This window comes from Pinus tabuliformis, chromosome 6 (assembly GCF_031772625.1).
Source record: "Pinus tabuliformis cultivar Carrire ecotype Pingquan chromosome 6, CPIR1, whole genome shotgun sequence".
Lineage (NCBI taxonomy): Eukaryota > Viridiplantae > Streptophyta > Pinopsida > Pinales > Pinaceae > Pinus > Pinus tabuliformis.
In genome coordinates, this window is record NC_142292.1 from 193,854,465 (window position 1) to 193,998,643 (window position 144,179).

Genomic DNA, 144,179 nt, shown 5'->3' on the forward strand with positions numbered 1-144,179 from the left:
ACTGAGTACTTGTGAGGAGTATTGTACTATGTATTGTTACATGTTCTCTATCATTATAATATACAGATAGTTGCGGGTTTTCAGCTGTATGCTTTCCCCGGTTACATACTGTGTTAATGTGCGCATGCGATTGATGTTTCATTGTTTTTAATTTCGCAAAATTGATGATCAACGTAGAGGAGGTTATGTATTATGCATGCATTCCGCAATATTGTATAATCAGGATAATCTATGTGAATAAGTTTTATATTATTCAAAATTTCTACACTTACAAGATGAGCACACCTGAGTTGGTTGAGTTGAAGTTGCAGTTGAAGGAAATGTTGGACAAGGGATACATTAGGCCAAGTGTATTGCCTTGGGGCGCACCAGTATTGTTTATGAAGAAGAAAGATGGAACTCTCAAATTATGCATTGACTACATGAAGTTGAATAAAGTGACTATCAAGAATAGGTACCCTTTATCGAGGATTGATGCCTTGTTCGATCAACTAAAGGGAGCAATAATGTTCTCAAAGATCAATCTGAGATCCAGATACCATCAGGTACACATCAAAGAGGAGGACATTTACAAGACTGCGTTTAGGACCAGGTATGGGCATTATGAGTTTGTTGTAGTTCCATTTGGCTTAACTAATGCTCCAACTACATTTATGTGCTTGATGAATAATGTGTTGTGCCCATATTTGGATAAGTTTGTTATTGTGTTCATTGATGATATACTGGTATATTCTAAAAATGAGGAAGAACATGTCGAGCATTTAGTAGTAGTGTCGGGGTTGTTGAGGGAACATCAGTTGTATGTTAAGATTAGTAAGTGTAGTTTATTTCAAAGTGAGGTACACTACTTAGGGCATGTTGTCTCTAAGGAGGGCATTGTGGTAGATCCAGAAAAGATAAGATCCATCATGGAGGGGGTAGCTCCTAAGAGTGTGGATGAGGTGAGACCTTTTATGGGTCTGGTAGACTATTATAGGAGGGTCATCATGAACTTATTATAGATTGCTTATCCTATTACATCATTGCAAAGGAAAGGTAAGAAGTTTGAATGGACAGAGGAGTGTGAGGCTAGTTTTGAGCAGCTTAAACATTTGTTGACACATGCCCCAGTGCTACAGATTGCATATCTAGACAAAGAGTTTGTAGTATGCACAAATGCTTGCAAGAGAGGACTTGGTGGAGTCCTTATGCAGAATGGACAGGTGGTATGCTATGAGTCACGAAAGCTGAATGACCATGATCAAAACTACCTGACACATGATCTTGAGTTAGTAGTGATCATACATGCATTGAAGATGTGGAGGCACTATCTTCTTAGCAGGAAGTTTGTACTGATGGGTGATCATATTGGGTTGAGATATTTGTTTGACTAGCCAAGTTTGAACGACATGCAGCCTAAATGGTTGGCCACGATCTGTGAGTTTGATTTCGAGATTAGGTACATCAAAGGTAAAGAGAATAGGATGGAAGATGCTCTCATCACACTGGTACAAATAGATCACTTGGCAGCTACGAGCTCCTATGGGATAGACTTACAAGATAAGATCTTACAGGCAGGTGAGCAAGACGTCAGGTATATGGAGATTATGCAAAGGTTGCAGTAGGGTACTGGTATAGGTACAGGTACATGTGGTAGCACATGTACAGGTACAATTGAAGGTACATGTACAGCTAGTGGTATAGGTATAGGTGGTAGTATAAGTACAAGTGCAGGTGCACAGGGTATGGATTATTGCCTTACAACGGATGGATTGGTCAGATTCAGAGACAAGATATATGTGCTAGATAACAACAAGCTCAAGAAGGTGATCTTGAGGGATATTCATGTGAAACCTTATTCAGTTCACCTAGTTTATCAAAAGACATTGATTGCGGTGAAGAGATATTATTATTGGCCGAATGTGAAGAAGGATGTAGCAGAATTTGTGGCTAGGTGTTTTGATTGTCAACAAGTGAAGGCAGAGTGTAAACATCCAGATGGACCGCTACAACCGATTGTGATCCCAGAGTGGAAATGGGAGGTCATTTCCATGGACTTCATCACAAGGTTTCCAAAGACAATGAGACAACATGATTTCATCATGGTTTTTGTGGACAGGTTAACAAAGGTTGCACATTTCATTCCAGTGAAGTCTACATTCTCAGCTAGTGATGTAACACAGGTATTCATTAGAGATGTGGTCAAATTGGATGGTGTTCCAAAGAATATTGTGTCGGACAGGGATGTGAAGTTCACTTCCAAGTTTTGGAATGAGTTATTTGCAGGTCTGGGCACAAAGTTGGCATTCGACACGGCTTATCATCCGCAGATAGATGGACAGAAAAAGAGGGTCAATAGGATATTGGAGGACATGTTGAGGATGTATGTGATGCATCAACAACGTAAGTGGGAATAATATATCCCTTTGGTAGAGTTCACATACAACAACGATTATCAGGAGTCATTGAGGATGAGTCCTTTTGAGGCATTGTATGGGTGGAGTTGCAACACTCCCATCAGTTGGAGTGAGTCGGTTAACAGGGTGTTGATTGGACCATAGATGTTGGCAGACATGGAACAAGAAATGTAGGTGATCAAGAAGAATCTAAAGGCAACACATGATAGGCAGAAGATCTATGCAGATAGGAACATGTTGTTCATGGAGTTACAGGTTGGGGAACAGGTGTACTTGTGCATCAAATCAAAGAAGAGATCCTTACAGATCAGATCATGTGCCAAGCTGGCACCATGGTTTTGTGGACCCTTTAGTATAATTTAGAGGATTGGGCCATTAGCCTATCGACTTGCACTCCCTCCTACAATGAAATTCCATGATGTTTTCCATGTGTCATTGCTTAAGAAGTATGTTAAAGATGTTGATCATGTGATTGACTAGTCTGTATTACAGGTGGAACCAGATGGAGAATTCCAGCTGGAGCCTCAATGTATATTGCAGACAAAAAGGTGCTCATGCTCTGGAATCGAGCAAGTTAAAGTGCAGTGGAAACACTTTGGGCCCGATGAAGCTACATGGGAGATGACAGATCAGATGCGGGCTATGTATCCTTCCTTGTTTTTCGGTTGAGACAAAGCAGTTTTGGTATGGTGTTTTGGGTATATGTTTTGGTGATGTTGCTATATGTACATATGTATATGGATGTAAATATCGCCATGAGCTAAGCTATAAAGCTCCAATAAGCGGTATGGGTGTCATGTTATTACTTTGTCATGTTGTTATGTTGTCATTATGGTTTGCTTTCAGTTGGGTGATCATTATAAATACTGCATCGAGCTATGTTATAAAGCTCCATGGGCAGTATGTTTGCTTTTCAGCGGTTTTGCTGAGGTCTTGGTGTGGTTTAACATCGAGGACGGTGTTCCCCAAGGGGGAGGGTTATGTAACAGCCCTGGTGAAAATTCCATGTAATAAAAGTTAATAAAGGCAAAAACAATAACCACGGTTGATGGGACACTTATTCCAAGATGAATGTTGGGCAAGACATCCTAGGGGGTGTTCATTTGGTTGTTTATGGCTAAGGAAATTGGCAAAGGCAATGGCTAAGGCTTTGGAAAGGCAAAATGACATTTTTGGCACATTTATTTATGAAAATAATGGAAATTAGGAGAAAAGGGAGGTGAAAGGTCACAAGTTGCATGTGAGGAGGAAATTGAAGGAAAATAATGGAAAATGAAGAAAATATAGGACTTATTAATAAAAATTATTGGTGTTGAAAAAGTTTTTGTATGGACTAAAGCAGTCACCAAGGATGTGGTATAAAAAATTTGATACATATATACGGGGACTTGGTTTCATAAGGAGCAAAGCAAACCATTTTGTGTATTTTAAATTAATTGACGACTGTGTTATTTATTTGGTCTTGTATGTGGATGATATGCTGCTGATTGGAAATAACAAAGAAATTATCTAACATTTGAAGATCCAATTGTCCTCCAAATTTGACACGAAGGACCTTGGTGCTGCAAAATATATTTGGGCACGTAAATTAAACAAGATCGGGTAAAGATGAAGCCCTGGTTAAACTAGAGAAAGTATGTTGAGACAATATTGCAGAGGTTTAATATGTGGGATAATATACCGGTGAAGGTTCCTATTCCTGTAGGTGTAAAGTTCTTTTTTGAACAATGTCCTAAGAAACATGAAGAAGAAGAGGACATGTCTCGTGTTCAATTTGCGAGTGCAGTTGGTAGCCTGATGTATGCAATGGTCTATACTAGACCAGATATTGCACATGCTGTGGGAGTATTAAGCAGGTTTATGTAAAAACTAGGGACGAAGCATTGGACAACAATGAAGTGAGTTTTCATGTATTTGCACGACACTAGTGATTGTGGTCTATGCTACCAAGGAAGACTATGATTGGACAAAGTTTTGGACATACATGGCTTTATTGATGTAGTCTGAGTTGGAGATCTGGATCAAAGAAGATCTACGAGTGGGTATGTGTTTAACCTATTTGGAGGAGCACTCATTTGGATGAGCAAGAGATAATCTGTAGTGGCACTTTCAACTGCAAAGGCTGAATACATGAAAACCACTCATGCAAGCAAGGAAGCAGTTTGGTTGTAGAGATTGTGTTCAAGTATGGGGTTGGTACAGAGAGATATAAGGATAGACTATGATAACCAAAGTGCAATTTTATTGGCAAATAACACTGCTTATCATTCAAAGACAAAGCACATTAATGTTCAATATCACTTTGTGAGGGATATGGTTAAGGAAAAAAAGGTGTTGCTGGTAAAGGTGGACACTTTGAAGAATACAAAGTTTCTGAGCCCTGAGAAGTTTTCTTGGTGTGGAGAAACAATGGACATTGCAAACCTGGACTAATGACTAAGCTCTCCTGTGAAACCTTGTGTGGAAAGAAAACAACAAGTGGGAGAATGTTGGGTGTGTGTTATATTCTTTCCACAACTAGCATCACGCATTGTACGTTGTGTCGGGCGGTAACCCCCCTGCATGGGGTTCGGGGTAGCACCCCAGGATTTATTTATTTATTTATTTATTTTTTATTATGTGGACCCAATACTAGTTGGGCAAACCCAAGGATGGGGGCAGACCTAAAGATGGTGGGCGTACTTGGCCATGGTTTTGTGCATGGGGTTTGCACATGGTTTTGGGCATGGTGGTTTTATACCCATTGTATTTTGTAGATTCGGTCAAAGGAACTACAATTATGTTCTAATCCAGGGTTAGTGGATTGGGGTTTATGAATGCTTCAACTTGTATATATATGTACTATGTAACATTGAAAGGAATATAATGGGAAATCAATTTGGTAGTCCCAGTTTTGGGATTCAGGGGAAAATATCTTTGTATATTTGTTTTATGTTCTCGCCATTATATTTTTCAGTTTTAAGAATTCGTTTACACGGTTAAAACCTATAAAGTAGATCAAGGGAGTAAGCATGATCAAAGAAAGGCTTGGGTTGAGAAATCTTGGAAAAGGGAGGGTGTTAAGCAAGGGATGAAACCAACCAATCCTTGTTGGGAGGTAACCAATCGATGACGAGAAAGGATTGTAGGAAGGATAGGATAACTAGCCAATCCTTGTAGCCAATTTTTGTTAAAAAGGGCTTAATATATGATTCTATGATGCAAGTTTCAATGTTTACACATTCTACCATACAATTATGAGTGTTGGGTGAAACAAGAGACACATCATCCAAAGTTTGGTTCAAGGGAAGTGGTTGAAAGATTTCAATTTTTGATTAAGAGGTAGACGTGTAAGGTTGAGTTTGGACTTCTTGTCTTGTTGAAGAAGTGTCACGTTGAAATGTTGAAACATGGGTTGGTTGAGAAGGTCTAATTCTTTCACAAGAGGTTTTAAAATATTTTATTTTTGAGAGCACAACATTCAGTAGTTGGTGCGATTATTATGTTTATGATACTTGAACCACTTGTTTGAATTAGGGGAAGGTTGATCCTTTGTGTCATTATGATCAATTTGATGTGAACTTGTCATGCAAGGAAAACGACCCTTAGTTCCTACATCATAAGGATGGAGGGGGATAAGGTCAAACAAAAAGTTTGTCTTCAGTGACCTTAGTCAAGGTTTTAATAAGTTCAACTTGAATTACATGGTGAGGAATGTATTGATTGCTTTGGAGGTATCAAAGGTTTGTTAAATTTAGGCAATTTTATGTTCAAGTTGGGTTAAGATTGGGATGTTGTGTTGCGTTGATTGCCAAGCTAGCAAGGAAAAGGTAGATGTTGGATGCTAGATTGGCTAGGATGAAGTCATATTGCTTTAATGTCAGCTTGATTTGAAGGAATGGATAGAGTTATTTGACACTCTTAGTTAAAGTTAACAACTTATGCTATGCTTGAAAGGAGGCAATTTTATCCCCCTTGGCTAACTAGGTTCATGTTGAATAGATGGGAAAGTTTTCCTATATTTGGTGGCACTAGAAGCTTATGTTGAGGCGGCATAATTAGATGGAAAATTTGGCTAGGAGGTTGTCCTTGAAAGCTTGTTGGATGTGTGCTCGGATAAGTGTTCGAAGATGCATTAACAATGCTCATTTGTACTACACGTGATTTAAGGGGGGCATTAATTGACACCAAGATGGAAGAATATAGGGCTAAGACTAGTGGTCTACATGAACAAGGAAGAGAACTATGCCACATGAAGAGGAAAGCTTGCTTTTGAGGAAGGGAAGGGTTGATAAGAACCCTCTAGTGAAGTCATGGAAATGTAGTGTGATGGTTAAAGTGATGCACAATGCCACCATAAGGAGGAAGGAACGATCTTGAGCACTTGGAAGAGAAGTGGAGTTACCTCTATAGTTTTGGGAGAAATTCAGACAAAACCAGAGAAAAGAAGTGAAGAGAGAATGAAAAAGAGGGCACTAGATTGATTAGGGTTTAAGAGTGGATTATGTGAGATCCAAGGTTGTATGTTATTTGATTGAGTGGCGAGTTAAATTAAGTTATAAGAATAAGAAATTATAAAGAGACATGAAAACAAATAAGGGTTTACTCTCCTTAGGTCTCTTGGTGTGTTAACTATCTAATTGCATGAAATGAAAGAGATAAAAAAATAAATAAATTATGCAATCAAGCTAACCTAACTTTCCATTTCAATAAACACAACAATGATCAAGTCAATTGTCCCCTTTACTTATGGCCAAAAAGCAAGCTAGTGAATGATCCTGGGATTTATTAATCAACCTAGATGAGCCAAAGCTCTTAACTAGAGTTTATAATAGAAAAGATATATCTAATAAAGCAAATAGAAAACTACTTAGGTTGTTAATTAGGTCTTGCTCAAGTGGTTTGGAGGAGAATATGTTATCCTCCTCACCCAAGTCTAAATCCCACTTATGACATGTTTGTTATTTATGAGTTGAATAGGGCTCTTTGTGAGCTAATTATTATCTGGGGCTAGCAAGGTACCAACACTCTCATTCTCACCTATGAGTTGAAGGGTGGGGCAAGTAGTTATATGTTAAAGAAAAGGAAAGCTACTTGGGCCAAGGAAAATGAACACACATAAAATATCAAAGAAATGTGAGAAACCTTGCCTTATGTACCTGGATGGTGTTTGGCATCCTCTACATAATGAGCTTCAAAATATTATCTTTGCATATATTCAATTAAATGAAACACACAAATAATTGATCATAACTAGAAGATCTAACCCTAAATGCAAATTGAATGACCCAAGAGCCCTTAGTAAGAAGGTATTTTCATCACTTACAAGTTGTGTTAGAATCTCCCTCAAGATGGTGATGTTTATTGACTAGGATGTGGGGAAGGGATGAATACAAAGATACCCCAAAGCAACCAACACACTCCAATAAGGAAAGCAAGACAATCAAGAGAAGAACTTGTGAAGGAAACCCCACACTAGTGGAGCATTGAATGAGAGAACAAAGCCAAGTTGCCCAATCCCAAAAAGAAGAGAGGAAGAGTGTTGGATCACAAGTTTGATGTCAATTTAACAAAGTTTCAGGATGTAAGAGAATGAGTTTGGGACCTTTACCAAAGAAGAGAGGAATCACTTAAATAAAGTAGGGAATGTCATAATACTGTAGAAAAATGTCACTATAATTGTTATACAAAGCGTTTTGTTTTTTAAATGATTCATGGATTTTTATTGACAAATTGTTGGTTCCAATGTCACACCATATGTAGCTATGGGGAAAAGCCCTCTTTGATATACAAGTTATAAGTAACAAATGGATCACTCGAAAATGTAATAGATTTTGCAATGTTATGAACACAAATGGGGTATTCCCAAGTAATTAGAGACTAAATTGAAGGCATGAGGCCTCAAATGAAATTGATTATGACAATTATAAATTGACTTTTTTCAACAAATCCATTTTTTTATTGCAAGGTAACATTTTGCCTTGATTCACTCATTTTTTTTCTTCCAAATTTCACCATCAATGTCATTTCAAAATGGGCCAAAAACTTCAAGGGCAATGTTCACATCAATCAAGTGGAACTATGACTTTTGCTAAAATTATTATCAAATATGAAGGAATTTTTCCATTAAAGAAGAGGTGAATTTGTCCACTTATTTACTTACACCAATGCCATAGGGAGCCCTCTCATAACATGAGACATCAAATGGAGGGACCAAAAACACACATTTAAACTATAACAAACCATCTCAAAAGAGTTGATTACTAACAAGTGAGTTATTGCAAAAAAAACAAAAAACAATCTTTGTTAATGTCCACAAGTAAATTTATACCTTAATACATAGTGAATAGATAATGCAAAATCCATACAATACACTAAAATACATCTACCTCAAAATAATCATATTTACACTCCTAATTTACTAAATTTCAAACATAGTTTTATTTCTACTAGAAATATTATAATGTAATGTCCAGGAAAGTAAAAATAAAAATAAATAATTAATAATATAATTATCAATAAAATATTATTCCTTTTTTTACCTAAAAATTAAAAAAGTAATAATATTATATTTATAATTATTATAATTAATAATTAAACCAATTTAAATTTATCTTAATTGTAGATTTATCATTAAAATAAAGCTAAATTAATTTATTGTAAATCATTTATTTTTACTATTATTTATTTATTTATTATAATAATTTATATTCACAATGCATGTAAATTTAACGACCATTGTTAAATGATTTTACATATATACTAAATCAATTCTATCTTGTAAATGCAGCCCTCTCAAACTATCTTGTAAATACAGTCCTCTTTGAGAGGGGCATATCATTAATGAAAATACAATGATGCAAGTCCCATCACTAATTTTGGCCTTTGGTGTATTTGAAATCGATTTACAAGTAACCCACCAATATAACTGACATATCAAACTATGTCAAACTATGTTAGGTGTACGCACACAAATTCATAAATTACAATAATTATCTTTACCAGGTTAATGGGCCAATTAAATCCTCATAGAATGTAAATAGATTAAATAAGCAGACTGTTGACTGTGACGGCACTCCAATAGAGGAAACAAAAACACATTTCCCGCCTTCGCATTTCCATTTATATCTCAATACCAGTTCTCAGACATTTTATCGGCCTTCAAATCTCTGATAAGAAATAATGGCTCCCGTCAAGAGGATCGAACCAGAGAAAACGAAGGCTAACGAAGGCAAGCCGAAGCGGCGGAAAGTAGCGTTCGCCATAGGTACGCATATCTGTGCTTTCAATTTTCCCATCATTTTTCTGGTTAAACCCTTTGGGAGGGTTTTGTTAAACCCTATGTAATTGGGTTTTTCTTGTGGTGCTGTTGTAAGCTTTAACTCGGCAGCCTTCTATCTTGAATATATGCCTAAGCCTTCCTGGGCTGTCGTGGTGGCGATGGTAAATTTCAGCACCAGTTTAACAAAATATTTACATGGGGGCCACTTTGTGGCTACCTATTATATTCTTTTTGCTATAATTGTTTAAAGGTTTCTTTCCATGAGCTATTCTTATAATTGTTTAAAGGATTCTTCCCATGAGCTAATATATAAGCAGAGACAAGTCTTTTTTCGGTTTTGTGAAGAGCAATATGTCGGTGAATTAAATTTGAATACATTATTAGCATAGATCCATTTTCTCCAAGTCGAGGTTAAGATGAATCTCTGGGGTTTGTTTGTTTGTTTTTCGGATTCCTCTTGGTTTTTATTAAATGTGGACGTAAGATAAATCTATTCTGATTGTACCCAGCAATGAGAACTTTAATCTTTATCGTTAATCTCTGTGACCATATATAAACCCTTTCCACTTCACTGGTTCAATGTTCATACTAATTTCCCTTGTAGTATATTTTGAGTATTATTGATGTGGTCGCCTCGTGCATGGAATTTAGAGCTCTTGTGAGAGGAATTAATATGCCTTATTGGGTTGTTCTCCATCACTTTTTCACTTAATTTCAAGTTGTTTTATTTATAGCGAGTGCAAGGGGTCAGAAAGTCTAATGAGAATCTTGTTGCTGTTGCAGACACAGGAATTGAAGCAAATGACTGCATATCACTTCATCTTGGTACACAGTACACTCATTGCTTACTATTCTTTAAGAAGCTTTTATTTGTGTTGTTTATGTATAAATTATTATACAGTAAGCCTTTCAAATTTTGACCAAATTGTTTTGTTTGATGCCATTCTTTGTCATCGTAAATCATTATATTAATTCTGGATAAATTGTAGTCATCATCGAGTCTGAAGGGTTCTTTTACCACAGTCCTCCCTATTTTAAAAGAAGTGTGGTAATTATTTTATCTTTATTTTATCCATGTAAGGGCTTATGGCCTCATTGAATTGTAAAGGCAGTTTACTTTTGTTAATAAATGATACAACCTTCCTTCAAAGTCGAACATTTGGCTGCATTCTGCTATCCATTTTACCATTTATAACAAAAAAAGGTTTGTCTTTTGTTAAGTGTCTCTAATTACCTCTGCTTGTGTTGAGTATTATCTCCCTGAAATTGCAACACCTTAATGGATTGGATTCCACTGGTACTGATCTCTGGGTTTGATGTTACTGTTTGTCATTGTAAATCATTATATTAATTCTGGATAAATTGAAATCATCATCGAGTCTGAAGGGTTCTTTTATCACAGTCTCTATTTTAAAAGAAGTGTGGTAATTATTTTATCTTTATGTCATAACAGGGCTTATGGCCTCATTAAAGGGTAAAAGCAATTCATTTTTGTTAATATATGATACAACCTTCCTTCAAAGTCGAACATTTGGCTGCTTTCTGCTATCCATTTTACCATTTATAACAAAGAAGGTTTGTCTTTTGTTGAATAAGTGTCCCTAATTAACTCTGCTTGTGTTGAGCATTATCTCCCTGAAATTGCAACATTTTGATGGATTGGATTCCACTGGTCCTGATCTCTGGTCTAATGGGATTGATCTGTAGTTACTGACTGCTACAAAAAAATAAATAAATTAATACCCACTGTTACTCGAGTCTCGCTATTTAGTATTGGAACTACTTAGGCCTATATGGCATAGTCTGATCTACCCACCAATGGGAACAGAAGCTTTTATCACCTTGTAGGAATCTATTGGTTTGGTCTATTTACTTCCTATTTCCTGGTATCAAGATTAATGTACCTGTTAATATTCACAGTAATCATCTATCTCCTTTTGTGTTTACTTTATTGCAGTTTGATATTCAATACGACTCTATAGGTAATTAGTTAGTTACTTTTATATATTATATTTACACCAATTAAATCCTTATCTATTGTAGGAATTCCTTGATTATTCCTATGAGTTGTGCTTAAACTCTTTTAAAACTATTTTTTATTTGTGTATCCTACAATTTCTTTCTTATTCTCTTTAGTTTCTTTTGACTGTCCTATACTTATCTTTTTTTTTTTGTCTTTAGTAGAGAGAGTACATTCATTCTCCTTCGTTGCATCATTAGGTGCAAGTAGATAGTTCCTCATCTTATCATCCTCGTAGAGTTTGGTGCTCACCCATTTCGACTTGAGATGGTTTAGTCTCATCTTTGGATCTTCACTTATACAATGAAGGCATGATTGGTTTTCATACTTGGCCTTTTGTTCTTCAGAGTCCATTTTAGTGACTAGTCCTTTGGCTTGATCCCAATGTTGGTACATCAGAGTCTTAGATCTCCTTGTTTCAGTTAGTATTACATTTGATCAACTTCCTCCATTTAGATATTTCCTAAGTTGCACGATACGGGGAAATAGGTATGAGTTTTCGAAACAGGCATGAGTACGAAACGTGACCCCCCCAAATTTTGGAAATGGGGAAATGCGATATATATATATATATATATATATATATATATATATATATATATATATATATATATATATATATATATATATATATATATATATATATGGAGATTTAAGAAATGTTATGTGCAATCTTAGAGCATACATGATACATTATAATTTATTAATCACATTTACTCATGAATGATCACATAATGAAAATAACAATATCGAAATATCCAAAATCAACCTTTATTATATATCCAAATCTCAAAATCAACCTTTATTATATATATGAGGTTGCAAGTACAATAAACACAATGAGGCTACAAGTACTATAAATACAAAAGACTAATCCTCATCAAAATAGAAGCAGAAGCATGCTCAACAGTGGATGGTGGTGTTGAAGAAGATGATGGGCCAATTCCACTTCCAGGCTGGACCTCAATATCCAGGGTAACAAGAGAGCTCCAAATCGGGACTTTTTGGATCCACATCCCATTATTTACAAGGACCACTGCTATATTCTGGATCCCTAAGAGATGCAAGGCGAAGGTTGGAGTGCACATAAACATGATCATTTGCCTTCTGAGAGCCCAACCTTTTGTGCTTCACAAAATGAATAAAACCATAAGTGCTCCAATTCCTTTCTGCTGATGAAGAGCTTGCCACTTGTGAAAGAACACGAATGACAAGGTTTTGCAAATGTACACTATTTGCTCCATGACAAATCCACCACCTAACTGGATTCATGGTGCTTCTCTCCTCCAAAGTCGATATATTTGAATAATCATCAAATCCTGTAGCAAAAATGGCAAATTCTTCCTTCACCTACCTGTGTAGATGAGATGGAAACATTCTCACAAGGGCTTTTTTCACCCCATTAGCCACCTCTCTATCCTTATGGGTGCCTTCCTCTTTCCATTGCTTTGAACAATAAGCTCCTCATCATAAAATTTGGGGTTCAAGGCATGTGCTAAAGTGTGCAATGAAATTGTTCCACCTATCAACAATGATTTTCTTGACTAAATCAACAAAATGATCATCAACAAACAAAAGTTGTGGAGACTCTTGTGAAATGATTTCCATAGTTTTCTCAACCATGGAATCCATGCCATCATATACCTCTCCTACGAAAGGTTGGTCAGTGTCAACATTTTCGAAGAAGCTCAAATGTAGGGGTTGTGAACTTTAGCAAGAAATCTATTTTGCTCCACCAGTCCTCATCAAGGTACAATCTACGCACCATATATCCCTGCTTTGAATTTGCTTGTCTCCGCTCAGTCCAAAGTTGACTCACCACCATAGAAACTAATGCTTGCTTAACCTCAACAAGGCGGCGCAACATCAGTAAGGTTGAGGCATATCTTGTCTCATCAACTTTTAACAACTCGAATTTGGAGTATTCTCAAAATATTGCCTGAGATTGGTGGTGGTTGGTGATGAATTTAACAATCTCCCTTGCTTCTCTTGTGATTTCCTTTATCCATGGAACTTTGTTGTCGATCTCCTCTAAGATCAGATTTAGATTATGGACAACGCAGGGTGTCCAAAAGATGTGGTCATACCTCCCTTCAATAACTAAACCTGCAACTTTGCAAACTGGTGCATTATCTGTGATAACTTGTACCACCTTGTTAGGCCTTATTTGTTCAATAGATTTTATAATATTATCAACAATGAATTGTGCATCTTTTACCTCTCTTGAGCAATCTTCCGCCTTTAAAAACATTGCTCCTTTGGGGGAAGTGGCTATGATATTTATCAATGGTTTGCGTCTTGTATTTGTCCATTCATCTGAGACTATGGTAACCCTAGAGCTACTCCAGGAAGAATGAATTGTTGATAAGATATCCTCCACAAGCTCCTTCTCATTTTTGAGAAGTTGAGTTCTGACTTTCTTATAGTTGGGCCCCTTGTACCCTTGAGGAGCTTTGTTAATTGCCCTTATCATGTCTTGCCAGTAAGGAGAGCGAACAACATTGAATGGGATACCACATGCATAGATGTCCCTAGCTACTCTGGAAATCAATTTCTTCTCTCGCTTGCACATTTACCAATTTAGCAATTTTGCTATCTTGAATTGAAGTAGATGCCCCTCTGGTATTTTTGGATGGTGGTTGTTCATGTTGTTGAGTGGCTCTCCTCTTCCTTGCTTCAACTACAATCCTTGGCTCATTGTTTGGTGGAGCTGGAGGAGTAGCTTGACTAAGCTCTTCATGCCTCATTTTAATTCTATTTGCCTCATCTTGCTCTCTTTGATATGCCCTCGTTGCCAACGGGTCTGTTGTTTTTGTGCAACCTGCAATCCCCTGTCCTCCTCCATGCAAAAGATGTGCCTTCACTCTTAGGTGGGAGCCCTTGTACGAATTACTGCAAAGATTACATCGCCATTACCATGAGCCACTACCTCCACATTTTTGAAGCTTTTGAACATGCTTCCAAAGAGGATAATATTTAGCCCTTGGGTTGGACCTGGGGCTTGAACTTGCACCTTGGTTGGAAGCCATCGCTGCAAAAAAAAATAAAAAACAAATCTGTAAAGAAATAATGTTTTTCATATATTTCAAAACACAAACCCTTGATAAATAAGAGAAATAGTAAAAAAACTAAGAAAATGAATGCTTCTTACCCAAATTAATTTTTTGTAGCTGAAGCTACCCCAAAATGCCAGAAAAGATGAGAAATATGGCTGTAGTTGAGCCAAAAACCAAGAATGCCGTAGTTGGAAACTTTGCACTCCAAATCTGTTGCTAAAATCTCTTTCTCTTGTTGCTGAAATCTCTTTTGCGCACTATTGAAAACACCCTAGCTGAAACCACTGCTCTCTTCCTCTTTTCTCCTTGCTAAAATCGCCCCTCTCCAAGTGAAATGACTTGCTCAATTCGTGTGATGAGGGAATGCGGCGAGAGTCTTTTTATAACTTGAGAGAGCCATCTAGAAGCATCCAAAAGATATTTTATTCACCCAATAAAATAATAAAGCAAAAAAACTTAAAAAAATCACAAAAATCATAACTTAAAATCGAAACGCAATCGTACGACTTGGAAACTCGTTTCCGGCCGTACTAGGCCACATTTCCTCAATGTGAAACATGCTCGTACATCCTGAAACACATTTCCAGGCCGTACCAAATGCGTTTCCACATTTTGGTTTCAAAATGCCCTTGGGACCATGTTTCCTACAACATAGGATATTTCATATGTACTTGGGGCCCCCTCTTACCAACCAAATTGGAGATGAATACTATTATCTGAGAGGATATCTATAAGAAATATGTATAGGTCATGTGGATAAAGCTTTAGGGTGGATTACATTCGAAGATAACCTTTTATGTTGAGCACTTTATGATGATGAGAGTTGGACTCATTGTTTGCCCCCTTTATGCTCTTTTCCATTGGATGCATATCCCTTGGATCTCCCTGGGACAAATTGAAGTTGGCTGTCACAAAATGTTGATTGAGATGGACCACCAGATTGATCGATCAGACAAGATTTGTCAGTTGTGCCATCTTTGAGAGATTGAGATTGAGGAGCACTTCATCTTTTGTTGCCCCATTTATTATGAGATTCGTGGGAGATCTCATTGCTTGCTTAGGGTATCCATCCCTATCTAGTTTTTTTCGGTACTCTGACTTGAGATGTCTAGCCCTTTACATGTAGGAGGCCCTCAAAGTTTGTACCTGCATTGTTTGTCCTCCTAGATCAGATCTCATTCAATGGATTACTTCCTTCTTTACGGTGCTCCGATCGATTAGGGGCATGACGAGACAAACTAATAGCATCAATGCCTTTGATCCAAGATCAACACAAATCTAAGGGATCATCCCCCTTCCCTAGAGAGCACAAAGATGTTGCTAGACTAGATCCCTTACCATAAGGTAGACGAGATCACCTAGACATCAAGAGTGAGTTATTTCTTCCAGGCAATAGTGCAAAAAAGGGTCTTGATTTTCCCCCATCTCTTCCTCAGCCCACCATTCTATCTTGAGTTTTCTTCATTTGGCCCTGGTTGTTAGGAGAGATAGATCTAGTGGACCATGACCTAGTCCATGGATCCTTTTGCTCTATACATCCCCCTCCCATTGCGACCACCTATTACAAGAGAATTTCGCTTGAGCTAGCAAGCTACTTTTAACCTAGTAGATCAATGAAGGATCTACCTAGAATGATGCCTGTACTAGTGTAGATAGATCAATAGAGTCAACCCTAATTCAATCCCATACAAGTAAGCATCTTCAACATTTATACATGATACTCTAAAGAGAATTTTTAGCCTAGCATTGGGCACTCTCGCAGGTTGATGATGTCTTTTCGGCCTGATGCAGAGAGGCTTGCTCCTATTTGAAGATCCCGCTTCCCACTATCATAAACAAAGCCTTGCATACATACACCAACAAATGAGCACACAAAAAGCCTTTTGTAGGGGGCTTGCCAACCTAAAAACATGTATAGATAAAGGTCATAATCAGATCAAAAGTACAGGAGGGGAACATTATTCTATTAATCATGAATAGAAAATACAAGGCAATATACCTCCAACAATGAGCCCCTTTCCTCAAGCTTGTAACATGGCCTCCTCCTCCAAGTACAACAAGGCTTTTTAATGACTTAGACTCAAGATATTAGGTTAGAATGACTATACTTCTCTTGCTAACTCTCCAAGACTCCAAAAACTAGCCTGACCCTTTGGAATGACCAGTATAAATAGGCTTGGAGATCTCTTAAGGAGAACACATTTGGATGCTTGGGATAAAGAGAAGTTAGGAAGCTTCTCCAATAATGTACCCAAGACAACTCGTAAAATTGATCCTATAATCTGATCTTCTAGGGATCATAAGACTATAGAACCTCTGCCATTGTTGTTGGGATAACATTGCCAATTTTGGATGAACTTCGCTAGGATGACAAAGGCTCCCAACGAAATTAGGGTATCATCACTCTGTGAAGCACTAGATCCCAATGATGATGCATAAAACCGAGTGAAAAGAAGGGCCAAACATGTGCAAAAATGTCAATGGTATAGGTACTCAAGTGCACTGAGTCACTAGAGGAAAATAGGCTGATAACAAATGCCCCCTAAAGAAGGAGGTTAAATGAGTAATTGATGGTTGATATGCATTACAACAAGTCTAAAAGCATCGAAATGGGAGGAAGAAGCCATAATTGCGAAATTGGACCAGAAGAACTCAAATGTTGGAGTCTCAACTCCATTGATAACATCTTCAAGGCGGGCATACCCATGCTTGGTCATAAAGAGAAAATTGAACATGGCTGCCAAACATACATTGCGGATCCATGACATGCAATGCTAAGACATGTTCGCAAACAATACACAGTGGATCCATGTGACACATCAGAAAGATCATAGCCACCAAAAAATATAGTGTGGATCTATGTCACGGTATACATTAGTGGACTATGGACACATAATAGAGGAGGTGCCCTAGAGTAGTCTTTAAAGTACGTAAATGATACATAACTCCAATGTAATATGGGAAAGGTGGCATATAAGAGTGGGATGTCCTTAACACAAGGTCTTTTACATAACCCCAATGGTACAATTCTACAACATGTGAATAAACGACCAGATGTCAAGCATGGTAGAAATCGTTTGATTATTGGTTAATGAGGTGTAGCATTAACAGATGTGAGGGGACCCACCAATGATGAAAATGGACCCCAAGGTACCTAGCACAATCCACCAAGTGTGAATAAATGAGTTGACATTGAACACTCGCGAATCAGGAGTCAATAATGTGAACCCATTGTCGATTGCGAGGAAGCCTGCCACTGAGGGTTGCAAGCTCTAAGGTGCTACTGGTTCTTAGATCAAGCTCATGGATAATGAGTTGAAGTCGAGAGGAGAATATCTGTCGAAATAGGGCCTTGATGTATCCCCTATCAATCGACACAAAACAGAGCGAGAGATGATGTGAATGGATGAAGTCATGAAATGATGAAGTATACAACTAACATAGGGATGACAGACACAAAAATGTCAATGAGTACTACAAATGGCCGACATAGGTTGAGACTTCCCTTGAACATATAATGACATGACACAAGAGTGACTTGGTAGCATGATTATTAAGCACCACGTGATATCATGCAACAATGTAGGAGGCATTGAAGCACACTCCATAGTGACTGGAAGAGTAACTAGTCAGGGGAATAGATAGACTTATATGTATGGTATGGCTCCTAGGCAAGCTAAAACCCAACAATGAGATAACCCCATTGGTAAATTCTACATAACCCCAATGGTACAATTCTACATGTCAATAAAGGAGCAGATGTCAAGCATGGTAGAAATTGTTTGATTACTGGTCAATGAGGTGTACCATTAATAGACGTGAGGGGACCCACCAATGATGAAAATGGACCCCAAGGTAACTAGCACAATCCACCAAGTGTGAATAGAGGAGTTGATGTTGAGCACTCGCAGACTTGATTGATCAAGAGTCAATAATGTAAACCCATTGTCGATCGTGGGGAAGCTTGCCATTGAGGTCTGCAAGCTCTAAGGTACTACTGGTTCTTAGATCAAGCTCATGGATAATGAGTTGAAGTCGAGAGGAGACGATTCGTTGAAGTAGGGCCCTGATGTATCCCTCATCAATCGACATGGAATAGACCGAGAGATGATGTGAATGGATGAAGTCATGAAATGATGAAGCACAACTAACACAGGGATGGTTGACACAAAAGCGTCAAAGAGTACTACAGATGACCGACACATGCTGAGACTTTCCTTGAACATATAATGACATGACACAAGAGTGACTTGGCAACATGATTATTGAGCACCACATGATATCATGCAACAATGCAGGAGGCATTGAAGCACGCTCCATGGTGATTGGAAGAGTAATTAGTTAGAGGAATTGATAGACTCATATGTATGGTATGGCTCCTAGGCAATCTAAAACCCAACTATGAGATAATGACTCAAACAGGTGCCATGTTCAAGGGCAACACGAGTGATGCTACCATTTTGACGACTAACGGAAATAAATGATTCCCTCCCCATTTTCTCTTTTAAGTCTCCTTCATGGTTTAATGAGCAGGAAAGAGAAGACAAGTGTGCTTAATAGGTCCCTTTTTCATGAGTTTTAACAAGGTTGAAAAAGAGATAAAAGTACACATGTCCTTCTCACAGTTTAATGAGCTTGAGAATGGAAAAGAGGTTGCTCATAGACTTTCAATTTAATTAATGAGTAGGGAAGATGGAAAGAACTCAACATTTCATATAGGTTTAATTAGCATGGAAAGATGGTAAAGAAGCTTGGGATTTTCATAAGTTTAACGAGTCATGAAAAGAAAACCAAAATGTACTTCGTGTTTTCATTGCTTAACAAGGATGAAAATAAAGGTAAAAGGAGCTTCATGCCTTTAAGGGTTTAACGAGCATAAGAAGGGCAACTTGTCTTGGAGAAACGAGTGGTATAAGGGTAGCAACTAGTTCTTGTATGATGGAATCGCTCAAAGCATAAGAGGCAAAGAGGCTAGAAAATAAGACCACTCATCGCAACGACCCCTCCAAGAAAGGGTAGATGACCAAGTGAAAGTGAGTGGGAGGCCAAGTAGAAGATGACAATGGTGGCGAAACGAAACCAAGGCTCATCGTGCAAAAAGCAACTAATAAAATGTGGTTATCACAGGGGACAAAGTGTGGAATTTTCCTGGGGTGAAGGCAGAAAGTGACGAAGAATAGGTGAGGCTCTTAAAAGGAGGGATTCTGAAAAGAGGAAAACAATGTTGCATGGACACCAATACGGAACAAATGTTCTAAGCTAGGGTATCCATGATCATGTAGGCTCTACTGCCAAATTAGGATGTGCATAAAAGAGAGAGGTTATTATTGCAACTTGATAGGGTTGGACCTAAGGCATAATGATGGCACTGATGGTCAATATTGCAATAGAGACAGTAATATGTGACCTACACCTACTTGCCAGTTTGGAAAAACATACCTCAAGCCCATTGTTATAACGGGACCACAAAAAGAACACTCTGAAAAGAAGACTAAGAAAAACTTCCAACACTCTTACAAAAAGAGTCATTGTAAAGTAATAACATTAAAAACATCCCCAAGCCCTAAAAATAATAAAAAAGGGAATATTATCATTTGATACAATTTTCTTTTATAAAAGAAAGGCCATACCTCCTTATTGGTCATTATGATAACTTTGAAGTGGAGAGAAAGAGAGGAGAACAAAGTGATCCCCAAATTGGTTACAAGAAGGGCAAGAAGTTTGCAAGAGATTCCAAAGAGCATCTAGGAGATATTCTAGCTAGGTAAGTGAGAATTAAATATTTTTATTGTTGTATTCCACTTTGGTATTCTATTGGCCGCATTTATGGAAATTTAAATGGGTGAAAAGTGCCCAATGTGCATATTTGTAGGGAAGACATGGGCACAGAGTGAAGGTCTCGTTATCTTCACAGAGTTGTTGCCTTGTAACACGCAAAGATCTTTGCTTTGTTGCCATGGGATCCCAACGAAGATGCGTAGGGTTTAAAGTTTGAAGTTTGTTTCCATTTTTTTTGCTTCAATGTTAGGGTTTGCACATTTTATGTTGAGTGAGGCTTTTATGGGTGACCATGTTGATGAAAATTTGTTCTTATGGATGTAGGGAACACCATGATTGAATGGAGAGAAAGGGAGCACTTTGAGGAAGAAATCCAAGCAATGGCCCATGCTTCGACTTTGTAGGCTCTGAGAGATTGTGGCTTGCTAAAGTTTTTCAAGGTTCAAAGCATGACAGGCCAAGCTCGATTGCTCCAACGATTGATTGATTGGTGAGATCTAGTCAATGAGTATTTTGTGGTTGGGCCAAAGATCCTGAGGTTGGAGATAAATGATATTTATTTTTTGACAGGGTTATAAAGATGCAGGGTTCCAACATAACTGAGTGGGGTGAGAAGCAGATTAGAAGAAAACATGGATGCGTATGTGGCTCGGTATTGTAGTCCTGGCATACAGAGTAGTGGAAAAGTACCTATTGCTGCAATCATGGACCAAACCTTGAGCACCACAGTTCTCACTATCACACCATTGTGTGGATCTTCTGCTCCTCATGCTGCAACAAAAGTGCAAATGGACCTAGCTGTGAGATGTCTGGAACCCACCCTGTTTAATTGGTGTGAGGGTTTGTTGGCACACCTCAAAGAGAAACTTACCGAGGCAAGAAGAGGACGAAAGAGAATCTTTGGATATGGGAGTATAGTGGTGTCGTTCTTTCTAGAGTGGATCTCGACTATGAGGCTCGTAGCAGACTATGATCTTTATTTGCCACCTATGGAGCCTCGGATGAGTAGATGGACCACTTTGATGGCGAGGCAAGGAGTCCATGGTGGGCATTGGTTCAACTGCACATACTTCCACTAGCTGAGGAATGTGCCATTAGCGATGGATGACTACGCCTACAATGGAGTGGACTTTCGAGGAGACCCTGACCTAGTCTTGCCCTCTGGGACACAGTGGAGCGCCCTTGGTAAGAAAGGATTTTTGATTTTTTTAGTTTTTGGATTTTTGAATATTATATTTTTTTTGGATTTTTAAACATGGGTATAGAGTTACTAACATTTTGATTGGTACTATATGCGGACATGGCAAAAGCATGCCCCCTTGGCTATTTACCACTTTTTAGAGGAGTACCACGAATCTAAGCAGTTCACGAACTAGCCAAGCAAGAGGAGGAAGAGGAGTTCGGTGGGCTGAAAGAATTCACCCACAATGTTGAGGGATTGACTTTGGGAGTACCACCTATGCCTATGGATGATGTGCCTCGATACCTACAAAGGCACACTGTGGGGGTGCTCTCCTCTCATCGTCGTGACCTTCTACATCAGATTGTCGGTGTTGTGCTGTGTTTCCATCAACGTGAGCATGACTGATTGGGGATAGTAGTGTTTCTAGATTTTTTGTATGTCTACATATGTATGAGGTGATATAGCTTGGGCCTCAAATGCTCGATTTTGAACTATGTACCTAGTTGTGGATGTAAAACTCTACTATGATATAATAAAAGATGACAACTTCTACGGTGCTTGTTTCAAATGATGTGTACTTTTGTAATCTTTTATTCATGTGCATGGTTTTAAAATATTAATGTGACAAATGCCAATCTAATAGATAATTAGTAAGTGAATCAACAAGCACATTAGAGCCTCTAGGAATATGCAAGTAGACAATATAATCAATGTGTTGTTCCAAGAGATGTACCCTTAAATAGTATCGGAGTAACACATGGTTCCTTACAGAATAAACATGGTTGAGCCAAGACATTACAAGCTGGGAGTCAAGTTGGGCAACCAAGTGGTAGATGTTGAGGGCAATAGCCTCAGTTAAGAGCTCAATGAAAGCACTATATTTTGCCACATTGTGGGTGATCGGGTAAAGACAAATACCCCCTAAGCTCACAAGCTCATCAATGGACGAAATGATAACCCAAGTGTGAGAAGCTACATTTCGAGTGTAATGGCTTGCACCATCTGCAAAGCATATGTAAATCGATGAGGGCCTTGACATCTGTCAATCAAAGACCACACACATGGATCACTCACGGAAACCATCAACACAGAATCAAAACAAAAGAGAAAAACATCACACACACACACCTATGTACATTATGTACAGGACACCAGGCAAAAAGACTATGCACAATATTGTTTGAGATAGAGCCCATTATGTGGCTCCGAGAGTGGATTCTCGTCATAATGAACTATCTCATAGGCCCTTTTTTGAGAACATGTTGAACAATGTAGGGCCCATGCCACATGGTTTTGAGTTTTCTGGCTCCTAACTTGTCATGGTCTTGATCATAAACCAAAATCAGATCACATTCAGAAAAGACACAAAGTCGAACTGACTTATCATATTGGGCCTAAATGTGTTTCTTATGGGTTTTGTTAGTAATCGCAACGTAAAGGCATTGATCATTGAGATGGGCTAGGTATAACAAATCAATGTTGCGATAATCCCGATTGGGATTAAATCGGCAAGGGTCCGAAATCTGAAAAAAATGTAAAAATCAGGAAAAAATCGACAAAATGTCAACAAATACAAACATTTTTTTTTCAAAATTTTTAATATCTAAAGCATCCCCAACATAAAATAAATGCATTGACACATAAATATGAAAAGAGAATTAATATGTAAGGTGTGTAATATGTCTAGTGCTACATCACACATAACAATAAATCATGTTATGAATACTGAGTCCTGAGTTTTGACTCAACCTCAAAATATCAACAAAAAATATAATAATGTATCTCACATCACGAGTCATAATATCATATATGATAAAATGAACCAAGTAGCTAATATTATTGATTTCCCCTACCCCTCTTGTGAGGAAATATAATAGCTTTCCCTCTAGATGAAGAAGGCCCTAGGGTTGGCAATGGACTCTGCTGTGCTTTAGAAGCTAATGAACTATGAGCTATAGGAGGTAGACCATGTCCTTTACTGGTGACCATGGTAGGTGGTGTCACCTTCTTCCCCTGTTGCTCCAACTCCTTTGTAGCTACTACCCCTTCCACTACCTCCTCCTCTAACCAATCAAGGGTCGATTCCATGATAGGCCTCTCAGCCTCAACCCTCCATGCAGAAATGGTGTCAATCCCATCCAATGAGATGACCTCCATGTCAGGTGTCCTCCCAAGTTGCCTCACCCACAATCAGAGACTGTGGTATACATAGACTAGGTTGTTAAGGTGCTCGGACTCCAACTTGTACAAGGGTCATAAATTATAAATAATAAATTAATTATTAAAAAATTAAAAATTAAAAATTATATTGTTTATTATTTAATGAATTCAAAAAATTAATTGGAAAATTATTAACCTATTGCTTCTTGGTGTGTATTTTTTTCAAATACACTCCAGTTGCGCTCACATCAGAGGATCGACATGTTTGGCTGAGCACTCGAATGGCAAGCTTTAGAGATTGGGTACTTTCCCACCAAAGCTTCTCGATCATGCATCTACAACACATAAGATAAACATAAGAAAAAAATTGAAATTTGAAAGTTCAAGCAAAGTATGAAGAGAATCAAATTTGGAAATTGAAATAAACTAAAGCTTACTTGGCATTTTGGTTTTCTTATCATGGATAGCCATTTCAGAGCTAAATGTGCCACCTGCCATCCTGTATATCTCCATTTCTTTGGATATTTTTGAACATTCTGCTGGAGATGACACCATCCTTTGAACACAAGTGAAGAATCCATCCATGACCTCAACATCAAATAAGAAACCATAGGAGTAAGAAAATGCGAGGTTCAGGTAGATCCTTGCAGCATGAATGGGACGATGGAGTGTATTGTTCCATCACTCATCAATCACTTTCCATATCAGTTGTTGTTTCTCAAACCCCTCATCCCCCTTATCATCATAATAGCTGTGAATGGATTCTTTGGCCCTATCCATGGCCTCATACAAGTAGCCCATTATGGGCTTGTCTCCATCAACTAATCGAAAAACCTTTACCGAACGTTCATTAATGCTACATACCTCTTGCACTCTTGCCTAGAAGCTTTCATGGTTTGAAACTAGCTTGCATGTGGCCTCTCCCTTTGGTTTGCAGCTAAATGACAAAGCACGCCACTCGTTTGAAAGAAACATTCTCTTCACATCCCACATAGAATTCAAGAGGGATTGAAGAGATATGAAGCTAGTGGCAAACCGTGTAATAGTAGGGCGCACCAACTCCTTGTTGGTGGTAAATGTTCTCATCAAATGAAAGCACAAATGCATGATTATATATAAATTTTGTGATGCTTTTTGATTATTCAACAATATTCTTGACGAAAGGAATTTTTCCAATGTCATCCAACATCAAGTCAATGAAGTGTGCAACACAAGGTGTCCAAAATATGCTAGGATGCCTTTCCATAAGCATTGTTGACACCTAATCATCAGAATTGGGTGAATAAGTGTAACTGGTTAAATAAATAATAAGAAATATGAATAGTCATCGGGAGATGAAGTGAATAGTGTCTCCCTCATGTATATAATAAAGAGCAACCTGAATGAAAATAGTAAATTGATTTGGAGGAGTTACTGCCTGGTCTGACATGGTATCAGAGCTAGCACCCGAAATTAGTTTTTGTGTAACACCTAATGTCAGTTTCCTGCCTATATTCTGCCTGTTTGCCTGAAACCTGCTTCGGGCTGTCATATGCATTTTAAAATCTGCGCCCTCTGCCATATGCGTTTTAAAATCTGCTGCCTTAGACCAACTCAGAAATCTGTGTAGATCCGTTGATGGTATATGAATCGACCTTACCTCGGCCCCTCGGCCTCCCTCCTATAGTTGCATCTCACTTCCTCATGTGTAGCAGCATTACTGCCATAATATGCTCTTTTGCCACTTTCCCTGCTAGACAGCTTTTCATGTAATGGAGATGGATCATATCTTGCTGCAGAGATCTTATCCGCTTCAGTGAATGTGCCATCACCTGCATCTAGTTCATTCTGGTTAATCGTGCCTTCTATGGGAGTTGTGCATTTGAATACGCACTTTGTTTTTTAATATTATCTCCCATACTTTGACATGTTTGCTCTTCTTTGTTGAGGAAATTTACTGAACTGATGTATAGTGTAGAGCTTTCCTGAAAACCTTCATCATACATTTTCCTTCCCATGCTATTCCTTACTGAAGGCTCCACAACAATATAATCTGATCCATTTGTCGCAGAAAATCTACAAGGGTTTTCATACATATCTCTTATGGTTCATCAAAACGCCACTTTTTGTTGTCAGTAGATCCAAATAACCATTGGCTGTGGGACATGTGCATTGTAATACCATTGCCAGAATTGATTGGTACCTGGCCTAAGTTTTTGGCCTGCGGAGGGCAGCTACTACTTGTGGGATCCGTCCACATTCAAGTTGAGCGGGAAGTCGAAGTGCAAGATGATTCTGAGGATGAAGATGGAGTCGAAGAGATCTAAGCTGATTTAACTTACTCCCTCCATACGCTTGGTGACAGTCATGGTATATATACGCTGCTCCCTTCAAGACTCGCTCGAAAGTCCAGAAGCTGAGTTTGAAGAGTTATTTAATTATCAGGCGATGCCTTACCAAGCATCAGGCATCATTGAAGACTGAGAGACAGAAAAAGAAAGAGATGTATTTTTCTAATGAGAAAGTATGCAGTCAAGGTATACATCATAGGATTTGAGCATCGGGATTTATATTTCTGTCAAGTGTTTGGCAAATTCTGATTTGCATCAGAATTTCGATTCGCTTTTGAGCAGTTGATATTATTTCTCTTGAATTGCAACCATATTGTAATGCAAAAAAGAAAAAAATGGTGATATTCTATATGCATAGAATATAGTTTTGATCTTTGTATATTAAATCAAGAAGGAAGAATAAGGCTGTATTATTTTTGAAGCACATTTTCCCAGCATAAGTTTTTTTTTTACAATATGCATTCAATCATATCTATTGTGAGAATAGTTCTCACTGACAAGGAGAACTATCTTGAATGGTCTTGGATGATAAAACACACCCTCATTTTCAATGAGTTGTGGAAAGGAGTGTGTATTAGAGACAGAGACAAAGAGCCAGAACAACCTACCTCAGACAAAGAGTTTGCCATTTGGGAAAATAAGAATAGCAAAGCCTATGCATTAATTGCAACATCTGTAAGTGAAGAGGTGAGTCGCCATATTTCGCCATTTTCAACTGCTTTCGAAGCCTTACAAAAGCTGAAAGAACTCTATGACTCACATTCTGCACTTGAAGTTGTTCAACTCATGATTAAACTCTTCACTCTTGAATTGCAAAATAATGATCCTCTTGCTCTTGCATCTGAAGTAAAATCTATAATGCATGATATCAAAGCCACTAAGGTTGAATTGGATATTCCTCTTATCGCTTTTCTCAAGGCACTTTATCCTACTTACTCCAATTATCTTGAGTCATTGAAAGCAAATGGAAATCTCAAAGATATTATCTTTGACTCTCTTGTGAAAAAATTTGTTGAAAGAGAGAAAGCTTTTGGAAAGAAGACAGCCCCTGAATCTTCTGAAGAGGCTATGTGCCTTGCTCATAAAGAAAAGAATCTTGCTCAAGATTCTTCCAGAGGAAGAGGTGGTCGAAGAGGAAGAGGAAGATATTTCAAAGGCAGGGGGGCAGACACTCTCAAGGAGAAAAGTCAGATTTGCACTGCATATGTTGCAAAAGAAATGGTGGATCACATGATGCCTCCACATGCAAGTTACCATGGGACAAAATTGAGTAGCAAAGAAACCGACAGAAAGGTAAAACTAATGACACAGAAAAAGGTAAAGCACCTGAATCCGCTCATTATGTTGTGGCACAATGTAATATTGGAGTAAATGAAGACTTATTTAATGCATCACTTGCTTCTTGGAAAAATGATTGGTTGCTTGATTCAGGAGCAACTTGCCACATGACTCGTAGAAAAGATTTTTTTGAAGAATTTACTGACATTGTTGATGGAGCAGTATACTTTGCAGACCAATAAAAAATCAAGCTATCAGGGCTTGGCACAATCAGAGTTAAATTGCCTGGTCTTCCAGAGTTTCTTCTGCATCATGTTCTATATCTCCCACAGTTGAAAAAAAACTTGCTGTCCTTGGTCCACATCCGCTAGGAAGGTCACTCCATTCATATGTTTGATGGCAAGCTTGAGGTCAGAAAAGCATCTGACCACTCACTTGTCATGGGGGAATAAAAGAAGAAAGGCTTCTCAAGCTGCAAGGTACCTCTGCTTGTGCACAACATTTCTCATACAATTCTCATTATGAAGAAGGTACACTTCCATCAAGTTTATTATGGCATGCTAGATTTGGACATTTGAATTATGACAGCGTCGCTTGTTGAAGAAAAATGGTGTTGCTGGTTTGCCTACAATTCCTAGGAAACTTAAGCAATGTGATGCTTGCATTCTAGGAAAGCATAGCAAACAACCTTTTCATGATTCACATTCAAGAGCACATAGAAAACTTGAACTCATTCATTCAGATTTATGTGGTCCAATGCCTGTTCCTTCTCCAAATGGAAATAAATATATGATGACATTTATTGATGACTACATTAGAATGTGTTGGGTTTATTTATTAAAGAACAAATCTGATGTTTTTCAAACATTCAAGAACTTTCATACATGGATTGAAAATGATGCACAATCTCATATTGGCTCTATTCACACTGATAATGGAAAAGAATACACTTCAAATGAATTTGAAAACTATCTTCGCTAACATGGATCAAACATCAAACAACTGTGCCTTATAATCTCGAACAGAACGGTGTAGCTGAAAGAATGAATAGGACAATCTTAAATATGGTGTGCTCCATGATGTTTTTCAAAAATGTAAAGTTGATGTTTTGGGCTGATGCAGTTCTATGTGTTGTATATATAAAGAATAGATGTCCATCTAATGCTATTAGAAACAAGACTCCATATGAAATGTGGTATGGGCACGTTCCTTCGGTAACACATCTCAGGGTCTTTGGTTCCACCTGTTATGCCTTGATACCAAAGGTACATAGAAACAAACTTAGTGCAAGAAGTCGTAAGTGTATCTTCTTGGGGTATTCAAACACCTCCAAAGCATACTGTCTCTATGATGAAGTCAATAAAAAGTTTGTTGTATCTAGAGATGTAATCTTTCTTGAATCATCCAAAACTGACAATGTTGTTGAGCGGCAACTTGATCGCTTCTATAGATTCGCAATTGCAAAATCATTTCAAGAATTTGATAATCAGATTCCACATCTTGAAGGGGGGATTCTTATACTAGATCAACATGTGGAATCTTCTTCTGAAGAACTCTCTCCCCCACATGAAACTCCAACAACGGATGATGCTTTAAGTGATGTGATTGATAGAATTGGGAGACTCAATCTTGATTTAGTCCCAACTCAATCAACAGAGCAGTCTGGACCATTTGAGAAAGGTCCTCCAAAGTGGCTGATAAAGACACTTGAAAGTGTTCATCCTGATGAGGTTGGAAAGATAGGAACTAGAAATTCAAACCGACAAAATGGAGGTGATGTAGATGACTCTGATTCACCTGTTGATATGGATGTTTTTTATGATTTTGAATTGAATTTGTCTACAGATTTCGAACCAACTTCCTTCAAAGAACTGCTTTTCATGATGAATGGAAAGAAGCGATGCAAAAGGAGTATGGTGCCTGATAAAGAATGGCACTTGGACGCTGGTTGATCCTCCATTAGGAACCAAACCAATTGGCTGCAAGTGGGTCTACAAGAACAAGTATAACGCTGATGGCTCACTTGACAAGCACAAAGCCAGGCTTGTGGCAAAAGGTTTTGCACAGAAGGAAGGGGTCGATTATGAGGAGACTTTTGTCCCCACATCAAATGGGCTACCATCTGGACACTCTTTGCCCTAGCAGCTCAGAACGGTTGGAAAGTCCATCAAATGGATGTAAAATATGCTTTCTTGAATGGAGATCTAAAAGAGAATGTTTTTATGTCCCAGCCTGAAGGATTTGCTGTGAAAGGACATGAACATAAAGTATGCAAACTTGTGAAATCCTTGTATGGCCTCAAACAAGCACCACGAGCCTGGTATGAAAAACTAACTGAGCATCTTTTGAAACTCAATTTCAAACATTATGATCTCGATGATGTAGCTTTATTTGTCAAGAAGGTTGGCAAAACAGTTGTATATCTTGTGGTATATGTAGATGATCTTTTGATGACAGGGAACAATGAAAGCTACATTGCATCCATAAAGAAGGAATTGAGGAAAGGTTTTGAAATCACTGATTTGGGCTATGTTCATTACTATCTTGGTATTGAAGTAACTCAACATCCAAAGTCTATATTGCTTTCTCAAAAGAAGTACATTGGAGATTTGTTGAATAGGTTTAGCATGACAAAATGCAATCCTCTTACTACTCCAATGGAACAAAACTTAAAGCTCACATCCATTGAAGGAAAAGAATTTGAAGATGCAACAAAGTATAGACAGCTTGTAGGAAGTCTCAACTACCTAACTGCTACCAGACCAGACATTTCGTTTGCTGTTGGAATCCTCTCCAGGTTTATGCAAAAGCCTTGTGAAGGACATTGGTCTGCTGCAAAAAGAGTTCTAAGGTACTTGAATGGAACTCAAGACTTTGGAATCAAGTATACACAGGTGGACGACTTCAGCTTGATTGGATACTTTGATTCAGACTTCAATGTAGACAAAGAAACTGGGGTATCTATGTCAGGTTATGTTATGAGTCTTGGATCAGGAGCTGTCTCTTGGAGATCACGCAAACAATCAGTTCCAACAGATTCCACAACAGAAGCAGAATATGTGGCAGCAACAGAGGCAACAAAAGAAATTGTGTGACTCAGGAAAATTCTTGAATAGTTGCAGGTAAAACAAGAACAATCGACTCCACTCATGATTGACAATACCTCAACAATAAAGTTGGCCAAGAACCCAAAGTTCCATGATCGAATGAAGCACATCAATACTAAATATCATCTGATTCGACATCATGTTGAGGCCAAAACAATCCATCTCCACCATTGTTCTAGTAATGAGCAAATTGCAGACATCTTCACCAAAGCGCTTGGAAGAGAAAAGCTTGAACGATTTAGAACGATGCTTGGACTCACCAACATCCCTTCAGATTAGGGGGGGAATGTTGACACCTAATCATCAGGATTGGGTGAATAAGTGTAATTGATGTAAATAAATAATAAGAAATATGAATAGTCACCAGGAGATGAAGTGAACAGTTTCTCCCTCATGTATATAATAAAGACCAACTTGAATGAAAATAGTAAATTGTTTTGGAGGAGTTACTGCCTGGTCTGACAAGCCTCTTGCCAGCAACAACATAATTAGCAACATTTTCTGTTCTGATCTAGACAACATGTTGTGGACCCACCTCCTGAATGAACACTTCCAACAAATCACATAATAACCGTGCATCTTTGATATGTGAAGATGCATCAACAGATTTCATAAACATTGTCCCCTTGAGACAATTAACCAAGAAGTTAATAAGGGTTCTACTCTTTTGATTGGTCCAACCATTTAATATCACAATGCATTTTGTCTGTGCCCATGAGTCCCTAAACTCCTCCAATCTCTTAGTGCATTCGGCCTTTTCATTCTAAAGAATATGCCCTCTAAAGTCATCATAGGAAGGGACTTTGTACCTTGGGCCAACAATAGCAATAACATCAATTACAGGTTGGAAAAATGGATTCTTCTTGGCAATGTTGAAAGGAATATCACTCCAAAGAAGACACCTTCCCAACAACTTGTCAACTTCTTCCTTTTCTGTTTTTTAAGAGCTGACCTAATAGATGGTTGTGCACTAGGTGTGGTTCTAGGAACAAAAAATGATGAAGCAACTGTGGGGTTGGTTGTAGAAATTGATGCTGAAGAAGAACCAGTACCACTCTCATGGTCACCTCCCAATCCCATCACTCCACCCCCTACCATTTGACTCTTCAGAGTTACCTTGGTCAATTTGGTTGTCTCTATATCTTCCAATGATTTGAGGGCTCTACGAATGATTTCTGGAGTTGTGTTTGTGCAAAGCCCTACTTCATGTCCAGGAATTTGTGCAAGGTGGAATTTCAATCTGTATACTCCCCTTGTCATATGTTGCCCACATAACTTGCAAGTCAAATTTGATTTGTCAAACCCTTTATCAGGTTCACCAAATTCCCACATAGGGTCTAATTTCCTTGGCATGTTTATAACTTTGTTGAACTCTTGAGTTTTAATGTAAGATTGAAGTTTGAATCTAGGGCATAAGAAGAATTACAAGTTAAATAAATGAAATTAAAATTTACATATAACATTTTGAATTTTTCACAAAAAAACCCTCAACTCAATGCAACAATAATAACAAAAAAAACACATTCAAATCCAAACAATGATCATGGAAAAAAACTAGGGCACAAGAAGAATTTAAACAAATAAAACTAATAATCAAGATTTTGCATTTTTGACAAAAAAATTTTCTCACTAAATGTAACAAAAATGACAAAAAACACACTCAAATCTAACCAAAAATGATGGAAAATATTTGGATGAATGAAACCCAAGGAAAAAACAAAATAAATAGGGCCAAATTTGATGCCCATACTTGAAAACCATGCCTTGCTGAAGAAACTTGGTCATAATTGGATTTTTTTAGCTTGGGATGCTAAATTTCTTCACTTTTCTCCTCTTGCCCTTGTAGATGAATTCTTCTCCTCTTCAGCTCTCACCCTTGCCCTTTGTTTGCAAAATGAATTAAAAAAACCCAAAAAAGCCTTTAAAAACTCGTTGTTGCGCGACCTTGTGATTTTTTCAGGTTGGATCGTGATTTTTTCAAAGTGAAAAAATCACCCATTTAATCGTCGTTATGAAAAAATCGTGATTTTATCGCTATCGCGATGTTCACACATTGTAACAAACGATCTTCCTAAGTAGAAGAGTTAGGGAGCAATTCAACAACTAGTTGTAAGGATGGAATTTCGCACTCGATAGGAAGAACAACCTCCACTCCATAAACCAGTTGGAAAGGAGTGAAGTTCGTAGCACACTTGATTGAGGTTCGATAAAGTGCAGAAAACAACATAAGGTGCCAATTTGACTTATGGTTCCTACCATTTGATGTAACATAGTTTTTAAGGCACGATTAAAGACGTCTACTTGTCCATTAGCTTAGGGATAATAGGGGGTTGAGTGTTTGTGACAAAAACCAAACTTGACTGCTAATCACTGCATCATATGGTTTTGAAAATGTGCACTGTGATTAGTGACAATTCGTTTGGGCAAACCAAACCTAGCAACAACGTGGTTAAAGAGAAATAAGGTAGCTGTGGCACCATCATTGGAAAAAGTAGGCATAGCCTTAACACACTTAGTGAAGTAGTCAACAATGACAATGATGTAGCGATGACCACGAGTTGAGGGTGGGTTACACTGCATAAAGTCAATGCTCCACTGAGCAAAAGGGCCAACAACTACCACAAGGTGTAAAGGAGCAAGGTGAGGATGCGGTTTCCTAGAGAAGATCTGACAAGGATGGCATTTTTGGACAACAGTAATACAATCTTTGAAGTTGAAGGCTAGAAATACCCAACATGCAAGATTTTTTGAGCAATCCAAGCTTAGATAAATGACCACTACATGCTTTAGGGTGACAATCATTCAAAACACGTTCAACCTCATCATGAGTGAGACATCGAAATAGTATTACATCTACTCAATGACGGTAAAGGGTATTGTTGACAATTGAAGTTGCACTTGATTTTTTTTTGAAGAGTCCATGCACAAGGATACTTCAGAAGATTCTTGCACTAGTAGGCCTTTCAGAGTTCTAGATTTCATCAGGGCTTCTAAGCCCATTTCCTTCTCTCTTTCTTCATTCAGTCCTCATATTTTGCAACCGTACAAGGATATTGTATAAATGTCACTAGCATGATGAAATATAACAGACCTAGGATGTTGAGACTCGATCAAAAGCGAGTACACCTTGGAGTGTTTTTTTTTACTTGGTTAATTATTCTTTCTTTTCAGCGTCAAATAATTTTCTAGGTTTTTTCACTCACCGCATACCCCAAAGCTGGGTGAAGGCTTGAAGATCGTGCCTTAAGTCCATCTTAGTGTCTAGGGTCAACGTATATTACCATGTTAGGTCATCTCTGAAATTTTGTAATGATGTAAATAAGTGGTGCTAGGAAATGTCTAGGGCGTGTGACTACTTGAAATTCATTTTCTGAGGCCCAACATTATTTTAAGACCCACTTTAATGGTCAAAAAACGACTTATAGTCCCTCAAAACCCATTCTTTCTAATGAAAGTGGCAAATAAATAAAAAAACAAATGTTTTCAAAGTTGAAAAGGACGTGAAAATTAGAAGAATTTAGTGGGATGCACATTAAAAGTTTAGAGGGGGGCAAGAGGAATGGCATCACAACCATTTTGGAGGTCAAACTAATGGCAAGTCAACAGTCAACAAAGAGGCTCACGAATGGCACACTCGACAGTTTAAAATTAGTTTTCAATTTGATTAAAGATATGGTTAAGTTTCATAGTTCAATTCAAAGGCATTTAGTGGGGACAAGACTACCACATGGGACTGCGAGGGGCTGCCACGAATTCGATGGGAGTTAAACTCCCCCTTATCTCCACTCATACTCACGTCTAGTAGCAAAAAGATGGCATCTAATCTTCAAGGGAAACACACACAACAGTTAGAAGTGTACGTTGCCAGTAAAGGATACCACCTGTAGCAGTTTGGAAACACATGGACAGTCCTCTAAGCCACTTGGAATTTGACTTGGTCTTGGGATCTTCACCATTATTCCACTTGTCATTGGGTCTCTCTCTTGGGATTATCTCCCATTCTCCTATTTAGATGAGCCTTTGGTTCCCATTTTTGTATCTTGATACAAGCTCTTGTGCTTGGGGAAGCTCTGCTCTTTGTACACTTACACTTTGATGCAATAAAAGACTTTGGGGTTCAACTATGAGGTGTTATTCTTCTATGATTGTGGTATAATTCTTGATCATGAGCTTCATTTTCTATTGGTAATATTGTGTTTATTATTTCCATATGCTTGCTAAAGATTTGTTAGTGTAGAGCTATCATGCACTAATATTTGGTTTTAGAGATTTATTCTAGATAGGGAATGTTTTAGTAGATTTTCATATAAATCTTTAAGATTTCTTTCTCATTATATTTTTCTAACCCATGTGGATCTAATGAGTTTATTTGAAGTTGTGTAGAAAAATATCTTTGGATCGATCCTTAAGCGTGAGGGGACATTTTCGAAGGATCAACCCACTCTTGAGCATGAACATGGAGGAACCCACCTTGTGATATCCCAAAGTTTTATCTTTCGATTTGTGTTTGCAAGGTCTCTTGGCTTTGGGCTTCGGCTTGTGATCACGTCTATTCCATTTAAATAATTTATTTTAAATATTGTGCTTACATTGATCATATTTGCTAATAAGAGCACGCTTTTGTCAAGACAAGGATAATAATCATACTCCCTAACCATCGGTCTAGTCCCAATGGACTTGTTGAAAATACTCTTGGCATTTTTTTCTCACCTTTCTCCAATGATTTTTGGGTTTGTTTTGCAGAGGTTTTGGCAACCTTTTCAAGTAGTATTTTATTACTAATCTTGGTAGGGACTTGGGCTCTCAAGACTGTAAATCATATCGAAATTCCTTGCAGATTGTCATCACCTTTTGGAGTAGATTTTTCCCAAGGTCGTGAGCCTTTGGAGGCATGTTTTATCTACTAGAACGTGACCTTTTGAAGTTTGTCCCTTACCTTTTCTAGGCCGTGATCATTTGGAGGAATCTCACCCTTCTTTCTTGCACAAAAAGGTTGCTATTATTTTCTGTTGAAACAATGGTGAAAGTAGCCCTTCTCTCCTTATTAGGTAGATTTCATCATCTCAAGGGCTAGAGTTTCAAGATATTATTCGAGTTGTCTATTTTGTATTCCATTGCTAATTTTTTGTGAAATTTTGTCACTGTTTTATCAAGAAGGTGTTGAAAAATGTGCAACAAGAAATGTTAAATTTAGAATGTGATAAAAATAGACCTGCTAAAAATAGCATGTCAAAAAATAGCGGTTTGGCCAGTGAGGTCATTGGCCACATTGGGTGAGAGGTGAAATTGCTAAAAATAGAAAGTTATAAAAATAGCATTTCTGGGTCCCTTCCTATTTATAGCAGCCCCTGGTCTATCTATAGGAAGTAAAAACGAATTTGGTCTTAACAAAGTTTAAAATATTAATTAATTAATCTCCATGAGTTAATTAGTTAAGGAAAAATAAACTTGAAGTCTATGTGAGGACATGCAACAATTTATCTATTAATTGGTGAATTTATCCATCAGTTAAAGAGATAAGGATGAGTTGTAATTAGTTGGCTCAGTGAACTGAGTCAAGTCCAGTTAGATTAATTTAACAAGTTGTTAAATTAATGAGATTCAGTTTGTTAATGTTTGCATGCATGTAACAACTAGTATTTTCAGATAACTGAATATTATAGCTTAAATAATTCATGCATGTTAGTTCAGACAAAGATCCAGTTGAGATCAGAGAAGGGACAATGTACTATCAGTTGGATGAATATTTTTCCTATAAAGGAAGCTCATCCATGATGAGCATTTATCTCCTTCAAGTTTGTGCAGTTAAATGAGAGGTTAGTGAGTGTGTGAAGAGGCCAATTCACACAAGTGGCAGCACTGGACCTCAAGGAAATTGCACAAAGGAGGCTTGGAGGGCAGAGGAGAAGGTTTGTGAGAAGCCTTTGACTGTCTATGAGCAGTAGAGGGATTGTACTGAGAGCTGGATAGCTTTTGAGCTTTAGGCTTTGTGTAATCCAGACTATATTTCCACTTGTATGATAATACAGAGATGGGGTTTTAGGCAGGTGCTTTTCTTAGGTAAATTCTTCTGTGTTATGTGTGATTGATTCTTTCTTATCAGTTATATGTGTTCTTATTGATGTTGCTCATGGTTGATTAAGCTTCCGCTAAATTGTTTGTAGAAGTAGATCAAGTGTTTTGCTTTAGTACATTGCATTACCAGGTTGATCTACAGGTGGGAAATTTCTACATGGTATTAGAGCTAGCTGATTTGTAGAAAAAGTTCTACATGGTATCAGAGCTAGTTGATCTGTAGGAAAAATTCTACAAAATTCTACAAAAGGGATTCTAGTGTTTCAAAGTCTGTTAATTTATGGTATGTTCTATGCTTAGAGCAATTTGCTTCAAATCTTCTTATTAGCGACAATTTAGCAATCACATAAACATAAAGTAAAGTGCAGATAGAACGTTAATAGATCGACAGAAAACAAGCCAAGACAAGAGACACCAGATGTGGCAGCTAGCCAAGGACAAACCCCAATGCGGGGAAACCCTTTGATCAATTCTTCTTTAATCTTCAATAGTTCAACAAAGAGAGAAATAGTACAATAGTACAGATCTGTAATTTTTATGACAATAGTAAAAGATGCCCTAACCAACACTTGCAAAGTGGATCAAATGATTCACAAATATTCTAGAGTTAACCTTAGTCAACCCAACCTTCAACAAAGATGAAGGACAACCCGAAACAACCCAAAGAATGTGGTCAAATTTGGTCAACGTTTAGGTAGCCCTACGGTCAGCCCTAACCACTCAGCGCTGGTTACTTTGTGGGTCAAATCAGCCCTCCAAACAACATATCAGATTTGCGGCTAGCTTGAGGGAGACTCCCCACACAAGGCCGCAGTCAAAGAGGCTCCTCGCTGGTCCATGTTGTCCTCTTTTGCTGGCTGCACTCTAGGTCAACGTAGAACAAAATTGCATCCTCTTCCTTGTTGCGTCCTCCTCGTTGTTGCGTCCTCCTCCTTGTAGCTGCGTCCTTCTTTTCCCACTAGTTGCTCCTTTGTTAACCCAAACAAGAAAGGAGAGTGAGAGAGAAGAAGAGATGATGAGATGAGATGCTAAAATGACTCAACCTCTCTTCTATTTATATGAAACATTGGGCATGTGTGCCATACACTTAGCTGCAGGTCGACCTTGACAATTTGTTAAGTAATTAGAAATAAATTCATATATCCATAAATACTTCTCAGAATCAGATGATCTTTAGATCAACCCTACACCTCTCAACGAGAGGAATCTAGGAAAAATATCAGCTGCCATAAATAAGGTGACCCACATGGAGTTTGGCCCTAGTTGCCAATTTTAACAAAGTCAAATATTTATTGTAAAAGCCTTCTTGAAATTGAAGCCTTTCCACACTATAAGGAGGCTCTCATCATTGTAACAACAAGTTAATAAAGCGTTGACTTTTCTTCAAGGAGCTTGGAAAGTTTTTCGCATGGTATCCCACTTCCTCCTTTGGACAGAGGAAATCTTCTTGGGTGGTTAGCTTTCTTTTGTTTAGTTTCTAATTTGCTCAACTAATTTACTCACATTCATAATTTTGTTTGCTAATCTAATCTAGTTGTGCATGGTTAACTCATAATCTCAACACATAACACTCACATTTTCCTATTTTGCAATCAAACTTGCTAATCCATTTTCTTCTATCTTGTGCTGTGCAATCTATTTTTTCATTTGTTTAAGTAAAGACTTAGCACTTTCATTTCATTTGGAAAGCTAATGTTTTCATGTTAATCATTTTTTTTTTTTTAATCTTAAGTCATTTAGTTGCAATTTTATGTACTTGTTTTGAAGTTTCATGCTCATCTTGGGTTATTAGGAAGTTTGGTATCTCACTTTTGAGCACATATTTGGAGCAACCCTTTACAAGTATATTTATTTGCACTTAGCTTGAGTAATCTAATTGTGTACGTTTTATTAGCTCATTTCATCCACAAACAACTTATTAGCTTATGATTTCATGTAATAATTGTCATATCATATCATTTTCATTTCAAAGCTTGCGAGTTGGTATCTTAAAGCATTGAGCTAGTTTCCATTTTAGTATTTCCATTTGAGTCGTGGATACATGTTTTATGGAGCATCATTGCTAGTTTATGTCATATTGGGCTAAGCACAAATCTTGATCACATATATCATTGCTATATATCTATTGGAAGCACATTGTCATCAAGATATTTCATTGGAAGCATTTCACCTATATTTAGGCATTTCACTTTGCATACTAAATTAGACTTGCATCTCTAAAAACTACCTCCAAGCATAAGCTTGGTTGAATAGACATTTTAGGACATTTTTTTTTCACCTGATACGAAGTAAGGTTAAAACGCGTGACCTCACAGTTTTCTTCTAGTCGAGCCCTTGTAGGAACGAAGACACGTGGATTGCAAGGATCTTGGGAAGGGTATTGTTAATGAAGGACTAGTGCCTTCTCAACCCATCTTCCTTGCAACTCATGCCAATCTTTACATTGTGGCAAGAATTTGAAAGGGAAATTTCTCACTATAGGCTAGGCATCTAAATTAAAATTAACCAAGATAATTGCATCTCACATAGTTTAGTCTTTAACATCATCTCATCAAATTGATTTATGAGCATTTTCCATTTCACTTGCAATACCATTTTAAGTATCTCACATACTTGTCATTTTGAAGTTTACTTGCTCATGGTTATTTGATATTTTATCACTATATTTTGAGCATTTCCCTTATAAGTGCAAGTTTTATTTACTTTTGCAAGTTATATTTTTGTTGCGCATATTTGATATCTTGAACTAACACTTGTTTTGTAGGGTTACTTGTCATTGTAACTTGAGTTTCCATTTCCATTTTGTAAGTACTTGATATTTTCATTTGAGCATTGTTTACAAGGCACTCGTTCATACTCTTAATTGTTGAATTGTTATATTGAAATATATCTCTCACATTGCTCATCATTTACACACTTGCCAAATCTTGAATCAAATTACTTTTTGAGAAGTAGTTCCCCTAACCTTAGTCTCCTAGAACTTGTTGTTTCCAACGTGTTTCATTTTACCAACCATTCTTAGGGACCACCCCCTTAGCTTAACTAGGAGAGAGCTTTAACGAAGAGAGTTGAGATTAGGTAACAACCCCTTCTCTGAGATTTTCCACCAAGGCCACTTGTGGGGTTGAGGATTTGGATTTTCCCCACATTAACTGTTGTGTAAGCGAGGTGGCAACATGTATCGACAACAATAACATAATGCTTAGACTCGTGGCATAAATGTTGATGCTCATCGTGAGACAACTCGAGTCGAAAATGTTGAGTCTAGAGATATATTAAGATATCCCCATACCAGTGATTAGAGGAGCTAATGAGGAATACAAACTCATCAAGAAGTGGGTCCTCAACCATGACTCCTTAATTGGTTCGGGGTAACTCCACAAGTAACTTGGTGAATGCAAGGGATTTCTTTGACTTAGCAACCACAAACTCCAAATCAAACTCTTGGAGTATAACAATCTACTTAGAGTATTTGCGCCCAATGATTTGACGACTAAGTCTGTGTTTCATGGGGTTAGTGTCGGCGATTACCGTGGTCTTTCACAAGAGTATATAGTGTTGTAATTGTTGGACAACAACAACGACTTTCAAAGTCAACTTCTTGGCATGGGAATAATGAAGCTCGGGACCAAGAAGACCCTTGCTTAGGTAGTATATAGGATGCTCGTTATGCATCTCATCCTCTTGGACAAGAACCATACCTATGGTGGAGTCAAACGCTGTTAGGTATAACAAGAAGTCACGATTGAAATTAGGAGAACTCAGTAAATGTGTAGATAACAAAGCCTGCTTGAGAGCTTAGAAGGATAATTAGGCTTGGTCATCCCATATAAATGGTACCCATTTTTTCAAATTTCAACAAATGAAGAAAACCATGAGTAGTTTGAACATAATTGGAAATGAACCTACACAAGAAATTAGCCTTTCCTTGGAGAGCTTGAAGTTGGCGAACTGTGCATGGAGGAGGTAAATTGAGAATAACCTCTATCTTAGAGGGATCAACACGAATCCCTTCCATGGATACGATAAAACATAACAATTGTCCATATTGACTGCGAAAGACACATTTATGAGGGTTTAGCTGGATTTTGTAGTAACAACATTAAAGAAATACCTCTCTAAGGTATGTAGGACGATCATCATGAAGTAAAAATTGAGTAGTAAGGTCATCAAGATAGACTTCAACAATGTGTTTGATATCATGAAAGACATAAGACATGGCTCATTGGAAAGTAGCACTGACATTTTAAGACCATAAAGCAATTTACGATATGCAAGTGTTCCCTAAGGGCAAATAAAAGCGGTTTTGTGTTGATCTTTCAATTTAATTTGGATTTGGTTATAGCCAGAAAAACCATCCATAAATGAGAAGATATAATGTCTGGCACATTCGTCAAGAATCTGGTCAATAAATGGTGTGATCTTTAGGACATGCCAAATTCAAGTCTTGATAATCCACACAAACCCTAATTGTTCCTTGTTTCTTAGTTACTAGAATAGGATTAGAAACCCATTTTGTCAAGGGTACTAGATAGATAAAACCAACATTTAACAATTTTTGAACCTCAGCTTTAATAGTGGCCCCCTTCCTAGGGTTTAGTGGCTGGAGCTTTTGTGTAACAGGTTTAGCTTCTGGGTAAGTTTTAATCTCATGTTGAACAATTTGGGGATCGATGCCAGACATCTCTCCGTAAGACCAAGCGAAAACATTGTGGAACTCTTTGAACATGGCAATTAAAATTTCAATTTCTTGAGGAGTGCAATCTACCCTACTCAAGATATATTCCACGATACTTGGTTTCGTGGCAATATTAATAGGAATAGTTTATGAAATATTCACCAAATTCCCCTCAGAAGAAACAATGAGAACCAATGCAAGGGAGTGGGAACCATCAATGTTGCTAGAGGAAACTAATGTTTTAGTTAACTCATCCAGACAATCTATTTGAGGGGGAGAAAGATAGATTGATGATGAAGATCCCCCTAGGGACAATTAGAGACCGACATGACTTCCATAATAACTTCATCAGACGGGAGTGGGATGTCAAGAAAGTCACTAGAAAGAGGATGGTTCGCTGCCCAAGTGGGCATAGGATAATTGTCAAGTGGTTCATGAGATGTGTCACTTGACACATTAGACTCAGATGCCTATTGGATGCATTGATAGGCAATCTCAGTTGGACTTAAGGGCATTTTTTCACCACATTGATCAATTTCCGAAGCAGAAAGCACCACCCAAGGGTCAGCAGAACTATGGGGTCCACAGGTGATAGAGGAGATCATATGCATGCAAGCAATGGTAGAAGAAGGAATGTCAGACATGGGTAAAGGAAAAACTATGATATGAGATGAATTTTTGAACAATCTTGTCCCAACATCGTCATAGTTGCCAGGGTTATCTCCAACAAATGGTACAATATTACCAATAGCGGTAGACTTGGTCGAAGGTATGCAAGGAGCAAATTACCAATAACAGTAGACTTGGTCGTGACAATCTTGCATTCATGGGGAAAGTAAAGCACACTAAACACCGAAGACACAATAGCACACATGGCATAAAACCAGCTACGTCCAAGGAGCAAATTATAATCTAATGGTCTACAACTTCAACATCCATGTAGGCAGTCTTACCCCCTAAATCGATGGCAAACTTTGGAAGAACCCCATGAGGCACAAAATGGTGCCTGTCAAAGGCTTGTAGATTAGTACTAGACTTAGCAAGTGTTGGAGACCTAAGAGATTTCCAGCATGATGCAGACATAACACAAGTAGAAGACCCTTCATCTACCAAAGTGCGATATACATCATGATTAAAAATTTGCACCGAGATCTGAATGGTAACTTGATGGGAGAGTTGACAATGAGGAGCGTCAACATCAAAGGTGATCACACTAGACTCTGAGGGATCCACCCCTCTAATAACAATCAACAAGGCCTTGCGTTTTTGAGGACAACTTTTCAAAACCTCTAGGGCAGACATGGGACATGGTGCTTGGGCAAGGTCCTCAACAATACTATAGTGTTGGGTGACCCGCACATTGGGATTGTGTGTTGACTTCCAGACAACACCTTTAGGGGGGCGATATACTAGTTCTACAGACTTATGTAACATGAGAGGTCCATGAGAAGTAGTAGGGGTGTTCAAGCCCTTAGAGGCAAAAGTCCACTGAGGAGGGTCCTAGGATTTTGCTCGCATAGTCATGTTAACCTCTTCTTGACATATAAGGATAGGTGCATTAGTTCTAGGAGGAAAAAATTGTGGCCGTCCATTGCCTCCTTGCGGAGGTTGAGGACCTTGTGCAACCATCTGTTGTTGTGGCTGGGCGGGGAATGGATGAGTCAATATTGCTGGTTGTTGGGTAGTTACCGGTGGTGTAAGGAGACGATGGATTTCATCCATATGCGGACACTAGTGAGTTAAATGCTCACATTGACAAATCTTACAAGGGAACTTAATCTTATCCTGTCGTTGACTTGTCCTTGCATCTTGAGTAGGTTTGTTTTTTTGCTTATTCTTTTTGTTCATTTTACCTCTAGGTTGCTGAGCATTCTTAGGCGATGTGGACTTCACCGTAAGAACGTCAACAAATTGCTCAAAAGAAGAGGGCGCTTGTTGAGAGCCAAGGGAACTTGTTGGGGCTTTAGAAGTGACCATCATTTGCCCTAGCTGAGCAGTTAGTTGGCTCATAGTTTCAGAGGAAAGGGAATCATCACTCCATCAAAGTGTGGTCTTGGCTTAGGTCATTGAGGGTTTGTTAAAAGGCGAGGAGCATTATAAAGAATATCGTATAATGTGCCTGCTTGAGAGTCAATCAAATCAAGATGTTGAGCACGTAAAATGGCTCGCTCCTCTGTAGCTTCCCCAATCATAGTGACATCCTATGCAATTTGGGGGCAAAGGAATCAGGTGAACTAGTCTCCAAGAACATTGTCAGGGAGCCTAGTTCGTATAAACCTCTTACATTTACGTCACTCATTAATATGATCAGAGATATGGGTGGCATCATGTTGTTTGAAATGTGACAAAAGGATAGTCCCAAGCTCCTGCCTAGTAGGTAACTGGAAATGGTTTAGGAAAGTTCGAGCCAAGGAAGCAAAGTCTATATGATGCTCGATCGAGTTCGATATATCATTTGGTAGCATCTCCCATTAGGGTTTGTTGGAAAAGTTGCAACTTTACAAAATCGTCCACCAGAGAATTAGATGAACACCATAAATGAAAGGTGGTGATGTGTGTAGAAGGATTTTCTTGAGGTTTCCCTTCAAACTTAGGAATATCAAAAGGCAACTTGGCTAGCATAGGTGGCCAGAGAGATTAGGACCAAGGTTAGTTCATCCCGTGATGTTGATATCCTAGGAAAACAGATGAGGTGTAAGTATTATGCTCCACAAGGAGATTGCACCCAGAGAACAAAGGACCCCCATAGGCTTGTACCCAACACTAGAGAAAGGACTTCCATGTGCAAAAGCATTGTCGTAAGCATGAGAGCTCGTAGGCATAGTGGTACTAATGGGGACAGTGCCCCCAAGTATACCAGCACCCTAGAGAAAAGGGAACCTCCATAATAGGGCATCCCTCCAAACATAGAACTCAACCAAAGTTGAGAAGTTTTGCCATAACAGAAGTTGTCCCCAAGCTGACTAGAGGCAATGCACGATCCTTGCATCATGTTCCCTAAAGTAAAAATGCTTGTGGTAAATATAGAAATTGTAGATTGATATGAGCTAGGAGTAGATATCCTAGCTCCCATGGATTGACTAGAACTTGAACCCAATCCAAACATGAAGCTAAAGGAAGGCATAGACAAACAAGGGTGGGAAATGTGACAAGGTCATAGATGTAATTGGTTGAATTCCCCAAGAAGATGTGAGAGGTGTGGAAGGAGGTATAGATCCAACCACATTGGGTTGGTAAAGATGACATGGCAACAAAAATTGTCGATGCAGAAGGTAAAGTGGGACTTGCCCCCTCCATAGAAGAAGTGCTTTCACTAGCCATGTAAGGAACGCACATAAAAAGGTTCGGTATTGTCAAGATTCAACTGCAGCAAAACTGGGCCTAGAGGGTCAGTCAAAGTTGGGTTATAATGTGGCAAACGACTTTCGTCAATTACCTCAACGATGATATGATCTTCCTGCCTAGGATCAAGGTTATTCCCTCCAACTTGAGTATGGTCTATGTTTTTTGATATTGGAATTAACTTATGTCTACGTAGTGGTGGACCCTTCTCTTTAGGAGAAAGGCCCAACAATCTACAAACGTCATTTACTTCGTTCAACCATGGTGAATATATGTTTATTATCCAATTAAGACAATTAAGACACCCTTATAGCCAAACTATGGCTCAGACCAAACTCTTCTCTGTAAAAGAAACCCCAAAGGTAAGCACACAAACCAAAGAGATAGAGAAGGGATTTTCTTGTTGCCAAAGCCTATTGATCGGGCACAAGTCAATAGTGAAGATGTGGTTAGGATAGTTATAATAGGTATCTGCTTAATGACCCTTTTAAACTTGGTCCAAGTATCCTTATTAGCTGTGGGGTACCCTCTAGGAGGATCGAGTGAGCTTGCTTGAAATCTGCCCTGGATACAGAGAGGATGAACCCCTCCTTGTCACCCTGTGTAAAAGCTCCTAAAGAAAGGCCACTAAGGCTACCACCAACAACAACATGCCTTGGGGGGTAGTCGTCAGCCAAATTCACATGCAAGACCAAGAAAACAAAGTCCTCAAATCGAGTTGTACTTCTCTCAAGTGGTCCCCAAGTGCTACAATAAAGATGCTAATAACACCGTTTGTAATACATGCAAATCTCGCATTCTGTGCCACCAAGACTAACGAAGTGGGTCATGTCACTTCGCTAGCCTCAAGTGTGACCTCGTGATTGACCCTTGTGTTAGAAGGGCTTCTCAGACTGTATCATTGAAAGTGGATTTCCTTCCTATCGCAAGATGCTAAGTTTGTTTTGTGGTCTTGGAGTAGTTAACCTCACACTCCTATTCCAAGACCCTAGCCTAGACTAATGTTGGTGTGCTACCAATGAAAATAAAAGACGAGTCGAATAAATTTTATTATAGTGTTAATTTTAAGAGGTTGTTATTTACTCAATAGGGTAATGGCATGAAACTTAGATGGTGTGAATAGACTCTTGTTAGAAACACCCTAATGCAACTATATGCAATGCAAAGTTTTGCTTTTCAATTCGATGAAAACTAACTATAGGAGGGTAAAGAGTCTTTTCCTTTTCAAAGTGAAAACAATGTCTTCAAACACTCTCAATAACTTTTATGAAATTCACTAAGTTTATCGCAGATTAGACCTACGAAAATAACCCAAACAAATCACCCAAAAAGAGAGTGAAAACACCACCAAGCAAGAACACAAGACACTCAAAAGCTCTAGACTTTGGATTTTGCAAACAAGATAACTTCACAAGCAATCAAAATAAAGCTAACAAAGAACAATAGACGATGCAAATCAAGTAAGGGCTGTAGGTCAATGTATAAGAAAACAATGATCTACAAATGTCAAAAAACAAAAATATAACTCAAGGAGAAACTTGAAAGGAAAGGGAGGAAGCAAAAGATTTCGAATTTGATAAAGAAAACAGATAAAAACACTCAGACAAACCTTTCTAGTTAAGATTTGCACAACTACAACAAAATAAAGACAAAATCACCACCAAATGCAAGCACAAGAATTGGATGAAAACTCAGCAAAGAGCAACCAACCAAATCAAATCAAAATGCACCGATCAAAAACATATCCAAATTCAGATCTGGGCTGTAGACAAAGCAATAAGACATATTTGAAAAGAGAGAACTAGGTCTTGAGGACAAGAGCCCCAAAAATAAGCACAAGAAAGCTTCAAGGTGACCCTAAAGCTTGGCTAATGAATGGATCAAATTCATAATGAAGATACAAATTCAGATCTAAGATGAATATGAGCTGCTAATGACAACAATACACTGATCTAGGAAGTTCAGAACAGATCCATATTGCCAGAATCCAAATCTAAGCAAAATAGTTTTGACTAAGAACCCTAGTACTTAATTGAAGATGAATCCAACGCAAGAACTCAATTATGAAATAGAACAAAATAGATATGGACTAAGACAAACAAACTAAGCGCAAATTTGAAGTTTCAGACCAAGTCCTGTAGGATAAGTCCTAAAAAACCCAAATTTAAGGTATCGTCGTTGGGATAGGGTTAGCAACAGTGCGAAGATCTTCACAGGGAGGAAAACCAACACCTTGCGAAATAGCTATTTTCGCTTTGTTTAGTTATTGTAAGCTCGTGATGATGGGTAAAAAAGAATGAAAAGGAGAGATGCAAGCGAGATCAAGCAAGAGTAAGCCAATCAAGGAAAAAGTAGCCCAGAACAATTTGCCTTCACTCAAAGAAGGGAATCAAAGCAATAGAAAACCAAATATGCCACAAATAGAAGAGATCCAACAGATCTAGGGCTAACTCCCCAGCATAGTTGCTAGTTTTCTTATCGGAGAATTTCGCTTGAGCTAGTGAGCTACTTTTAACCCAGTAGATCAACTAAGGATCTACCCAAAATGATGTGTACTTGTGTAGATAAATCAATAGATTCAACCCTAGTTCAATCACATACAAGCAAGCATTTCCAACATCTATACATGACACTCTAAAGAGAGAGTTTTTAGGTTGGTACTAGGCATCTTCGCAGGGTGATGACGTCTTTTTGCCTTGATGCAGAGAGGCTCCTATTTGAAGATCCCACTCCTAGCTATCATAAACAAAGCCTTTCACACATACACCAATAAGAAAGCATACAAAAAGGCTTTCGCAATGGGCTTGTCAGCCTAAAAACAAGATGTATAGATAAAGAGCATAATCAAATCACAAGTACAGGAGGGGACCATTATTCTATTAATCATGAATAGAAAATACAAGGCGATATACCTACAACATTGAGGCCCTCTCCTCGAGCTTGCAGCATGGTCTCCTCCTCAAGTACAAGAAGGCTCTCTGATGACTTCGACTCAAGATCTCAAATCAGAATGACTATAATTCTTTCGCTGGCTCTCTAATACTCCAAAAACTAGCCCGACCCTTTGGAATGACCAATATAAATAGGCGTAGAGGTCTCTTAAGGAGAATGCATATGTACACTTAGGATAAAGAAAAGTTAGGAAGCTTCTCTAATAATGTACCCATGCCAACTCGCAAAAGTGATCCCCTAATCCGATCTCCTAGGGAGCATAAGGCTCTAGAACCTTTGCCATCTTTGCTGGGACAACACTGCCAATAATGAACTTTGCTAGGATGATAAAGACTCCCAACAAAATTAGGGTATCTTTGCTTTGTGACGCACTGGATCCTAGTGATGATGCATATTCATAAAACTGAGTGTAAATAAGGGCCAAACATTTGCAATAAGGTCAACAATATAGGTACTCAAGTGCATTGACTCAATAGAGGAAAATAGGCTAATAAAACCACCCACTCTTGGAGTTGAAGGTTTTCCATGTTCTAGCAAATACCTCATGTTTTCCTTGTTCTTTATACGTGAGACATTTTGGTACTCCTGCTTTGTATTGACATCATTGTAATCAACAACTCAATTGACCTATTTTTGACGTCATTTGTTGAACATTAATAGAATTATCTTATCTTTTCTGTTATATTGTCCAAGTGCAATTTGTCATACCTTTTCATTCTCTTTAACATAAGTATTCGTCTGTTCATGGAGGAATGAAACATATTTATTACATGGAGAAACATGTGGGCTATCAATTCGCTGAACCTAACTTTACACCTAATTACTATTTACCATAATCTCGAAGGATTTAACATTCCCCCCTTAATTTGAAGGGGTGTTTGTGAGTCCAAGCATTGTTTTGAACTCTTCAAAAGTTTCTCTTCCAAGTGCTTTGGTGAAGATGTCTGCAATTTGCTTAGCCATGGAACAATGTCTTAGATGAATAGTTTTGGCCTCTACATGATATCGAATAAAATGATACTTCATGTTGATGTGCTTGGTCCAATCATGAAATTTGGGGTTCTTGACCAACTTGATTGTAGAAGTATTGTTGACAAGTATAGGAGTTGAGTTCACTTGTTTCTCTTGCAACTCTTAAAGTATTTTTTCTGAGCCACACAATTTCTTTTGTCTCTTTTGCGGTCGCCACATATTTTGCCTTTTTTGTGAATTTGCCGAACCTAACTGTTTGCGTGACCTCTAGGAGACAATTGTTGATCCTAGACTCATGATATATCTTGAAGTTGATACTCGATTTTCCTTCTCCCCATCGAAGCTTGAATCAAAATGTGCAATAAGCATGAAATCATCCACCTTGGTTTACTTAAGTCTATAATCTTGAGTTCCCTTTAAGTATCTCAGGACTCTTTTTGCAACAGACTGATGTCTATTACATGGCTTTTGCATAAATCTGGAAAGGATTCTCACAACATATGAGATATCTAGTTTGGTCGTGGTAAGGTAGCCTAGACTTCCTACAAGCTATTTGTAGTTTGTTGCATCCTCAAATTCATTACCTTCTTTCGATGTAAGCTTCGAGTTTTGTTCGACTAGAGTGGAGAGAGGGTTATAATCTGCCATGCCAAATCGTTCCAGTAGTCCTCCAACATACTTCTCTTGGGAAATGAATATGTATTTTGGATTTTAATTGACTTCAATGCCGAAATAATAATAAAGATGTCCTAAGTTTGTCATTTCAAAACTTTCTTCAGATCTTTCTTCACAGATATGATATAAGTTTCATTGTTTCTAGTTATTGACAAATCATCTACATATACTACAAGATACACAACTATTTTGCCAACCTTTTTGACATGCAAAGTTGCATCATCAAGATTGTAATGTTTGAAAATTAGCTTCAGAAGATGCTCGATAAGCTTTTCATATCATGCTCGTGGTCCGTGTTTTAAACCATACAAGGATTTGATGAGCTTGCATACCTTTTGTTCTTGCCCCTTCACAATAAACATTCATGTTGAGACATAAAAACATTTTCTTTCAAATCCTAGTTCAAGAAAGATGTCTTCACGTCCATCTGATGGATTTTCCATCCTTTCTACGTTGCCAAAGAGAATATGGTATGGATGGTCAACCATTTTGCTGTGGGAGCGAAGGTTTCCTTTTGTCACGAGCCTTGCTTTGTGCTTGTTAGGTGAGCCATTTGTAGAAATTCCTTGTAGATTCAAACTGCTTATGTAATTTGCTAAAACAAAAGACTTGAATCTACTCTAGTCATCAGTGAAAACAATTAATTGATCGAGAAATCACAACATAAACATGAGACAAGATTCAATCATATATGCTCAGAGATCTATCTAAGGGGAAAACAACTGCTCAAAACCCCTTCCTATTTGTATTGCATTAGTCATAAAATAGAGAAGAAATACAATGCTTGTTCAAGCTTGAACAATCTCCGCACAAGTATAATCTATCTCACCGCCTCACAAGTTGACTGTGGCCAATACTTGGCCAATTCTGCTGCCTGTCAAGCTCCTATTTCCTTGGGAATTAACCCCCTATTAATTACGGAATTTCCCAATTAGAATTGCGCAATCCCTGTAGGCCCTTCTCTGACTGCATGCAACCCCTGTTCAATTTGGAAAATTATACAACTAATAGTACACTGCCCTTGAACTCCAATCTCAACTAGTTAGCTTGAATTTCATGCATGCATGAGTTAATTATGGCTTCTAGTTCCTCCAACAATTGGAACTAGTTTCACTGACATCAACTCAGTTTAACTGAATTAAATTATTGCAACTCAAAATATCCACATCTTGTTTCTCTGTAGGAATGTATTCCAACAACATGATCTGCCTCTGCACACAATCTTGTAGATGGTGATACCGGATGTTGATATGCTTGGATTGATCATGAAAAATTGGATTTTCAAAGAGTTTGATACAACTCTGATTGTTATAGTAAATCACAGTGGGATCCATCTTCTAACCAAATAAGCCAACAAGAATCTTCTTCTTCCAGATAGCTTCACAAGCTGCGTGACTAACAACCATGTACTCTGCTCTTGTTGAATTGAGTGCAATTGATCTCTGCTTCTTGTTGTACCAAGAAACTGTTACTGATCCAATACTGAAGACTCCTCTTTAAGTGCTCTTCCGATTTGATGGACTACCTACCCAATTTGCATTTGTGAAGCCTTGAAGCTTCACTCCCTCTTTGTTTGTACCAAAGAACATACCAAGTAGTGCCTCTAAGGTATCTCAACACATGTTTGGCTGCTTTCTGATACAATTTGGTTGGCTTAATGTTATGAAACCAGCTCACAAAAAGATAGAAAAGATAGATCAATGCCTTAGAAATAAGCCTCTTCAAATGAACAATTCTTCGATGATACGAATGACAAGACATCCTTTCTATATATAGGAGTCTAAGGGGTCATAATATAATCAGAGGTGACATATCAATAATAATGGAAGGGAACAATAATAACAATAGTGGGCTTCTATGGGGCACAATAATAACAATATGGGGACTACATGGGCACAACAATATAATAAAGGGGTTGTACTAATAACAATAAGGGGTTACACTAGTAGTATAGGGACCTAACATGCCCCTCTCCTTCAAAAAATGTTGTCCTCAATGCTTGAGTAGTTCTTGATGCTTCTGTATAAAATTCTTGTCCTCCCATGTGGAATTTTTAGTGGGTAAGTTCTTCCACTTGAGGAGATACTCTGAAATTGATCGATTTCGTATCTGTCGGTTTCTTGTTTCTGTGACTGCTCCAGGTTCCAATATGATTTTTCCTTCCTTGTCAAGTTCTGGCAATATTCTTTGAATTGGGATCTTCTACAACTTTTGAATGGGTGGCTACACTTCTTTGCCCTTCTTCCATTCATCCCTTGCTTCGTTTATCCAATCTGGTTAGATAATAGAAATAACACAAAACAATGCTTCCACATCCTCATCTTTTCTTGAGAGTGCATCTACAACAACATTTTGCTGCCCTTTTTTGTAGATGACTTCAAAGTCATAACCCAACATATTTATGACCCATTTTTGCTGTTCTTCTAAAGATAATATTTGTTCTAAAAAGTATTTGAGACTATCATGATCATTTTTACCTTGAAGTGTCTTCCCATTAGGTAAGGTCGCCATTTCTTAAGTGCATGTAGTATTGCCAACATTTCCTTCTCATAACTAGCTTGCTTGAGATGTAGCCATAAAAATACCCAATCACCTACATCAAAACTTCTTTCATTGTGATGTTGATCTGCCTGTTGTTTCATTCGATTTTGCACCAAAGTGGAATTATCCTTTAAAAGTTGGAGAGCTTTTTGTTGATGCTCGATGTAATCTTTCACTGCTTGAATCCTTTTCTTCTTGATATGTCCTCCTATCTTAAGAGTTTGAGGAGTGGTAATTTCTTCCAATGCATTACAAGATATGGTCGAATTCGTTTCTTGATGCTCAATGTGATCTTTCACTTCTTGAACATTTTTTTCTTGATATGTCCTATCTTGATAGTTTGAGGAGTGGTAATTTCGGCCAATGCATTACAAGATATGGTCGGATTCATTTCTTCTTTCTCGATGTGATCTCACTTTTTGAACCTTTTTCCTCTTGATATGTCCTATCTTGAGAGTTTGAAGAGTGGTAATTCTTGCCAATTCTTTACAAGATATGGTCGGATTCATTTCTTCTTTCTCTGGGGTTGGTTCCTGGTGTATATTCTCTTCTTTTGATGTTTCTTGATCCTTTTTTCCTCCTCTTCATAATCTATGTAAAATAATTTCTTCTTAGCACACTTAAGATTTCTAGTGTATTTGCTATCACAATTGTAACAAAGCCCTTTTTCTCTTTTTTTCTTCCAATTGTTGTGGTGTAAACTTTGTAGGTTGTGGAAGGCTAGGAGAAAAAACACTTCCATAATTATAGTCGTGAGTGGTGGGATTCCTTGTTTCCATAATTTCGCTTTCAATTTTTCTTGCTAACGTGAATGCCTTCTCCAATGAATCAGGTTCCCAAAGACGAACCTCATGTTGAATGTTATCCTTTAAAGTCCCTATGAAGACATCAATCCTTTGATTCTCTGGAATATCATTTATCCTTATATTCAATTTTTGAAAGTCCTCAATGTGCTCTGCCATTGAACCCTTTTGTATGAGATTTATCAATTGGCTAAAGAAGGTGATACTTTTTGTATCCTCATAATGTGCTATCATTTCTTCCGTGAAAATTGACCAAGTGACAAGTGCTTTACGAGAACAAAGCCATTTATACCATAAAAATTGATTCGGTTCTAAATATAAAGATGCAATATGTACCTTTTGTAACAGTTGCACCTCATGTATATCAAAATATTGCTCCATCTGTAGTATCCAATTTACCGGATCCTTGCCATCAAACTTCCTCATATCTCTTTTTCTTAATTTTAGGAGCTCGCTCTTGAATATGTTGTATCTCTGAAATTTCAGATCTCCAAGGTTTGCAATTGTGACTTGCGGTAGCACTCCGCGTCCTCTTTCCAATGCCATCATTGTAATTGAAATCGGATTCTTTAAGAAAGAGTTATGCCCAATCTCCCAAGATGACCTAATTATATATTTTTTCAGAAGAGCAAACTTGTATGAAGTGTCACGTCTCATTGTTTTGACCTTCGGATCTGAAAATTATACACAGAAAACTACAGTCCGTCCTCTTTCTGCAACTTTTTACGAAATTTCAGTGTGATGCTCAGAGAGACAGTTATGATGATTTTCCCCAGGTCACCTGTTTGGGATGTAATTCGGGAGCCTGCAGAAACCCTAAATGTCTTGGACTGTATCTTCGAAAATATAGCGAAACAAGATCTGAAATTCGGGCCGAGCTTCACCAAGTTTTCAGCTCAAATGGGTTTTAATTTCAGAGTCTGAAACTTTGTAGAAAAACAATTATAGCGAAAATTCCACAATGACCTGTTTGAGATGGAATTATGGAGCTTGAAAAAACCCTAATTTCCTCAGATCATATCTCCGAACATATAGTGAGACAAGATTTGAAATTCAGATCCGAGGTTCAGCGAGATATCGTCTCAAATGGGTTTTGTTTTTAGCTTCTGAAACGTCACAGAAAAAATGTTATAGCAAAAATGCCACGATGACCTATTTGGAGCAGCGAAACCCTAAAATCTAAAGCTATGATACCAAATGTTATGAAACCATCTCACAAAAAGATAGAAAAGATAGATCAACGCCTTAGAACGCCTTAGAAATAAGCCTCTTCGAGGTGGCAACCTCCTTTACATTACACAAATGAACAAATCTTCGATGATACAAATGACAAGACCTCCTTTCTATATATAGGAGTTTAAGGGGTCATAATATAATCAGAGTCGCCATAGCAATAATAATGTAAGGGAACAATAATAACAATAGTGGGCTTCTGTGGGGCACAATAATAACAATATGGGGATTGCATGGGCACAACAATATAATAAGGGGGTTGTACTAATAACAATAAGGGGTTACACTAGTAGTATACGGACCTAACATTTAACGATTGCTTGACTAAATTGGTTAACTGCATAACACATGTCTAGTCATGTGTTCACCAAATACATAAGTGAACTCACACGCTGCCTGTAAATAGTGGCCTCCACCTCCTCACTGGAAGTGGCATCTTCTTTCCTCCAACTGCTTGATAGAGGAGTGTCCATGGTTTTGCTACTCTCCATGCGGAACTTCTTCAGTATCTCATTGACGTACATACCTTGAGAGACAAACAATTCCCCATCTCCTTGCCATACTTCCAAATCAAGGAAATAATGCATGAGTCCCATGTCCTCCATCTCGAATTCTCTTGCAAGATCCTCTTTGCCAGACTTGATCAATTTCTCATCTCCGGTTAAAATTAAATCATCGACATATAATACTATAATCAATAATTTACCTTCAATAACAATATGGTAAAGGTTTGCATTTGCTTCACTTTTGGTGAAGCCCAACCTAGTGAAATAACTGTCGATCCTGGTGTACCAAGCACGAGGTGCTTGTTTCAATCCATACAACACTCACTTGAGTCTGCACACATGCGACACTCTATTGAAGGTCTCAAATTCTTCCGTTTGTTCAATGTACACCTCCTTCTCAATCACTCCATCGAGGAATGTTGTCTTCACGTCCATTTGATGGATCCTCATCCCATTTGCGTTGTAAGTGCTAGAATTGATCTGGTAGAAAAGTACCTTGCTAATGGAGCAAAGGTCTCGTAATCAATTTCCTCCACCTAAGAGAATCCCTTGGCCACAAATCTGGCCTTGTGTTTCTTGATGCTTTCATTTGCTGCTTGCTTCACCTTGCAGATCCACCTGGAACCTACCACTGACTTGTTCTCTAGTTTTGGGACAACTTCCCAAACACTGTTTTTGACTATGGAATCATATTCCTCTACCATGGAATCAACCCATACTCGCTTCTGCACTACTTCCTCGAATGAGGATGGTTCTGTCTCAACTAGCTCACTCATCAAAGCCATGTACCTAGTGTATCGATTTGGTGACCTCCTTTGCCTGTGCTGTGATGACATTCTCTCTAGCATCATGCAATAATTTGTCAGCTTCCTTAGTGCACTTCCTTCCATCTCTGGATGTCTCGACATGAATGGGTGCTTCCACTCTCTACTCTTATGCTTGTGGTTGCTCCACAACATCTTGAGGTTCTTCCTTTGGAGCCAAAAGCTCCTCATCTGCATGCAACTGAAAACTCCCTCTCAAGGGAACCTCTCATGGCCTTCTCTTCATTAAACTTTGTTGAATTTCCACAACCTTGGGTCTAGGTTAGTCTTAAAATCACTGACGCTACAAACCAAGAATCTCAACCATAAACTACTTTGCGCAGTGGAAATATAAAGCATTAAATCACATATGCGCAATATACACAGTTTTAAACAAAATTGTACAATATGTACAATCCCAATCTTCGTTATATCAAACCAAATCTAAATAATACGACAGTCTATGGTATACAAAATACAATGACAAACTTCGTTGCGCAACTTCGATGTCATATCTTGTCCTATCGGTCCTTCGCTTCCGTATTGCTCACTAGTAGTGCCATAGTCCATCAAGACATCTACACTTCGAGACTCTGAGAGGGCTGCCTCCTATCAGGGCTTATCCACTGCTCTCTGGGTAGGCCTAATTCTCAAGCTCCAATTTGCCACGCTAGCAACAACTTTCGTTCGTCAAAGTGTTGCACTTCGTCACCAATCTTCACCCAACCTTCAACTGCTCTTATTCCTTCAATATAGCTCGTCTAGGGCTACTTTGGGTAGCCAACTCGCTTCCCTCCAACCAGCTTTATGACACCCAATCTCGTCCCTGTCGATTTTGCTCCTAAGATGACACTTCACCACCACAAAATGTCATCTACATGGCACCAACAGGCTACACAAACATCTGATCCAATTCTAGGCAAAAAACTATGACCCAACACAAGTTCAACTGCGCAACAACTCTGTTTTGCTGCTGCCATCATGATGACTGGTGAGGGCACCAAACACTACTATAACCACCCTAAACAAGCACCCAAACAACCTATAATTCTGCGGCCCTACTAAGGAAGAATCATCCACATACGTACTGATGTTCTGGGTATAAATTTGCCCGAAAACCTCTCCACGTTGTCCCTGTTTTGAAGTGGTTAGGCCTGTAGCCTACCACAGTCCTTGTTGTCACCTACATCCCTCCCCAAAACATAGTTCCCTTACCTCGTTTGTTGCCCAACAGACTTGCCTTTGACCTGTGTTTAGCCCTTGACACACTCGGCCTTCTTGCAGTAGCAACCAACCCTCAAAACAGATCATAGAAGGCTCCATGCTGCCTTCTTTTCCTCGCTGTAGTTGCCTCCTTCCTGCGTCTAAAACATAAGCTAATTTGCACCCTTGGCTGAGTTCCTTAGCTCTTTAGCGCTGCCTTTATGTTGCACTTATTGGATGCCTAAACAATGAGTCTTCGTCCTGCTTTCATGGGCATAAAGAGGGGCTCCAATGTCTCATTTGAAGTGACACTTCTTTTGGATTGTGTTTACATCAAGTCGGCCTACTTGACAACCAACTTAATTTGTCAACTTCAAAAATTAATATCTCTCTAACAACAACTCAGATTCAGACAATTTTCATTGCATTAGAATCGCCTTTCCAAGCACTATTATCCTCATCTATCACATGTTGTAAATCCATCAATGTTTTGTCCCAAATCTTGATGGGTGCCAAAACCCCATACTTGGTTCCAAGCCCACAAGTTGCCCTTGTGGTGCTTTGCTCTCCAAACCTTGAACCCTAGGGGCTTGGAGTACCTCCCAAGCTACACAAATCAACACTCCCTAATAGCAAGGGAGGTACTTCCAATACTAGGAAGTATTTCGTCATCTTCATCACTGCTTGCAACACTTGCCCAACTCCTGGCGTTCACAATCGCAGCAATCCCTGTACAATGAACTTCGCCCTCCTCGGAAGTGTCCTTGTCACTGTTGGAAGCAACATACTTCTTCTTATTCCGTAACCTCTTCCACTCTTTCCATGGTTCCTTCTTGGCAGTTGTAGGAGCACCCTTGCTTACCACTGACCACGCGCTCTTTTTGGGTTTCAAAGTCTCCCTCTAAATCTGCAAGCTCCCTCTCGAACTAGACTCCTTCTAAGTCTCTAGAATCTGGACCTTCTCGGGAAAGTGTACCTTCTTCTTGGGAACCTGTGCCTTCTCCTCTGAAGCCTGCACCTGCACTTGCTCCACCTGTTTCTTTCCATGGTCCACAGGCTTGCCCGTCAACCTGTAGAGACCATGCTCTCTCGATCACCGAGACAAAAATCACACTATATCTGAGTCCTGGGACAAACAATACATCCAGAACCCCGCATCATACGTCCTGTCTCCATCTTGAATAGCACAACCCCCGATCCTTAGATTTCCAACTGACTCTTGTCGCCCAACACCATGTGCAACTTCGAGTCCCATCCAGTTAGAGTCTCCAAAACATCTTGTGACCCTGTCATATGCTTCGTCGCATCACTGTCCACGTACCATCCATCCTTAGTGATAGTACTCTACAAGAAATGAGAAATCATAGCCAAGTCCCCCTCTTCCAATATCTTGGAGAGATAGTCCATCTTTGCTGAAGTGGCAACACCAGAGGCTTGCTTTCCTTTCTTCTTCATTGAACACCTCGATGAAAAATGACCCATCTCGCCACCGTTGAAACACTTGACTTTACTCAAGTTCTTCTTGTGCTTACCCTTCATTCGTGATGCAAGCGCCACGTCATCATTTGAAGCTTTCTGCTTCGGTTGAAGATCCTTGTCTCACAACTCTTCCTGAATGAAGTCATCCCACAACCTATCCCAGTTTGACAGCTTCTCCTTGGCAACGATCCCTTTGATGAATGGCTTCCATACCTCGGTGAACCCTTTCAAGGCAATCCTTACCATATCTCCATTGAGATAGTCACATCGATGGCAGGAAGCTCATCTTTGACTTGAGACTATCTCGTTAGATACGAGGCCACGCTTTCACCCTTTAACATCTTGGTAGCCTTCAACTTGTCCTCTAATACTAGTACTCGGTTCTCGTTCTTATTCTGGAACAATTTCTGAAGAGCCATCCACATATCATGTGTGGTGTTCTTCCCAGACAAATGAGGTATTAGGGCATCTCTCACACCATCAAGGATGGTCAATCTTGCCCTCGCATACATATCTTCCCATATTTCTAGCTTCGTAGGGTCAGTTGGCTTCTTGATCTCTTTATCGACAAAATCCCAGATCCTGTTGACCTGCAAGATCAACTTGATCCTTTCCTTCCATGTGTTATCACTCGTAATTTTTCCCTAGAAGTTATCAGAAGAAGGAAAAGACCGAGGTAACCACAAACCAATCTTTTAAGTATAGGCTCTAGCCAACCTATGACTCAGAGAGGGCTCTCTCTATACAATTTAGCTTTGTTTGCTGAGATTTTAGGCTAGTTCTTAAAGTTCAAGGGGTTTTGATTTGTATTGAAGGTTGGATGGTGGAATCTTTAAAACAGATGGATAGAATGAGGTCTTCGGACCATTGGGCTATGGAGTCAAAGAAGGACAATAAGACTAGGATTAACTCATTAAAGGGAGTGCTCAAAGGGTAAGCTAGCAGAGTGTAGTACAGGTCTTTAGGTCAGATGGGTGAAATGATCTTAACCAGGGTGAGAGAGCACTCAAGAATTCTCAGACCGAGATTAAAATGAAGAACAAAGGATAATCATGAGCAAAGGGCAATTAAGAATCCTTTACTATAGATTAGAGAGAAACTACCTAAACTAAGGAGCAATCAAGAATTCCTTAACTTAGATAATTAGCAAAAAACATTTAAATGCATAATAGTTAAAACAGAGTGCAATGAAGCAAATTCTGAGATATCATTCCATATTATAGCATTTAGATTTCAGATACATTAAAGATTATGGAAAAACTTTTAAAGAAAGATAACAACACAAGAGAAAATACTTGTCTGTACTTCGCACTACACATGAATCCTGTGAAATGTCTTGGCTTTATTCATTAATCCAGCTTGCTAGTCCAAACAGTGATACAATAGCTTACAGTCTTTGATCAAGAAAGTTTATAGAAATGTCTAAGAATCTACCCTACATACTTCGAATTGTGAAGTATTTATACAAAAACTATTACAAAAATATCTCAAACTAACTCGAGATTTATTCTAGGAAATACAAATATGTTCTTGCAAGAAGATAGAGCCAAATAATGTGCTGTTTCATGCTGTCCCTTTTATTGTGGTATCGCTGGCTTTTATGGTTGGATTTGTAGTCCTTTATGCTGGCTTGTAGTTGTGGTCTTTCACGCTGGAATTTTCTTCAATTTTGATCTTTCACCTGATACTCTTTGACCTTGATACTCTTTGATCATGCTACCCTATTTTCATTTGTTTACCTAATTGCTCTCATTTTTATTGTGTAGTAACTTTTAGCTGTAAATTTATCACAATAAATCAGTCATTGTCTCCCACCATTTTGCATCAGGTAATTTCACCTTCATCATCCTCTTGTAGATCTCATCAGCTTCAGTATATTTGGCAAAATTGGGTTTGGTGAGGAATAAGTATTTTATCTCATGCTCAAGAAAAAACAAGTTTTCAAATGGGTTGTACAAAACTTTGCCTATTGGCAGTGCTTTTATGGATGAAGAGCTAGCTTGTTCCTTAGCCAACTGTCTGAGTCTATTTCCATAGTCCAACTGCGTCATGAGTTTGTCATTGATAACCAAAGGACTGGGCAGGCCTTTCTCCCTCAAAATTTGGAATTTAGCCATGAACTTATCAATGACTACCTACATATTGTGGCACTTTTCTTCTAAGTTAAGCATAAGGTTCCTTTTGGAAAGGACCTTCCTTATTTCCAAAATGGTCTCAGTCCTATTTTCTATATTTAGCCCCTGGAGCTCATATCTATTCTTGCTGTTGAGGAAGTGGATGAGTCTATTGGCATCCTCAGGCTTATCTCCCAACTCCTCCTTTACTTTCTGGATAGCTTCTGTAGCTATCTTTATTAACTCTGTTTGTTCAAAAATAACTTGAATTGATGGCCAAATATCATTGACAGAGTCAATGATATTGGCCCACAACATTTCCTTGGTTTGCCCAAGGGGTTTCTCCAGTGTTAAGTCTTTCTCTAAGACTTTGATTCTTTCACTCATTCTTTGGGCCTTTTGTGCTTCTTCCTTTTGCTTAAGTTGGGCAAGTTTGTAGTTAGTTTCCAAACTTGCCACCTTTTCTCTCAGCCTGTTCATTTCTGTAGCCTAGATAGACATCTCTTCCATGGCTTTAACCAATTTTGCTGCTTTCTCTCCTGATGCACCTTCTACTGTTGTAGATTCTGCTGTTATTGGCAATGCTGTAGCAGGTGGCGCTGTTGGTGCCAGTGAAACTGCCAGTGTAGAAGGCACTGCTGTAGATACTGTAGGGATGATATCTTTAGAAGTTGTGGCCAAGTCGCTTTGCTTCAATTGAATTAAAGCGTCCAACTCCTTTTCTGTCTCCCTTAATTGATCATTGAGCTTTAGGACCAAGTCCATCAACTCCTCATGTTTGGTTTGGCTTTCTACGACTTCTAGAGTTTGAGGATGTTGCAGCGGTGGTATTTTCAATTGCCTCTTAAGTGCAACAATATCATTGTTTTTCTTCTTTATAAACCACTCTGTAGCTTTTATTTCCTTGGGATCGTGTCCCAATTCATTCACTAAGTCTTCTAAGGACTTGATCCTTGTACCCTTGGCCTGTGAGGAGGCCATCTCTAATTGAAATTGTCCAGAAATGTTGTTCAAAGAGTTTTGTAGCTGATGAGCAGCTATGGCTTTACTTGTCAGGGTGGAGTATATCATCTCTCCAGCCTGTTTATGTAGTTCAATCTGGTCTATGGGATGAATATCCCTGGCCAACACTTCAAAGTCAACCCTTTTGAAATCAGATGCTGTCTTGGGCTGCTGAGCTGTAGGTTTGATGAAAGACATCTGCAACTTCCCTTCTTTAATGTCAAAGGCTGACATTAGCCTTGTTTGATTGGTGGGAGTCAGCTTTAGGTACTGAGCATATGTTTGGGCCTTAAGCCTCTCATTTCTCGCTTTGATTTCCTTGTATCTTTCCTTTATGTCTTGGTCTCTGTCAGCAGGCTTGCTGAATGAAGACACTTCCACACTAAGCTGCCTTTCCAACATCTGAGTTTGTGATGTGGAAGGCTCTTGCATGCCTTCAGATGGAGTGGTAGGCCTGCTTCTGTTTACCTCTGTATTGGTTACTTGTGCCAAATCTTCTGTGTATTCATGTTCAGAGGCCGGATTGAGTCTTTGCCTCTTGCTTGTTTCTTGTTGCAAATTTGAGGTGTCCATCCCTGATGTGGAAGCTCCCTCTCTGTTTATTTTTGGAAATTTTCCCTGATTCTAAGGAGTCTGTGTGATTGGAGGGGTACTCATGGTTCTTTCTTGCTCTTCTGGTACCTGCAAAAAAGAGTTGTCATCAAGCTACTTTTCCAAATCAATTAGAGTATTTTCTACATCTACTCTTGTGCTGTCTTGGTCTACTAGGGTACCTTCCACCCATTCTGTTTGATTGGCATATGCCTCTATTTCTGGTATGGGGTGGTGGATGAAGGGTCCTAGCTTGACCTTTTGCCTTTTCTTGGTAATGAATTCCAAAGGGTCATATCTCCATACAAAACTCCTTTGGAACTTCATTCTTTGCAGGATTAGGTCTGCCTCTTTCCCTGCCTCTTTGGAATTGCATATGAAGGGACCTAATTGATCTTTGATTTTGAAATAGGCCTTCTTCTTGGCATTGACAAAGTTGACTTCATCTGCATTGATGATCTGTCTGTAATATTCTAAGGCAAACAACCTCATGGGGAGGTATCTTGGCAACTTATATGGTGCAAGCATGCAACCATATATTTTGATTTCTATATGGTTCTGATAAAGGTACCAATCACCCACTTTGGTCTGCTTGGAAAGCTGGAGGATTCTCTTTATTTCTGGGCTTATCCTAGGTGGAGGATTCCTAGTGAGCATGGTCATGACTGGATGCACAAAAGAATCTATAAAGTCTGAGTAGGTATATGGTGATCCAAACTCATGGAAAAGTGGGGTCCAAAAAATAACAGATCTAGGCTGGCCCCTGGTGTCAAGCTTTTGGAGGGTAAAAGGAAACTTCTTTGACTGATAATACAGAAATAGATGGTATAATACAGAGGAGTATTTGAACACCCTCTCATTTCCCATTCTTGTGAACTGCTCATGCATTCTATCAGCTATAAATGTGGCAAAGTCATATATGGTTGCAGGAGGCTGTCCTGGGGTATAGATGGACATGAAAGCAAGAATAATTTCATCAATGTACTCACTTGTGGTGTAACCTAACACACATGATATCATAGCTACAATGTTCTGGCCCCATGGAGAGAAAATGGCTGATACATATGGAGGGGAGTCCTTGGGGATGTGTTTTTTCTCTTTGATGAAGGTTTGGAATAGTTGGGCCAATTTTGCAGGGCTTAGCTTAGGATACTGGTCCAATAGGTCTCCAATTGAGAGTGGAGTTAGGTTTGGCCTTGGTTGGAACTGCAACATTTCATTAATGGACTCAACTGTGATGGTGAATAGGACTTTCTGGTCGTGAGACATTATGGTTCTGTGGCTGGGGACGTAGCATGCATAGCACATATGAACAATTTCTGGAAAGATGTGAACTTGGGGGAACTGGTATTTGGGCAAATTTGACTCCCAAAGGCCAATCTCATCAGCATGGTTAAGGTATCTGTCCCTACTTTGACAATGCACTTTGAGCAGGGGCTCTAGGGTAGTAGTGTCTTTTATTTGGAAGTCCCTATCAGCCAAGGGAAGGTGGTCCAGGTCCAAATGGGGAGTTGTAATTGGTCTAATGTCCATGGCAATGGGGGCAGCCATAATTCAGTTCTTGTGGATTTGAATTATGCTCTGGGGGTTTCAGCAATGGTTCTTGGGACTTTTAGAGGGTTTTTTGGGTAAACGGAGGTCTTGCAGATAGTTATGGCTTAGAATGTTAAAATTAAAGTAAATTTGATATTTTTTACTTAATTAACAATGTTATGAGGGTGAATTTACTTGGAATTTGACAATGGAGTTGGTATTCCACGGTTAAATACCTAGAATTGGGCGAAATTGACTGTAAATGGTGGTTGACGGCGACTGCAGAGGTTCGTATGGTTCTGGTACGAACTGATGAACGAGCTGCGCTGTCTGCAACGTCTATGGAACAATGGCGGAGGCTTGTGAGCAAATTCGCTGTTTGCAAGGGTTGCAACGACTTTCTGAGTTCTCAATAGCAAATGTGTGAAAAAAGTGGAAAGAGGGGTAATTGGGCTTATATAGAAAAATGTTGATTTTGGCGGGTTCATTAATTGATGAATAATGGGCAGTTTTTTCAGTTATATTGGAAGGTGGTTTAATGGGGTCATCGCATCGCTTTTGAGAGGGAAGTGGTTTTGAGGGGGGCTCACCCAATCTAGTCGAGTGTGTGACACATAGCATTTTGGGGGTCGGGGAAAACGCCTTATCAGGCGGGTAAAGGACAGACATCGGGCCAGACTGATATGTACGTGTGCTGTAGGATGTGGGGAAGGGATGATCAACGGGAGTCGGGCGATGGAGTTGCACGGTGATTTACACAAAAAGTTTTTGGGGGGCCCATGGGTCTAATCACCGGCGATATAGGATTAAATTAAAACTTAATCTCATTGGAGGCGCTTTAATATAGGATTAAGTACTGAGGGCGGGGTTTTAATATATTTTGTGGGGTATGGGGTAGTCATACAGTTTATAAATAAACCAAGGGGTGAGATTATTTATATAAAGGAGTTAAACATATACGGGCCAATGGGATTTTCGGCAATTTTATATATTTAATTAAAAAGTTAATATGAGGTGAAATCAGTGTTGCACACATCGCGATCGGGATTTAATCGGCGCCGGGAAAAAAGCGGAAAAAATCGTTAAAATCGGAAAAAAGCGGGAAAAAATCGTTTGGCACAAAAATATTCATTTTTTTTCAGTTTTTTTCAATTTTTTTAATATCTAAACCATCTACAACATAAAATAAATACATTGACACATAAATATGATAAAAAAACTAATATATAAGATGTTTAATATCATTTCTAGCGCTAAAATCACACATAACATTGAATCATGTCCTGAATAGTAAGTCCTGAGTCCCAAGTCCAACTCAGCCTCAAAATATCAACAAAAAATATGATAATGTATCTCATCATGTCATAATGTCATATACAATAAAATGAAAGTCTAATCCTATTGATTTCCTCTGCCCCTCTTGCGAGAAAATGGCACAGCTTTCTCTTTCCCTCTAGATGTAGAAGCTGGTGCCTGTGCTGGTGGAAATGGCAGTGGAGTCTGACGTGCTCTAGAAGCTGAAGAACTAGAAGTAGGAGCTATAGGAGGTAGACCACGTCCTCTACTGGTGGCAGGGGTAGGCTGGGCGGATGGTGTCACCTCGAAACATTACAATCTCCCAATCCTAAAATCCTGAAAAACTGATAAGTCTGCTGGATTTTAAATGAAATCTAAAATTCTACTTTCTCCATATGAAATCCAATGAGGCTGGAGCCACTCTCAAACATCCTGAGTCATTTCATGGTAATGTTAAAAATTTAAGTAAAAGGATGAAAATGAAGATTAAGGAGAATGTCACTTTTACTTTAAGAATTTAACATTACCATGAATAGCATATCCATACTAGGGCATAGACTTGATCATTAAGTTGCCCCACTCAAAAATTATTTGTTTCTTTCAAAAAAATTGCATGAAAAAACCCAAAAAAAGTTATAAAACTATGCTGTCCCAAGCCCCCACGATTTTTTTCTTAAAAATCGCGATTTTTTCGAAAAAATCGCGATTTTTTCGATAAAAATCGGTATAAAAAAAAGTGGCGATTTTTACGAATAAAAATCGCGATTTGATCGGGCAGAGGAAAAAATCGCGATTTTCCGATAAAATCGCGATTTTAACAACACTGGGTGAAATGAGTGGAAGGGGTATTGTACTTAGGTATACAAAATATTATGCGCTTTCCATACACTTAGTACTTAGGATAAATGTATTTGGTGGATTTTTGCATAAAATATGTTTATCATGGGGTTTCCCTAGGTAAAAAGAATTTAACCTTAGGAAAAGGGATTGTGTGAGGGGGATGAATGAATTGCAAGGGAATTTAACACTTTTCCTTTTTAAGTCATCAAGTCGAGGGTTTGGTCCCATCAGAAGTCAGAGAAATGCTCTGAGCCTCTTTGACTTAAAGAACTATAGGTATTAATATTTTTATTATGAAAGAGAAATTAGTGAGTGTTATAGGGGTTAAAATGAGGGGGTGTTAAATAAATCATAGTGTGAACCATTGTTTTTGCTTTGTCTACTACTTATGCATATTTGAAAATTGCATTTAAGATAATGACATAAGTGCTTTTGTATAATCACATGATATTTCTGCAACCTTTCTATTACTTATCCATTCACTTACCCTACCATTTTTTCTTCCTTTATTAGGGTGCATTTAGGCTAGCAAACCCTTATCAATCTTTTTTTTTTTTTTTTACAAAATAAACTATCTAATTCTAACTTTATATTATCCAAGGGCTCAGATTATCATTAAACTGATGAGCACCTTTTATTTACTCTACTTATCTAATGATATGCCCAAGATTACACTGTTTGGTCAGATTTTATTCTCTAACTATAAACACAAAATTCAAAGCATGGTATAATCAAGATTAAACAGTTTGATTATCATGGATTATGGCATGAATAACAAGCTGCACACAATCATTATTATGCATAAAGTAAATAGTAGTGGCATTTTGACTTGCACACTTTCATGGTCTCTTTTTGTCTTTTGGGGTTCATATATCTTTCTTTTTGGACCTTTTCTTGTTCTTTTGTCCTTTGATTATTCTTTTATGACATACCCTCTTTACATTTTTTAATTTTTTAATATGGAAAACATTTGTAGAAAGCAAAGGTATGCACAATATTACAAGGTTTCACCTTAGTCATTCAAAATTATGACTCCTATTGGTATAGGATCTTAACACCATGGACTATAGTTGAACAACCCCTCCAACCTGTCCTCATATCAGACACCTGCGTGCAACTTCGATATTGTAGTGAATCCTTCACTCACAATGTGACCAAATCCTTCTCACGCTGTACTTTGCTGCACACAACTTTGATTTACTTACTTCCAAAGTAGTTCAGACATGCTCTGATTCCATGTTGAATTTCCACGACCTTGGGTCTAGGTTAGAGTCTTAAAATCATTGATGCTACCAAACCAAGAATCTCAACCATAAACAACTTTGCACAATGGAAATATAAAGCAGTAAATCAGATATGCAAAATATACACAGTTTTAAACAAAATTGTACAACATGTACAATCCCAATCTTTGTTATATTAAACCAAATCTGAATAATCCAACAATTAATGGTATACAAGATACAATGACAAACTTCGTTGCGCAACTTCGATGTCGTACCTTGTCCTACTGGTCCTTCGCTTCCGTATTGCTCACTAGTAGTGCCTTAGTCCATCAAGGGATCTACACATCGAAACTCCAAGAGGGTTGCCTCCTATCACTGCTGCAAGTCATGTTTGCTACAATGAACATGGTCTCATCAACTGCTCTCTGGGTAGGCCTAATTCCCGAGTTGCAATTTGCCACGCTAGCAACAACTTTTGTCCATCAAAGTGTTGCACTTCGGCACTGATCTTAACCCAACCTTCAACTTCTCTTCTTCCTCCAAGATAGCTCATCTACGGCTACTTTGGGTAGCCAAATTGCTGCCCTCCAACTAGCTTTATGACACCCAATCTCGTCACTGTCGATTTTGCTCCTAAGATGACACTTCACCACCACGGACTGTCATTTGCATGGCACCAACAGGCTGCAAAAACATCTGATCCAATTCTAGTCACCAAACTGTGACCCAATTCAAGTTCAATTGCTACAACAACTCTGTTTTGTTGCTGTCATCATGATGACTGGTTAGGGCACCAAACACTATTATAACAACCCTAAACAAGCACCCAAACAACCCTTAATTTCTGTGGCCCTACTAAGGAAGAGTCCTCCACATACGTACTGATGTTCTGGTATAAATTTGCCCTAAAACCTCTCCACGCTGTCCCTGTTTTGAAGTGGTTAGGTTTGTGGCCTACCACAGTCCTTACTGTCACCTACAATCTTCCCCAAAACAGAGTTCCCTTACCTCATTTGCTGCCCAACAGACGTGCCTTTGACTTGCGTTTAGCCCTTGACACACTCGACCTTCTTGCAATAGCAACCAACCCTCAAAACAGATCCTGGAAGGCTCCACACTGCCTTCTTTTCCTCGTCGTAGTTGCTTCCTTCCTGTGTCCAAAACAGAAGCTAATTTGCACCCTTCGCTGAGTTCCTTTGCTCTTCAACATTGCCTTTATGTTGCACTTATTGGATGCATAAATAATGAGCCTTCGTCCTCCTTTTATAGGCATAAAGAGGGGCTCCAACCTCTCATTTGAAGTGACATCAAGTCAACTTACTTGACAACCAAATTAATTTGTCAACTCCAAAAATTAATATCTCCCTAACGACAACTCAGATGTGGACGATTTTCATTGTGTTGGAATCGCCTTTCCAAGCACTATCATCGTCATCCATCACATGTTGTAAATTCCTCAATGTTTTGTCCCAAATCTCGATGGGTGCCAAAACCACATACTTGGGTTCCAAGTCCACAAGTTGCCCTTGTGGCACTTTTCTCTCCAAACCCTGAACCCTAGGGCTTGGGAGTACGTCCCAAGCTACACAAATCAATAACTTTACATCTCTATGAACAACTGTCATCTTGTGAGATGATAGGTACACTCGATAGTTATGAGGTGTATCAGTGTACCCCACAAGTATGCCCAATTCAGTTGTCGACTCTAGTTTTTTCCTTGCATCTTTGGAAACATGACAATAAATTGATGAGCCAAAGATCTTGAAGTGTGACACATCTGATTTCTTCTCCGAAAAAGCTTCTTTTGTTGTACTCATCCCGAGAATTTGATGAGGACTCCGGTTTTGCACATATACAGCTTTTTTGCATGCTTCAGCCCACAAGTGTAATGGTAGGCCCTGATCATGCAACATCGCCCGTGCAACTCCCACAATAATTTTGTTCTTCCTCTCAACCACCCCATTCTGTTGTGGGTTATGGGGTGCTATTAACTCCTGTCGAATGCCTTCTGTTGCACAAAAGTTCTTGAACTCATTCGACACATATTCACCATTGTTATCACTCATGAGAGCCTTCACTTTCCTGCTAGTATATTTCTCAACAAGTGCTTTAAATTCACAAAATTTGGAGAATGTTTGGTCTTTCTTCTGCATGAAGAAAATCCAGCACTTACGTGAGAAATCATCTACAAATATAACATAATACCTGTGCTTGGTCATGGAGGCTGTCGAGAAGGGTCCACACACATTTGAGTGAACTCTTTCAAGGACTGCTTGCGCTCTATTGTCCTTATCATGAAAGGTGGCTTTGGTGTACTTCCCCAATGTACACCCTTTGCATGTATCTCACTGCTCTAGTGCACCCTTGGGAAGTCTTGTAGAAATCTGTTGCATGATTTTCAAGGCTCCATGGTGCAAATGGCCATGTCTTCTATGCTATAATTTGCTGATGTCTCGGCTCTGCACCTTCTCTGCTTTCGTGCTCAAAGCAACATAGTCTTCTATATCCAATTTGTAGAGGTTCTTCACCCGAACTCCGATTCACTTCACTTGTCCCGTGGCGATATGTCTAAGGAAAACTATTCCTTTGCTAAATATCACATTGTAGCCATGGTCATCCAACATAGCAACTGAAGCTAAATTCTTCTTCAAACCTGGAACATATATGACCTCTTTTAATTTGAGAGGAGAACCAGACTCCCTCTGAAAAGTAACTGTACCGATACTAGTCGTGCTCTAACTTCCATCATCTCCCATCTCGATGTGCATCTCAAGGTCCTTCTCCTCCAAGTCACTAGAAAATTCTTTGTTGCCCGCCATATGGAATGAGTGTCCACTATCCAGATATCACACACTACCCATCGTTGATGTCACCATGCATGCAATGAGTGTGAAATCCAACTTGAATTGTGAAGCTAGAGCTTTACTTGCTGCTCTTCCTGAGGGCTTCTTGTCAGCCTTCTTGTGCGGACACTTCGTGGCATGGTGTCTTAGCTCATGACAGTGAAAACATTTAATCTTCGACAAGTCTTTCTTCTTGCTCGCTTGACTAGAATCTCCTTTGGATTGGGATTTCTTCCCTTTCCCTTTTTTTGCCTTTCCATCCAAGGCATAATTCTCCTCATCCTCAACCTTGGATGAGATTCCATCTCTGTTGCTCTGCTTGATCTCTTCTTGCACGAGATTAGACCATAATGGCTCCCAGCTTGGTAGTTTATCTCTACCATTCACGAAATCCTGATAACTGTGCCAGCTCTTGGGAAGATCCAACAAAGCTAGAGCTACCATATCTTCTTCTGGAACAGTAATATCGACCCCACCAAGCTCATCACGACACTGTGTGAATTTGCTCAAGTACCGCAGAATTGATTTAGCTTTTTGCATCTTGATACTATGAATCTTGTCCTTCAGTGCCAACTTCTTGTGGTCACTGTTGTTCTCAAACAAGTCGGTCAGTGTTTCCCACATTGTGAATGGAGTTTATTTCCCCTGGAGATTTGAGACAATATGATCTCGAACTCCCTCCAATATAATCCTCCTCACTTTAACCAGATCCTTCTTCTGTTGAGCTAAGTTACCAGAAAACGGATACGGGAACGGATACGGGTACGGGGTTTGAAACGGATACGGCAAATTTTCAAAAAATCTGGATACGATACGGCAGGAAACGACACATAATAAATATATAAAATATATATATATATATATATATATATATATATATATATATATATATATATATATATATATATAAATATATAATATATATATTAAACATAAAAAATTCATATTACCATTCATATTTCAGAATCTAAATTATCATCTATGATCTATCATGATTCATGATTCATGATTTGTGCCAGTTAAGTAATAGGAAAACAATGCTTTATGACAGGAGAATGACAAAATGTAGATTATTTTACCAACTCTCTCAGCTCCCACTTGAAATTTAATGTTGCAGGTATTAAGATAGTCATGGCTCTAGGTCTATCTCTCGTCATGGTTTCAGTTTTATCACTTCTGTTCAGTTCATCACAATCCGGTGCCAATGTGGCAGATTCTGGAAGGACAACGAACATTGAAGCAAGAACAACAGCCACTGTTGGGGAGACTCAACATGAAGATTCCATCGAATTGAAGAAATGATTGAGAGAATTCGTGGGACAGCAGGATTACCATGCCAGTAGTATGAAATTGAACACACAAGTGACAAAACAAATAGTGATCAGAATCATTTTTGACAAAGGCATTCTATGATTCTACTATAACCTACAGGATGCTTCATGCTATTGCTTGCCAATAATGTGATTTCCTAAACCTATTTCTCATTCCAATTTCCGTTCCTGTTCTCATTCTCATTCCCGTCTTGACAGTTGACACTACATTAGTAATCAATTTTATATGCATGACAGACTTGCACATGCCTGGGGATGTGCACATTTCTTATTCCCCAAAATCGTCTGACCCCGTTTCTGGTTTTGTCCTCATTTCCTGTTTCTTGTTTCTACTATCTAGTGACATAGTAGGTGACCACGAACACCATAGGTCCCATCCCTGACCAATGAAATATTCTAAAACAAATTAAATATCAGATAACTATTTGAAGTTGTATACGACTGCATTTAAAAGAACAACACAGTGACACACCTGTGGTTGTTACTCCTTTTCAGGGATATCTACAAATAACCATAAAGTAAACCATAACCCCATGTCACAAGGTTTGATCAACTTTGACGAAATTCAATCATGATGTTCAGATTCAACGAACCTAAAATAATTTTTGAGGATTGACAAACCTCATTGAACCTCAGGTCCTCATGGGTGTTAGTGTTGACCAAGTCCATAGTACAAGCTCAATCATCAGATAAAAACTTAAAAAGACGGACACCATAAGCTTGAAATGCAAGATACAGTAATCTGGGAGGTTTAAAGTTTAAACTTTTAAAGACAATGCCATGTTTGATATTAGAAGGGCAGACAAGTACCCAGGTAAAAACTCCAATTTTTTAAAGAACTTTTGCTAGAATACAATAAACAAAAAAGGGTGAATTCTCATTATCTCAGCAATGAGCATGAGCATCTGTTGATTCTGTTCGTATCAAAATGAAAAACAATTGTGGCAAACAAGCATAACCAGGACCATCATACAGCTATTATATATGTCAGGGACTGCAGTCGATATTTTTGGTACAGCTCTTATATGTTAATGCTATTAATACAGCTTTGAAAATCATGCTAAATAAGATGCAAAACTGCAGATATGTTTTGAAAATTTCGAAATACGTTTTAGGTTTTTCTGAAACGTATCAATTTTTTTTAAACGGGAGGTTTTTTCCTTGAAAACCCCTGAAAAACGGCAAAAAAAAATTCGATACGTATCCAAATCACCAAAAACGTTTTTTAGCCGTTTTTCTGCCGTTTCTGGGGTGAATACGTATCTGATACGTAAAACGGCGTTTTGGCCTGCCAGGGAGATCCTGGGCATCAACTACTGGGGGTTTAACTACATCTGTCTTGATGTAATCTAGTAGCCTGTTATCATCTAATACTGCCTCCATATGGATCTTCCATGCCACAAAATTTGTGGTTCCTTCCAGAGCATACTTGGGCTTGAGTTTGGTGGAAGTCATCTTCTCAGTCCTGGAGAAAACATGCAACATTGATCTTGTAATTCGAACCTCTTGCACAAACTTCGAATTCTCTTCTCTTCTATTGTGATTCCAGCTCCGGTACCATGTTGAAATTCTTAATTTGCTAAAACAAAAGACTTCTACTCTACTCATCAATGGAAAAAATTAATCGATCTAGAAATCACAACATAAACATGAGACAAGATTCAATCACATATGCTCAGAGTATCTAATGGGAAAACAATTGCTCAAAATTCCTTCCTATTTGTATTGCATTAATCAAAAGATAGAGAAGAAATACAATGCTTGTTCAAGCCTGAACAATCTCTGCACAAGTATAATCTATCTCATTGCCTCATAAGTCGACTCTGGCCAATACTTAGCCAATTCTGCTGCCTGCCAAGCTCCTATTTCCTTGTGTTGTTTCCTTGGGAATTAGCACCCTATTAATTAGGGAAATTCCCAATTAGAATTGTGCAATCCCCGTAGGCCCTTCTCTGATTGCATGCACGACCTATACAACCTGGAAAATTATACAACTTACAGTACACTGCCCTTGAACTCCAATCTCAACTGGGTAACTTGAATTTCATGCATGCATGAGTTAATTATGGCTGATTTATCAGTTAACTGGTTGAACACTGAAGCTGCACCCAACTGTTAGACCTCCTATTAGTTCCTCCAATAGTTGGAACTAGTTTAGCTTACATTAACTCAATTTAATTGAATTAAATTACTACAAGTCAAATTAAACTCAACCTAGGCTCCTAAATTTAGGAACCAGTCTACATGACTCGAGTTAGGCCCTCAACTCGAATTAACTGAGCCAACGAAGTGAAATTAACTTAGTGAACTTATTCTTGTTGTTTTGTGATGTGGAATAATGAATTACAATTTTCTCCTAATTTAATTCAAGGGAAAATTAAATTAGTATTTTTTCTTGTTGCCATTTTCAACACCATCTGCTTTATACTTGTTTTTGAAGACCCACTTGCAGGCAATTAGTATGGTTCCGTATGGAGGGTCCACCAACTTCCAAGTTCTGTTTTTGATGAGTGCATCATATTCTCTTTGCATGGCTTCTTTCCATTCATCATGATAAGCAGCTTCTTTGGAGGAAGTAGGCTCAAAGTCAGCTGACAAATTCAGTTCACAATTAGACAAAGTATTTGTGTCATCCACATACCTGAATTTGCAGCTCCATTGTCTTCGCTTGTATAACTCATGGTTCCAGTATTTCCAATCTCATCAGGATGGACACTTTCAAGTGTCTTGATCAACCACTTTGGCTGTTTTGGAGAAGGACTAGATGGCTTCTCTGAGGGTGTAGCATCATCAATGTTCAACTTCTCAATTCTGCTTATAACATCATCCGAGATTGTGATTGTAACACTGGAGAACACGGTGTTGCACGCTGTTGGCAATTTGTTAAGCAACTTGGCACACATCTCTCAGCAATTTGTTAGGCAACTTGGCATGCATTGGTCAAAAGGCAATATTCCATTGGTAAAGCAATAAAACTATTATTTTGCCATTACTTCTTTGGGCTGTGAAATCAGAAAATTGCTGCGTTGTATGGATTGCATTGCTTTTGCTGTATAGCTCATTGCGTTATTATATGATGTGTTAGATGGAGATACATCCCTCTTTTCAGTTTCTTGTGCAGTGAAATTAGAAACAGTGAGCATTGAAACCATCCAGCGTTTCCATGGTAGGACAAGCTATCAAGCATTGAGGCTGAGTCACATAATCGGTGCACTGTTGCAGCTATTTGGTGAATAGGAAAGTTCATCAAGGAAAAATGAATAGACATTGGAGCTTTTGCACGATCCTCAGTCCGACAGTCCCATAAATCCCTGATCTCATGGACCTTTTTTAATAAAATCTATGTAATATTCAATGTTCAAAGATTATAGCAAATAAGATTTAGAGTAGAAAATGCAGAAATATTTGCTGTATAATGTTCTTAGCCTGAACCCACTAATGATAGAATAAGGCTTTCAATGATAGGACAAGGCTTTCAGTGATAGAATAAGGCTTTCAAGTTCCTTTTAAAGTTGAAATTAGTTCCTTCCTTGAAAACGGCGTTGATGCACCATATGTTGAATGGTATCCTGGGACTTCTATTGGCTTATATGGAATGTATCCTTTGGATTTCCACCTTGTGTTTACGAGAGGCCATCGTCTGTACTCAGAGTGTTGCATTGTATATTACTTGTGCATTGACTGTTATTAGTCTTATAAACCGGTCTTACCTGAAAGTCATTTCTCCCAAAGTTGAACTTGCAAGTTGCATGTGTTTGACTACATTTATTTTCTTAGACAAATAGTCCTTGATAATTGTGCATAAATTTTACTTGGTAATTTCTTGATGGATTTAGCAACATTTTATGTTTTGGTTCAATGTAGTGAGCACCCCAGAGGAAATGCGAGATGCAGAGGGAGTTGAGGATCAAATCTTATCATTCAACCCAGAATATATGCAACATTTTGTTGGGGAACATGGGAAGATCTATGGCTACAAAGGCCTGAAAGTGCGCTTTTTACCCAATTTTTAAAAAAGCCTTTGGAATTATTATTTAGATCTCTGATTTTGCATTTATTTGGTACCTAGATGAAAGCAACTTTACAATTTTTATCCTTATCCTAGTATTTTTTAAAGTCTTTTAAAATTGCTTGGAACCTGAATGTATCTGTGAATTTATTTATTTTTTGATTTTGTATATGCTTTAAACAACTGCACTGCATTCTCTGAAACTGCAATGTGAGAGAGGCTGTCTTCTCTTGATGCCAACTGAATTTACTACGTGAAATACAGCAATTGAATAAGTGACTCCACAGTCAACAGAGTAGGACAGATTTTACACATGCACATGTCTCTGATGCTGGGTTCCATTGCTACAGGCTGAGATCGATTAAAGGGAATGGACTGTAGCATAAATTTGGCACAGCCTCATGAATAAGTTACAGGACATGCACCAAATAGATCCCAAGCCTTTTAAACCGTTATGTTGGTGGTGCTCCAACAACTGAGGTTTCTTGATTTTTTTTTTTCTGCCTTCACAGCCTCAAAAGAATTTAATGTCTTTGGAGAAATGCGGCATAAAAATTGGAAAATACAATCAGCAGGGTAAGTTAAGGTAAGGAAAAATGTTTGATGCAGTATGACAATACAATGAGTGAAATCCTTCCTTGCAATATCTGCTGATCCAATACCATGTTGTCCGTGTCAGATTGACAATCAAAGGTTTAGTAACTGCAAGTAACATGTAAGCACATGCATAATAAATTGAAAATGAAAAAGACTATGCTAATTGATTCACAAACACCACAAGGTTACGTCCAAATATGAAAGGTTGAGACGGCCTTTCATTCCCATTTGCAGTCTTGATGCTTCACATAACACTCATCAGGTTTCTCACTAAACTAAAAATCATGAGCAGTCCTCAATCTATCCCATCCGGAGGGTCTTGAAATATGGTCTGGTCATTCAGTAGTCTGGGTAAGAGGACAGGAGAAAAAGGAAGTGTTAATGGGCAAGAGTGCAATGTATGACAATTCTTCTATTGTGCGTTTGCATGTTAGCATTGGCTTTAGACTCTAGAGTGTTTCACACTCTCAATAGCAGAAATAGGTGAGAAGAAGGAAACAATTTAGCCAGCAGGCTCAGTCAGTCTCCTGAGTGATCTCTGGTTGAAGTTCAGTTGCACGAAATGTGAAACATGTATAAGTTTCTGAAGCGGAATGCCTAGAAACATGACCACCCAACACAACCCCCCAATGGGTATGGGGGGAAAGCAGTCTATAAAAATTGAAGCAAATTAGATATGTAGTTTCTTTTAAATAATACATTATCTTGCAAAAAAGTAAGAATGATACACGTAAATGACATTTTAGAAAAAAACCTATGTCTGTTTTAACTCCCATAGATGATTATATGATGCAAAATCTCATAGCTTGGAGGTCTTGACTAATGCTAATCCCATACTTCATATGGTAGAATCCAGTGCAAATGCTACAATCCTGCCAACTGTGAAAATCTGAAAACTGTTAAGTGTGCTGAATTTTGAATGGGATATGAAATTCTACTTTCTCTATATGAAGTCCGATGAGGTTGAAACCACTCTTAAGCATCTTGAAACAATTAATTTTTATGTTAAAAATTTAAGTAAAAAGATGGAAAAGTAAAGGAGATTGTCAACGTAAGATAAAGGAGAATAGAAAAGGGAAGATAAATTAGAATGTCTATTTTTACCTTACGAATTTAATGCTACCATTGTTTGCCAAGGTGCCAAACTCTTCAAAGCTGAATTCCTTGTGTCTTTGTTTTCCTTAAAAAAAGGTCATTGGCATGGATGTAGCGACTCTTTTATTTGGGTCTCATGCCCTCTTGAGCACTTGGGTGGGCCTACAAACTTCCAAAAATGTGCCTGAAACGTTGCTAGAAATGGCTGGAGCACCTAGGAAATGCCATTGGCTGTGCTGTATGATGTTTCCAGATTTGAAATGCTGCACGGTACAGTTAGTGATATTGCCAAGGTTTTTTGTACCCCATTTTGTTGTTTCCAGGCATTTTGGGTCATTGGATGTGGCCAAATTATTTGTCCATTGCAACTTAGGGTTGAAGGGGGGACCATCTGTTTAAGAAATAGGGTTAAGTATTTATGATTGGGATACCTGAAGAGTGTCAACAAATTCCCCTAAGACTCTTGGAACAAATAACTGTCTGTCCCTCTGATTCATAATAGGCCATATATCTGAAAAGGTACTGTCAGTCTCAATTTCCTGAAAGTGAATGAAGTTTGCAAATCCTGTCTAACTGAGGGATTTGACGATTCTCTCAATGTGCGTTTGATGTCAACATAGTTTGAGTCGGCCAAGAGGGAATGTAAAGTCATTGGGTAACTGTTATGTCTAGACTCTCAACTCTTAGGGCAATACTAGGGCTGACTGAGGAATCATTAGAATCTTAGATAAATTGGTTGGTACTCAAATTCTGTTTGAATGGATACGTTGGGAACAATTGACTGAAAAATCATTAGATAAATTGGTTGGCACTCAAATTCTGCTTGAATAGATACATTGGGGACAGTTAACTTGTTCTGAACATAGTTTTAAAAACCAGAACCGGTGACTGGACCGGCCCACCTAATAAACTGGGTTTCAAACTGGAACCGGTCAAACCTGGACTGGACAGATCTCAATTAACCGGTTTTTAAAAAAATACATGAAATACTTAGTTTCTAATGAAAAAAGCTATTTTTAAGATTTAAAATCATGATTCCAAACCAATAGAGACAAAATATGCAAAGTTTACTCATCTATATACCATTTAAAGGTGAATATATCAAAAGGGCACCAAGTGCAATACATATCATCAACAAAATACATAAGCAATGAGGCTCTAAATGGCCTATAAAGTCCAAAAACAATGTTACAAGCTATGGGGCCATTGGCCTACTACAGGACTACAAGTCTACTGGTACATATCAGTGATCAACATGATCATTCCTCATTATGATCAAACTACTAGACACGGGATCGTCAACAGGAGCTACATAAACATCATCTGGATCTGAGTTTGAGGATGACTCTGCCTCATCTGCAACCTCACTAGTAGCACTAGTAGCAAGAAAACTAGACATCCAAAAGCTCTTTTTGCCTACTAGGGTTTCCAAACCCTAGACATCCAAGTGTCCAAAACCCTCGAATCGTTCCTCTTATATAAGAGATGAAATCCATCATTGTCATGACTCATCAATCAATCAAGAAAAAATTGTCCAATAATTTGGCTCTACCAAACTAAGTAGTTCGACTTCTTCAAAACATTGTAGCAACAGCAACAACTGATTTCATCAAAATGGAACTCAAAAGAAAAGATTTCCATTTTAAGGCTCTTTTATGCATTATGTATACTAACCCATAAATCAATTAGATGACTCTTGAGGATGTTAATTTCTACTTTGTACCATTGTGATTATTTATGCTTCATGACTTCAGCATGGGAGAATTTACCACTTCAATTCATTCCACCTCAAATAATTTTAAGATTTTAGGCTTGTATAAGTTGTTAAACCATTAAAAACACCATGCAAGGAAAAAAGAGCACTTGGCATTTCAAGCTCTAGAAGGATAGGATTTATGTTGCCTATAAGTTTTCCTTGGGATAAGTTTTGCCAAAATTCCCTGCAACAGAAAATTCATTTCTGAGATAACAGAAGTTTCTGCCTTCTCCGAGAGGCTAGAATGACACATATTTAAGAATGAACTTGACAGTGAGGTGATCATTACTGCACACTCAAAGGATCTTTGATCATATGGATAAGTGTTCTCCAAAAAATGCTGTACAACCACAGAGCAATGGCAATACTCCTTTTACATCATTAATACATACAGGTAAGGCAAATAAATGACATTTTCGTTGACACAGCCAGTTTCTCCAACATTACATTGATATCCTTTCTTTGTCAGCGTAATAACTTGTATCCTGTACCATCATAAATGGAACTCAACACCCTAATCCTTTCTTTTGAGTACAGTGGCAATAAACTGGCCGGTTTATGACGGAACCGGCTGGTTAGGCCTGTTTTTTCTGAAAAAAAGGTGAAAGAGGGGGTCTAACTGGCTTTCTTGGCCGATCCAGATGGTTGAGCCAGTGAACCGGGTGGTTTGACAGGCTTACGATTCAGACCGACCGGTTTTTAATACTATGGTTCTGAATGATGTGCAGAAGCATACTAGTCAGAATTTTCTACCTGAGCCCACTCAGCGTGCACAATGATCCGCATACCTTTGAGCCATACATTAACTGTAAGAAATATATAGTGAAGTATAAATTTAAGAAGAAAATGAGCATGAAAAGGCATGAAGAAGCTATCATGAAAAAATTGACCTAAAAAATGTTGGGAAAATGTTGCCTCAGTGTGGAAGGGAAATTCCATTTCCGCTGGAAGGAATGCCTGACAATTCAGATGATAGTACAAGGGTAAGAGGAAAGGTCAGTTGACTTCCATTGACTATGGGAATAATTTTTCGCCCTCTCCTATAAGTCTGGGCCGGGGGTGGTGGAGGGGCCAGGAGATTTTCAAATTTGGGCAAATTTCTTGGGTACCGAATATGGTAATGCTTATACATTTATGTTGAATAATATGCAAACTTACTATGTTTTTTAATAGGGTTGCCTTAGAAGTTCATAATCTGTTATACTACGTTGGATATTAAGTTTATTCTCTTTTTAAATTTCCAGATCATAGACGACTGTATTTTAAAGATTATAGGAATCATAGTAGCAGCTATTTGCAATTGTGAAGAACCATTAATGCAATTATGTTAATTTTAGGTAACAACGGTATGTTCTATGTATGCTTAAGAGCAATTTTACCTCAATTTCTTTATTAGCCCAATATCAATATCCAGTTTAGCAATCACATCAACATGATAGTAAAATACAGATAGAACATAAACATAAATAGTAGAAGACAAGCCAAGACAAGAGGACACAAGATGTGGCACCAGCCAGGGACAAACCCCAATGTGGGAAACCTTTGATCAATTCTTTTTATATTCTTCAATAGTTCAGTAGAGAGATAGTACAATTTACAAATCTGATAATTTATGACAGCAGCTAAAAAGCCCTAACCAGAAAAGTCAACACTGGTCAAACGGGGCAGAATTCTTCTTCCAATTAGCTTTGTCAAACCCAATCAACTTCAGCCTCCAACAGCAATCCCAATCAGCCCAAAACAGTCCAAAAAAGTCAAAAACTGGTCAACAAAAGTCAAACTGCAGCTAGCCCTAGGGCAGTCAACGCTGGTCAAAACATAGGTCAGATTGTCTCGGTTTTGTTCCCAGATCTGCGGCCTGCTAGGACGGAAATTCTTCACCCAAATCTGCAGTCAAGGAAGGTCAACACTGGTCAACACAGCCCAAGAAAACAGCCTCTGAAATTCGGTCAAACTGGTCAATGCCTAAAACAGAAAATCGTCCTCCTTTCCTTCGCACGTGTGAGAGAGAAAGCTGCCCAGAAAATGCGTACCCAATCAGATGAGGAGAGAGAGAGACGTGAGTGAATGAGTGATGTCCAAATGAGGCTCAGGCATCATGAATTTATAGCAAACGTTGAGGATGAATGGATGTGACTGTTGGGCTTCTGAGCCTACATAAGTCTGCTGGCTGACCTTGACAATTTGTCCATAATCAAAATAAATTCATAACTTCATTTGTACATGTCGGAATCGGATCATCTTTAGGTCAGTCCTACACCTCTCGGAGAGAGGAAGCCAAGAAAAATATCAGCTGTCATAAATAAGATGACCCATGTGGAGTTTGGCCGTAGTTGCCAGTTTTAACACTCCCTCTCAACTAGGGAGAACTCAAATCCGTTAATCCATATCTGCTAGTCAGTACTATCTTTGCCATCAATGCACTGCTCTGCTCTCCTGAACTATGAAGAAGAAGTGATCGAGAATGTATCATACCATTCTCTACTGGCCCGAAGTCAGTGCCAGATAAAAGAGTGTCTCAGACCACTCTTACTGACTTGAAGTCAGTTCCAATCAAAAGAGTGTGTCTCATACCACTCTTACTGACCCAAAGTCGGTTCCAAATTCCAATTGATCCCAAATCAATATTGGTCATCCTAGCATAGGGAGTACAATAGTGCATAATGCGTCCATCGGTAGTACTATGGTTTCTATCCTCATTTCCCTACTCATTGGTCAGATGAGAGGTACTTCACATGAGTCTCAGACTGCATGGGTAGGATGTCTCAACAGGAGAAGGATGAACAACTCATCCTGCCTACATGTTGCCACAGGGTATCACAGGGGAAGGCTGAACCACTCACTCTGTAGACAACAAATCACTAGGGGAAGGTTGAACCACTCACCCTATGGTTGCTCATTGCTCCAAGAAGTACCCCAAGCCCTCGGATCTCCCAGAGCTCAATGTCCATATCATACAAGACCCTCACAAGAGGGTCTCTCCACGACTCCAAGTCGTTCTCGGAAGGCCAAGAACTTGATCTTCTCTAGGGGCTTTGTCAGAATATCGACGACCTGCTCATTAGTCCCAATGTGATGAAGCCTTATTGCTCCTCGTTGTACCATATCCCGGAAAAAGTGGTACCTGATATCTATATGCTTGGAGCGATCATGAAACACAGGATTCTCTGATAATCGGATCCCACTTTGGTTGTCACAGAGGATCATGGTGGTATCCAACACATGTCCAAACAGCTCATTGAGGAGCTTCCTCAACTAGACAACTTCACAGGAGGCCATATTAGCAGCTATGTATTCGGCCTCAACGGTGCTCAAGGCAACCGATTTCTGCTTCCTACTCATCCAGGGTATCGAAGTAGAACCCAAAGAAAAACAACATCTAGAAGTGCTCTTGCGATGCACCACACTGCCAACCCAATCAACATCAGAATAACCATGCAGCCTCACATCTCCGGTAGTGTATCTCAGTCCATGAGTGATTGTGCCCCGAAGATATCTTAGAAGATTCTTGGCACCAATCCAATGTATATGATGAGGCTCAACCATATATTGGCTCAACGTGTTAACTACAAAACATATGTCCGAACGGGAGTTCACCAAGAACATCAGTGCTCCTATGAGTTGACGATACTCATAAACATTTCCCAATTCATGTCTGACAACACTACCACATGACTTCTTAAAGTTAAGTTCCATCGGGGTAGTCACAACCGTGTAGTCCACCATCCCAAGTCTTTCCAATATCTTCACAACATATTTTCTTTGAGATAGGAAAATTTCTCTTGGATTTTGCTAGACCTCCAACCATAGGAAGTAGTGCATCAGTCCTAGGTCCTTCATTTTAAATTCAGAAGCCAACTCCCTCTTACATTTGTGAATGAGAGGGTCTGCACGTGTCAAAAAGAGGTCATCCACATAAAGTACCAGTATGAGAGGTTTATCATTTTCAACCTTAAAGTAAAGGTTCGGATCGATTTCACTTCTAGTGAATCTCAACTTCATCAGATAGCTATCAATCCTCTCATACCAAGCCTGGGGTGCTTGCTTCAAACCATAGAGAGATTTCTTCAACTTGCATACATGAGATTCCTGGTCATGAACCTCAAACCTCTCGGGTTGTTCCACATAAACTTCCTCTTTGATCGAACCATGCAAGAAAGCGGTCTTGACATCCATCTGATGTACGTTACATCCTTGCGAGGCAGCAAGGGCTATGATCAAGCGGATGGTGGTGTATCGGGCAACAGATGCAAATATCTCATCGTAATCTACACCTTTCTTTTGAGAGAAGCCTTGAGCAACAAAGCGAGTCTTGAACTTTTCTGCACTTCTGTCACCTCCTTTTTTGATTTTGTAGAGCCACTTAGAGGTGACAATTGATTTGTCCGGCGGTCTAGGAACCACATCCCTGACATCATTCTTCATAATTGACTCGTATTCTTCATTCATAGCATCCTTGCATACTTGTTGCTTCACGACTTCTTTGAATGATGAAGGCTCATTTTGAATGATAGTGCTCATGACGGTCAAGTATCCTTGATACCTTTTCTGTTTCTTGCTTTCACGGAAAGTCTCCCTTGGTGCAATATGTCTCTCGGCATCTTCGAGAGTCTCTTTAAGCCATGAGGGTCTCTTGTTGGAGGAGGAGGGCTCTTGAGGAGGATCAATAGGATCCATAGGTTCATCAACATTCGACATCGTTTTATCTTCTTTTGCACCCTGTTTTTCGGTGTCATCTTCTTTGTCCTTCCTTGGAATAGGCAGGTTGTTGACCTTGCTGAGGGCCATATCTTCGTCGAAGGTGACATCATGGCTTATCTCAACTTCCCTTTGACCAGCCACATAAATTCTATAGCCCTTAGAATTTTAACTATAGTCCACAAATATTCATTTCTTCCTTGATGCACCCAATTTGCTTCTTTTCTCTTTTGGCACATGAAAATATACGGGACTTCCAAAAATTCTAAAATAAGAGGCATCGGGTTTCTTACCAATGAACACTTCTTCGGGAGTCTTGGAGTCCAATGCTTGATGAGGGCATCGGTTTTGAACATACACGGCGATATTTGTAGCTTCAGCCCATAGGAACTTCGGAAGCCCTTGATAATGAAGCATGGCACGAACAACTTTTACAATAGTACGATTCTTCCTTTCGGCTACACCATTCTGCTTGGGAGTGTATGGTGTTGTAGTCTCCCTCTTAATGCTAGCTTCTCTGCAGTAATCATGGAATTCATTGGATTCGTACTTAGTCCCATTATCAATCCTCAATATCTTGATTTTCTTCTTGGATTGGTTTTCGATCAAGACTTTGAAGTGACGGAACCAAGTGAACACTTGATCCTTCTTTTTCAAGAAGTAGATCTAGGTCTTGTGAGAATAATCATCTGTAAAGGTGAGATAATATAAGTATCCTCACAAAGAGTTTATAGGCATCATACTAGATATGTCGAAGTGGATTAATTGCAATATATCTGTGGTCTTGCTATTACTTGAGGGGAAAGGTCCCCTTGTAAGTTTTCCTTCGGCACATCTTGGACATACACCTTCATGCTCTACTTTGAACTCGGGCATACCTATCACCATCTGTCTCACATTGGGTAGAGCCTTCTAATGAAGATGGGCAGACCTTTGGGGCCATAGTTTAGATTGTAGAGATGTGTCGCAAGACATGGCTCCCAATGGACTTCTTTCAACTTGATACAAAGTGTCAACCCTGAACCCAAGAGTAAAAGCATATTTAAAATTTCTTTTCGAAACACGTACCTTTCCATTGGTGAATGCCACCTTGTATCCTTTGTCTTCCATTGCCAAAATGGACACCAGGTTCTTCTTGAGATCAGGTACATATAGTACTTCTTGTAAATGAATAGTGTTACCTTGATTCAATTGAAGGGTAACATTCCCTACTCCCTTCACGGGATAGGTGGCATCGTCTCCAAGGATAATCTCCAAGTTTGTCTCCTTCTCTATCAGATTAGAGAGAGCTTCCTTGTATCTAGTGAAGTGCCTTGAGGCACCACTATCAATTAGCCAATTCCCCAAAGTGTTCGGTGGAGAGGTAGTGGAGAGGGCCGATATAAGATAGTACTCCTTTTGCTTATTGTTAACAACATTTGATTCTTCATACTTGGAGTTCCTTGCTTTCTTGGAGGGTCGACCATTTCCTTGATGTCTTGCATTCCTTTTTCCCTTGCCATAGGACCTGCCATTCCTTTGATCATTGTTGTTCTTGGAGGGTCGACTATTTCCTTGATGTCCCACATTCCTTTTTCCCTTGCCATAGGACCTGCCATTCCTTTGATCGTTGTTGTTGAAGTTGCCCTTGGAATGATTGTGATCATCATCATGCGATGTGTCCCTTCTATTTGGACACTCCTTTGCATAATGACCAAACTTATTGCAAACAAAGCACCTGCCCTTCCTACCTCCCTTAGATCCGGGCTTTCCATTGAAAGGTAACAATGGAATGTTCTATGCTTAAGAGCAATTTACTTCAATTTTTTTATTAGCCCAATATCAATATCTAGTTTAGCAATCACATCAGCATGATAGTAAAATGCAGATAGAACATAAACATAAACAGTAAAAGACAAGCCAAGACAAGAGGACACAAGATGTGGCACCAGCCAGGGACAAACCCCAATGTGGGGAAACTCTTGATCAATTCTTCTTATATTCTTCAATAGTTCAGCAGATAGAAATAGTACAATTTACAAATCTGATCATTTATGACAGCATCAAAAAGCCCTAACCAGAAAAGTCAACGCTGGTCAAACGGGGCAGAATTCTTCCTCCAATCAGTTCGGTGAAACCCAATCAACTTTGGCCTCCAACAGCAAGCCCAATCAGCCCAAAACAATCTGAAATAGTCCAATCAAAAACTGGTCAACAAAAGTCAAACTTTGGCCAGCCCTAGGGCAGTCAACGTTGGTCAAAACAGAGGTCAGATTGCCGCGGTTTTTGTGCTCAGATCTGCTGCCTGCTAGGACAGAAATTCCTCACCCAAATCTGCATTCAAGGAAGGTCAACGCAGCCAAGAAAACCTCTGAAATTCGGTCAAACTGGTCAACGCCTAAAACAGAAAATCGTCCTCCTTTCCTTTGCACGTGTGAGAGAGAAAGCTGCCCAGAAAATGTGTACCCAATCAGACGAGGGGAGAGAGATGTGAGTGAATGAATGATGTCCAAATGAGGCTCAGGCATCATGAATTTATAGCAAACGTTGAGGATGAATGGACGTGACTGTTTGGCTTATTGGGCTTGCTGTTGGAGGCCGAAGTTGACTGGGTTTGACTGAGCTGATTGGAGGAAGAATTCTGCCCCGTTTGACCAGCTTTGACTTTTCTGGTTAGGGCTTTTTTGCTGCTGTCATAAATGATCAGATTTGTAAATTGTACTCTCTCTCTGCTGAACTATTGAAGAATATAAGAAGAATTGATCAAGGGTTTCCCCACATTGGGCTTTGTCCCTGGCTGGTGCCAGATCTTATATTTTTGTCTTGGCTTGTCTTCTACTGTTATGTTTATGTTCTATCTGCATTTTACTATCCTGTTGATGTGATTGCTAAACTGGATATTGATATTGGGCTAATAAAAAAATTGAAGTAAAATTGCTCTAACGCATAGAACATACCATTGTTACTTCTCACACTATTTTTTTCCAAAGAAAAAAACGTGATTTCCATTCATAGAGAATGGAAATTACATTCTTCAGGTGCTTTGCACATTCTTCAGAAAAAACAAGAAGACACCCAGATCCTATCCTGCAGCAAATATAGTCCAAAACCCTCCTGGAATTAACAATTCCCACCTGCGTATCCAAAAAATAAGATAACAGTCTGGAAAGCTTCAAGAAATATCCTTCCAAGAGGTACCTCAAAAAACCACATAAATTCGTCAAATGATGATCACCCTGCCTACAACAGATAGTGTACAGAGCTGGTCTGCACAGAGTATAAATGAGAAGGAAACTAAAGACAAAAATAGATAATAAGCTTCCAAGCCCGGGCAGAAATTCACATTTTTTAGATGTTGAGCTATGAAGCTCCTTCCCTCAATTCAGCCACTTCGATATGACCTCCCAGGGTTTGTCCATATCTGGAAAGAGTACCAGATTTGAATTCCCGGAAAAATCTGAGTAAAGGAAATATTAACAAAAGAGTCTGCAATCTTCTTTTAACTGATCAGCTAAAGCTTTGAGCTGGATATTCTGCACCTGAAGACTGCCAAGCATCCAGCTCATCACTAAAAGTGAGTCACCAAATATCTGAATCTGATTGATACCTCCTTCCACTGCACACTTGAGTAACAACCTGAGAGCCATAAACTCTGCAAAATTGCTTGAGTCAGTTTCCAACCCTGCTTTAAAGCTCAATTTATAGCATATGCACATTTGACATGTACATGACTCCAGCACTGCTAAAATTATGAGGTCCGTGCCTTGCTCCATCCAAAAAAACCCAGGGACCTATCAATGATCAATTCACCTAGATGACAAGGGACTGCTTCCTTCAGGCAGCTCATAATAATTCATCAAGGATGTAAATTGTCAGAGACTTGGAAAGTATGAATGAACTTGTCCTGAAATATATGTTAATTCCTTGCAAGCCAGGTTCTCTACAGCATTAAACAAGGGAGAGCTCTATATTCTTTTAGCTCCTGCTTATAAAATCATTGCCGCATACATTCTTCCACTGATTCACTAATCCAGACGTTTGGACTTCCGGTAATCAATATATCTACACTAGATTTAACACGAGAGTATTGTGTGTTTGACAAGTTATTAGTTCTTTGAAATGACATATGATGAGTTTCTGCTGTGTTAGTTGGACCAAGGAATTGATATGTTGCAATGACATAAAGTTTTGGTACGAGTTGTGATAGTGATGAAGATTGCATTGCAATATCTTGAGATTGAATGTAACTGAAATGTTTTATCTGGTTGACTGCAGATTGATGTATGGCTGAATGCCCTCTCATTTCATGCCTATGTGGATATCCAGTATGAGAGCAAAGTTGAGGCAAGTACATCATTTATCATAGCTTCATCAATCTTTGATGGACCCTTTAGGAAACCCCTGAAGTTGTGTTATGTTTCACAGACATCATCTAATTTCACGTCATACATGGGCTTGCCAAACAGGAAGGAAAGAGCGAGAAAGAAGCAACAGACTTGACAGATCTTATGAAGGTAATTTCTTGTTAGTGAAGGCAACATGTCTTTTTGCCAGAGCACTATATATGTAAGGTTTTGAGAATAATGACTCGTCTAAAATGTGGGATTTACCAGAGAATATTTGGACGTGGCTTGGTGGAAGATCGTAATGCCTTTATCCAGAGTTTTTCAAGTAACAGACAATCTATCGAGTATGTATTTGTCACCAATGCAATCAATTTGAAATGGAGATTTGCCAGATCTTGTGTAGGTTCATGTTCGTTCCTTTAATGCCAGTCTTAATTCCTGTACAGAAGTATGATCCACAATGAAGGTGAGCGTATAGCAACACGTGAGATTTTGACTGATAAGGGTCTATCTGCGCAAGGAGATTCAGAGAGATTGGGAGTCTCGTCCGAGGTGATAATTTGAAATGTGTATATCTTAGGCTGTTGGGAAATATTTTGTTAAAAAAGATGGGATCCCCATCATTTATGACCTCTTTTTGCAATATTGTTTTCTTTTGTATCTCAAGTTTTAGTCAAAATTTTCCAACTTTTCTAATTTTGAGGTCCTCCTTTCAATGTCCAAAAGTAGATATTCCGCCTTGAATTGAGCGACCCACAGATACGAGAATGGCATGCACGCTTGGAACCGCTTGTGCTTCTTTTCGTTGAAGGTAAGATACGATGATTGCTTATGTTGCAATTCTCAATTTCTGAGGCTATGCATTTCATGTAAAATTTAAAAACATTATTATAGTTGAAATTAGATGCACGTGCCCACGCGTGTTAAAATGATTTATTGAATTTAAGTGTCTGCAAAGGTTGTTGTCAATTTACAACTGGCTGGTTTGGTTACAGGAAGCCAACCTATAGAGCAAGATGACCCAAAATGGGAAATGTATATCAGGGTCCAGAGGGAGTCATTGAGTGGAGGCAGTGCTGTGTGTAGATTATTGGGATTCTGTACTGTTTACCGTTTCTATCATTATCCAGACACCACCCGTCTAAGAATTAGCCAGGTTGACACTTACTTTAACCTTTTCAGACCTTACAAAATTATTTCGTCTAAGAAATTTATAGTGCAATCAAATATTCTGTTCTAACCTTCTGTTTTATTGGATCTGACTGTAGATACTAGTTTTCCCTCCTTATCAAGGTAAAGGGCACGGCTTACTTCTTTTAGAGGCTGTAAATAAAACTGCAGTTTCGAGGGATTCTTATGATGTAACAGTAGAAGAACCATCCGAGTCCCTTCAGGAATTACGCGATTGCATGGATACAATACGCCTCCTTTCTTTTGAACCTGTAATGCCTGCAGTTAAGTCAGCAGTGCAGAAGTTGAAGGAAGCAAACCCCTCAGACAAAAGTGCAGCTGATCACTCTTTAGAAGGAAATGTAAACAATGAGACTGTGACTACCTCCAGCACAAAACCCAAAAATAAAAGTGGGTGGTTTCCATCTCCAGGTCTAGTTGAAGAAGTGAGGAAACATTTGAAGATTAGTAAGAAGCAGTTCAAACGATGCTGGGAGATTCTTCTATATTTGAATTTGGACCGCTCTGATTCACAATGTGAGGATAAATATCATATCTCTCTCATGGAACAGATAATGTCAGAACTCTTTGATAAATCGAGCGAGAAGAGTGCCAAGGGTAAACGTGTGATTGATATAGATAACGAGTATGACAATTCAAAGACGTTTATCATGGTCCGCACAAGGAATCCAGGCAATGGTGAAGGTTTTTTACCCGAGGCACTGGAGGGTGGGATGGAGATATCCCAAGAGGATCAGTTGAAGTCATTATTTGAAGAGCGACTGGAAGAGATTGCACAAATTGCAGAAAAAGTTCCTAGCCTCTGTAAAGCATTGCAAATGCCATAGTTCTCATTTCTATGGAGCGTGACCTACCTGTAGTACGAGGATTTGACCATTTGACTCCGACAAATTTTAGTAGGCTGCAATGTTCTTTGCAGCAAAAGGTGCACGCCCTCATTCGAGTAAAAGGGTATATTTTGTCTCATGTTGAGGTGATAATTCTCCCTGAAAGTCTCCAAAATATATGTGCTGGTTGTAGAATAAAAATTAGAACAAACGGCCTACTGTCATATTTCATGCTCCATGCTGCTAGTAAGATTGTTTTTCAAGGTTCTTTTTCGGATACATAACCAGCTGAAGGGTGATAGTTTTCTTGGTACGTTTCACTTATTGGTTGAATTTGCTAAAATGGTCACTTCTGGTCAATACCGTTGGGTATAAAGCCGCTATGATAGATCATATTAATCTGGGGTATATGAAGTGTGAATTATGAACTTAGCTGTACATCTCTCTGTTTATTTGGGATGAAGATAGATGTATGCTTAGGAGAATTTTAGACATTAAATTTGGAAGTGTTTTTTAAAATTAATTTTGATTAGCGTTATCCTTTTTAAAGGAAAACATCTGCGAAAAGCACTTCCTGAAAAGCTTTTTGAGCACATTTCATTGGATTCATGACGGTAAATTTGGTATAACTGTGAGCCTTGATTTTGGAGTCTAAGTTCAATATGGTGAATGAGAGAGTAATTCGTCGGTAAGAGATCTCATGTTTTGTTCAGAACTGCTCGTGCTAATCTTGAGGCTAATTAGTCTGATCTATTTATGTATGTATATGAAGGTCTTATTCACAATGAAATGCAAAAGCAGCACTTTATTGCTAGTACCAACTTTCTAAATAAAATAGTAAAATCTCTAGGATTTGATATTTTTTTGGGTATCAAATTTTGTAATGCTTAATTTCTTTTACAAAAGGTGTAATGTAGCGAGTTGTAAATTGGAATTTGTCAAATAGGTAGGAGTTCAGATATAAAGTCTCAAATTTAGGAGTCATCAAGCAAAGGTGAGAAAGATAAGGAATTGATTTTAACAAGCATAACTCTATTTTTAACTATAAGTCTATAGCTTAGTGTATCTAGATTAGTATATCAAATATCTAGCTTGGTATATCAAATCTCTCTAGGTGTAATTTTTTTGTTTTTGTTTTTTAAACTCTAAAAAGCATTAGATTTATCCGGAATTAAAATGATTTTATATCTTTTTTTTCTTAATTAATTAATTTAGAATGATTTTTTTTAAAGTATTTTTTGACTAATGATATCTTTTGCTTTTTAAAAAGCACCTAATAAATCAATAGTTAAGATGGATCTATCCTCTTATTTTATAGTGATTTCTTTTTAAAGTTTTTTTAATTGATGATATTTTTGATTGTTTTTATTTTATAAATTATTATGTTGGGTTAATATGTGGAAATGGACACACACACACACACACACACATATTCCTATTCCCTGGGAAAAAATATGTAATTTCATTGCAACTTAAAAAAGGAACAAAATTACAATATGCAAGATTGAGGTCTTGTGAGAGCAAATAACAACTTCTAAAATAAGATAGAAGTTAAGTGTTATAATAGTTAATTTCTCTTTCTTCTTATCTCTTTTCGTACCTTTTGCCAAACTCCTGTAGATGAGTCAACACAACATGAGCAACTACTAACTCAGACACAGTCGCCACAAGGGGTTTGTACTTATCAGAATTTGAACTTTTCAATACATGGACTCTTTGTTCCCACCAACCCATCCTCTTTGCATGCCACAGTTCTAGCGCGTTTAGATGCATGGATCAAATTTGTTTTTGTAGATTTTACGTGGGTTGTGCATGTTCATCAAGATTATGAGTGTTCACAACATCTTGTATTGGAGGGTCTTTTTTGATTTCCTCTTCATCCTCTGAAAAGTGGGATCAAATGGTTGCTAGGCTTTTGTTTTCCATGCCTGCCCCTATTTCCTTTTTGGGGTTTTTTTAGCTCGTGGACTAGTATATTGTAAATGTCATGTTTGAAAGCATGTACGACATTTGAAGGTTGTATTTTTCATAATCCAAATTTTAGATCCATTGAAAAGATTTATGTTTTAGCAGAATGCGGTTGGGTAGACCTATGCTCAAGTCTATTTCTACATATATACAAGCAAAAGTAAATAATCCTTGGCACGTTTCATCCTATTTTCAGATTGGACCCACTATAACTTTTTGCTCAATTGGATATAAAACTTCTCTGCAACAATCCTTTGCTCAACATATCACTTCAACATCTTCTCATTGATCAACAATCAAACCCTAGCAACACTCATAAAACACTAGACAACAACAACATACCAACAAAACACTCTAATCAACAACTCTAACTTTGTACACAACACCCAACTTCTCTGCAACGTGCAACAATCATTGGATCAACCATTGTTTACAAGGTTTTGTCGGATTACACACTTGGGTCACAATGGTTGCTCCATTGTCTCTATCCATATGCAAACAACTCAATCACTGGAATTGCTCCAAAATTTTGAAGCTCTATCACATGATTTGAACTATGTTACAATGGCTACTGATGTATGCATCAGTCCTCTAAAACACACAATAACCAACCCTTAATTGATCCACAACAACACTATTTAAAACTAGTTGGCTTAATGACCAAATCAATCATGCATTCATTACATTCCATTATCTCTCATCCATTTGGACCAAATCAATCATAGATGTTATGGACCAAATCGACTTGTTGCTGCTAGATACCTTGAGAAAATACCTTGGTAAAACCCATAGGTTTTTACTTTGTGCGCATAGGATTGTGTACGCGAATTTGCTTCTAGACATCTGAGTATGTATGTGGTTTGCTCACACAAGAGTCATGTATGGATTGCAAACTTCAAACTTTACAATGCTTTCCAACCATATTTGCCAACATTTGCGTTAAACCACCTGCAAACATCATATACATCACCAAAACACTGCAAACCTGCATGAACATCCAATTGAGATCAATGTCGAATACAACTAACTCAATTGTTGACATCAATGCCAACACCATGCTACCAACAATCTTTCCCTTTGGCATTGATGGCAACACAACAACAACATCACCAATTGTCTTTAGTTGACTTCCGTCCTTTGACTGGTTGGATAATTCTCCACTAGTGGCCGATCTCTCCCTTTGACATCAATGGCAAAGGGCAACCAAACCTCGTTGAATCACCATGCTAACACCAACTATACTTTTGTTGATATCAATTATTTTTTGATGACACATGATTAACTACAACAAATTGTGCAATAAGCATTCGAAACCAATCAACATGATTGTTCAATTTCATGGCATTTACAATAATGTGTCATTAGGTTAACTATGCCAACACCATAACTTTCTGCTTGCTGAACATGCTTCCCATAAACATGTACTAGGGTTGCAACCATCATCAACTATCCCAAGTCTGTTGTTTAATGAACCACTTGACTGATACCAATTGTTGAAAACTTGATTGATTACTTCTTCTTTGTACAAGTTTCCTTATGCATACAAGTGGTTGGTCCTTCCATACTAATGCCAAATGACAAACAATGATGTTACAAGGCTTAAACAATGGTAGTACATGGCTATATCAATTGATAAACAAAGACATTGATTGCCCTTTATATTAAAGGATGCATGCATACATTGCTATAAATCTAAAATAAAATGAGTTACAATGCAGCGGTTGACTACCAATGCTTGGACTACTCTCCCTTTGAAAGAACTCGCTTTTCATGATTGCTACTTAAGTACTTTGCCACTCTTTTTCAACCTACTTTCAACATGCAAGCAATTACTCTTGCCAAACCAAGGCTACCATCCAACATACTAAATGATATACATGAACATACATGGCTGAAACAAGTGACTCTCTTTTGTGCATGGCTAATAAAAACATGGTACATCTGTTACCAAAATGAAAGTAAGATGAAAACAAAACGTAAACCTTTAAACCCATTTCACCATAGGAGGACATAAACGTCTGTTTAATGATAAAACAACGTACATATGCACTTTTCCTTCATACAAACCGCATACAGATTGTGAAATTCAATGTCTTCGCTCGGATTCAAACTGTCACAACTTACCCTAAGCTCATGCACCTTCCAATTTTTTTGTTGATCTTGTGGACCTAATATTGCTTTTAGGCTCTTAGTCACTCCATACTTCTGCTGCTACTTGTCTACATGCCACCTTCATGCTTCTCATGCTATTACTTTATGCTTTCAATGAGACCATGCAAACCTTTCTCTTATGTAGTCATTTCTAATATAACTGAGAGTAATAGATTGCAGAGGGACTAGCTTCTGCTACTTCACTTGCTACTGCTCTTTCTTCTTCCACACTTGGGTAGGTTGTTTCTTAGCATGCACATTCTCCCCTAGTTTTTTGTTAGTTATACTATGGGTAAGTTGCTCCTTAGGAACCAAACAACTTGCAATCTCTAGCCATGTGATCAAGATTTTGACAAACATAACATTTCACATGACCGAGATATGTGACTAGAGGGTCAACTCTTCTGCTAATTGTGCTAGATCTTTATTTCACATTTATCATGCTTCTACTCTGTGCATGAGATCACAATCAATTGCCTAATGGCCAAACATGTTACATGAGAAACAAAAATAATGAAATGAACTAGTATCCCTGATGGTTGTTGACCTCCTTGGCTTCCTAAATAACTGTTAAGATCCATACACTCCGTTGAATCTATAGCTCGCTGCAACATGTCCATAATTATGACAGATGTAGCACTTGATCTCGTCCATCAAATGAGCAAATGGATTGCTGCTTCTACTTTGAAATCTGTTAGATTTTCCATAATATTCTCTTGGAGCAAATGGTCTTCTATTCATAGGTGCTCCTTGAGGTTCTCTTCTCAGCGGCTGCTGGATCTGCTGTCTCTTCATTTTCTTGCTGCTCATTCTGGTGCCATTTTTTGCTACAGATTTCTTGGGTTCTACATCATTGTTTGCACATGCTTGTGAGCTAGACTCTCCCATCCAAGACCAAATTTGTTCAAGGGATATCTTTGGCTCTTGAGCATGCTATCCAAGAGCCTCATACTCTTGTCTTGCTTGAGTTGACTGTCTTTTTGTTCAAACCGCTTTCTCATAGAGAATCTCAGCGTCAAGCTCCAACTTGAACCTCTCTCTCTTTCAACTGGCTTTTCTTCACATCTTCAACTCTCTTCGCTTCCTCCAATTGGATCTTCATGTTAAGGATTTCTTCTCTAAGCCCATTCTCTTTCTCATCAAAGATTTGCAACAATTTATCTTGATCTCTACATGCAACTGTCAACCTACTTACTTCAACATTTAGCTTGTCTATTACAACCATGACTAATTCATAGTCAACTTGAAGAAGCATCATTCTATCACAATCATCCTCTTGGGTGTTCAAATATGAAGGGTTAACATCAGAACTATCTAATGCGTAACTCATCAAGATTTTTACCTTAAGATCCATTTTGTTACAATACATCTGGTTCTCTTGCACCTCCATTTTTTAATTTCATCTCTTGTTGACCAGTTGTTGAACTGGCACTAGGGGGAATGATCTCTTCTCATTGAGATTCTATCTTTTGAGATCTCTTCTTTTATCTTTCTTGTTCTTCTTCTTCTCTGCGTTGCTGTTGCCATTGTCTCCTCCATACAACACCTCCAAGCTGTCCCAAATCTCCTTTGCAAATGTCATATCTACTATCTTTTCCATATCTGCATTATGGAGATTTTTGTATATCACACATTTTGCTTGAGCATTTTGTTACATCACTTTTGCTGGAGTAGGATCTTTACCAAAACCTTCACACACTAACTTCCACACATTAGATCCATAAGCTAACAACTCAGATTTAACTTTTTCTTTCCATACTTAGTAATTTGTAGTAGTGAGTAGTGACACTCCTTAATGGTCCATGCCATTTTTTTTCTCCAAAATTTACTTGGATCTACGTTCCAGTGGTCAAGCTACACTTGAAATTACTTGCTCTGATACCAATTGTTGGGAGCTCTGATACCAAGTTTTGGGAGCTTGACTATACTGAGAACGAGTGAGTGTGTGTGTGAATCAATATTGTGCAGTATCAATCACTGGTTTTGATTTTTCCCTTTTTGCATACATAGGAAAATATACACGAGTTTCCTTAAAGTAATACACATATGTACGTGCTTCTCTTACACACAAAAACATATATTTCTATATATTCAGATCACTAAACTTTTTACCAACTCTTCACAACCATTAATTGAATCATTCAATAATCAACATAACAATATAAAAAGATCTAAATATAATACATGGGATCATAAGAGCAACAATACATGTGCACAAGTAAATCATAAGTAACATATAAACATCAAGGGCACAAGCACATAAATCATTATCACATGAGAATATAGGATAAAAAGTGGAAACCCTTTCGTGAGAAGAACCACCATCTCCTTTGTCTTTTGCGTCTTCTTTATTATTAAAATCGTCTTTACATCATATCACTAGCCACCACCAGTGTGCAATCCATAACTTGCGATGCATGCGAGCAACCACTCCCTCCAAGCTACTACCTGACAAAAGCCACCAATTCCTGAACTTTACAAGCCACCGCCTACTAGAAGACACAACTCCCTCAACTATGTAGGTCACTACCTGTTGGATGCCCCAACACCCAATAGTTTTTCCAACCAACACTAGAAGAAAGCCACCACTCCCAAGTTCTCAAGCCATAACTTGAAGGAATCTGCCACTCCTTGAATCAGCGAGCCATAACCCGCCCACTGAAGGCCCCAACCTTCAAGCTCTTGTGGAGCACATTCCATACATTTTTAAACTAGGATCCACCAACACTGCTCAATCACTTTTCTTAAGTTTCAACCTGTTTTTAGACTGTACCCACTATAACCTTCTGCTCAACTGAATAAAATACCTCTCTACAATAAACCTTTGCACAACATATCACCTCAACAACCTCTTCTCATTGATCAACAATCAAACCCTAGTAGCAGTTGCATAAAACACTAGACAACAACAACATACCAACAAAACACTTTGATCAACAACTCTAACTTTGTACACAACATTCAACTCCTTTGCAACCTGCAACAATCATTGGATCAACTGTTCTGCGATAAGGTTTTGCTGGATTACACACTCAGGTGGCACCAATTGCTCTATCGTTTTCGTCCATATGCAGGTAGCTCAATCACTAGTATCACTCACACATTTTGAAGCTCTGTAACATGATATAAAATTTGTTACAATGGCTACTAATGTATGCATTCATCCTCAAAAACACACAGTAACCAATGCCTGATTGATCCACAACAACACTATTTAAAACTAGTTGGCCCAATGACCAAATCAATCATGCATTCATTCCATTCCATTATCTCTTGTAATTTTAGATCAAATCAATCATAGATGTTATGAACCAAATCAATCAACTCATTTCCTCCAAATACCTTGGGCTAATAACCTAGTAAAACCCATGTTTTTTATTTTTATTTTGTGTGCACATGATTGTGTATGCGAGTCTACTTCTAGACATCCACGTATGTACACGACTTGCTCACACAAGGGTCGTGTATGGATTGCAAACTTCAAACTTTTTCAATCCTGTCCAACTATTTTTTCCAACACCTACAAACATCATATACATCACCAAAACACTTCACCCTGCATGAATATCTAATTGACATCAACTCCAACACACAAATAACTCAGTTGTTGACATCAATGTCAACACCATGATCCCAACATGAAGATGAAGAAGTTTGCTCTCTAGAACACACTAGACCCCCACCCAACCTAAGTAATAAGATGATGGAAGATTCCAGGATATACTAGCCTTTCAACTATAATAGATCTTGCATCTGTTTCCCTTAGAATATAAGTTCGCAGGGCTACAAAATCCCCAAGATCTACTTTAGAGTCACCACTTTATCAAGCTTAGTGACCCAGACCTGGATAGAGTTCCCTTTAAGGGTCTTAACAAAAACTTGAAACCCTTCCATGTGGTTTTGATTTCTACACTATCCACCACCCCCAACAAAGGAAAAAAAGGGGGGCTCTCCTTCATATATGCTCATGTCATCTCCAACTATGCCTTACATGGCTTGATCTATTGTGCCCAACTTGTTTAGTCTCCCCAAAAAGTTCATGCAAAAGCTCTTCCTCCTCATTAAGGGATCCCTGAGCAGAACATTGAGGATTTTGAAACCTAGATAACGTTTCGACAACTCAATCCTCAAGTATAGTTGCTTGTAGATTGAACCCTCGTTGATGGATATTTCATCATTGTTGGGCACCATCAACAATCTCGATCCAGATTCCGATCCCAATCCGAGTTCTAAGCTTGCACTGAAGCAAACAAAAGCAATTGGTTCGTTGCCAAGATCCATGACATATGCATTTTCTTTGCAACACAAATCAAACCAATAGACACTCCCATCCCCATCAAAAGATGATATCAAATGAGGAGTCCTCGTAGCTTGGTCGCTCCAATCACTATCTCTCCCTCATAGATCTTCAAACTTTCCCCCGAGAGAAGGGTGTATATATATATAATCCCTTTTTAAAAATTTTGCAAACTTAGTTATTTTATTTTATTTTATATTTTTAAGTTGATATCCATTACAAATATAGACACATCCTATCTACTCTTGTAAAAAGTGCCCCTTAATACAATTATCTACTCTAGTTATAAAAGGTGCTTTTCAATACAATTAAATACATTAAACAAAAGGACAAACATGATATTCTTTTTTTTCTTTGTAGACAAACATGATATTCTTATATACCAAGCACCTTCCCTCTAATATGTTGGGAGTTTTTATTTATATTCTGTAAACATACCCCCTTACCACCCACGGTCCACACTAAAGTAGAAGGAGGCAACTGCTATTATGGGCCGATCTCTAATGTTCAATTATTGAAATGGGGTCTCCAAAGTTAACAATGCAAAATCAAACTTACCATTATAAACATATTAGATGAACAAAGATTCATTCCAAATATATCCTGGATCACATGAGGTCACTTGTCACGTACCTCTACTAAATTTAACCACACTTGCTAAAACTTGATTTTCATTCCTCATACATTTTGTAAAACACTTTGCAAGTAAACCTTTCTTCAAATATTTTTGTATACAAAGAATTGAGTAGCATTTCTCTTGTATACCTTTTGTCAAACATTTTGTATGATATTAAATAAAAACCATTGCACTTATTTCACTTGTAACATACAAACTTAAAACGTGCCACATAATCATGCTGCTTTTCCATTTCTTTGCTTGCAACTTTTCAAATTCTTTGTATGCAAATAGGCATAGATCAACTACAACAATATTATCACACAACAATACTGTCTTCAACCACAAACAACATACTCATTGGGGCATTTTATCAAACAATTTGTATGCAATGAATCATTGAACCATTTAAGCATTTCATCAAATATAGAGAATGATTCAGTGCATATCTCCTAAATTGTAGCTGTACAAGTTATGGAAATTGAACCAGACGATCAGTGGGAGTTTCCCTCGCTATGGTTCAAGTTTCAACTTCTGGGACCTCACAGATGAAAAATTATAACCAAAATACCAACACAATCATATTTGATGCAAAATTCTATGAGCATTCAGGGAGCTTGACTTCCATTGGTCATATCTCCTAAAATATAGTGGCCCAATATCAGAATTTTTTACCACATTATCTGTGGTATTTCCCCTCACTTTGGACAAATTTTTAGCTTCTAATATTGCATAGAAGAAAATTGATAACAAAAATTCCAACATGGCATGTTTGACACATGATTTTAGGAGCATTCAGGAGGCTCAACTTCTTCTGCTCATATATCCTAAAATATTGTGACTCGATATCTGAAATTTTTACCACATGATCAACGAGATTTCCCTTCAATGTGGACACATTTTCAGCTTCTGGAACCTAATAGAAGGTAAGTCATGTTAGAAATACCAACATGATTTGTTTAAATATGCATTGAGGAAGCTCATATTCCTTAGATCATAATCCTAAAGTATTGTGAACCAATATCTAAAATTTTAACCACATTATCAGTGGGATTTACCCTCAATGTGGAAAAATTTTCAGCTTCTGAAACTATACAAAATAAAAGTTATAACAAAAATGAAATCGGTTGTACTCATTGATCCCTGCATGTCCACATGCATATATTAACATGCATAGTCCTGTATTTTTTAAAAAATCATATCACTACAATAAATAAGATTGGATGCTAGTCACTGCAAGGATTGAATCATTTCTACCACATGCTATTCGAACACATTTTACACAGTGACAACAACACATTGGTTAATTCATAAACTAAAAAAATCATGAACCCGAGAGATACTTATCTAAAAAAATAGTGGGAAACTAAGTCTAGGACTATGATTCTCCACCCAACCATAGACAACTACAACCAAGTCTCACTTGTCACTGTCGCCCCTGAGCTAGATTCCATAGGTTGAGGGATCTTTTGCTCAGAACATAAACAAAACCATCGACAAGACCAGGGAATCCAGATAACCATCCGTCTCCACCCACTAACTGAATTTAAAATCAACACCATGCATAGGGATTTTAGAGGCCAATGGTCTCCACCCATTCAAAACACACACACTGTGGTTCCACCAAAAAACTAGGGATTCCAACACTCACAATAAAATCAAAAGACAACAAGGAAACATTCATAAATCCTACTGGAATTTTCCATGACCAATTCCTCCACCCTAGCCCATTGGGATTTCCTGAGAAACACCATCTGCACCCGCTAGGGAAACAAGCACCCCAGAGGTAATTAGTTAACAAAGATTGAGAGCTATCATTAAGAAGAATATAGATCTGTTCCAGAGGGAAAATTGCCAAATCATTTGACTTTTCATTCCTTACAATATAAAGGATTCATCAATCAAATAATAGATAGTAAATGGATCAATTTGAAGATTAATGAATTGCTGGTCGTAGAGTATTATTCCCGTCAAGCTTGAATCGAGAATGAAATGAAAGAGAGGGGATCTCTTCCTAATCCCTTGCTAACCGAAAGAACTCCTTCCTCTTTGCTGTTCAATCTCTCTTAGAATTCAAATTTTCTCTAAGCAAAAATCCCCCTCCAATGTTTCTCAAATGCCATTATTATTATTATTATCTTTTGGCGTCTCTTCATATTCCTCTTGTGTGTCTCCTCATATTCCTCATTGGATTTTCTGGATAGTAATATTATTTTCCAACAATAATCACCCCAATTTGTGTCTCACTGCTCAACCCATTTTATTTTATCATAATGTTTACATTGAAAACATAAATGTAACTACTTGGGGCTGTCACATATACGTTGTCATTTTTTAATAGAAAAGTTATCAATTTGTACATGATATTTTTATTGCCAAGTGCCTCTTATAACATATTAGAAGTTGCATTTGTATTCATTGTCAATCTTTTATTAAAAATGTTGTTATATTATATAACAATTGAATGTTTTAATCCCTCAGGGTTAGCTAAACTGGTTGAGTCCTCATTGTTAAAGCACGTTTGTTATTGATAAGTCACGAATTCAATTCTCTTAACGCACTTGGGGCGAGGCTCTGTGTTTGAGCTGATAAGAAGTGATCCCTTTGGGTGGATCTCATTGAAATATGTAACTAGGTTATATCTTCATAGTGACATGTGTATGGCATGATTTTATGAGTTTAATGTAATGAGAAAAATAAATTTATTATTATTGATCTTGAGGCACGAGTTTCATGCTCAAGGATTTTTTTTAAGGTCAAGCTCCCATCGTGAGCTCTTAGGATTGGTCATTGAGTCATAAAGTCAATTGAGTCATTGTCATGTATTGAAGACCCATTTGGGCATGTTACATATTGTAAGAGATTTATTTGAGTCAAATAGAGTCGAGAAACCCTCCAAGATCAAGTCAAAAATACATGCAACAAGTTGGTCCTCCTAACACGTCAAGTTAGCCTAGAAGCTGGGAGATGTTGACCTATTTTGAAGGGAATAGAAGGATATATATAGAAGTCTAGTCAACCACATTTGAAGAGAAGAACAAACATAAGAAACTTTTCCAAGAATATAGAAGATAGCGAAGAAAGGAGAGCATAAAGTGAAGAAGAAGAAGCATCATTTCAGGACTGTTTTTGGGTAAATACTCTCATGCATGCAGGCTGAAACTAGGGCATCCACCACAAAAGATACATCAGATTACAATCAAGTCTAAAAGCATAATTGTGAGATCCATATAGTCCAAAGTGAAGACTGAAGTCTTGAAGAGAAAAGAGGTTTTCAAGCGAAGGAGGAAAAGGGAAAAATTATCTTATTTCACTTCACACGTGCGAAGACTACAAGAAGTTTCAGGAGGCCGATGGCTTCAGACAGAGAAGCATTCTTTTATTGCAGGGCCGAGGTCAAATAAGAAGGAGAAGTTGACTTTGAGAAAAGGGCAAAATTTGACATGATCTTGGAGGAGTTTGGTCAAGGGTCTAGGTCTTGGAATTCATCAATCGAAGATTCTATAAGAAGAAGAATTCGATGGGTTTTCCTCTCATGATTGGAGAGGTTTTGGCCCTAGTTAATAGCCTACATCTTGTGTCCTTTGTCTCATTGTTCTTTAATGTTTGGTGGCTGTTTATGAATAAGAACACATAATAATAATCAAGTCAAAGAAGAACCTAATTAAAAAAGTAAAAAGTCTTCACAAGTAATTATCTTTATAGAGAAATTATCTCATCTCTCTACCCTAGATTTGTCAACATGGTATTAGAGCTAAGGTGACAAGTCAAGGAAGGGAAGCTCAATAAAAGACACTCAAGCACTCAAGGATCAAAGTTATTGAAGGGAATCAAGGGCATCAAAGCATCAAGAAGATCCTTTCATCTCCAACGCATTTCGAAGGAAGTATCAATACCCTAGCTTGCTCAAAGAAAGAGTCTACACTCGAAGCATTTTTGGAACCTCGCTCAAATACTCATCTCGAGAAAGAAGACCTCAATAGATCCTTCCTCTACAAAAATTCAAGAAGACGTACAAGCGAAACATCTTGAAGTATACTCATTAAGGGGAAGCTAGAATAAAGGAGCTGTTATTATCATTGAAGATTCAAGGTGATCTCCCTCTATTTGGGTCAAGGATCATTTTGAAGGAAAACATCTTCTTCAAGAAAAAATCTTCTATAACCACATCATCAAAGATAAAGAAGGAAACAAATTGAAGATATTGTCATTGAGGAGTATCTTCTAAATTAATTAATTTTATGTCTACATCTAAATCAATTAAAATGTATTTTTGCAAGGAGAGCAACAAGTTGGTTGGGTTAGTTAACTTTCTAGCATGGAAGAAGAGGACCAATTTGATCCTCATTGAAAATGAAGTTGTGGAACATGTTAAGGGATCAATAAATAAACCTCCAAAGGAAGAAACTCAAGCACTTGCAAAGTACATGGAAGGGGAAGTTGGTTTTTAGTTAACTTTCTAGCATGGAAGAAGAGGACCAGTTTGATCCTCATAGAAAATGAAGTTGTGGAACATGTTAAGTGATCCAGGTGGCTCTAGACACATGTAGAAGTCCAAGAGGGCTCAGGGAGGGTAAAAAATCAAAGTTCTTGGATTGTGCTCGAACCAAGTTCATGTTGAATATCTCGTCGTCGTGATCATGGCGGTGCGATCAGTTCGTCAAACCGAGTCCGTGTGTGAAATTTAGGAGCAATCAAAGTTCTGGGTTGACTTGGGTGACTGGGCAGGCTTAAGGAGGCTGCAATCTGGACAAAATCCGGCCACCGAATTCTAGCCAACCTGGGCCAGATTCTGGGCGAATTTGTGGCCTGTTTAAAATGTCTCCTTTGGTCAATTTACTGAATTTCCAAAAAGGGCCATTCTGTTAAACAAAAACAAAAAAATATATTTTATGGGGTGGCGGGCCACCAACCCCGCCACCCCCCCCAACAACCAACAGTTATAAAATTTAAAAAAAATCATGGACCGACAGGCCATGACCCTCGCCGGCCCCTCACCAACCAACCATTTTAATATTAAATGCGGAGCGGGTGGCCATAACCCCGCCGCCCCCGATAACGGCATAACCATCAGTGATATTTGGTGGGGGCGCGACTGTCAAACCCATCGTCCCTCCACCTCACCTAACAACTATGGGCGCATCGGAGTAGGGGGGGAAGCGGGCCACCGGGACCAGCGTACCTGCCTCCAAAACCTTGCATTAAACAGTTTGCGGTAAGAAAAAGGGAGGGGCGGGATTTGATCCCCCAACTCCTCCTCATCGAATATTTAATTTTAACCAATGCACCAACCACCTCATTGGGTAATCCGCCCACCCAAAATGTATTTAAACCTTCATTGCTCAGTGCGCCGGGGACGAGGCCAAGGGGTGGGCACAAATTTCTATGCAGGTGGAACCCTTAGCGGTGCAGAGAGGGGGCCAGAACCATAATCTGAGCAATTTCTCCAGGGGCCAGATTTTCACTTTGTCAGTTTTTGACAAGTTTTATATGGTTCCAGCATTTCTCGACGCCACGAACTCAACGGTGCTATCTGTTTCTCCATCAGAGATCTGCAATTTTCGGGCTTCTTCAATTTTGGAGGTATAGGGCCGTCATTTGGACTTTTTGATGTATTTTCATTATTTTGCCATCTAATGAAAATAGGGCCTCCCCACTAATTTGAGCAGGGCCCGAAGACGTAGTCCCTCCTGGACAAACTTCGATATCAATCCGATGTCTTCAATGCGTGACTTGCTATTCTTCTCTTCCTCTTCTTTTATGCACTTGTAATTCCATGGATAAATGCTTAATATGTAATTCTTTAATGCATCACAAGGAAAATATTTTTGGGATCAAGTGGTATTGGAGCTGGTCTTTGTAGATGTGAATTGCATGTTTTTATTCTAACAAGAAACAGGCTCTGAAGAGGCAAAGGGAAACTAAGGTCTTTCGATCCCGAAGCGGGCGTGCACATCGAAGGAGAAACATGGCAGATGAAGAGGCTTGTTATGAAGAGGAGCTCAATTTCCGCAAAACCTTCTATACAATGGCAGAAAATGTCGGTTAGTTGCTTTCAAGGCTGGAGAAAGCGGAAGGGAAAAAGGTAGAAGAACAAGGGTCAGTGCATGGAAATGGTGGAGAAGAACCCCCTCCTTCTCCTTCCATGAGTGAAAGCTCTTCTTCCTCTCATCACCATCATCGTAGAAATTCAATGGGTGCATCTAAGAAACATTTCTTTAAATTAGATGTCAAATTTGATCTTCCCATGTATAACGGTGAAAGAAATGCAGAAAAGCTCAATAACTGGATTAGGCAGATTGATATCTACTGCAGGATTCAGCAGATCGAAGAGGAAGAGGAAAAGATTCATTTGGCCTCTCTTCGACTGAGTGGCACCACTCTCGTCTGGTGGGAAAGCAAATTGCGAAGCAGTAAGAGTGTGGGTAATCTTCTTTCCTCATGGCCTAGTTTCATTTTTGCATTAAAAGAACAATTTTATCCCTTGGGTTATAAGCAAAAATACTTAACGGATTGGAAATACTTAAGGCAAGATAGAGGTCAGGATGTTCAAAGCTTTACTGCGGAGTTTAGAAAACAAGAACTTAATTTGGGCATTGCACTTGACTCGCCTGAAGTAGTAACTAAGTATATTGGATCATTACATAGTTACATTAGACATTCATTATTATTGTTTGAACCTACTACCGTTGACTTGGCTAGTGTAAAGGCCATTCATCTGGAAAACAGGGGAACACATGAACGAGATAACCACCCAAAGAGAATCGCAACAGCCAAGAGAAGGGGAGCAAATCCCTCTTGTACACATTGTGAGAAAGAGGGGCATGACGAAGAAAATTGTTGGAAGTTGCACCCTGAGCTGAGACCTGAAAGGAATGACAGAAAGGGAAGCAGAAGGTCGTCACCACCATGCAGCAAAACCAAGATTTTGAGTCAGAGGAAGATGAGAAGGTCGTAGCTGTAGGATTTGCACGAGGTAGGCCCATTGACTTGGGGTCTGATTCCAACGATGAAACGAAGTTTTCAGCGCTTGGAATCACGGTAGGAGGACCCATAGATTTGGGGTATAATTCCGGCCTTGAATCAAGGATTTCAACAGACATAACGAAAAGGGCACTCTCTGCAGCAGGACTCCAAGAACTTGAGGAGATCAACCACCGCATCCAAGCAGAGAATGCTGAGCTAAGGAGGCTTCTACAAGAGGAAAGAGAAGAAAAACAAGGGTTACTACACCAGTTGCAAGCCAAGGATGAGGCCTTGGAAAAGTTGCAGCATCTCTATCTGGAGGTAAAAAGCGATTCCCCGAATTCATATGATTTTCATGATGATGAATTCGCTGCTTTTGAAAAAAATACTACAGGGATTGGATCCAAACTATTGAAGAAGATGGGGTATCAGGGAAACGGCCTTGACATCAAAGGCCAAGGCATCATAAACCCCATCGAAGTCGAGGAATTGCCGCGTCGTGTAGGACTCGGATACGCCAGAAAGGAAATGGGAAAAAGCTCCAATACAACTAGTAACTAGCCAATGACAGACAATGAAATTCTCTCCTCACAGTCCAGCGATAAGGGTCCCATAAACACTTACTAGAGGAACACTAGGGGAAAGCGCCCCAAGGCAACCCTGAAAGTTTGGAGGAAAAAGAATCGTTGTAGTCATTGCAACAAAGAGGGACACCAACAAACCGTGTGTTCGATGCTCGATGCTCTAGAAACATCACTAGAGGAGCCGAAAGGTGAACATGTTCAACAAATAAATCCACCCCATTCATGGTGGTCTACTTTATTAAGTTGGTTTTTCTAAGGTAGTGGCTTGTTACGGCCACCATTGTAAATCATATGTTGCAAGTAAATGTAAAAGTGATGGTGTGTTTCCTATCACTTCAAAACTCAACGATGATATTTTGGCCTTTCTTTATTAGTAGTTGAGGTATTGATTACTTTTTATGTAATCCTTGGCCAAAGAGTGTGTGATATAAACTCTTGGCAAGGAAGGGTTGTTAAGTCATGTGTGGTGTGCATGACTGCAAAAAATGTACTAGTTTCGCGTACAGGTGATCGAAAGTGTGGATTGAAAAGGACACAGACAGTGTGATAAGTTTAATGCTTTTGGGGTCCAAAAGCTCCTCAGTGGGGAGGATTGATCCAGGTGGCTGCAAACACATGCAGAAGTCCAAGAGGGCTTAGGAAGGGTAAAAAATCAAAGTGCTTGTATCGTGATTGAACCAGGTTCATGTTGAAGATCTCGTCATTGTGATTGCGGTGGTGCGAACGGTTCGTCAAACTGGGTCTGTGTGCGAAAGTTAGGAGCAATCAAAGTTCAGGGTTGAATTGGGTGAGTGGGCAAGCTTAAGGAGGCCGCAATTTGGACAAAATCCGGCCACCGGATTCTGGCCAACCCGGGCCAGATTCCGGGCGAATTTGTGGCTTGTTTAAAATGTCTCCTTCGGTCAATTTACCGAATTTACAAAAAGGGCCATTCTGTTAAACAAAAACAAAAAAAAATATTTTATGGGGTGGTGGGCCACCAACCCCGCCACCCCCCCTGCCAACGACCAATAGTTATATAAAAGTAAATAAATCATGGACCGACGGGCCATGACCCTCTCCGGCCCCTCACCAACCAACCACTCTAATATTAAATGTGGGGCGGGAGGCCATAACCCCTCTGCTGCCGGTAATGGCATAACCATCAGTAATATTTGGTGGGGGCGCGGGCTGTCAACAGAGTACGGGGGGAGCGGGCCACCAGGACCGGCGGAACCGCCTCCCAAACCTTGCATTAAATAGTTATGCAGTAAGAAAAAGGGAGGGGCGGGATTTGATCCTCCGATTCCTCCTCATCGAATATTTAATTTTAACCAATGCACCAACCACCTCGTTGGGTAATCTGCCCACCCAAAATGTATTTAAACCTTCATTGCTTGGTGCACCGGGGAGGAGGCAAAGGGGCAGGCACGGATTTCTATGCGGGTGGAACCTTGAACGGTGCAGAGAGGGGGCTGGAACCATGATTTGAGCAATTTCTCCAAGGGCTAGATTTTCACTTTGTAAGTTTTCGACAAGTTTTATATGGTTTCAACATTTCTCGACGCCACAAACTCAACAGTGCTATCCATTTCTCCATCAGAGGTCTACAATTTTCGGGCTTCTTCAATTTTGGAGGTATAGGGTCGTCATTTTGACTTTTTGATGTATTTTCATTATTTTGCCATCTAATAAAAACAGGGCCTCCCCACTAATTCGAGCAGGGCCCGGAGACGTAGTCCCTCCTGGACGAACTCCGATATCAATCCAGTGTCTTCTATGCGTGACTTGCTATTCTTCTCTTCCTCTTCTTTTATGCACTTGTAATTCCATGGATAAATGCAATCTTAATATGTAATTCTTTAATGCATCACAAGGAAAAGAATTTTGGGATTATTAAGGGGTCAATAAATAAACATTTTTTGTTGTGTCTTTTGATACTGTGTAGAGATTCCTGTGCCACTCCAACGGCTTAATGAAATTTTCCCACCCTCAAGGAACTCGAACTGTTCCTGAGAAATGTTTTTTGAAAGGATAGATTTTAAGCGTTTTGCAATAGTTTTAGCAATAATTTTGTATGTACAATTGCACAGAGAGATGGGTATGAAGTCATTGAAACTCTGAGGATCATCAGATTTAGGGATTAAAGCCAAGAATGTTGAATTAAGGGGTTTGTTCACAAAGCCCCTGCTTTTGGACTCCTCCACTAGTCTAGCCAAGTCATCCCTAATTAGGTCAAAAAAATGTTGGAAGAATTCCACCGTCCAACCATCAGGGCTCGAGATTTTTTCCTTTCGCATACAAAGAAGAACTCCCTCCACTTCCCATTTTATTATAGGAGCCATGAGGATATCATTATCGTCCTCTTCAACAAAGCTGGGGAAAACTTGTGCCACCCGAATGACTTCAACAATAGTGGCCTCAGTAGGAGCCTTAAACAAGGATTTAAAATGGAAAACACCTAGGGCAGCCAGCTCGCTAAAAGAAGATGCCGACGCCCCATCATATTTTTTCAATTCCCAAATAGTATTTGAGTTTTTCCTTCCCTTAGAATAGTTCTGGAAAAATTTGGAGTTTTCATCCCCAACCTCAAGCCAAATGGCTCTACTTTTAAGCCTCCACTTTTCTTTAATGTCTTTTAGAATCCTATACATTTCACCCTCCATACCTTTTATCCTTCCCTTTTTCTCTTCCGTCTCATACCTTCCCCTTCTAGACTTTCTAAATCCTCTAGTTCAATCTCGATGGTTTTTAGATGGGCTTCATCCCTTAATTATTTTTCCCTTGCCCAAGAGATCGTTGATTGTTTCAATTTTTTAAGCTTCTCCATAAAAGACTGAGCAAGGGATAAACCTTGGGTTTTGTTTTGAGATCTCCAAATCTCACGAACCAACTTATTGTAGGATAGATCTTTAAGCCAAGAGGAGTTGAATTTAAAAGGAGAGCCAGGCTTCCTACTGGCCCCTTTTAGTTTCAAAATAATTGGTAAGTGATCTAAATCACCCCTGGATCCGATCCATTGGGGGAAAAAAGGAATTTGAGAAGCCAAATATTCTTTAATAAAAAACCAAATTAAACATTTTTCCACCCTTGTCTCTCCGACCGTCCTATTTCTCCAGGTAGGTTTCTCTTTCAGAATATCAACATCAATAAGTCTCCCCATCTGAATCTTTTTTAGAAAGAAATCAACCAAAGGGTCCACCTGTGCATTTGGTCCCCAAGATTCAGACAAACCTAAAGAAACATTGAGATCCCCTCCAACCACAAGCTTAGAGAAATTTAGCAGAGATTTAGAAAACAACTTGTTCCAAAAGGGAATTCGTCCCTAGCAAGGTCCATAAATGTTGATAAGGGTTAGGTTTGTACTGAGATTTGTGGAGAAAACCTCCGCTCCTAGCATCAATTCAGAGCCCCAAGAATTTAATATTTTTATGTTGCAGTCCTTAAAACCCATAGCTAAACCCCTAGAATTCCCACTAGCATCCAATGCCACAAAAGTCCAACCAGGCAACATATTTCTCAAAATTTTTATTATAGAATCCCCAGGACCAAGAGTCTCTTGGAGCATAATTACATCACAACTTACATTTTTGAATAATTATTTTAAAGCCAACTTTTCTGGGGGTTAGAAATCCCTCTACAATTGAAGGAGAGCATAATCATTTGGAAACCACCACAGGGGTCATCACTGCTCTAAGTGACCCTTTGAGGGAGAGTTGTTTCCCATCATCCATGTCAAGATTTGATTTTAGCTGGGCCTTTGAAATATTCATTTTCCGGCCCCGGGTCTTGTGAGGACCAACATAATATTGAATAAGGCCGAGAATACCCATAGGTTCATTAGGATGGTCTCTTTTGTCCTAGGGCCAAAGGTTATAATGGGGCTTGTCTAGGCAAATGTCTGAAGGGATGGGTAAAACAAAGGCCACCAAAGAGGGTCTAGAAATATTTAAAACCAGAATCGATGTAATAATACTGTCAAGGGCCAAAGATATATTGCAACTTGGAGAAAAAAAAATAATAGAAGGCCTGGAAGGACTAGGCCCGAGAACATGATCCACATGGGGCATAAACATAATTGAATGATAAAGAGCAGGGGAGAAGCAGTACCTGCAAGATGAGATGCCTCCACCTCTACCATCTTGTCCCACATATTTTCTGTTACAGGGATATCTACCTCTTTGGCTGCTGCCAATTGAATCTCCTTGACCATAATCTGAACCGGAGCCTCTACCTGTTGTTATCCCATATTTTTTGGCTTCCCCATAACTTCGTCCTCAGGCTGCTCCTGCATTTCTTGTATCGGCTCCACCCTATTCTTGCTCTGACGTCTAAACCCTGATGGGAAATCCCTTACCAAGTGGCCATGTTTGTGGCAGCGATGACATCTATAGGGAAACTATTCATAGTCAAGAAACTCAGTGAGGGAGTATACGTCCACTTGTATCTACATCATATGTTCCAAACCCTCCATTGGGTCCAACCTAACCAGGATATGAGCCACCTTTCTTTCCTTAGTCACCTAAAAGGACATATCAACATCTAGAAAGATACCCAAAATGTTCCCAATTGCCTTGAAAACATCCATCGACCAAAGATGAGGGGCAAGAGCTAGAAGACACACCCACACGTGGATTTCTCCTAATCGTTCTCTCTGAGCATCAAAGAGAGGAGTCCATTTAAAAAAAAATCGGAGCTTTCCCAAAACCCCAGTTACGCTCAAGCAACCAATCAAAAAATTCAACATTAGAGAATCTAACCATGAACCAATCCTTGGTCAAGCATATTACCTCCGTTTGTGTAATCGACCCAACACTACACCCCTTTTTTATCCATTCCATTATGAAATTTGCAGTGAATTGTATCCTCTTACCGGCCCCACTATGATGCACTCCGATGCATCTATAGCTTCGTCCATATGGATGTCGATCCCTAGGATCAAATTCGGTTTGTCCGCTTTCTTTCTTATCACGTTCCCCTTCTTCCTATTCAGGCTTGAGGACTAACCATTAACTGAAAGGGGTTTTGAAGAATGTTCTTAGTCTTCTTGGATTTCAAACACTGGGAGACCCTCCAACGACACACATCCAATACCAGATTGATGTTTGGAAAAGCCTCAAAATCCAGTGCCTGCCGCCATGTTGAAGAATCTAGGGCATGGAGTTAATGAGATTCTTCCTAGCATGATAATTATTTGTGAGGTATTTAACATTTAGCTTATTAGCATATTATTTAATTTTAGTGTGTCTTCTTTAATTCATCAAATAGCTGCCATAACAAAGAGACAAGAACACAAAATGTTGGCTTTTTACCAGGGCCAAAACCTCTCCCTCTTAGAGAGGAAAACCCGCACATAATTCTTCTTATAGAGATTCCAGTTGACAAATACCAAGACCATGACCCTTGACATACTATGCCACTCCAAGACCAAGACACCAATCCTCTTCTTTGTTGCTGCTAAGATCATCATCATCACTACTGCTTCATCGAGGTCATCATCACTGCATTTTCACTTAGATATTCATTATAAAAACGAGATCATTACTGCACCTCCATTGTCACATACTTAATGAGATCTTCATCTTCACTTTTTCTTTATTGAGATCATCTCTACATTATGTAACTATGTTTTCATTGAGATCATGACTTCATTCAAACCATGCCAATGCATGTTACTATGAGATATGTTTATCACAATGACATCGAGATGGGATCACTGAGATTCATTGTGATTGTGTTCAATTATGACTGTGTTCAGAATGTTGAGATAGAGTATGTCTCTGTTTGATCACGAAAATCTTCTCATTACAACTATCCCAAGGCTTTGACTGAGATGTCACGTAAAATTTCTTTAGAAGTGTGTTGGGATTGTATCTCTCCATCACAGGTATGCCGAGACTATAACACACAATGACTACGTTGGAGATTGTGATCATCAGGAGGCTGAGACAGAGACTGTCCTCCTCTTCACAAGTATGCTGAGACTGTAATGCTGCTTCTATGATTACCTGAAACACTGTAATCTCATTCAAAAATATTAGACAAGTTTGAGTTCTACACCTGTGATTTGCGGATAACCTCGCTGGGTATTTATAGTTGTTATGTATCCATATTTAGCCAACATGAAACAACGAAGGCATGTGTCATATTATGTGAGCCGAAAAGACTTACATTTAATTCATTTGCTGACCGACGTGAAGAGGATTGTGCTTGTCATTACTGGAGGGTTGTTAGAAACCATTTTATAGACTTGTATACATTACATATATTCTCAAGAAGATCTCTTTACACAGGTATTTGACTCTTTAACTTTCCTAGACCTATGGAATGAGAAAGAAACTCATTCTTATAGTTTACAAAAATAATATTTCTTTTTTTCTTGACTAGTACAAAGATCAAAATTACATTTGTAAATACCAAACCTAGTTACACTTTCTTTAACACTCCCTCTTAACTAGGGAGGTATTTATAATGGTACTTGGTCATTCTCAATTTGAAGAATTTCTCATAAGAAGAATTAGATTGGTAACCGATTTGTATAGCATCATAGTAACCAACATTGTTTCTATAACAAGGCCTTGACTAACTTGTCTATCTCTCATCAGATCAGAGCACAATCTTGGCGAGACCAATGATTATAGACACCTTCATCATTGTCTCTCAAGGTACATACCCACCGAGGTATTCATTGAGTATGAACTTCTAGGACTATTCTTATCTTGGGTTCCAAGCCCTCAAAGAATATCGGTCCTCTTGCCTACCCTTGTCTTGGATGCCCTACACATCCTCAAAGAGCATCATATGCCAGATGATTACCCAATCCTCCATTATTTCTTCCAAAGTGAAGACAAGAATGTTGTGTCTATCTCTTCCTCTCAACTGGGGAAGATATGCCCATTCCTTGAAGGAATGTACCCAAGATCCCTCTTAATCATGGAATTGTTAGAGCTCTGTCTTAACTAGGGACTCTTCTACACATCAACAACTTCTTCTTCATGGGTCCTTCAGCTGCTTTATCAACTTCTTTCCTTGATGTCATGAAATTCAATAGCTTCTTTCTTGTAGGGAAACAACCATCGATCACTTTCCTCCTTCATTTGTCAAGTCATTCCTTTCTTCATGGAAAATATCCTCCTTGATACATATCTGGAACCTTTGTCATATGGCTAATTCTTCCTCATCATGTTTCCCTTAGGAATTCCCATCCACCATGTGAATGGTAGTTGTACTTGTACTTACAAATTTTGTTCCAGTAGCCCTGAATGAACTTACCCAGATATTATTCAAGAAATCAAAACATAACATTAAATCAAATAGTACCTTTCGATATGGCTCTTCATCATGACATCTTTTTGTAGGTATCAACATCCTGGATACCTGTTGACACATCTCCCAAAGATTCCATTTTCAAGGGTCTTCATCTTTTCGATTAGAGTCTTCATATCTTTCTGAGAGATTTACTAGTCAACTATTCTTGTTATTTTGTATGTTGATTGCCTTCATCATGGTTGCATATCTCACAATGTCTTCCTTCCTCACACATTTCATTCTCAGGGGTTTCTAGTCAGAGTTCTGTAATTGTCGTTAATCACCTCAGACTTTATATGAGGACATATTATGTTGATTTCATCAATTGTGACTTATTCCTTTTTACATCCTTTCAGAGGATGAGATCCTTTTTCCCTGATCATCCTTCTAAATATTTAAGTATTGATCCATGTGAATTGAAACCATACGACATGACATTATACAATTTAAACATAAGCATATGACATACATCATTTTACCATTAAGTCATCTAGGATTCTTCCAACAACTTCCTTGATTGAAGTGTCTTCAACCCTTGATTTTCTTCTTTTATTATGTTGTCATAAAATCATCCATGAATTCCATAAGTTGGAGTTCTTGATGAAACAATTGCTTCATGTCTAGATTAGTGAATCCTTCGATAAGGATTCCATCAGAGAATCTTGAGGATATTGCATATCCCCATCTGGCATATGTTTCCTTTTTGACTTGATGTATGATGAGACTTGTCCTGGATGACTTCTTCCTTTCCTTCAATGTCCAATGAGGTTGTAAAGAGTTATATACTTCATGTTTGACTGTCATGAATTTTATCCTTCATGATTCCCATGGTGATGCCACGAGCTCTTGCTTCTAATGCTCTCATGATGCCATGATGCATCTTAATATCATGGTCATATCTAAATATTTAGAAGCTTATGATAGGACATTTTTTTTGTGAGGGAGGCCATCTAATCATAGTGGAAATATGTTGCTCCTTCTTTCCTTGGCCCTTTTCTTCAGATTCCTCCATCTTTCCGGCGATATGAACTTCTTTTCACAATATTTCCATAGCATTGTTTTGTCTTGCTTATCAATTAGAACAATGATGATTTTCTTCTTATAATCTTTCCCAAATCTCTCAATTTATATCTCATGAAGATATTCCTTCATTCTTTGATATCTTCAACCAGGTCTCCTTTCTTGCTACGTAGGGATGAGAGGACCTTAAGAGTTCCTTCCCATGAATTCAAAGGAGACCTTTTTCTTGATACGTTCACTGTATTTTTTTTTATCTATGAGGATTATGACAATCCTCCTAATTTCATACAAGGACTTTTGATGACCTATCCAACCCATAGATCTCCTTGCAATCATGAAGTCAATTAACCAAACTTGATTATAAAAATGAAAGATACTTACTTGACAAGTGAAGATGAAATCTTCTACTTGATCACTTTGATGCTTGTTGGAGAAGATGTATTGGAGTTGTCCTCTTGGATGATCTTCTCTTTGATGGAAATCCTTTCTTCAATGGAAAAGGTTTCTCCTTTTGATGAGGATGATCTGCTGCTTTACTTCGATGATTTTCTTCTAGAAAAAGGAAATTATCCTTGCTTTTATAACCTTGAATATGATGACATTGCTTTTTATTCTTCAATATTATTTTCCTTCTTTTGTAGATCAGGATTGCTGCTAGGGTTTCAACTTTCTCCAAGTTGATGTGATCTTCATTTTGAAATCCTTTGAGCTATCTTGTTTTGTAGACATCTTGATGAGGGTCTTGGTGGCCTTTTGATGATGACTGTGGAGACACAAGTTCTTGTTGTTGTAGACTGTCTCCTTGATTGCATAGACAAAAACCCTTGCTGATGTAGACTATTGTTGTAGATTGCTAGGGTTTGATCAAGATCAGGGTTTGTTTCTTTCATGCAGATCTTGATGTCCTGCTAGAAACTTGATCCTTGAAATGTCTCTTTTCTGCTCTTCCTTTGACTGTACCATAGCTTTGATTACATGTTGAAGAATCTAGAGCATGGAGTTAATGAGATTCTTCTTAGCATGATAACTATTTGTGAGGTATTTAACATTTATCTTATTAACACATTCTTTAATGTTAGTGTGTCTTCTTTAGTTTATCAAATAGATACCATAACAAAGAGACAAGAACATAAAATGTTGGATTTCTGCCAGGGCCAAAACCTCTCTCTCTTGGAGAGGAAAACCCACACAAAATTATTCTTATAGAGATTCCAATTGAAAAATACCAAGACCATGACCTTTGAAATACTATGCCACTCCAAGACCAAGACACCAATCCTCTTCTTCATTGTTGTTGAGATCATCATCATCATTGCTGCTTCATCAAGGTCATCATCACTGCATTTTCACTGAGATATTCATTATAACAACGAGATCATTGTTGCACCTCCATTGTCACATACTTACTGAGATCTTCATTGTTTCTTTATTGAGATCATCTCTGCATTTTGTAACTATGTTTTCATTGAGATCATGACTTCATTCAAACTGTGCCAATGCGTGTTACTGTGAGAGTTGTTTATCACAATTACACCGAGATGGGATCACTGAGATTCATTGTGACTGTGTTCAATTATGACTGCATTCAGAATGTCGAGACAAAGTATGTCTCTGTTTGATCACCAAAATATTCTCATTACAGCTATCCCGAGACTTTGACTGAGATGTCACGTAAACTTTCTTTACAAGTGTGTTGGGATTGTATCTCTCCCTCACAAGTATGTAGAGACTATATTACACAATGAATATGTGTTGTATTACTACGTTGAAGACTGTGATCATCAGGAGCTGAGACAAAGACTGTGCTCCTCTTTGCAAGTATGCTACGACTGTAATGCTGCTTCTCTGATTATCCACGAAGGTGGAGAGGAAACCACGCTTCCTGTAACTTATCCGTTGTCCTAAAACACTGTAATCTCATCCAAAAATCTCAGACAAGTTCGAGTTCTGCACCTGCAATTTGGGGATACCCTAGTTGGGTATTTATAGTTATTATGTCTCCATATTTAGTCAACATGAATCAACGAAGGGATGTGTCATCTTATGTGAGCTGACATGACTACATTTAATTCATTTGCTAGTTGACTTGAAGAGGATTGTTCTTATCTTTACTGGAGGGTTGTTAGACACCATTTTATAGACTTTTATACATTACATATATGCTCAAGAAGAGCTCTTTACACAGTTCTTTGAATCTTTGAATTTTCTAGACCTATGGAATGAGAAAGAAACTCATTCTTATAATTTACAAAAATAATATTTCTTTTTTTCTTGACAAGTACAAAGATCAAAATTACATTTGTAAATACCGAAGCTAGTTACACTTTCTTCAACATGCCAGAGCCAAGAGCCAAGAATGGGGGATGGCTTCCCTCCTTCGACCCTTGGGAGCACAACTCAAATTGACCAACCAATTCCAAACCCTGGCAAGAAAGGGATGGAAACCTAGTGCATCATTCCTTGATTATTTCTGTAGAAGCTGACCCAAAAAAGAATTTAACTTCAGGAAGCCAAAAAATGAGTTCTCCCCACTGCCAACAGTCTCAACAACTAAGAAAAAGGACTCCAAGAGGTTTATGGCACATGATGGAGCATGAATTTTTATTTTTTATTTTATACAAGCTCAAACCCGCAATCAACCATTCAACCCCCAAAACTTTGTTTAAACAGTATTGCAACCCTTCCTTTCTCTTAAAACCACCACTCTTGACTATATATTTCAATTCGCCCGTTAGAAACCCAGAACTAGAGGCCGCAAGAGGGATTTTAGGGCTTACCAGTATTTCAGCCAACGACCCGACATATTTTCCTGCCAATACTGCACCGTCCTGACCTTCAAGGACTTCAGAATCTGGAAATGAACAACCTGCCCTTGTGGATGGAGGTTTTGATTCCTCCAAAAACCCTAGACCATCGGCAAAGTGCCATGCCAGCTCACTACCACCAGTTTTTCCAGGTGTAGACCTAGTTGGCAAGACAACCTTTTCCAGATTCTGTTGTGTCGGTTCCAAGCCCCATACCGACAAAATATCCTCTGGTACTGGTTCCAAGTCCACATAATCCTTGGGGTTGACCATCCTGTTAACAGTAAAATGAGAAAAAGAATACAATACTAAAAACTGACTATACTGATTGGTGAAGCAAATTTGAGCAACAAAAATGTCGGGAGAGAACCCAAAATGGAGGAACCTCTGAGAAACATTACACTATTGATAACCTGAAACCCTGACTGGGAAGCCTGAGGTGAATCTGAGAAAACCATTACAACACGAGGAAGGTAATTATGTAAGGGTGAGTAAAAACTGCAGAGGAAAAGCACCATGATGATTCATGTTATTAAACATGTTATTTCATAACTCCATGTATACCTAAATAGGTATATATATTATAAAGGTTTTAACACACATATAAATAAGATTTATATTTATAACCACGATATTTCAAAACTTTATATTCAAATTTAATTAATGAAAATATAAAAAATTAATAATATATATATTTTTAAACTAACTATTTGTCTATCTATCTATATTATGCATATCACATTAAAAAGTTAAATGAAAAAAATGATAAAATGTGTGAAAGAAAAAAGTCACATGCATATGTAACTATATGTATTGGGAGCCTTGGTTGGAATATTTGACGAGAGATAGGTTGAGAAGGGGGGGTTGGGGGGACGTACTTCCATTGACTCACCATGCATTTATGGGATGAGATGTGGCCATATGCCTTCCCCAAGGAGTATTAACGAGCTCTCATTCCTAGCTCGACTATTCATGAGTAGGAAACTTGGTTTGTCGGAAGTTTTAGTACAATGTTAATTGCCCAACTCAGATGGAAATTACACATATCTCTGGTTCACACTCTTAGAGATTCATTGCTGTTGTTTAGCCCTATCTTAGTTGCACATTTTGTGATTTTCTACCATTTCATGAGGGAGCCTTTAATTATGTGGTTTAGTGACTTCAACTTACATATAGGTTGTAGTCCTCTATCTATCAATGGTGCTTCAAACATCACAATAAGGCAACTCATGGTGCAGATGGTCTGGATTTGTCGTCTTCTCTGGAAAGTGTTCCTTCTAGTCTCTTATATAAGTTTGGTTTTTTTTCATTGTTTCCTCCCTTGTCTTCCTGTTCCTCTGTTGTGGATCTTTAATATAGTAGCTTCTTCTCCACCCGTCCTTAGCTGTGCAAAAGCTCCATTTTGAATCATCTTCCATTCCCTTCATTTCCTTTTGTTTCTTTTGTCAATCGTTCTACTTCTTATCATCCCTTCTCATGGCTATTTCTTTTCTTGAGCTACAAAATCTAGCAACCCACTCCCATTCTCGTCTCCTTTGTAAATACGACTGCTTTGGGATATCCCCCTCCATCCTCCTATTATTGCACGTCCCTTACTTGGTCTTATTATGCACTCTACTATTCCCTTCACTCTTTCCATGTCTCATCAACAGTCTCACTTTAGACATAGTGCTACATTCTACGGGGCACAAGAGATCTCACATGCTTAAATGAGGGTTTCCATCTCTGCTCAATGCCACTGGGAGAACACACCTCAATCCATTCATGGGGAAACCGAGTAGGTTTAATAAGAGATAGCAGGTGAGTGTTTCTACCTCACTGACATATATATCTTGTATGACATTGGAAATTGGGTACCTGACATAGTTCATACTCGGGGTAGGGATAGAATGCACATGTGCATTGTAGATATATATTGTCATCTCAAAATCCTATTGGACATGGTTCTATTGGAGAGGAATGAGGCTAAAGAGTATATTTCATTAATGTTGGATGATATGCAACCCATCTTGTAGTCCCTAGACAAAATCCTCAACCGCGTGGAAACTCACCTCGGCATCCTTCCTGATACTAGTTTCTCACCTAACAACAAAAGAACCTATTATAATCGAGGTTATAAACTTAAAAAATATAATTGATAGTCTTTTTTAAGTTTATTGTCTTGAATTTCCTATTTAAGATTTTAGTTTTGTAGTCAGACTGTGGCTTCCAGGCCTTAACTTTCAAATTATTTTTTTATCTAGATTAACGAATATTAGTAACTTGTTTCATGGATGGTTTTAAAACTACAATTTTGCATATGGTTTGGTTTCCCTAGTAGTAGACTAGTGTTGACTCTTCCCTATTTTGTTACTTTTCCTTACAAGTAGATATATTTACCTTACAAAATCAAACTATATTTATTATGAAGGTTTTAATATAATTAAAAATAAGAATATTTACATATATAGAAATGTGAAATTTATATATAGTACAAGTAGTATTATGAAGAACGATCATAGATCCATCTTCCGAATCTATCATGTATTGAGAGGGGTCAAATATGTAGAGATGCAAACATTTCATCAAGTTTTGCATTCAAAAAAAATATTTGCATCTTCAAATATTTGATACCTCTCGATGCTTGGTAGATTTGAAGTTAAGATATATATATTTTAATTAGAAAACTTGGAGAATTATCCATTTACTTTGTAAGTAGAAAATTTGAAAAAAACATCCATTTATTTAATTTCATTATATAACAACAATTTCCCCAATGGGGGTGATGAACGACAGGATGGGGGTTCTCCAAGAGGTATTAAATCCCCTCCCACACAACTATTGAATGTGGTGTCATGTTGAAGAATCTAGTTTGGGTGTGAGGAATGGGAAGGTTTGTGAAGAAACAATGGTTATTTGGATAGTTTGGATTGTTGTAGGGTGTGACAGTTGGTTTCAAGAAATGGGATGATCGTCTTTGGAGGGGATTTCCTTCCTTAGTGTGCAGGGAGGCTATTTGTCACAACCAGAACCTTCCATTTGCTTTGTGAGTGCAACAATGAACAATAATTTAGGTGATAATTTGTTCAATTCAGCCAAAGAATTGGTCCTGGGGGTAATTGTTTAGGACCCTGGTCCGTGTTGGGTAGTCTTGGTCATGGGTGAGATTTTGGAGTGGGGGAGAGGCAACACCTTGTGGGTCATGCCTCTTCTGTATTATCTGTTGAGGCTTCCTCTCTTCCATGGGCTTAGGTACTACATTCTTGCTTTTTCATTTTTCTGTTCCGCATTAGCCTGGTTATGTCTCTGTAGTGGTGTATGGTGTTTGGTTGGGGTTGGCGGGGGTGGTTTTTGTGGTTGGTTTCCTCCAAATTGTGGCTTGTGCCCTCACTTTTTATAGTCCTTTTCTTCTGGTAGGCCTGAGGGGTGGCGGGTTAGTAGCAATTAGAGGTCTCGGGTCTTCATTTCCAGGGGTTCAACCAGGGAGTCTTGTTATTGGGGGCAAGGGGGGGGGGGTTGTAGTAGTTCAGGCTTGTGGTGTTGTGGGTGGTAGGTTAGATATAGTGAGAGGGTTCACTGGCCCGACTCAACTGGGTATTTGAGAGATGGTCGACCTCATTCCAGGTGTAATTTCGAAGATTGGAAGTCCTTTGTTGTAGTTGACTTGATAGCTGTCGAGGAGTCCTAGGTCTTCTGGAAGTTCTGTCCTATTGACTATGGAATATATGGGTCACATTCGTGGACTTGGATGTGTGAGGTGGCCTATAGGAGAATCATGCAATGCCAACACAAAAGAGCTAGGAGAGGAGATGGTCCTTTTAGCCAGGGTATAGCTCATCAAGTGGAGCAACAAGATTATGGAGAAGAGGTGGAACAACAACATGCCCTTTAGCTATGGAGAGTGGTATTACCTCCACCTTATTGGGTGTGTGTTATATTATTTCCATGACTAGCCCCATGCGTTGTACATTGCACTAGGCGCAAGGGGGAGGTCAAAAGGGGGCGATAACCCCCCTTGTTGGGGGGAGGTAGCCCTCCTACAAGGGGTTCAAGGCAACATCCTGAGATTTTTTTTATGCGGACCCAATAATAGTTGGGCAGATCCAAGGATGGGGGGAGGATCCAAAGATGGTGGGCGAACCTACCCATGGTTTTGTGCATGGGTATTTCACATGGTTTTGGGCATGATGGTTTTCTGCCCATGGTATTTTGTAGATCCGGTCAAGGGAACTACGATTATGTTCTAATCGAGGGCTAGTCGATTGCATTTTATGAATGCTTTAGCATTTATATATATGTATTGTAACATTGAAAGGAAAATAATGAAAAATCAATCTCGTAGTCCTGGTTTTGGGATCTAGGGGAAAATCTCTGTGTATATTTGTTTTATGTTCTCACCATTGTATATTTTTTAGTTTTAAGAATTCTTTTGCAGGTAATTTATGTACAGGGTTAAATCCTACACACCTTTTGATTCCTTAGAAGCACAAATAAACCATGTTACAACACTGGTGGAGTAGTTGGCCTGTGATCGCCATGATGATCGAAATGAGGTCATAGTTTTTTAAATGACCTCTATCAAAATCAATGGCATATGTTGGATCACTTGATTTCCATTTGTCGATGTTAGAAGAGGCTTTAGGAGAGGTTGGACCTCCTTGAAGGCAACATGAAACATATGGAAGCACATGTCCATGAGGCTTTTCCTCAACAACATGGAAATGGTCTGGATGACCTGGATCCAAGGAATATCACTTATTGAAGATGAAAGTTGGCTATATTCTGATACTTGGGCGCTTTTGGTTACTTTGGGAAATCTGTGTATGGGCCTCCAATTTTCTTTTGTTTTTGTCAATAGAATTTTTTCATTACCACCTGGCCAACAAGTCTGATAGGAATGCGACTGGTGGAATTTTGAAGATAAGCTCCTCACGATGTAACTATTTTTTGAATTAATAGAAATTTTTGATCTACAATTTTTTATATATACCAACAATTAAAAAAATGATTGTAATTATTTACTTATTTAAATTTATTATAATTATTTGTTATGTACCATTGATTCTCTTTCCAAGTTAGTAGTGTTTCCTTCACCTTCTCCAAATGTTTTATTTCCTACAATGTATATTCCCCAAAACTTGCCATAGGATAGGGGCCCTACAAAGATGATATCTTGATTTCAACAACGAGAGGGTCACATGTTATATTTTTGGGTTACTTTAGAAGTGTTTTCACTTTGCTAGGAGAGAAACTTATCTTCTATCCCCTTAGTGATGCTTCATGGAGACGTGGATGGCTTAGGTTGTGTGGATGCTTGAACTTTGTTAGAGTGTTGATGTGGTGCCCTTGCCGAGGAGGTTATTGCCCTTGTTTTCTTGTTCACTAAAAAATTAGGTGCACATAATGGGCAAGTAAACTGCTCAACTAGGATAGGTGCATTCCTAAGAGGAGTGATAGGTAGATGGATAAGGGAACTTAACTGGTAGAGTTTGGAACCATGTGATATGAAGTACTTGGTTCATGGGTGAGCCCTTGATTGGTAGGTGATGGGAATGAACATGTGGAAGTGTCTTGATTTTGATTTTCTATTCCTTGATTGGATGCTTATGTGACATCCTTTAGAGTGTTGGAGACCTTGTGACACCAAGTTTCTTAGAACATATTTCACTGGAGGAGAAGCATTCGAAATTTTAGATGGGAGATTGAGCCTTAGATCACATTGGGTTTCTTTAATTCTTGCATGGAGACGTGGATTTAACTCACAAATTCTTAAGTTGTGATAATGATCTTGTAGGTGGAAAGGACCCAAAGGCGCACATGACTTAAGAGATGTGATGGAGTCTGTGTGGTAGAGGAGTGTGGATACATATTTTGTGGAAATATCATCTTAAAGATTTGATTATGTACGACATCACCTTGTAGCTTGATATGTTTCTAGTTCTTAACCCACAAGAAATATTTTTAGTAATCCCCACAAAACAAAAAATTGCAGATCAAAGACAATAAAAAATGTAATATACAATTTTTTTATTTATTGATAAAATAACTTGGCATCGTGGTACAACATATTGATGCATATAACAATTTTCTTCAAACATTGATTTACTAGGAATTCCAATATTCCTTCATGATTTTCCAAGTGGTATTGCTTGATTTTAGAGCCAAGGCTTGCCTTGTGTTGTGATCACCTTTTGACAACCATGTGACTCTACTTTTAATGTACCATTTATTCTCTTTCCAAGTTAGTAATATTTCATTTTCCTTCTCCAAATTATCTATTTCTTACAATGTGTCTTCCCTAAAACCCGCTACATGATGGGGCCCTTAGAAAGATGATATCTTGATTTCCACAACAAGAGGTTAATGCGTTATCTTTTTGGGTTACTCTAGAAGTGTTTTCACCTTGCTAGGAGAGTGCCTTATCTCCTAGCCCCTTGGAAATGATTCATGGAGACATGGATGACTTAGGTTGTGTAGATGTTTGATCTTGGTTAGATCATTGACGTGTTTCCCTTTCTTAGGAGGTTTTTATCCTATTTAGCTTGTTGACCAACAAATTACGTGCACATAATGGGGGAGTCAATTTCTCAACTTGGAGAGGTGCCCACCTAGGAGAATAAGTGCTTGGAAGTTGGAGGATGGAATTTAACCCTTAAAGTTTGGAACCATGTGATCTAAGGTACTTGGTGTATGGGCGAGCCCTTGATTAGTATGTGATGTAAATGCACATGTGGAGTTGGCCTTCTTTTTATTTTCCATTCCTTGATTGGATGCTTATGTGGCTTCCTTTGGAGTGTTGTAGACCTTGTGACAACATGTTACTTGTTTGGAGAACATCTTTCATTGGAGGAGGAGAATTAAACATTTTAGATGGAGGAATTGAGCTTGATATCACACTAGGTTGCCTAAATTCTTGCATGGAGACATGGAGTTAACTCAAGGACGATTGAGTTGTGAAAAATATCTTGTAGGTGGCAAGCACCAAAATGAGCACGTCCTAAGAGGAGTGATGTATTTTGTGTGGTAGAGGAGCATGAATACATCTTGTGTAGAAACATCATCTTCGAGCCTTGATTGTGTACAACATCACCTTGTCGCTTGACATGTCTATTGTGGGAGTATAATGCTTCACATGTGTGAGCCTACTTGTTTGTAATAGGTTGCTTGTAAGGGTTTGGTCCCACCTATGTATTGTTAATCTAACTTACCTTTCACATATATTTAGGAAGGAGAGATTATTTATCTCACTCACTCATTGTTGTTGAAATTGTGTTTTGAGATGGAGAACTCTAAGAGTTTTGTCAGGCCAGGCAGTAACTCCATTAGGCAGAAATAATTGACTGTCTTATTCCATCAGGTAGGTCCTCATTATATACATGAGGGAGAGACTGTTCAGTTCGTCTCCCGATGACTGTTCATATTTCCTATTTATCTATTTACAATAATTCACCCAATCACAAGGATTAGGTGTCAACATTCCCCCCTTAATCTGAAGGGATGTTGGTGAGTCCAAGCATCATTCTGAATCGTTCAAGCTTTTCCCTTCCAAGCGCTTTGGTGAAGATGTCTGTAATTTGCTCATTTGTGGAACAATGACGGAGATGGATTGTTTTTGCCTCAACATGATGTCGAATCAGATGATATTTAGTATTGATGTGCTTCGTTCGATCATGAAACTTTGGATTTTTGGCCAACTTTATTGCAGAGGTATTGTCAATCATGAGTGGAGTTGATTGTACTTGTTTTACTTGCAAATCTTCAAGAATTTTCCTGAGCCACACAATTTCTTTTGTTGCTTCAACTGCTGCCACGTATTCTGCTTCTGTTGTGGAATCTGCTGGAACTGATTGTTTGCATGATCTCCAGGAGACAACTCCTGATCCAAGACTCATAACATATCCTGAAGTAGATACCCCAGTTTCTTTGTCTCCATCGAAGTCTGAATCAGAGTATCCAATCAAGCTGAAGTCGTCCACCTGTGTATACTTGATTCCAAAGTCTCGAGTTCCCTTCAAGTACCTTAGAACTTTTTTTGTAGCAGACCAATGTCCCTCACAAGGCTTTTGCATAAACCTGGAGAGGATTCCAACAGCAAACGAAATGTCTGGTCTGGTAGTAGTTAGGTAGCTGAGACTTCCTACAAGCTGTCTATACTTTGTTGCATCCTCAAATTCTTTTCCTTCAATAGATGTGAGCTTTAAGTTTTGTTCTATTGGAGTAGTAAGAGGATTGAACTTTGTCAAGCCAAACCTGTTCAACATATCTCCAATGTATTTCTTTTGAGAAAGAAATATGGACTTTGGATGTTGGGTTACTTCAATGCCAAGATAGTAATGAACATAGCCCAAATCAGTCATTTCAAAACTTTTCCCCAATTCCTTCTTTATGGATGCAATGTAGCTTTCATCGTTCCCTGTCATCAAAAGATCATCTACATATACCACAAGATATACAACTGTTTTGCCAACTTTCTTGAAAAATAAAGTTGCATCATCAAGATCAAAATGTTTGAAATTGAGTTTCAGAAGATGCTCAGTTAGTTTTTCATACCAGGCTTGCGGTGCTTGTTTGAGGCCATATAAGGACTTCACAAGTTTGCATACTTTATGTTCATGTCCTTTCACAACAAATCCTTCAGGCTGGGACATAAAAACATTCTCTTTTAGATCTCCATTCAAGAAAGCAGTTTTTACATCCATTTGATGGACTTTCCAACCATTCTGAGCTGCTAGTGCAAAGAGTGTCCGGATGGTAGCCCATTTTGCTGTGGGGGAAAAAGTCTCCTCATAATCGACCCCTTCCTTCTGTGCAAAACCTTTTGCCACAAGCCTAGCTTTGTGCTTGTCAAGTGAGCCATCAGCTTTATACTTGTTCTTGTAGACCCACTTGCAGCCAATTGGTTTGGTTCCTAATGGAGGATCAACCAGCTTCCAAGTGCCGTTCTTTATGAGGGCATCATACTGCTTTTGCATCGCTTCTTTCCATTCATCATGAGAAGCAGCTTCTTTGAAGGAAGTTGGTTCAAAATCTGTAGACAAGTTCAATTCACAATCATAAGAAACATCCATATCAACAGGTGAATTAGAGTCATCTACATCACCTCCATTTTGCTGGTTTAAATTTCTGGTTCCTGTCTTTCCAACTTCATCAGGATGAACACTTTTAAGTGTCTTTGTCAGCCACTTTGGGGGACCTTTCTGAGATGTTCCAGACTTCTCCGTTGATTGAGTTGGGACTGAATCAAGATTGAGTCTCCCAATTCTATCAATTACATCACTTAAAGCATCATCTGTTGTTAGAGTTTCATGCGGGGGAGAGTGTTCTTCAGAAGAAGATTCCACATGTTGATCTAGTTTAGGAATCCCCCCTTCAAGATGTGGGATCTGATTATCAAATTCTTGAAATGATTTTTCTTTTGCAAATCTATCCAAGCGATCAAGTTGCCACTCAACAACATTGTTAGTTTTGGATGATTCAAGAAAAATTACATCTCTAGATACAACAAATTTCTTATTTACTTCATCATAGAGGCAGTATGCTTTGGAGGTGTTTGAGTACCCCAGGAAGATACACTTACGACTTCTAGCACCAAGTTTGTTTCTATGTACATTTGGTATCAAGGCATAACAGGTGGAACCAAAGACCCTGAGATGCTTTACCGAAGGAACATGTCAATACCACATTTCATAAGGAGTCTTGTTTCTTATAGCATTAGATGGACATCTATTCTTTATATATGCAGCACATAGAACAACATCAGCCCAAAACATTATCTTTACATTTTTGAAGAAAAGCATGGATCGTACCATATTTAAGATTGTTCTATTCATTCTTTCAGCTACACCATTTTGTTGGGGATTATAAGGCACAGTTGTTTGATGTTTGATCTCATGTTGGAGAAGATAGTTTTCAAATTCATTTGATGTGTATTCTTTTCCATTATCAGTGCGAATAGACCCAATATGAGATTGTGCATCATTTTCAATCCATTTATGAAAATTCTTGAATGTTTGAAAAGCATCAGATTTGTTCTTCAATAAATAAACCCAACACATTCTGGTGTAGTCATCAATAAATGTCATGGTATATTTATTTCCATTTGCAGAAGGAACAAGCATTGGACCACATAAATCTGAATGAATGAGTTCAAGCTTCCTATGTGCTCTTGAATGTGAATCATGAAAAGACTATTTGCTATGCTTTCCTAGAATGCAAGCATCACATTGCTTAAGTTTCCTAGGAATTGTAGGCAAACCAGCAACACCATTTTTCTTCAACAAGCAGAGACTGTCATAGTTCAAATGTCCAAATATAGCATGCCATAATAAACTTGATGGAAGTGTACCTTCTTCATGATGAGAATTGTATGAGAAATTTTGTGCATGAGCAGAGGTTCCTTGTAGTTTGAGAAGCCTTTCTTCTTCTATTTCCCTCATGACAAGTGAGTGGTCAGATGCTTTTCTTACCTCAAGCTTGCCATCAAACATATGAATGGAGTGACCTTGCTGGCGGATGTGGACCAAGGACAACAAGTTTCTCTTTAGCTGTGGGAGATATAGAACATGATCCAGAAGAAAGTCTGGAAGACCAGGCAGTTTAAGCCTGATTGTGCCAAGCCCTGATGGCTTGATTTTTGATTGATCTACAAAGTATACTGCTCCATCAACATTGTCAGTGAAATCTTCAAAAAAATCTTTTCTATGAGTCATGTGACAGGTTGCTCCTGAATCAAGCAACCAAACATTTTTCCAAGAAGCAAGTGAAGCATTAAACAAATCTTCATTTACTCCAATGTTACATTGTGCCTCAACATAGTGAGTGGATTCAGGTGCTTTACCTTTGTTTGTATCATCAGTTTTACCTTTTGTTGATTTCTTTTCTGCTCAATTTTGTCCCATGGTAGCTTGCATGTAGAGGCATCATGTGATCCATTTCTTTTGCAGCGAATGAAATGAAAATCTGCCTTTTCTCCTTGAGAATGTCTGCCCCCCCGCCTATGAAATATCTTCCTCTTCCTCTTCGTCCACCTCTTCCTCTTGTAGAATCTTGAGCAGGATGATTTTCTTTATGAGCAAGGCACACAGTCTCTTCAGAAGATTCAGGGGCTGTCTTCTTTCCAAAAGCTTTCTCTCTTTCAGCAAACTTTTTCACAAGAGAGTCAAAGGTTATATCTTTGAGATTTCCATTTGCTTGCAATGACTCAAGATAATTGGAGTAAGTAGGATAAAGTGCCTTGAGAAAAGCAATAAGAGGAATATCCAATTCAACCTTAGTGGATTTGATATCATGCATTATAGATTTTAGTTCAGATGCAAGAGCAAGAGGATCATTATTTTGCAGTTCAAGAGTGAAGAGTTTAATCATGAGTTGGACAACTTCAAGTGCAGAATGTGAGTCATAGAGTTATTTAAGCTTTTGTAAGGCTTCAAAGGCAGTTGAATATGACGAAATATGGCGACTCACCTCTTCATTTACAGATGCTGCGATTAAAGCATAAGCTTTGCTGTTCTTGTTTTCCCAAATGACGAGCTCTTTGTCTGAGGTAGGCTGTACTGGGTCATTGTCTCCGTCTCCGACACACACTCCTTTCCACAACTCATTGAAAATGAGGGTGTTTTTTATCATTCGGGACCATTCAGGATAGTTCTCCTTGCCAGTGAGAACTATTCCCACCATGGATATGATTGAATGCATTCTGTAAAAAAAATAGTTTTGCTGGTAGAAAAATACTTCTGCCAATATACAGTAAAAAATGTACTCAAAAGGGCATTCTCAAAGGGAATTATCGTCCACTAAAACTTCTAACACAAGGTTTTCATGTACCCATTGAATCACAGCCATCACAACTTCAATACACAGAGAAAAAATGACCTTCAAAACGTACATGGCTACCAATAAAAAAATAAATGCATACGCAGCATACAAGTCCAATTCTTCATACCATACAGCCTCCTTTTAGAAGGGCTCAACGCATCATGGACGTTCTACCTCCACCAAACATTCAATAACATTTTATTATATAACATAACCACGCATATCCGGTATTATAACCACGCATATCAGGTCCATTAACAATAACATAACCACGCATATCAGGTATTATAACCACGCATATCAGGTCCATTAACAATAACATAACCACGCATAGCCATGCTGTGTTAATATTCGCTGCTCCACTCTGATTTATTTGACCTCAAATCACACCATTTCCCCAAAACTATATGCGTATTAACAGATCTATATGCGTTTTCATTGAAAAACTATCACTGTAACAGCGTTCAACTATATGCGTATAACTGAAAAACTATAACTGTATTAATAATCCAGTGTTCATTAATCACATATTCAGCGTTGGCATCTCCACGATACCTCGCTTCTCCACCAGACTCCAAACGAGACCACGCTCACCGCAACTCCTCCATGTGACAACGTTCAATTTTGCAGGTAAAGGAAATGAAAACCCAAGCGGTGTCAATGGAAAGCCAAACCCAAGCGATGTGATTGAAACGCAAGGTATGCAAGTAATGTCAGACAATGAGAGCGCAGTGAGAGAGCGCAGGTACAGAGAGCGCATGTATGGCAGACAATGAGAGCGCAGGTACAGAGAGCACAGGTGATGTCAGACAGAGAAACGTTTCATCGTTCAAGTGAATGTCAGGCGCAGGTCTGTATAAAAGGAATATGGCAGACAGGGCGCAACTAATTGTAAGGAGGAGCAGCGCAGGTATATGAGAGCAGACAAGGGAGTTACAAGGGACAAGAGCTAAAAAGGAGCTGGCTCTGATACCATGTCAGGCCAGGCAGTAACTCCATTAGGCAGAAATAATTGACTGTCTTATTCCATCAGGTAGGTCCTCATTATATACATGAGGGAGAGACTGTTCAGTTCGTCTCTCGATAACTGTTCATATTTCCTATTTATCTATTTACAATAATTTACCCAATCACAAGGATTAGGTGTCAACAAGTTTCTTGAGGATACCCCAAGAATGATGTGGTGAAAAGATATTTTTTATCGCTCTCTCTCCCCCTTGGGTTTTCTTCTTTGTACATTTTCTCTCTTGTCTTGGAGGCACTATGGTTTCTTTGAGCACTTAGGTAATCTTGAATAATAGGGTTATGGTTTCATCCCTTGGAGACTTGGAGATTCAAGTATTATAATTAAACACTAGGTGTTACTTGTTTAAGAGGAGAGAGGAGATGTCTTGATAAGAACAAAAGAGTCTTTCCAATGTGATACTAGTTTTTGGGTGACCTTTGGTGGAGCTAGGGGTTTTCATGATTTTCCATAGCTAGGGTTTGGAGAGCTAGAGGATTGTACTAGCAATAGGATCGAGATATGGTATGTACATGTACTTCACACAAAAACACATATGAAGTTGTTGTGGCCACAACCACCACCCTATCAAAACTTTCCTTGGCAACAATTTTGAATGGGTCCCCTAAAAGTTGGTCTTCTACCTCTCCGAATGATCTGTTTAGTCCCAGAGACTTTAACTCGTTGCCGAGCCAAATTTTCAGTTCTTAATGGTCAAGACCCCCTTTTTAATCCCTGCTGCATGGTCCATTCATCACCCAGCCTAGCCCTCCATTCATTCCCTCCATCGGAACCTTTTCAGCCCTCAAAACCTTCTATCGCATCATTTTTCCCATCATAACTCTTTATAGCGGAAATACTTCGCAAAACATGCATAAATCCCTTTTTTTTGGCCTATCACAATTAACACTGCGCACTGTTTCCTTCCGGACCCGACGACATTATCAACCCAAATTCATATATTTCGGGTCCGGAGTTATATCGCAAATCGCTATCGGCCAAGCCCAAGGCTATATATATAAAAGGCGCATATGTCTTCCGGACCCGACGACTGTATTAACCACGATATATATTTTATATGGGTCCAAGGGTTATATCTATATATATATATATATATATTGCGCCATGGTATACCGGACCCGCCGATGATTATGAATTTAGGCATATATTAGGGTTTTCATGTTTAATCTTATGTTTTACGAAAAGTGTTAAGGTCGGGGCTTTTCAAAGAAGATCACACATTGCGGACCCACCAGGGCTATTAAGTGCAGTATATATATATTTCGGGTCCGCCTTCCCCGATCGCTTATCGTAATCGACGGAGCCAGGGGTTATGCAATTAGCGAAGGGGTGATGACTGGACCCGCCGATAATTCTAGGTTTGGGCATATAAAATTTGAAGTTCGGCTGTACGGCCTAGACGCGGGTTTTCACGTATATTCCTGTGTATTCGGTAAAACATTGCGGTTGAGATTTTTAATGTAAAATCCTATATGGCAGACCCAATATGATATAGGTTCCCATATATAAATTTTGAAGTCCGTTGTATGGCCCGGCCATGGGGTTTTCTGTGTTTTCCTATGTTAAGCCCCTCCATCGTTGATCTGCCCTTCGTGGATCCAACTGTCCACATAGATTTCAGGTGAACAAGTTGCTCGAGGAGTACCCGCCCGAAAAGCGATATCCTCTTTCCTCCTAGATGCTACGTGTCGTTTGAAGAATGGAATCAGGGCTGTCCTCTCAATACTGGTTACCACTTATGACCCCTTCTGATATACCATCCGGTTCTGTGTTTTACGATGATTTTCAATGTAAACCGAGTTTTTTCTTGTGGGACTTAATCGATGCATGAGTAAAGAAAAAAGGGAGCCAATTCCTTCACATTTATTCCTTCTGATGTTATAAATGCTTCATGAAGGCAAGATTGGTGTTTTTAAGCATTTTATCATATTTATATGAGTATGACTGAGGTCGGTTATCTTTGCAGGCAAAGACCGAGAGAAGGCAAGCAAGGTTGAAGGACAGGTGCATAGGCATCAAGTATGGCTCCAAATGAAAGATGCATGAGCAGATGTGTTCCATTCAAAGAAGCAGCCTTAGGCGTTGTCGGTCGAGTTCCACGTGTTGCCTGTGTGTTCCTAAAGCGAAAATGCCCCAGATCTCATCATGAAGAGATGACACACAGTCATCATCCTCTAATCAACATCTATTCATTTCACCAGGAAATGAAGCGCTCCAGTGACAGGAAACGCCTTCTACGTGTCAGCAGTGATACCGATGGCTCTACATCTGTTTATTCGGATCGGTATATTGAAAAGAACAGGGGAAGACGAAGGGTCGGGGCCTGAGGCATAAATATTACTTCTAGATAGGAGAGAAGGGCTTTTTGTTTGGAGAAAAACAACTTTGATTTATTGTGAATAAAGAGGACTGTTTGGTTTAAGAAGGAGCCTGTTGTTTCAAATTTGTTTCCCCTTTCTCTGATATGTTTAGGATCAGTGTGTTGTTGTTGGTATAAAGACAAATGTGATTTGCTTTATGCATATTGATAACTTGCAGTTCATGGTTGTTATCGGTTATTTGAATGTAATTCAATAGCATTAATAATTCATGAAAGGCTACTGATTCTTGACTTTGTTAAACATCAGTTGCAAGTGTTATTTGTATGGAAAGGAATGTATATTCCTGTATAAGTAATTGCATTGTGATTAGGATTTAATACAACCTTGTTCTTATGTGGACCAGTAATTGATTCATTTGGACTTGGGATTTATATATGATGTTTAACCTCCTTTTGTTTTGCTCTTGCAGGATAGATTAGGACAGTTAGGACTAGATTAGAGTAGTTATAAGTAGTGTAGATAGGATTTAATACACATTGGTTAGCTGTTTTATTTTGTTGATTTAATTGAAGTCTTCTTCCCAGAAGCAATCTTTCAACACCTATTACAGTTCACGGGGTCCCTTAAAACTCGTTGGAACTAGCCATTCCAAACGAAAATAGGCCTAATTGGGGTTTGTGATCGGGTTAGTTCCCCTTGTTGATATAGTGACAATTCACCATGTCAACAAATTGGCGCTAGAAGGAGGGCCTGAACCACTGCCCACAACTTTTCAAGATTTCATTTATAAGTGCCACGCATGGATTCAAAAAGATTAATGCATGGATTGTGAAGGTCGAAAAGACCCTTCCTCTCATTTGGAAAAGCCTCATTTCGAAGAAGAGACATTGTGGGAGTATCTTGTCACTCAGGAACAACCAGTCAGAAGACTTACTCGGGCTTACACTCGTTCCCTATCACAGCTCCCTATCTTTCAGTCTTTACCCTCAATAGCAAAAAGAAATCCAAGGGTCTATCACATAAACAAAGAGACATCTGCAGCCCCTTCTCTTGAAGATATTGTGCTTGATTCTTTGCAGAGTATCGACTCTCCTTGGGAAGAAATTCCTGAGGATTCCCCTTCTGAAGGCAATCCCTGATCTGGATTTAAACTGGAATGAAAAAAAATACAGAGATAACCATATACACAAAGATGCAATGGAAACAATACTTCATTTCATTAATGTAAAAGATTGAAATATGCTTACAAACAGAAATGAAAATAAACTAACTAGGGCGATGGTAGCTTATCTTTGAGAAGAGATGTGGCAGCCACATGCCTCTGAACTGTCTTACAATGAGGCTCGAAGGCCTCTTTATTGTTGAGAAACAATGGAAAACCCTAAACATCCAAAAACCTAACCCTAGAAGATGAAACGCCAAACTGTGGGCCCCGTTTTGGTAAATTGGTACATCAACTTCCCGGGGTCGTAACTTTGGCATATGATCTCCGTTTGACGTGCACAATATCTCGTTAGAAAGATCTATCTGAGAAATACAACTTTGGTAACAAAAACATTAGTCCATGGGCCCATGTTGCTCCCAGGTTTCCCAAAAAACGTTGTTTAGGGCCTCAAAACGGCTCCGGAAGTTCAGGACCCGAAAAACTGCTAAAAATAGTAAGTTGTGCTACAATTACGAAAACTGAAAAACTGAAAGAGACAGTCGTGGGGGTCCTAATGGGATAGGTGGGTGGCCACCAACATCCAAGTGGATCATTCCTCCTCCCTTAGGAAGCAATGGTCCCCATTGGGTTGAGTTCCTCCATCTGCTGAACTTGGTCCCTAGTGAGCTGTTCTGCAGTCTTGGATGTATCCAGTAATGGTGGGAAGCATGGTCGAGGGTGGTACACATTGAACACTTGGTGCAGGTGAAGGAATGGAGGAATTTTTTGCTCCAAAGCATTATTTCCCATAGCCTTAGTAATGGTGTAAGGACCATGTCGACGTGGTCGGAGCTTCTGATGGGCTCTTGTAAGGTGTTCTTTCTACAGATGCAACCAGACTTTGTTGCCCACCTGAAGCTTGTGTGGTACCCCTGTGGGTGAGGAGAAGTTATTCCTGTGTTCTGTCATGACCATATTCCTTTGCTACTGCTGCTGCATGGAGGAACCCTTTGCGGGGGTCATGGATGTGGTGACGATATTCCCCTTACTTTGGGAGCGAATCAGACAGAAAATGAATTTCCTAGTCTGGGAGATTAGCTTGCTGCCTTTCTTAGTAGAGATCAAATAGGTGGCAGTAGGTGGGGCTACCTCCAGTATTATGTATAATGAATTATCCAAAGAAATAATGACAACGCGAGGCCTTGACTCATACACAGCATGTCGCCTCCACATGTATGGCTGGCCTAATAGTACATCACAAACATCCAGAGGTGTAGTATCACATAATACCTCGTCTGTGAAGGGCTTGATGTTGTAGGGAAGGTGGCACTGCTGGCGAACTTTGAGATCTCGTCCTTCATGGAGCCACCCGATACTGTACGACTGCAAGTGTGGTGTAGTTGGTAGGCCCAATCGCTTCATGACCTCTGTTGAATTGAGGTTCTTTTGGCTGCCACTGTCGACAATGAATTGTAGCAGCGAACCCTTCACCCACATCTATGAGTGGAAAAGACGTTCCCCCTCCTCTGGATCTTCGGGCTCATTTTTCTGGATCTTAGCGGTGTCAACAGTGGCGCTAGTATCCGCATCAATAATCTGCTTCCCTTTTCCATTCCCCTTGTCGGGTTCTTGCTCAGGGTCGGAGCATGCATCTGATTCGAAAGCCTTCAACTCGGCCACCAACGACTGCTTGGTCCGACACTCACTTGTGTTGTGAGTGGGACTCTTGTGGAACTCACACCACTTTCCTGTGTCCTTTTTCGACTTCGTGGTGTTGTTCTTTTCTTGCGGCTTTGACAGGTTGCCTTGGGTCACCCGGCTTGGCTTTGTCCTTTGGTCTTCGGATTCGTAGATCCAAAGTCTTGCTTCTTCTGTTTGAACTTTTGCTCGATTTTGATAGCGTGTCGGTACGCCGTGCTGAGCAAGGAGATGTTCAGGAACTCCATCTCTTCCTGGATGTATCTGTGTAGGAAGCCGCGGTATTTGAGTACCAGATGCAGATCAGAATCTTTGATACCCAACTGTGTGCGAAGGGTATGAAAAATGTTGGTGAACTCTGGCACATCTTGGTCCCTTCCCTGTCGCAGCGTGGTCCACTTTATGTATTTGTCCTTGTAGATTTTGACAGGGTAGTACTGCTCCTTGATGGCATCCCGAAATAAATCCCAAGTGGGTGCGGCTGAAAATAGTGAGCCTGTGCTTTCATCCTTTTGCTCGTAGTAGGTTTCCCACCAGTCCTTGACACGGGGGGCTGCTTTGAGAAGAGTGAAAATAATCTTTTCCCGACTCGAAAATTCATGAACAAAAAAATAACCATCTAGCAGATTTAACCATTTATCTACGACATCTGCGTCTATTTGACCCTCGAAGATGGGGATTTCAAAATTAACTTGTACCTTAAATGGTGTGGCGTTTCCAGAGTAGCTATTGGAAGCCAATGTATCACCTCTGGGTAGTCGCTGAAGGATCTGCGCAAAGCTATCCATCATCGCGTTTCGTTGCCGCTCGAGGGCTTCTTCGAGCAAGACTTTGATAGGATCTCCTGCCCCCTCGTCTTTCTTCTCATCCGCCATGGGAGGCCATTGGGATTTTCGAGCCTGGTCTTGTAAAGGTTCGACTAGTTCAAGCCCTAACTCCTTATATCCCAACCTCGTTGGGGACATGCAAAGAAAAACAGAGAAAAAGCAGACCGCTCTAATACCACTGATCCAGATTTTAAACAGGAACGCAAAAAAATATAGAGATAACCATATACACAAAGATGCAGTTGAAATAATACTTCATTTCATTAATGTAAAATATTGAAATATGCTTACAAACAGAAATGGAAATAAACCAGCTAGGGCGATGGTAGCTTATCTTTGAAAAGAGATGTGGCAGTTACATGCCTCTGAACTGTCTTACAATGAGGCTCAAAGGCCTATTTATTGTTGAGAAACAATGGAAAACCCTGAACATCCAAAAACCTAACCCTAGAAGATGAAACACCAAATTGTGGGCCCCGTTTGGGTAAATTGGTACATCAACTTGCCGGGGTCGTAACTTTGGCATATGATCTCCGTTTGATGTGCACAATATCTCGTTAGAAAGATCTGTCTGAGAACTACAACTTTGGGAAGAGAAACATCGGTCCATGGACTTACGTTGCTCCCAGTTTTCCTAAAAAACGTCGTTTAGGGCCTCAAAACGGCTCCGAAAGTTAAGGCCCCGAAAAACTGCTAAAAATAGTAAGTTGTGCTACAATTACGGAAACTGAAATACTGAAAGAGACAGTCCTGGGGGTCCAAATGGGATAGGTGGGTGGACACCAACATCCACTTGGATCAATCCCTAGCCTGATTTGGAAAATCCTAACGAAGAAACCTTCAACCAGAACATCCCTATCCTCGATATGGCTAATATTCCTCAATTGGGTGGAAACCAACTCCCACCTCCTCTCGGAGCGCTTCCTCCCTGGCTCGCTTAGGATGCCGTAGCGATACCTGGGTAGCAACATCACTTACCCAAGAATGCAGAAAGAGTACTGCCTAAATTCGACCCTGGGAAGAGAGACACCACTGATAACCATATTGAATCCTTCCTGGCCGTGCACATGCTGGGGGTGGCTGATGAAGATATAGTGTGTCGCTTATTCCCTTTTACCCTGATTGGTGCAGCTTCCACATGGTACTGTAGCTTGAGAACCGGATCGATCACCTCGTGGGCTACCTCTCAACAGGCCTTTTTAGACAAGTATGGCGATGACAAAACCCCTGCTGCCTTAGTTCTAGAATTATCCTGTTTGAAAATGGAGACCAAAGAAAAGGTTAAGGATTTTAACATCCGATTCAACACCTTGTTCAACAGAATCCCAGCCACTGCTAGACCTACTGAGGAGGTGCTCATGGAATTCTACATGACTACTCTCCCCGTCCCTACTGTGATGTGGGAAAAAAGAGTAACACATAAACCTTACAGGGTGCTATCGATGAAGCAGTAAAAGTCGAGAATGAAATGCTCAGTCTCACAGCATGCCATCATACAACCGGAGAAAAGAAAGCCTCTCAAGCATCCAAGAAGAATAATGGGAGTGATAACAAAGGGGCTGAAACCAAAGAAAAGGATACCACAGATGTAGAAGGTTTGCATCAGATCATTAAGAAGTTGACAAATACAGTCATCGATATGAAAAGGAATTCTGGAGAGAGTACAAGTGGGAGTGGAGGAGAGTATAACAATAGAAAACCTTTCAAACATTTCTATCATAAGAAGACAAAAGGTAGTCATGGTCCTCTTGCACTGCTTGCTCCACCCAATGAAGGGAATTTAAATACAGAAGAGCTGGCTCTTATCGGATTGTTCCTTAACCAAGAAGAACCTATAGTGTAGCTAGAACCAGAACAAGAAGATGAGGAAGAATACCAAGTAGAAGAGCCCTTGGAAGAAGAATCTCAAATCAACGTACTGTGGGATTTCTATACAAATGAGAACGATGATGACCAAGGAGATAGTATGGCAGAAATCCACACTAATGAAATCCACATGCGAAGCAAGGGGCCACTAGCAGGTGTGATGAAGCCTGTAGATCAGACCAAGAAATATGTTTGCTCTGTGAAGGCACCTGCTCTCAAAGTCCCTGTTGAGAAGAGTAGACCTAGTGGTCAGTCCAAGAATACCCTAGTTGCAAACCATCTAGAGAAAGAAAATGCATCTCCCACTGCAACGAAGGCTACTCAAGATGGTAAATTCCCACCTAAGAATGGAAAAACTGGTATGTTTACTCTGCCCTATCCTGTTTATAACATTGATTACAATATTGTGGATGATCTTAAGAAATCTAGGGCTAATATCACATACTTTGATTTGCTGAAATTAACGCAGCAAAGAGATTTGCTCTTGAAAGCTATGAATGAGTGGAACTGCAAAACTCCCACCATCCCGAGCAGCCAAACCCAAAAGTCAGTCTCCAGACCTATTAGTACTCCTAGTACAGCCCAAAAGCCAGCAGCCATGGAAGCCACCCTATCGAAAATGAATCGAAACCCCCAAGATGTTAGTGCAACCATGATAGGAAGGAAATCTAAATCCATGACTCCCCCTTTCCTTATCACATTTGAAATCTTCAACATGAACGTACACAATTGCTTGGTAGACTCAGGTGCCTCATCCACTGTGATGCCTTACGTTGTTGCTAAAATACTTCATGCGGTACTTGAGAAAACTAGAACTCGAATCATGCAATTAGACAGGAAAAATGTGAAAGTGATTGGGGAATTGAAAGATGTATTGATTCAGATGACTGCTAAACCACAATACACACAAGTCATAGATATAGTGGTAGTCGATATACCCGAGGCTTATGGAATGCTGCTTAGTAGGGATTGGTCAAAAAAATTGAATGGATACTTCTCAACTGATTGGTCCCATCTCTTGCTACCTCAGAAGGGGAAGGGTGATATGCTGAGAGTTGATCGTGAAAGATACATGAAGTATGTAGTGACGGAGCTAAATGGTCCCAATGAACTTGTAATGTTTACCAACTCTATCCTTGGGAATTATAGTTTCAATGTTTGTGCCACAGAAACCTGTTTTGGAGAATTCCATGCAGAAACAACTGAAGAAACTGCAATAAACACATAGTTGGAAGCTCTCCCCTGTAATCCAACTGATGAACCACCTTGTAATATAGTAGATAATAGAACTAGTTTCGTAGGAAGCAATTCAATTGATGTAACATTAGACTCTATATTTTGGACACTCTATTTTGATGGCTCTAACTGCCTTGAAGGTGTAGGTGATGGGAGCGTTCTCGTTGATCCACAAGGGAACCAACATCTGATGGCCAACTGGTTGGAGTTCACGTGCACTAACAACACGACAGAGTATGAAGGCTTGCTGCAAGGCCTAAAGAAAGCCATTGATATGAAGGTGAAAAATCTTAAAGTTTTTGGTGACTCACAAATAATCGTGGATCAGGTAAGGAAGAGGATACACAACAATTCACCACATTTGGTAAGGTACCAACATGAGGTATGGGGCTTAATTGAAAATTTTGATTCTTTTAATATCACATACATACCTCAAGGGAAAAACCAAGATGCTGATCTGATGGCTAGTATGGCTGCTAAACTTTTGCCTGATTTTAGATTGAAGAAGAATAAATGTTATGTTGAATTGGTTTTCAGACCATCTGTGCCTGATAACATCTCAAACTGGCAGGTGTTTGAATATGACGAGCAAATCCTTGAGTTCTTGCACTACGAGAAGACATTCAAGAATGCAGTCATTGATGAAAAAGAGCATGACAAGCTTATGAACGAGAGGGAAGATGAATAAAAGGATCAGTCCAATATGATTCCCAAGTTAGTTGTCAAGATGGAGCACTTGTATGACTTGCATAGTAAATTCAAGAAGCCAACTAATTGCAAATGCATATCTCATCCATGAAGTACGAATCGGTCAACCTTGGGACCAAAGAAGACCCACAAATTGCTAATTTGGGCTTGGGTGTTCCCCACAAGAAAAGGCTGCATTTTTCAAGCTATTCAAAGAATACAAGGACGTCTTTGCATGGACATACGGAGACCTAAAAACCTTTGATACCAGCATTATGCAACATGTAATTCCTTTAGAAAAGAAGGCTAAGCCCTACCAACAAAAACTTCGCAAGATGCATCCAAGCCTGGAACCATTGGTGAAGAAAGAATTGAACAATTTGCTGGATGCTAAAATCATTTTCCCGTTAGACAGACAGGCTGGGTAGCCAATCTCGTGCCAGTAAGGAAGAAAAATGGAGATATCAGGTTGTGTATTGATTTCAAAAACCTAAACAAAGCATCACAAAAGGATAACCATCCTGTCCCCTCTATGGAACACATCCTTCAGCGCGTTTCTGGGTTTGAAATGTTATCCCTATTAGATAAGTTTTCAGGATATAATCAAGTGTTGGTATCTAGTGGGGATCAGGTGAAGACAACCTTCAATACTAAATGGGGCACCTACGCATATTGTAAAATGCCTTTTGGACTTATTAACGTGGGCGGCATGTTCCAGAGAGCTATGGACATAGCTTTCCGAGGGTTGATTAACAGATCAATAGTGGTTTACATGGATGACCTCACTGTGTATTCGTATCACAGAAGGGATCATATTTACCACCTGAGACAGATTTTTGAAAGATGCCGAAGGTATGGAATATCATTGAATCCCAAGAAGAGTGTCTTTGCAGTCATAGAAGGGAAACCACTGGGTCATATCCTCTCTAAAGAAGGGATTGTTATTGATCCTGAAAGAATAGAGACCATCATGAGAATACAAACCCCTGCAAATAAGAAAGCCATGCAATCTTTCTTCGGGAAGATCAATTTTGTTAGAAAATTTGTCTCAGGCTTTGCGGAAATTGTGCGCCCCATGCAGCTGATGATGAATAACGACGTTGTGTATAAATCGAGCGATGAAGCTAAGAAATCATTTCAGCGAATCAAGGAAGCCATCACAGAAGCTCCTGCATTGGTCAACCCCAATTTTGGCAAAGAATTCTTCTTATACACCTTTGCTTCCGATCTTTCATATGCTACAATTCTCTCTCAAAAAAATGATGATGGCAATGAAGTCCCTATTTCTTACATGAGTTCAAATCTCCAAGGAGTAGAACTAAACTACCTAGACGTGGAGAAACAAGGCTTTGTAGTTTTTAAGGCCATAAAACATTTCCGCCCTTATTTATTAAAGGCTAGGACTAAAGTAATCGTTCCCCATCCTGCTGTGAGAGCCCTCTTTGTGCAGAAAGAAATGGGTAAACAAAGAGGGAATTGGATCACTGCACTTCAAGAATTCGACCTCGAGATTAAGCCAACAAAGATAGTCCGAGGGCAGGGGTTGTGCAGGCTAGCAACAGAAGCCTTGGCGGATACAGAAGGGGCATCCGAAGAACCAAAAGTGCAGAGCATGCAAAATGAACAAGTAGAACACAGGGAGGAGCCCCTATGGATTAATGAAGTGCTGATATATGAATGCGAAGTGTCAGAAGCCCTTTTGGATCCTGAGTCGCAGTATTAAAACATATGCTTCTATCTCACATAGGGATCTTGTCCTGAGCACTTGGACACATCACAGAGCAGAGCGCTTAGATTGAAATCTAATCAGTATCACTTGGCCAATGACACATTATACAGAAAAAATTATGATGGAATCTGGCTGAGGTGTTTGGAAAAGGATGATGCCGACCATGTATTGAAAGAAATGCACGACGACCCAGCAGGTGGTCACTATGGCGGAGAGACCACTGCTCACAAAATATTAAGAGCTGGATATTATTGGCCCACAGTGTTCAGAGACTCGCATGCCTACACTTGCAAATGCAAAGTGTGTCAAACCATCGCAGGACGAGAAAGGAAGCCAGTTGTTCCCCTCAAGCCAGTTATGATTTATCACCCATTCCAGCAGTGGGGCCTAGATATCATAGGCGAGATCACTCCAAACTCCTCACAGCAACATAAGTATATACTCACAGCGACCAACTACTTCACCAGATGGACCGAATCCATCCCGCTTCAGAAGGTGAACGAGGATGAGGTAATATCATTTATTGAGAAATTCATTATCAACAGGTATGGCATTCCTGACGCTCTTATATTTGATAATGATTCTTATTTTTCTTCATTGAAATTGACTAAGTTTTCTATTGATAAATCAATCCACATAAGGTATGCCTCAAACTATTACCCCCAGGGAAATGGAGTTGCAGAGTCCTCAAATAAGAACCTCATACGCATAATACGTAAATCTGTCGCTGACAACCAGAGGAACTGGCACAACGCTCTCACTAATGCCCTTTGGGCCGATAGGGTCACCCCTAAAGTGGCCTTAGGAAACTCCCCATACTTCCTCGTCTATGGACAGGAAGCCATCTTGCCTCCAAACATTACCCTGCCCTCTTTATAGCTCTCCCAAGCTTCAAGAGGAACCCCTTTAGCCTTGCTTCAAGAAAGGATCAACCAACTGATGAGGTTGGAGGAATTGAGAGATAAAGCCAGAATTAAATTCAAAAATCACCAAATGATTGTGAAGAGGTGGTTTGATTGCCATCTGGCAGGAGATAAAGATTACCAAGTAGGAGAGCTAGTCCTGAAATGGGACAAGTTAAATGAGCCAAAAGGTAAACACACAAAATTCCAACACTTATGGCTGGGCCCATTCCAAGTTGTGGAAAAAATTGGTCAAGGAACTTACAGGTTGAAAACTTTACAGGGAGAAACTGAAAAACTCCCTATTAATGGCCAACATCTGAAGAGATACTTCCAGTAGCCACCACATGGTGGTTACCTCCTGAATAGGTTAGAATTCATTTTATTTTTGCTGTTAGTTTAGTTACATTTCAGTCTTTTCCTTTCTTGTTTCTTGCAATTTTATTTTCCTTCTGTTTTGAATTGCAGTCCTTTTCAGCCAACTGATTTCGGTCCTCCAGTCTCGTTTTTACCTTTCAGATTTTCCCTCATTCACCACCTTCAGCCTTCCCCTTCCTCATTAACCTGCTGATGATTCTGTTGTTTCTAAATCCATCATTACCTTGCAAATCAAACAAACTTTCAATCAGCCCATGAGAACTTGAAAATCAGTTGTGGAATTCAAACCAAGCCACTCATTGGCATCTGTTGAGAACTGGGTAAGATCTGTTGATAACTTGGATATCTGGAGCATGTAGGGGCATCTTTATAAAACAAAAAATGTGTAACTACAACTGGACTGGCATGGAGGGACGCTGCATTTTGAATAAATCCCACTCAGACCTAGCCTATACTTGCCTGTAAGGTTTGCAGTCATTCTCCATTGGTCCCATCCACCACACTAAATTGCCCAATACCTGTTATCTACAAGTAAATTTCCTTTCATGGGCTAAACTCACTGTCATATACCATGTGGCAAATCCAATTGTGCTCTAGTCCTTGTGCCTGAAACTGGAAGGACTTATTTAAAAGAAAATGAAATGTCAAGTCCTTGTGCCAATTTGGAAGGACAGGTTGTTTGGGAAGCCGGTTAGAGTAAGGATTGTTGTTGGGCTCAGAGTACCAGTTGACACAGCAAGCCCAACCTTGCTTAAGAGGTTTAAAAATATGGCATGATCCATGACTGCACCCCATTCAATCAATGAAAATATAGCACTGAAATTCTCATATAAAGATAAACATGTCTACATCAAGTTTGATGAGAAATAAAGAGCTGAGGTACACACCTAAACAGGTATGGACAAACCAGTGATGGCCCCAAAAGGATTTTTGAAAGTGGGAAACAGGTAAAGGAAGGTCAATAAACCCCATAATACTGCCATTGGAGAATGCCATGTTGGCATTATGATTCTGGTATGGCTCTATGTTACAGGTGTTGTACTTGATGGCAACTCACTCTAGTGGAAATGTTTTGTTCAGGCTCTCAAAATGTTGGAAATTAAGAGGTTCGCAGGTGAATGGTTCAAAAGGTGCGGACCCGCAGGCACGCCGTGCAGGTAATGCGGTCATACCCGCAGGTTAACCGTTCAGAAGGTGCGGTCCCCCAGTTCACTCACTTCAAGGCAGAGAAGCGCGCTCATGTGGTTTTTCTTATGTTTGGCCCGTGGTATTTAGCCCGTCGTTCATGATCCTATGGTTTCGGCCCGTGGTATAGGATCTAATTTAGCCCCGGTTTGGATACCTTGTATTGGTTATTGATGGTTTTGTCCCATGGTGTGAATAAGGGCTTGACTATAAATAGGGAAGGAGATCACTTGGCTGAGACATCTTTGAAAGTTGAATATCTTAAGATCTAAATTTTGGGTTATCAGTTTTAAAAGCTAGATCTAAATCAAGGTAAAATTTGAAGGCGAATCTATTGCCAAGTCGTGATCTCTCGGGCGCATGATCAGATCTGTGGATCTGGCTGTCTTTAGTACATTGGAGGACTGTTAATTTGGCCCTAATCAGAGGTTCGCAGGGGATCTAAAGCGAGAGTGCGGGGGTACGCAGTACAGAAGAAGGCGCAGTGCGGGTACACGCAGCACAGCTAAAGGCGCAGTGCGGGGTACGCAGTACAGAGGAAGTCACCGTGCGGGTATACGCAGAGCAGCTGAAGGCACAGTGCGGGGTACA

The 144,179-nt window shown here is 39.0% G+C and overlaps 1 protein-coding gene across 1 annotated transcript; it reads left to right on the top strand.

Moving 5' to 3' along the window:
• The first annotated feature begins 9,362 nt into the window (after nt 1-9,362).
• Nucleotides 9,363-89,420, top strand: LOC149258121 (putative histone acetyltransferase type B catalytic subunit). Its single transcript, XM_089414711.1, has 10 exons — nt 9,363-9,642; nt 10,441-10,482; nt 74,472-74,596; nt 87,017-87,089; nt 87,212-87,255; nt 87,355-87,431; nt 87,534-87,639; nt 87,817-87,898; nt 88,083-88,243; nt 88,356-89,420. Exons 1-10 carry the CDS (start codon nt 9,558-9,560, stop codon nt 89,103-89,105), a joined length of 1,545 nt encoding a protein of 514 aa, XP_089270837.1. The 5' UTR covers nt 9,363-9,557; the 3' UTR covers nt 89,106-89,420.
• The last annotated feature ends 54,759 nt before the right edge of the window (nt 89,421-144,179 follow it).

What these genes read in the sequence shown, in the direction of transcription:
- LOC149258121 (XM_089414711.1), top strand. Translation starts at nt 9,558, where the DNA reads ATGGCTCCCGTCAAGAGGATCGAACCAGAGAAAACGAAGGCTAACGAA. An exon ending in ATGGCTACAAAGGCCTGAAA is followed by an intron (nt 74,597 to 87,016) that starts GTGCGCTTTTTA and finishes GGTTGACTGCAG; the next exon opens with ATTGATGTATGGCTGAATGC. An exon ending in ACTTGACAGATCTTATGAAG is followed by an intron (nt 87,256 to 87,354) that starts GTAATTTCTTGT and finishes GGGATTTACCAG; the next exon opens with AGAATATTTGGACGTGGCTT.